The following is a 144,179-nucleotide window of genomic DNA, read 5'->3' on the forward strand; positions in this document are numbered from 1 at the left end:
GTGAATTGGACAGGTAAAGTTACCAGAAAATTTTGTGGGTCATTTCACGTCCATGTACCTACTCACGCTAACCTTCTATAGACAGAATCACCATTAGTCACCAATATGCTGTGTTTTATTGGGAAAACACAAAGTAGTCATAAAATAAAAGTGACAGCTGTACAATTAAATACAACAAACCAGAAAAGCAGTGCAATGCCGTGTTTAAGATGCCTGAATGTTACAAGCTGTGTCAGAGAGGTGCCAATTCAACTCTGCAGTCACTTTTGAGACCATATAATCCACAGTAATTACTGCTTTCTCTATCTTTGTACATACAGGGGGTGAGAAAATCAGACATGTTCTCATAAGACGATGTGTGCCATCTGACTCAGAGCCTGCCGGTTTTCCATACAGGTGTTGACAAAAAGTGTCATCTACGTGTCATTCATTTCCTGTGTTACTGAGGTGTGTCACACAACAGTGATGGTAATCGAGCTAAAAATACGTCATAAAGCTTTTGTTGGATGTTTCGTTATACAACACTCACCCAATCATCATGGTTCAAAAGAAATGTGGTAGAGTAGCATATATCCTGTGGCTAATATTGGAAATTCTGGACTTGAACATTTCTCAGCCTAAAGGAAGTCACAAATCAAACCTTAAAAGCTGAATTCACCATTTCCTCAACAGCTGTAAGTGAAAACTCAGCAATAACCAGTATTAAAATAAGCCCTCTCTTCATCTCTTTTCCAAAAGGGTCATACATTTTCTTTACATGAGAATGCCTTTCAAAGCCAACATCATTTCCCATGATTTGTGGGTTATTAAAAGTTCAAAGTCTTCAAACAGCTGCCTCCTTCTGCAATCTGAAGATGCCAACATGTAAAGTCGCCTGCAGCTTTAAGATTTCTGGTCTACCTCAAGTCACATGTTACTGATATAACTCCTCTAAAGCATTAGCCATCCGCCAATTTTTATATTTCTGTACTTGAGCCTGCATTGTTGATCCAAACGAGTGGGCTTGTGGGAAAGGGTTTATCTCAACAGAACTGGTGTTACAGACATCAGTGGCGATCCACGCCGGTGCAGTCATGAATAGATAACACTGGAAGCTGTACAGTCCTGGGTAGCTGCCTCTGAAAAGAATGTCATGCAGCTGGAATAACAGACAGGTCCTGTTCCCATGGAGGGCTTCTGTTCTGGTGGGATGGATTGGCCGTGTCAATAACAACCATGACTGGTGTTTTGGTGACCGGGGGCCACAGGTACATACAACAGAAAATGTCTGGGACACAGAACAGTGACATTTTCATGGACAACTGCCTGTTATTATAGTGCTATGTTAAAACGTAAGTCAGTGTAACAAAACCTCTCCTCAAATATGAGACATATACCTCATACATATCTCCTAATAGTATGCCATTACTGTGTGAACATTTTCTCTCTTCACTGAACTTTTGTTAATTAACAAGCATTCAAGGGCAGCCAAATCCATGTTTGTTTTTTTTAAATAGGAAACAACATCTTTTTTCAAGAACGATGGTGTTGTGTGTAAAGCCACTAGAATCTGAATATCAGACTGTAATACATCAACACGGAAGTCGAGCATGGAAATCTAATTGGCTGCAGATTGTAGATGACCCTGGAAAGTTCAACTGTGATTACAAGCTTGTTGACAGAATTTCCTTGCTTATATAGCAGCAAAAAAAAAAGACTTTGGTGATGTGTTAATCATTATGCTTGTGGTGTGAAAAACAAGATTTGTCTAAAACCATACACATGGCAAACAAAGGAAGTCTGTAGTGGTAAAGAAATCAGTAAAAAAAGCCTGAAATTAAGTGTCACTTGGTAATGTTATTAAAAACAACAAGTCTTACTCCATACTAATGACATGAACATTTTCAGTAACCTCAAGTAAATCATGACTGACAGCCCTGGACTGAAAAAACAGTTTTGCAGCCTGCTGCAAAGGAATGTGTGAAGGGTAACGTTATATTACGGTTCGTATCATGTGGTGGAAGGCTACAGGCCTTCACTGTACATATGTTTCATCCAGGGTGGGGCCATATCCATAAATTCCACCCATGCAGCCCTTCCCTTGCTGGAGACCCTAACTATCACAAATTAAATGCCAGGATTAAAAAGGGTCCTACTGGTCTCTACCCACCCTCTGAGAAGTCTGTAATTACCCCCCCGGAATAGAGGGGTTCATCCTAGGAGGGATGCTCAGCTTTCTGCATCCAATAACCTCAAACAACTGCACACATCTAAAGGAAACATTGAAAACTGCAACAAAAGACAACATATATTTACTGAAAAAAGGCAGCAGATTTCTCATTACAAATTTACTGTTGAAGTTATATTGAAATCCATTCTTTGCTAAATAAATTAAGTATAACACCAGACAATTCTATTGACATTTTTCACAAAAACTTATAACCTACAAACCTTGAGACCTTCTTTATTCTCAGGCTTAACTTGAAATATATGCATGTAAGATAAAGATACAAAGAACTTCCCAAATGAGGCACTACTGCAAAAGCATTCTGAAGTGAAAGGCTGCAGCTGCAGTGAACGTGCTTGTAACGGATTGACAGAATTTGAGGGTTAAAAGGCTGTGGCTTAACTTGTTGATCCCTCCAGATGTAGGCCAAATTCTCTGCACTGAGAAATCAGTGGTTAAGGTTTTCCAGCTACAAGATAAGACAGAGGAGGCAGCATAGAGCAAACCGCAGCAGTGGTGGCATATAAACAAACAAACAAATCAAATAGAGTAACAGTAATCCATCCTAATCCAATCAGGACCCCGTCTGCTGAGGGTGAAGACAGCTTCAAAGCAGAGACAGCCTATTAGCTAATGTGACACACTGAATCCATGTGAAAAGGTCTGAGGTCTCAGCCTTAAATTTGACCGCAAACATGGATGCGAGTCTGGCTTATGGCCAGCTGAACACATGACTGAGGCCTGAGGTGAATCTGTGCCAGCATATGCCGCCATATTGCATGGTGAGATGGTAGAGTTGCAAGCTGCTTATCTTAAAGTCTGTCAAGATTTCAGCAGAGAAAAACAGGAGACAAGGAGGATGGCAGCTAAATATTGAAGTCATGAAAAATCAGCTGGAAAGCTCGAGCCACTGTATGAAGAGTGCAATGAAACTGCATAAAAGGATGTTTGGGGACGTTAACAAGGACACCTGCTGTTTAACAGGATCGACCTGACAGCTTCTGCCCTTTGGCGTCTCAGCTATCAACAGTGCAAAGCGCACTGCAGGAACACAAACAACACTGTTCAGGATAGCAGTATACTTACTTAACCTAGAAACAGGGCTGAATACCATGGTTGTTTTGTATAGATCAGTCATAATATATCACTGAAAAAGATAAGATGTGAACCACCACTAAAGAAACCTTTATTTCTGGGCATTAGAATCTGACAAATGAACACAATGAATGAAACTGTTTAGATCTTAGAATGGTGAAAGTTACAGGAAAGTAAGGGAGATGGAGGACAATGGTCACCACTAAAAGCTGTAATACAATAATGTCTGAGGGACATTTAGCTGTTGATGCAGCTGGTTTCGTCTGAATGCGTGGTTGTTTTGACGGCTTCTCTACAGTAATGTTATCACACAGATACGTTATACTGTGGGAACCTACTTGACGTTGCAGCAGCAGCCCCAAACTCTGCCCGAGGAGTTGAGGACATCTTCTGTTTCTGGCGACTAGCATTTCAGAAAACCATAAAACATTTTTACCTGCTAAACTATGAGGAGGGAATCAAATCTCATTGTCATGGGAGATGCAGATAAAGTTGTTTATGGGGAGTCAGAACAAATGCGCCAAAGAAACAACAGCTTTTTTTTAAACAATCACAAACTCGACATGGTCAATAAGACTGTGTGACTCACATTACCAGCTACAACGATGCTGATTCAGTTAACAGAAAATGACATTACCATGGTAAAAATACCAAAGACAGCTATACAAATGACAAAGAAACCAAGAACACAAAGCGTACATTTATTTTCATATTACAGAGAAGATTTACTTGAATCAAGGGAGCAAAGCACGTTAATTTAATCTATGATCAGGCCCAAACAATTATATTCCTCCAACTCTCAAACTTTGTCATAGTGCTGTGGTGTAGTGAGCCCTGAAGGAGTGATCCCATTTAATGAGAGAAAAATATAAAAGTTATAGCCTAAACATATTTTTCTGTCCTTGCTCTTCTGCCCAACAACGTGTCAGAACTTGAGCGTGCCTTCAGGAAGGCGGGGCAGCATTTTGAGAGCAGGATAAAGCATGCCGTGCTCGGGCACAGTCTGCAGCTCAATCTGATATGTGTCTGCTGCTTTCAAGGCCTAGTGTGTATGATTTGTTTGGGTTCTGACAAGAAAAACTTGCCATAAGGTTTATTCCTTCAAAGAATAAACTGAACAGGATGTGGACCGTATGTTATATGCCACTCCTACAAGGGTCCACTGGTTACTTTTACATCTGTAATATATACCTCCAGACTTAAAATTAAAACAGACACTATAAAGACTGATACCATCACGCTGTAATAACACTGTCTGACATGCACACCAAAATAAGCCCTATGTTTTGGTTCTTTTTGAGCTTTAGATTAGATGATAATGTCTACAGTTACCTTTTGTATCTTTTGAGATTAATCTTCTTTGTACATGCACAGATAAGAAAATGATCCAATTCTAGAATTCAGTTAAAAAGGCTTCTACACATGCCAAGTTGTATTAGATTTGCACTGATGTTTTGAACATATGTCAGTTCTCAGTGACTGAGTCATTTTACTACAACGACATGTAACGCCCTGAAATGATGAGTGCACAAATTTTGCTGTTAAGACAAAATGCTGGCATTGGACCAGCTGGAATCCCTGGAAACTATTTGTAATTTAAATAACCAAATTACCATTTGGGGGTTTACAGATGCACCAAAACTGCAAACTCAGACAAAACTCTCATTTCCTGCATCTCTGCTTTGGGAATTAACATTAATAATGTGACCTAGACAAAGGGGAGAGAGGCGTGCAAGGATTGAAACATGAATCCCATTTGGCCTGTTAAACCACCTCCCACTCTCCTAGACCAACATCATCTTGGTTATGGGACTCCCCCTCACACACACACCTACACACACCTACACATACACACACACACACACACACACACACACACACACACACACACACACACACACACACACACACAGGACAAGATCCACATGCTCCTTTTGTTTAAAGCGCTGCACAGCTATACTCTTTCCAAATCTTGTGGCTGGGGCTCACAAGTGATTCATTTTGAAGCTCATTGTCATGATAATTGGAGGTTTGCCTCAATTTTCTTGTTCTGGCATTAAAACTGTCACTGTGAAACATCGTAATATACCCAACCAAACATCACTAAGGAGCTGAGAAAACCATTAATTAAAAATTCTAGGAGGTGAAAAACTTCCTGTGCTTAAAAGGCTTATTTAGAAACACCACCAAGAAACCCACTAATAATAAATATAGCCTTTACCATGTGATATGTAATATTATGTTACAAAAAACAGGCACTGAGAGTAGACAATATTACTGAATATTCGTGAGACTTCATAGTATGTAACCAGTCCTGTATTGTAAATATTGTCCATATTATAAATTCTTCACCTCTTTATGCGTCCTAAAAAAAGAACCTATCTCGGAGAGCATAAAAAGTAGCACAGCTCGTACCATGTTCTCCAGAGTACATCTGCAACAAGTACAGATTGTCCCAAAATATAATTTCATAGGTCACCCAGTTCTAGATTTAGAACTGTAAGACTGCAGATCAAGGCTTGTTCCTCTGGAGGGAGATAAGTCTGTGCTGCAAAAGCAGTGACTGGGCAGGAGGACTCAAACGCAACTTTTTCCAACATGCCGATTTACAGCTAGTCCCAATTGAAGTCATACTAGACTTCAGATGTTCATTTGACTGTAACAACAACGCAAAGGTGATGCATGACACCTGCCATGTTTCACATCTGGTTTCATATACAGACCTCACATCATCAAGTGGCTATAGCAGTTACTGCTCATAAAGTCAAGGACCACGAAGGTTCCATTACTCACTACACAGTCTGAGAGCCGTCAGCCTAAAGCCCATTAATTAAAAATCTGTCACCACCACACGGTTGAGCTGGAAACAGGGTTCATCGCCCTTTCACCTCCAAACAATCAGGAAGGTCAAGAGTCAGTGGTCTTGGGAGAGGACAACCAGTATGTAGACTCTGGGTGGATATCTACATGCATCTGCCAACATAATGTCCCCACCATATTTGTGATTTAACTGGATGGAGTTGTGATTGAAAAATTAGACAGAACAAAAATTAAAACTAAAAAACTAAAAATAAAATTACCTTAGTCCAATATGTTGACATGTTGTACCTATGATCCAGGGATTATTGCAGTAAACTATTAAGGTGGTTGCACGCTACATGGCATGTCTCATCTTGTAATCAGTTTGGAAAGTGGATTATCAGTGAAATAATGGTTAGCCACACCACATATAATGACTATAATGACACCTGTATTATTTTAGCTTGCAGGTTTACTTCTTTATATAAAAAATAACATTTTATGGGAGTGGAGATGTTCTTTGTTTCATGCAAGGTGGCAACCCCCATAATGTGCCTCCATATGTCTCCATCAACTGGAGATTAGAGGATAAATGAGCTCAGTGTTTGGAAATGATAGTGTACTGAGTTGAGGATTTCAAGCTTGTCATGAAATCCTCAAACAATCCACAAAATGTGAGGCTGTATCTTGGGTGTGTCCAACAATGACCGTCTCATCCCAGCTGTCCCAAAAGCGAGGACAAGTGCAAAGCCAGGCCAGACTGGGGGCAGGGTGTGGCATGGCAGGGGTGCCATGGCGACAGAGCAGGCCTCGGCAAAGAAGGGATGCTAAATGAAGCCATTGTCTGGCCCAAGTGAAGCACACTGCACAAAGAATGGCACATTCAAACAGTCATACAGGCCTATTGTTGTGGATAGCTAGCAAAAGGGCTGCAGGTCCACGGTTTATCCCACAGGATCCACTGCACATCATACACACAACTCCATCTGAAACGGACCAACTCAGACCACTCAGGGATTTTACAAGTCACTCCAACTGAAAATATGAATGGAGGAGGTGGACTGATTCTAGTGCATCTTAAGTTATGAATGACTTGAATGGGTTGAACTGTTTGATATAAAAACAAACAGACAAGGCTCTACACGTGAGAATGAAGTTCATCTGTTGTTTCAAGTATCAACTTTGACTCACAACGCTGGTCACAGTGGCCTGATACACAGAGGGAGATGGTAAGAAGAGTACAGATAAATCAGGGAAGGGGGCTTGACAAAGGCCATGAGTCAGGCATCAAGGCAATGGTATGGTGAGATAACCTATTAAAATGGCTGTCCCTGTGGCTGTGTAAATGGTTCCAATAAACAACTATCCTTCATCATCACCAAAACCATTCAGAGGAAATAAAATCTGACATGTTGCAGAGTCAGATTAAAGACACAATTTTCTATCATCACAGTATCAATCAAAACAATGATAAAATATATACTAGTAGATAATGTTGTAAAGTGAAATAGGACATTTGGATTTGTTTTTTCACCACAACTGTTAATGCAAATCTCAGAGGAAAGTATGTTTTTGCAGACATGTATTTAAGTTAGTTGGTAAACATATATCAACTAGCTATACATAATGTGATTGTCATGAAATAGCTGTAAATAACATTTAGATGTAAAGATTAGTTAAAAGGACATGACTCCAGGCAAGGAGTAAATGAGACAGCATCTTCCACTGAATAAAACTGCAGATTTCTACGTGGCCAATAAGTCAAAGGAATATAAAATATAGGCCTGGTTGTTTTTAGACATGTTAATGCAGAAATGATGAAGGATAGTAAAATTAACAACAGCAGGGTAGTCGTCATGGGTATGTTGTTCCACACCTGCCTCTGCACATTAATGCCAGCACAACATCTAGAGAGCTCATTGACATATGGTGGTCTCAGCTGTGTTACGACCACTCCTAAATGACATCCGTTGTTGAAAAAATAATTACACCACACCTCCCCCTTGTTGTTGATGCAGTCATTTACTTGTTCACATTGTAGTCCTTAATGTGAGCCAACGAGGGAGGGTGGGCCACCACCCCTTCGCTGCCCTACCAGTGCTGTGAAACTTTACACTCAGTTCATTAACCCACTTCCCCGAGAGGGCTTCGGGAGTGTTTATGTGTGCCAACAGATAGAGGACCAAGTACAATACACTGCCACTGTGTAATAGACTATAGGGATAGGATGTTGATGTTTAGCTTGTGTTTTCCAAGAACTGAAGGGGCACTCTGCCAGTTTTTATGAATGAGTTCAAGACGATGGCCATCTTATCAACTCATCTGTCATGAATACTTGACAGTGCTCTTGGTGCCAAATGGAGCAACCTGGTTTTCTTTCATCATAAGGACTAATAGGACAAGTTAGGGCTGAGATGTTGATTTTATTCATTGTTTGAAGGACATCATTGCAGCTATAGCTACAGCTAACTGACATATGCCATGGGATAACTGAAAACTGACTAAGAAATCACATTAAACTCTATTGTTTATTTTGTTGTTTCACAAATTACACTCTTTACTGCCATAATCTTCATTAGTGCTCTTCCATGTTACAGACACAAACATGGAGGACAGTGAATGAGACACAGACTGTCATCATTACAATCAGAAGATGGACAAAGCAGAGAAGCCATACCTGAAAGAGGGGTCTGGACTAGTACTAGGTTATGACATGCATCATTATTGTATCCAGTACTGATATAAAATGACAACGATACCAGGTCATGACATTTTGCTCATACGGCACAGCCCTACAGGGACATTGCTGCTTTGTATCCCTCCACATGATGACAAATGATGTCCCAAAATGCTGTGACTGGGGATGTGCAAGGACAAAGCAACTTATAACCTCACAGGTACAGTTGACCAGTGAGTCACATGCTGCAGTAAATTTCACCAAGGACTGCTTTCTTTGTCACTTTCCGACAGCAGAGCAGTATGTTCATGTCTGTAATAACACAGGGATGAGATGAAACGTCAACAAACATCTAGCACCAACAAATACTTGCTGTCGCTGAAGGCTGTGCTTGTGTGGATGAAGCAACTCCAATGTGTCACATGGTTGCATAAGTCCTGAAGATGACAACCATCAAAGGTGTCTAATAAGCAGAACTAATATTTTATTTGACTGTAAATGTACCTTACAATGAATACGATGTTTGCTCATCTGTCAGACTAGACAAGACTTGGAGCAGGCAAACAAACTCACTACTAATGGTGAAGTTAATGTAAACCACACACAAGCACAATGCTTACACTTAGATTGCAGGAGACAGATAAAACCTCACACTGCAGTTGCAAAGGATCTCTGGTTTAACCAAGCTCTGCAGGTTATCTTTGGCTGATAATAACTGGCAGCTATTTTGTTTCCCTCTGATTTTTAATAGAGGCTCAACACAAAAACCACCTGAGCATGCACTTATGACACAATCATCTGCAATGTGCACAGAAAAACAAGACACGCAATTCAAATATCTGTAATCAACCACCTCCCTGTCTGCACAATGTGGACAAAATAACAGCATGGTACAGCATGTAAGGCCTCAGCAGTGTTTACAGTGAAAACATGTTTGCAGATCACACCATAGTAAGGAAAAGCCCTTTCACAAGGCAGCAGCCCATTACAAGCACATACAGGCCCCTCAGTGATTTAGAGCATTTTAATTCTCGGGAATGCAAGACTTTTCTGATAAGCACCCAACTTGGAGTAAGCCTAGCTCCACAATGATTATACTGTGATTATCTGTATGTTATGCCCTCTGACCTCACCAGTAACTCTATGGCTTTTAGAAGTGAGTCATTCCACTTCTCAGCAAAAGTGATACAAGTGACTATTAACCCAGAACAGGTGAGATATTATATGCCTGAAAACACCTGAGGCTGACCCTTTCATCAAGTATAACATGGCATCTAGGGTTCCTTATGAGGACAAAACATCAGACCAACCAATCAGGCATGAGAAGTGTATAATACATGAAGATCAGTAAAACACCAAGTCAGCAACACAGCAAACGTGCAACTATCCTGTCGCATTTTACACACACATCAACATTTTTACAGCATACTTGCAGACATACATAACACATGGGGACAAACATGACAGAAAAAAGAAACTGATCAGACTGCTGAAGAAATATCAGCAAGTATATTATTACTGGATTTTACTGGAACTCAGTATCGATCCCCTTGTTGACCTTAAATTTCCAGTGTTGGTCAGGAGGATATGTGGTTCTTGACTTACATAGCTCTCAAAGACACTAATGATTAATGATTCATACCTTCCATCTTTCCTACCCACATATTTCGACAATAATAAACTACTGTGATAGAAAAATGTTAACATACTTTTTTCTGGAAAACATTGTTCTGTTATGAAATAAATGTCATTTGAAAGAAAAATATTTTAAAGTTAGTTAGTTTGCATATTGTGAAACACCAAAATATGTAGTTTTAATGAATGCAAGGTGCTGATAAAGGGCACATGAGGAAATCTGTGTGTGGTGCATGTTGCAGAAATGAGCACCCATGAACTCACTAACTAGCTCCATTTCTAAAAACTGTGCAAAAATGAGCACCTATGAACTCACTAAGTAGCGCCATCCTTACAAACTGTGCAAAAATGAACACCCATGGATTCACTACTTCCATCTCTAAAAACTGTGCAAAAATGAGCACCCATGGACTCACTAGCTCCATCTCTAAAAACTGTGCAAAAATGAGCACCTATGAACTCACTAACTAGTTCCATCTCTAAAAACTGCAAAAATGAGCACCCATGGACTCACTAGCTAGCTCCATCTCTAAAAACTGTGCAAAAATGAGCACCTATAAACTTACTATCTCATCTCTAAAACTTTGCAAAAATGAGCACCCATGGACTCACTAACTAGCTCCATCTCTAAAAACTGTGCAAAAATGAGCACCCATGAACTCACTAACTAGCTCCATCTCTAAAAACTGTGCAAAAATGAGCACCCATGAACTCTGTAACTAGCTCCATCTCTAAAAACTGTGCAAAAATGAGCACCCATGAACTCTGTAACTAGCTCCATCTCTAAAAACTGTGCAAAAATGAGCACCCATGAACTCTGTAACTAGCTCCATCTCTAAAAACTGTGCAAAAATGAGCACCTATAAACTCACTATCTCATCTCTAAAACTGTGCAAAAATGAGATTCCATGAACTCACTAACTAGCTCCATCCTTACAAACTGTGCAAAAATGAGCACCAATGAACTCACTAACTAGCTCCATCTCTAAAAACTGTGCAAAAATGAGCACCCATGAACTCACTAACTAGCTCCATCTCTAAAACTGTGCAAAAATGAGATTCCATGAACTCACTAACTAGCTCCATCCTTACAAACTGTGCAAAAATGAGCACCTATGAACTCACTAACTAGCGCCATCTCTAAAAACTTGCAAAAATGAGCACCTATAAACTTACTATCTCATCTCTAAAACTGTGCAAAAATGAGCACCCATGGACTCACTAACTAGCTCCATCCTTATAAACTGTGCAAAAATGAGCACTCATGAACTCACCAACTACCTCCATCTCTAAAAACTGCAAAAATGAGCACCCATGGACTAACTAATTAGCTCCATCTCTAAAAACTGTGCATGCAAGATTATGTGCTTAACATGGGTTTCCCAGAAAGACACTAATCTGAATACTCTGAAGTCAATGGGGGCAAATTCCTGCAAAATTGCATGATAAAATAAATTGCATGTGAGACACAGTGAATAAAAAGGACACCTCTGCAGACACCCAGTCTTGAGGCTGAACCCTATCATTTACCTTACCGGGTGTCATGACTAGAAAGCCTTTTTTGTAAGGACACGAATGGGAGTCCCATCCCTCCAACCTTGGCTTAAAAATGGTTCGCCCTTTAGTAGCAGACTAAATTATTCATGAATCGACTGCTGCTCCGGTTGAAAAGCTCAGTTTTCTCCACACACCTCAGTGACAAAACAAAAACATTTCCCAAAACACACGCATATGTCATTTGACTCCGGTCTGGACCCGGTTTATGTCACTGGTTCTCTGTGGTGAAGTTCGGGGAATTCAGCTTCGGCTCACGGGGAACTCGCCACATCAACACGGATCATGGCCGTTGTGTTGCCTGGTCACACCGGGTACGGAGGTCACCACCGCCGCACCGCAGTCAAACCGGCCCGGTGTGTGTGCGCCGTCTCACGCGGGTATTGTTTCAACGGCAGCACTGAAACTTCACCTCAAACAACAACTTTCTTACCTCGACACGTTGTACATCTTCCTCCACAGGTCTATCCGCAACTTCATCCAATTGGCGAAAAAGTAAAGCGGCAGTAAAGCCCCGGGGTCCAGACGGCAGGGAGATGATTAAACCGACTGGTTGGTCCGGGGTGACCGTGATGTCATCCGTTTACTCCGATTCTTAATGCGCATGCGCCATTCATTATCAATACACTGCCTTATGGGTATTGTAGTGCTGGAAGATATAAACAGCTCAGTTCACGGAAACAGTAGAAATACCAGTTTCACATTTAGAGTGCAGTGCAACAAAACGTGACTTTGTTTACTGTGTGGTTCAATCTAACAGCTCCACATTTTATGTTTTCATGGTTATAAATACCTTGACAAATATTCAGACAGAAACATCTAAACACTGGACTAATAGACATCGCAAGAACTTTGACTATTAAGGCTCACAATGTAATTTTAAATGGCATCCAGGACAGTAACAAAAGTTGAAATTAAACATTTTTGTATATAGATGGTCAGGATATGATGTGGATAGATAGATAGATAGATAGATAGATAGATAGATAGATAGATAGATAGATAGATAGATAGATAGATAGATAGATAGATAGATAGATAGATAGATAGATAGATAGATAGATAGATAGATAGATAGATAGATGACAACACAAGCACATCTAGCATACTCAAAATGTTTGCATAAAAATGCTGGTGTCAGAGAATGTGGCTTTTTTTTTTTTCTTAAAATATAGTCAAACTGATTATTAATTATCAAAATATAAATTTCGTGGTCAACAACGTATTTAAGTGTGTGGGTAGAATAGAATAGAATAGAATAGAATAGAATAGAATAGAATAGAATGTGTTTTTGTCATTGTACTTAAAATGCAATGAGATTGGAGTTCAACACTCATCACCACAAAACAAACTCACAATAACACAATGTAAACTGTAAATATATGAAAATATAAATATTAAAATGGCAGCCTTTGTGAGATAAAAGATTAATCCCTGCAGTAAGTATAATAATATACATTTGTCTTTTGTATCTTTTTTTTGTGCACACTGCCAGCTTTCAATGTTTTGTTATTTTAATAGATTTCACAGATATTTTGAAGTGAAAACACTTCATAATAACTATACAAGGTTTAAATATGTTACCTGTAACATAGATAAAAGGTTAAAACTCAAATTAGGAAACAGCCACTCGGATATAGTAATGATTTGGCATTCATTATAATAACTATCTACTGCTTTGGGTTTTTTTTTTCCCTATCATGATAATAATATCCTTATTATCCTCAAAGACTTTGGTGGTACATGAGTCCTCATGGGTAATGGTTTGGCGCCCTCCGCTGGTGTAAAATATAAAAGGCATAACAGAAATGTCTCCTGACAGACATTAACTGTTCAAGCCACTTTTCCCTGATATTGTCTTTTCATTTCCCTGTGATTAAACTCTAACACTTATTACCTATTCTAATTGGCCTCTCAGGTAAGAAGCTTTACATATTTGCTTCAATGTGTGGTTAACTGTTAATTTCAGAATGAGGACAAAGGGGAAAACCTATACTGAAATCAGTGAGAAGTCTTACTGCTACAAAAATAATTCTACTGAAATATTATCACCTTTAAGATACAGTTATTAAAATGGCAAATAAGAGTAAAAAGCAGCTTTTAACAAACAAAATGGAGTGGTAATATGGGCAAACAAAGACATGAATTCTGATCAGTTTTAAGGAGGTGGTATTTAATTGTCAGTATAAAGTATGTGGTATTATTAAAATATAATAATGTGGTATTTTAGTGCCGATATCCTGATATTAATCTGCCTGAGTTTACAATAATGCAGCAAGTAAAATAACAAACAGGTATGTTTGTGGCTCATTCTGAGAAGTATAAAAGTCTAAATAAAAAAAATAAAAAAATTCAATCAAAGCTAACATTGGTCATGCCAGAGCTTCTGTTTTATTTTTCACCATTTACAGAATTTAATGTGTGAGTACAGCATTTTTATACAGAAAGCCCACTTGTCCATACAGCAAACAGACATAGAACACATCTCTTCACACTATGTACAGTTTTAAGCCATGGTAAAGCCTGGGCCACTTGGCATAATACTCATTCACTCAAGGTTCAGAACAAGTTGATGGACTCCAGATGTTCAGTAATGTGATAGATAACACATGTATTAGTGTTACTGGTGTGGTGTATACCTGAAAAAAAAGGGAGGGGGGGGAGGGGGGGCAGCTACAGAAGCAAATAGAGGGCATATTCAGGATTGTCTGAGGCCAAGGCTTAAGTTTTCCATTTCAGACACGATAACTGTCGCTTCTTCTGTCAATAACTCATGCCCATAAGTGATAGTGTTTTAAATCTCGGCTGCACTCGTGTTAGGTTCACCACCCAAATGAATGTGATGTCTATACAGAGCAAAAATAGAAATATGATCACTAGTTTAGTGGTGGAACAGTGTCAGCAGCACCATGTTGGTCCTGAGATTAAGTGTTTCAAGTGGAGACTGCAACAGCCCTAACAAAATCATAACGGTGACGTTACAGTCGGGATATAAAAGGAGTTTGTGATTTTGCAAATATGGAGGTCATTACAACTGACTGATAACTTTGTCTGGTGGGTAAACAGACTTCATAAGATGGCTTTGGTTGATGATTACAGGATTTTGTCAAAGTGCAGAGTCTGGATTTCATTTAATATTTGCTACTTTTCCTTTCATGCAGAGATAACGCTTCTGCATCTCCTTTCCATCTTGTTGAGTAATTCAGTTCAACTATGGATATTGAAGTGAGGTCCAACTTATTCGTAATGCAGGAACTAATTAAAACCAAAACTGTAAATACCAGGAGCTTTAAGAAAACAGAGAAACCTACTCCAAATACAACATAAAACTTTGTGGACAAAAGATACAATTTTGCCTCTTGAAAAATGGAAATCAACTTTATTTTCCAAATGTTATCCCTCTGATTCTTTAAGTACAAGATCTTTTATATTTCTCCATAGATACTGTACAGAAACAACTTCTAACCATTTGGCAGACTTATTTGGTGAATCAAAATACTCTTGGTTTGTGATTTCCATGAATGAGACAGGGGTAGTCAGATCTCTCAAAATATGGACTCCACAGGACTATTCAGATTTCTCATTCAAGTAGGATTTCAACAAAGCTTAACACATAAATCATGTCACACAAAAAAGGATAATGGTACAAACCCTCATTTAAAATTAGTGGTAGTTACAGTTTATTATCATCTTTGCTACACACCCACAATACTTGTCCTTACAAACTGTACGTTCTGAACAGATGACACTGAACAAACCTTGCAATTGTATTTATTAAATGTGTGAAAGGTGAATTGTGATCTTTGGATCTAGATTTATTTTTACTAGTTTAACTGGAGGGAACCAAGGAGGTTTTACATTAGGTTTGGTTCAGACTGGAAGGTGTAATTAATACTAAAGATCAAAATAATTCTTTGTTCTCTTCCTATAACCATTTTCTACTCTTTGTCTAGATTAATTTTCACCTTTAATAGTTACATCTGCTTTTATCTTTGGTGGTTAGACAACGGGAATAATTCATGGCAGAAGATCAAATTACCCTTAAATCACTTAGTGTTCTTTAACATAAAAATTCAAATGACACTGGTAAAATAGGCAGATTCTCACCCTCAAATATGATGTTCCACTTTCAGTGTAGTTTCATGTAAACCAATGCTGCTGTTAGGGGATGGAGATGGTGTAACACTGCCAAGAAATACTCAGTCTTCATGTTGATGTCTGATACAAAGCTGACACTGAATTGGGGTAAAATCAAGTCGGGACAATGACAGAGCAATCAGGGGAATCAGGATGGAGTGGTTTAAGAGATTTCCACATCAGGAGTGCTTTTTGTTTCACTGTGTGTGCGAGTGTAAATGTGTGCATCAGAGTTTGGTGCCCAGTGCTTCAGAGATTGGGGGGGGGGGGGGGGGGGGGGGGGGGTTGAGAAGTAGAAGGCCGGGGAGGCTATGGCCACTGGGAGAAGACAGAGCACCAGGCTCCTTTGTTCTCTGCTCTCGGTTTTGTCACAAGTCCAGCTGGTAGCCAGAAGTCAGTGGAGTGAGATACTACGCCAGTGAGCGCTGGCGAGGTTTGATCCTCGGATAGAGCTGGAAAATAGAAAAACGGACAGTTTTATTATGACTAGTTTGACTTCTCTGGTGTGTTGGTTTCATTTTGCACCTCCTCACCTCATAAACCGTCACTATATTGCACTACTGCAGCGACTGTAAATAGACTGATATGTACATTTTATTTATTCCTATCCTTATTCCATTTTACCTTTTTTTAAATGCCTGGTATTTAACAAGGTGAGAGAGAAAGAGTATCTCAATTTTCTGTATGTCCTGTACATTTTGTGAATTGCCAAAAAGAATCTTTGAACTTTTTCATTTCTATGAAATTCAACCTTTGTAAGAAACTTGGATGTACTTTGCTTTTTAAAAAATTGTATAAAATCGGAATACCTTTGACTCAGATGGACAATCACTTCCTCCAGAAAAATGTGATCGTAAAGAAATAGTACATATTATGGAGAGGGCCGCATTTTTTTCAAAAAGGCAACATATTCACTGCAATAATACCATTTTTATGTGCAAAATATGCTGGGCTTGCATGATTTCATAATCCCTGCAGTTTTCTGCATAAAGTTTAAGAGATAATGTCTTGTAACTTGACACGGGTAGTGATGTAATATACGATGCACAATGTCATCGGCTTGCGCGTCCACAGAAGGTAAACTAACCACAGGCCTCAGAAAAAATCCTGCAAGATGATGAAAATGCAGCTCATTTGCCGACAAAAATATCTGCATAAGACAGTACAGTAAACCAGTACCCTGAGGTCCTACACAAAAGCAGGTTCATACTATTTTACACCCCATGCAACTGTAAAATTGGAACATAAGAGAAAATCGATGCTAGGGAGACACTTTTTCAGCACAAAACATTTGAAAATGGTTTCTGCTGCAGCGATAATAGTTATATCAACATAAAGGCTATAATAGCCTTGAAACAGATGGCCTGTTTTACCTCACTTTTGTGAAGCAGGAAGCAGTTATTTTATTTTTGACAATTGTGACTCAGGAATGTTAAAGCCATGTTGGAGCCATGCTTAGAAAATAAAGAACTAAAACAGCACTTTCTGTGATGTAGTGTATGCTTTCTTCTTGTATGTTTGCGTTTCACAGGATGTAATTAGACATTTGTCATTCAGTAGTAGCCTAGTTAGAACAGGGTGTGGGAGAAAAATCTTTTTTTTTCATTGAATGGCATGTTTTTCCAGTTCCCACATATTTTTGCAACTTCGCACATTTTTTTTTTTCAAATTCCTCCAATTTCACTGCATAAAATCACATATAAACCCCACATATTCCATTGCATAATCAAGGATTTTTGCCCCTATTTTTCTGGAGGGACTGGACAATAAACCATTTTGCAGTCTCAACTGAGATTAGAATTAAAAATACACAATCAGCATCAAATATGTACAATTACTAATACTTAAGTAAAAAATGGACCAAATATTAGCATGGTCTAAAATCCGACAAGGTCAAGCACTAATAAGAACTTTAGTTACATTGGTGAAATTTCTCTACAAGTAAACAGGTGTGAATCTGTAGAGAAATAACAGGAAAGGTATAAAAAACATAGAGTTACCCCCAGCAGGTTGCGGGGCACATAGCCCTCGTTGTCCTCAAGCCGTGCCCACCACCACTCGGTTTCACTGTCATCCTGCCGTCGCAGAATGGTGATGGCGTCTCCCTCACTGAACGACAGCTCGTCTGGGTTCTGAGCTTCGTACACCCACAGAGCGTACACTGTCCCTTTGTTCATGACACCCAGCTTCTCCTGGACACCTGCAAATGTAAGCCCAAAGCAGACTGTCAGTACTGCATCTGTAACGAATCAGTATCTTCATCTACAAATGCTATTCAACCCTGCACCTAAAATTTGTATTTGTCAAAATTTGGGAGACTTTTCAACAGAGAAAGTATTTTTTAATTTACTGATACAGCTAATACGCACCGTAAAGGAACTGTGAACACTGGATGTAGCCCTCCTCCATTTCCTCGCATTTATCTGCAGCCGTTTCCACATCACTAATGGTGCTGGCAAAAATGGCTGCCCCTGATTCAACCAACAACTTGCAGAGATGAACACTGTTGCAGGATGCAGCACAGTGAAGAGGAGTCCTGTTCATGCGAAAAGGAAATATTGGACATGTGAGCAGCCTATGGAAAATGAGTACAAGAACTGAAAGCAAAAAAAAAAAAAAAAAGAGCAATGTCTCCGAGTTGAGGTTTTGGACTCACCATCCATCACTGTCTGCTGCATTGACGTTCACTCCAAAATCGAGCAGGAACTTGACTATGTGGTGATGTCCTGCACACACAGCATTGTGCAGGGGTGTGATGCCCTCATCATTCGGAGTGCTAGGATTCTCCACCTGGAAGTGAGAGTATAACTGTCAATCGCACATGCAAATATACCTTACATATAACACAGAAAACTACAGGCACACAGGAAACACATACTTCATAAATGATCCTTTGGACGAGGTCAAACTCGCCCTCCAACGAGGCATCCAGCAAGAGGGCCAGAGGGTTAAATTTAACCCTGAAGCCATGGCCAGTGCGCTCTGAGTTGGGCTTTTTCAGGTTTGTGCGCTTCTCCTGTATCAATGGAAAGAAGAAACACCACTGACATCTTTACTTGTTAAAATCTAACCACTTCAGTGCATTAAAACTGAGATTTAACAGTGATTTTATCCACTGACACAGACATATCAGTATCTGTGAATACTTATTCATAGATCAAACAACGCAGTTGTGTATATTTTCTAGAACTTGTATTTTTTAATGTAAGACATCTTCATAAGTACAGTGCATTTATCTGTATCACACTAATTTTGGATGATAAAGTTGACTATTTAACTGTGAAACACCTTGTCTTCAATACATGTTTTTGTGAAATGTATATACACTTGACACTAACACACATAGCAAAATCACAAATTGTACAACTCTTTCATAACCACATTTAAGGGATCACTGCAAAAAATATGATATATGTCAATATTGGAAATTCTATACTCACTAAACTTGGTATTTTTACTCTCCAATATTTGTGCTGACACCGTAAATCCAATATTTTCACGTGAGTGTGAGTGTAAATATCTCTCACCACAGACTGTAAGACTGCTGTGCCGCTCTCCTCTGGTGTGCTGACCTCTGGTACGGGACTGGGAAGCAAAGCTTCAGAGGTTTCTACATTGTTGTTATTGTCGTCTTCCTCAGCTCCCTCTGCTTCTGCTGGGTCCACGATTCCTTCAGGTGGCGAGGGCAATGGCTGGTTGTCATTTGCATCAGTAGAGGATGGTGGAGTCTCAGAGCCAAGCTCTTCTACCCCAGGTGGTGGTGGAAGCGGTGTCTCAGACGGGAGGTTGCCATTGTCCGTATCTGCCACAGCATCCCCTCCCAGGTAACCAGGAGGATTAGCTGGCTGATAAAACGGGGTTCCATTACCTGCACCATTGCCACCTCCTGATCCACTCACTCCATTCCCCTCTATCCCGCCTGCTAGAGTGTTAAACCTCTGGTAGAGCAGTTTCTGAATGTTAGGACCACTCGGGCCCTCAGGCTCTGTGATGGAGCTCCGCTTCTTGAGGGGTCTCGGAGCATTGGCCAGTTTTTTACGAAGCACCTCTAGGTCAGCGTCACTTTGGTAGCGCAGAGGGGAGTGTACCATGGGTGTCAGCTTAGTAGGACTGAGTGGGCGTGGGATGTTTTCCACACTGGGAGGAGGCGCAGAGGGCTCCAGATGCTGGAAGCACTCAAGATCGTCCAACTCACCGTCAAAGGCATCCTCTCCACTGGGATGGCCTTGAAGAAATGGGAAAGCCCCCCCGACCTGGACAAAAGGTAAGGGCGAGGGGGGAGTCGAGCTGGACGGCAGGACAGGCTTCCCATATACTAGACATAGACAAAGAATGTGGAAGTTTGAAGTTATTAACATTAATACATCAACTTCACAGAGTTATTACTGTCTTGAAGTTTTTAGCAGTTTCAATTTTTTTTGTCTTTCAGTTTGTTATTCTTGTTCAGTTTGCACATTGCAAATCAAGGAGGAAAACAAATGTATTTCATTTTGTGCTGATTGATTTTGTGGTTTTGAAAGGATAGTCTTTTTTTTCTTAGCTATACAATTTGTAACTTCTAGTTTTAGTTGGTTAGTCAATTGTTAACTATAATAATGAAATGACAATAAACACTCATTCGCAGGTTCTGATGATCAGACGATTGTTCTTCAGACGTGGGTTTTACCTGCTTTCAGAGTAGGCTTGGGTGGCTGGCTCTTCGGTGCTGCCTGCTGGAGGTACATGTGATAGATGGAGCTGGAGTTCATGGTTGCCGGGCCCTTACGAGGTGACTGAGGCCGTGACCCCCTGTCTGCGATAAAGGGCCGTACTGCCACAGCTGGTGGAGGATCCAGTCGCTCGCTCAGCCCAGGAGGGAAGAGAGGTGCGTTGGGCTGGAAAGTGGGACTTGGCGGCACTGAGATACGTTGTTGAATCTGTTGGGAGGATGATCCCGTGGAGGGCGGCACACGGGGCCAAGCAGGGGCTGGTGGGTTTGGGAGGGGGCGAGGAGGAGGGGGTGCATCTTTACGGCGCTCCAAGGAGCTGGCTGAGTTTGCGGAGGTGAGGTGGGAGCCGTAAGGGGGTGGCTGTGGCTTGGATATGGCGGGGGAGGAGACTGCTATTTTGGAGTCTAGCACCTATGGAGAAAAACCATAATATTAAACACTGTCAGAAAAGCTTGAACAGAATACCTCAGGTACAGCCTGAGAGTTCGTAATCTCATATATCATCCCAACATTGGAACTGGCTCTTTGTCAGGAAGACTGATTACAGAGTAGCATCATCACTTTAGTAGATCTAGAACCAAGAATCACTTACATCAGGGTTTGGGATTATCATTAACAGCTAAAGTTGTGTGAAAGGAGTCTAACATAGAAACTGCCTTCAATATTAATAACACTGCAGTATATATTCCAAAGAAAAAGACACTTTACAACTGAAAACAGAAATGATAGCATATCTGAAGTGGCTAATGAAAGAAAGGACAAATGTGCAGAGGTTAAAAGGAATTAGAGGAAGCTAGGAAGCACTAACCTTTTCTCCAGTGGGAGCAACAGGTGAGCCTGAGGGAGGGCTTTTGCCCTGGGTATCAGTTCCTGAGTCTCTTCTCTCAGGTGGCTTCAGAGTTGTGCTGGTCTTGCCTACAGGAGGCCAACCAGTGTCATTAGCTGAGAAACAAAAAGGACAAAGTAAGTGCATTGAAAGACAAAAAAATGAACATAATGTAGTCATTAATATGATATCAGAAGCATTGGCCTCTTAGAACTAGTGACAAACCATGGCCACCAGAACTAGGTCTAAATGGTATATTGTTTTCAATGTTTTTAAAGGGTTTGAATCACATAAAATAAAAATTCTTCGAAACATCATGAAGCATGTATGAAATTTTACATCCATATAGTATATATATTTGTACCATTTTGACCTAGGATTGGCGATAAATGGAAGGTTCAGGATTTTCATAAGCCTATCCTATTAATTAGATATCACTGTGAAAATAGTTTTGTTGAAGTTAATTTAGCATTTTTTTATTTTAAAGTTGCTAATAAGACAGATAACAACAGGTCTCAAAAAATAGAAAGTCTCTTTAGAGATATATCAAAGTAAAGGTGATATACTAAGAAATGATTTCATGTACTTGTGTTTTGGAATGGCTAAAAAGAAACAGGGAAGTCTAGGGAAGAGAAACATGCCAATCTCTCATTGGTTGGCATTTTAAGTGTGTTTCTTTTTACTTTTGGTTTATTAATCATCTTTTTTCCCCCAAATGTAATAATAATATGAAAAATCTGCAGTTAAAATTACAATGTGTTATGACATGTGTTGTCTTTAACACTGCAGACTAAATGTTTCAGGAGGATAGGATAAAAACCCAGAACCTTCACTTCACACCAATAATGGAAATGAAGGTGTCTATATTAGTGTTTTACAGTTTTACTGGATTTTGGTCATGGAAGTTTTATTTAGTTTCTACCAATAGCTAAATGGTAATTTTGTATTCACTGAATGACAGTGAGTGACTAATGTATATACTGTTTGTATCGAGATTTCGTACGATTATAAAAATGCACCTTTAAAGGTAAGAAGGGAGGGGGTCAAAAGAAAGAAGACAGAAAAAGAAAGACACAACAAAAACAGCATTGGACAGATAAATTTTGAGTCAAGTGACAGCAAACAAATACGTAGCGTGACCGAATCACTGAAGACCTAAAGTCTATGGCAGTTAAAATGTAGGTGTATATGTCTGAGACAATACCTCTGGTAACTCCAGATATTTAGTGGCCAAAATACAGTTAATTCACAAAACTGTGTTTGTTGTTTCCTCAGGTTCAAACTTCAGATGTCTTACCATTTTCATACAGTAAGTACAGGACGGTCCTACATACTTCTACACTCTGTGAGGAATGAAAATGATCACCTAAGTGACAGGTGCTGAGTGAATCCTATGACACTTCAACATGAACAAGTGAATTTTCTTGTGCATGTGAAGTGTTTACGAATGGTTGCTGTGAGGATGTGATGTGTATGTTAAAGTTAGGCAGACAGAGGATGTTACGAGAGCACAACAAAGTAGCCCAAATGCTTTGGACTTCTTGTTATGTGTAAATTTATGAGGCACTAGACTCGTTGAACCTTCTCAGAAGTACTAAAATGTGCACAGATGTGCATCCACAGGATCAGCCAGGACAGTCTCTTCATAAGATGAATGATGTTGAAGACTATGAAGAGAATAAAAATTCTGCAGATGGCAGCAAAGTATTTCAAGTTGGCAGCACTCCATACTACGTCATTACAGCAAATGCTGCAAATTAAACATCCACATGTTCTCTCTCTCCAGTCCACAAAAACTGCCTGAATGCTGCACTGACAGAAAAGCTTAACAATGCCAAACAAGGATGTGTCAGACAGCAGTTTATCAAGTTAACCAGGCACAGATGCATCTTCTCCTCAGTTTCTAAGCAACTCAGTGTTGTTTTGTCTAAGAATGGAGAAGCATCATTTTCATTCATTTTAATCAATCAGTTCTATGGAGTGTGAAAATAGTCAAACTGAGTGTAGATTCATGATAACATTTGGCTAAAAATGAGTCTTTGTAATGTTGATTTCTCAGTCAATTACACAAATAGTAACTAAAGGGACAATGATCTTTCAAAAATACAGCTGTAAAATGAGGTAAAACTCCAGATTTGCAGAGGATCCTGTGCTACAGTAGAGAGAAGGTTCAGAAGGTGCCATCCCTCTGCTTATGCAGCACTGTGCACTCACGGGATGTGCCATCAGAGCCAGTGGAGGCTCCGGGGCCTGGGTGTGTTTCTGGAAGGGACGGGGGTACCGGATCCACAACGATGTCTAAATCAGACACCTTCCAAGGGCCGGGAGGCTTTCGCACACCATCTGCCCCAGGAAGCGTTGCCCCACCCCACCCAGTAAAACGGAGACATTACAAAGACAGGACAGCAGTGACACATGAGAGAGGAGGAGAAAAAAGGGAAGGAATCACAGTATACACAACAGAGTACACAGGAAAAGAGTGAGGTTAGACAGGAAGGAGAAGAATTACAGAAATAATGTCCAAAGAGGCCAGGTAGGAAGGAAACAGTGCAGCATGCAAGATCTAGTAAAAGTACCGTGGTGCAGCTCTGACAGTGAAGTCAGGAACAACCTTCTCACAAATCTATGTTCATTTAGTGCAAGTGGAAAATTCAGTAAACCGGAATTTAATAAAAGCTTAAAGAACATACATAAGATAGCACTAACTGATGCTGATGGTTTACTTGTTGTATATCACATTTTGTTACATTTGTCGAACACATGGACATCAACGAAAATGACCAACCTGACTTGGTGCGGCCCTGGTTGGCTTGGTTATTGACACCCAGAGTCTGAGGTTTCAGTGGATCAGGTGGCAGAGTATAACCCCCTTCTTGTCGGCCGGGTACAGGGACTTGAATGTACGGCCCAACGGCAGCTACCCGACCCAAAGTCCCAGGGGCTGGCTGTGGAGAGGGGGGACCATTGGCTCTGTTGAGCTGTAGGAAAAGAGAGCCAAATAAATTTTAAATCAAAGAATATTTTATTTTACAACTTAAAATGAATATTGGACCAATTTTCCAATTTTTCTTCATTTCTAATCTTTTATGTGCTCCTTGTCTTACAGGAAGGTTTTCTTTTTGACGTGCCTCAGCTTTTTTCTTGTAGAGGCGTTCCCGCAGTTCGCTGATGCGCTTGTCCATGAGTGTCACTTCCATGTTGCGCTTGTTGAGAAGCTCTTTCTGTTGCTGCAGTTTACTGTTTTGCTCTTGGTTCAACTTGTTTCGAATCTGCCCATTAAAAAGGTGAGAGAATTACTAACTAGTTCAGTTTTACTAGTGTATTAGATGGTGTTAAAACTGTAGCCATAACAGCACAGGTTATCATTACTTGTAAACATTACCTGAAGCTCCTGGTAGAGTTTGCGGAGCTCTAAAGCTGCAGCACCAGTGACTTGACCGCCGAGAGCAGTCTGTACACCATTGAGCTTCCCCCGCCGAAGGTCCTCCAGCTGAAGGCTGAGCTGCTCCACCCTCAGCACTGCTGCCTGTAACTCCGCCTGCTTCTCTTGGAATAGGCTGCTAACTTGCTCGATCTCTGCCGCTGGATGTCAGAAACAAAGCCATCACATTATTTCAGTCATAATGTAATCATACTTTTACATCAGCTGGGTGTATTTTGTCCAAGATTAATTCTCAGCACTGAAATTATTATAACTTCCACCAAGCCTCATGGAAAGATTACAACAGAAATTTGCATCAGAGCAGAAACATTGTCTTGTGGTCAGTTTTGCAATACTAAAATAAAACTAATACATACACAGGTTCCCATTGATGACCTTGCTGTAATCCACCTGGCCTCTCATTGCCCGGATCTTCTTCAGTTTTGCCTCCTGGCTCTCCACACGGTCTTTCAGCCTCTGCAGCTTTTCGCTCTCTGAGATGGTTTGCTGCTGACGTCGCTCCTGCTGCTTCAGGTAACGCAAACGTTGCTCCTGTAGAGACAGAGAAAAAGATTGACATTTCATGAGTAAACAAGTAAATACATGCATAATTGTTTTAGTGTATTCAAGTTCCTTTAAATAATATTTACGTGAAGTGAAGTACAAATTACAACCTGCTATACCCTCCGCTACAGTGGGTGTAAAAAATGTCCCTTGTTAAAGTCAGTGTTTATTTCATCCATTCTGAGCATCTTAACACTGGGTACCAACCACTTTAAAGTGGGGAAAAAATAGGAGAATCAACTACAGAGTCATGACAACAACAGGCTGGACTCCATGAACAGCGACACATGAAAACACAATAAGTCAGATTTTTTCTCATTATTACTGTAAAAAAAAATGACAGTCTAGAACTTCAAATACAAAACCTACCAACATTTCAATCTATACTAAGGTGCAACTTTCATGGCACTTATGGATTACAGATCAATTTTTTTAATTCAACGGATTAATTTGAACAATAACAGTAATCCCGTAGCTATCTACGTGGCAGACGATCCCTAGAACTAGGCTAAATCTTGCTGTGCTGTGTCAAGACTGTCTGAAGGCTGAAGAAAGGGTCAGATGACTTCATCTCTCTATCCAACTGAGAACTGCTCCAGTTTAGGTCTGAAAATAGGAAATGACAAGCCCAGGTTGCCAAATGACTGCAGGGCTTCAAGTAGGCCTACTTTTTAGACACCACAACAGAGGCAAAGAACTGCCTTTCGATCTGCAAGGCCTACAGTGGGCTTAGTGTTGCATGACTGATCAGCACACCACAAGCACTGTGGTCGGACTGTGTTAGTGTACTGAAAAAGCCACCAGGAATGACAAGGTAAAAGGTTTTTGTGGAGATTTGCAACCTAATGGTTCGATTTCTTTTTATATAACAGGTGATCCAGGCAAAACTAAAAACCGCTGATAGCGTGTTCAGGTTTCTGCCACACCTGTGCATACTTGTAATATTTTCCTCATTTTGTGTACATGTATATGAAACAACTAAACTGAACTTGATGATTACTGCTCAAAAAGTAAAGCTCAGAAAAGATCCCCGTGGGCCAAGATGAAATGCTGGGAATGTAGAAGTGTGACCGGTTTGATAAAGGGTCAGTCCTTAATGTTCAAAATACAGGATAATTAACATGGCTGAGTACAACCAGCAATATCTGCACACGTGTTCCTCTTGACTGAAATATGAATTCGGGATGGTCCTGGCGCCGTGACTCATCCCATCTCATTTGTTGCATAACCATTTGGCCTCATTTCGGGTCACGACAGGACACTTTGGATGAGAGCAGTGCCACACTAGTTCAACAGAAAGCCTCAAGACTCAGGCCAAAACATAGTTAGACTTGTCTGGGGCTGTTAGTCCATGAGAATTCAGACAAATCACAGAATGAAATAAGAACATGAGGATGTTTGCCTTTGCATCCTATATGTGGAATTGAATGATCATGACAAATCTAGCTTATAAGGAGAAGAATGTCACCTGCAGAAGAATGATTAATAATGCATAAATCCGTGAAGATGACTGGTTACCTTTGCAACGAGCATCTGCTGCTGAGCTTCGATTTGCTGCTGCTGCCGCGTGGCCATCTCCTGCAGCTCGGACAGTGTGAGCTCCACACGCTGATTCCCCACCTACACAAAGACACACACAACAACTGGTCAGCTAAATAATAATACAATGATGTCGACTGAGACTGGAAATACATAGAGGTTTTCTGAGCATTTACATCAATGACTGTTGAGCTGAAAGTGTGAATCAATAAGGACATCAAGTGTAAAAGCTCCAGATTTGGAACTACTTGAAGCTAAGGGAGGTCATATTGGAACAAGTAACTCTCAAAGGAGACTCAACATATAGCAGCTTTTGGTAAAAAACTAAAAAGCGAAAATTTCAATCTTCACCACAATAAATAAATAAATAAAGGCTTATTGGTTTCAACTTGGTTCCCAGAGGACATCTGGTTTTGCAGTGATATGATAAGACAATAGAATACAAGCAGACAAGAAATGACACTACAAAAAAGCTACATAAGGTACAGCAACAAATGGAGGGTAGGGGAGTGTGAGGAGGTACTGAATCTTGTAGGCTTCAGTAGCAGTCTCAGGTTGAAGTTTTAAGTGTATAATAATCAAAGTGCTGCATAAAAAATAAATTGCTGAATTGTGAGACAGCAGTTAGTCGGTCACCAGTATTACAACAACATGAAAATGTGGATACAAATTCAAAAACTTTATGTAACAACCAAAACAAAACTGACAGATGGTTAATTTGGCAGCACCTATCAAGTGTAAAAGTGTATCATATATTTCTTCCAATAAACTTTAGTTCCAGAATTTTTAGACAAATTAAGTACAATCAAAACATCCGCTATAAAAAGTTGTACAAGTTAAAAAGTTACATAAGGATAAAACAAAAAACATAGAAAGAAGTTACGCAAAAAGCCATTTGCAGCAATGATTTAAAAGTCTGTCTGATTTCTCCAGCCAGAGGCTCACACCAAGTAAGAGCAGTGAGAGTCCTCCTCCTCAACACTCCATGCATCACTACAGCAGCACATTAATTGGGATGGCATACAGTTAGTGAGGAGGGAGATTCAAGCCTCTGAGGACGTTATGTCATTTTCTGTTTGCACACATGGCAAAAAGCACACAAACAGTCGGAGACACCTGTGCATATGTTTTTGTGTAGGAGAGATATTCTTAGAAATAATAAGCTGTAAACTTTTGCTGACTGAAAATGTGGAGGAGCACAGACCTGCTGAGAGCTTCTGATTGTTTATGCCATGCTGATGCATTCAAATTCATGGATTTTCAGATGTCGTTAATAATAGTTGCTTCAATAACCTGCTTAATGACTTTATTATGGCTCATACTTGCAGCAACATTTATAAATAACAAAAAAATGAGGACTGCAGCAAACCATTTTTGTTATGGATATGCTTGCAGATTTTTTCATTCAGTTAATACCAAAACAGTTTTAGTGAAAATAGGCAAAAAAGTATCATTTACACTTGATATTCTAGTGCAGTATATCTTGTTTCAAACCTTAGTGTTAAACCTTTAAAATTTGTAAATAAATCTCTTAAAATATATGTATTATACAATCATTCCAATTTATTCAATGGATAATTCATTCATCCAATCGTGGAGGTGCAGGAGCCTATCCAAGCTACTACTGGATGAAGGTTGGGTATGAATGAATGAATAAATGAATGAATGAATGAAATATACAAAACACAATACAACTACCAACGAAAGCAAATTCCTGAAGCAACAAAACATGAGACAACAAAAAAATGTACTCTATTACACTAAAAAAAAATTAATACAATTTCAGTGTTATTTACACAAGAGGTAAACACATATTTAATCCTAGCCCTTTTCTGAAATCAAATACTACAACATTTCAACCTACTGACATTATTTTAAGCTGGAAGTACATAGTTAATCCTAACATCACCCAAACAATGACCACCCCACCAGACGAAAAGAAAAGGTACGCCCGGAACATGTTGCCACTTCATCACTGGGCTGACATACACAGGTGAACTCAATGGATAATTACTGTTCTAAATATATAAAAACCTGGACATAAACAAAGAAGATACATCGACAGAAGTACAAACGAATGCCACCTATTGTCCCAACGGTGAAACAGAAGCAATCGAAGGCACCAGAAATAATAAACAAAGAGTTCACCTGCACCAATAGTTTCAGTGAAGTTCTCCTCTTGCGTCAGACATCGGCGCCTTTTTAACACAACACTCCACTGCTGGTCTGTCACTGTATAGATGTCTGAACATTCTTAAAGCAGTTTCTGGCATCGACGCGCTGCTAAAACACTCTTTCTGTGCAAGCATGAGGCACAGTCCTCCAAACTACAAGCAGCTTTGAAATGCTCAAGTGCTTCTCGACTGCGCCTTTAGGAAGTGTTTTCAAAGAGGGAGGAGAGAGGAGCTGATGTGGGAAATGTCACTGTTTTTTTTTTCTTTCCGTAACACAGTCAGAAATGTTAAATATCTGTGCTGGCAGGGGAATTGTTTAAAGGTGATGAAACAGTGGATATCAACAGAGTTCAAGTGTGTTTGACTTGTATTTCCCTGGAGTACATTATTTTTGTTTTGCTTGTCGTGCCCACAAACAAGTAGTTAAATAGCTGGGGACAAAATTTTTTTAGCCTTTTGTTAGATTTCCAGCACTTGCTAACTTGGTGTTTTCCTAGCTGGCATTTATTGAGGTGTAGTAGATATAAAGGGTGTCTAGGAAGCCTCGGTGGGTGGGGGGAGGGACGTGGTGACTCAAGTGAAGCTGAGATGGGGAGAGTGGGGGAAGCCACTGGCACACACAGCCACATTCAAGTGCACTGAGGCAATACTGCATCAGTGACAATTCACCCGAGGGAGAAACAGACCCGTACCCTCAGACAGTGATGAAGAGGAAGTTGGAGAAACACCCTGAGTGTGTAATGCTCCCCACAAAGTATCCAGATTTCGCAGACATTTGACAAACACGTGATGATGTTCTAATATTGACTGATTTTCAGCTATGTTAGGCAAATAAAAGACGTACAGGATGAAAAAATTTAATGAAAATGTGTGTGAGCAGTGCTGCGTCCCCCTGGGGCAGCTGTGCTCTTTAGTAGGCGGTGGCTTCTCAACAGGGTGATCGGCTCAGCTTGGTGGACAGAAAGCCCCCAGGGTTTTGGGCAGCAGTCCATGGAAAAGCCAAAGCAATGATCCTCTTAAGGCCTGTTATATCATCCAACTGATATAATCCACTAAATCAGATATTAATAAGAAAGTCAGAAACAAATGAGCTTCAGCACTTGGGAGGTTAAGCAGAGGTTTCGGATGAGAGAGCTGCAAAGATGGAACAGCCATTTTTGTCTGTCCTGCTCTGATGCGTTTAAAGGTTGACTGATCAATAGCCCATGTTTTAAGTAATATGACCTAGACTTCACACATGCAGGGTCAGAAGTTGTGGGTTTAAGATAATGAAAGGAATGGCCTCTAGGTGCTCTTCTCCTACACTGCCATAGACTATAAAAAAAGCAAAAAACAAAAAACAAAAACACAATCCTTCTATTTCTTACTTCACTGGAAGCTTCCCTTCACCCTTAAGGTTGAATTAGTGGTTCTTTGACCGTAACACTTTCCCATTGTGAAATCTGGGACAGATGGTTGCAGAGAGAAGACACCATGCCAGAGGCTGCTCTTATCGGAGTCATTCGCATCTTCTAGCAAACACATCCCAAAGCTGAACATGCACAACAATGGGAAACCTGGGAAGGAAATATTGACTGTGTCTAGACATGAAACACCAGGGACTGTGCTGTTACTCTTTAACGTCACTTTAATATCAGAATTAATATTTCCTCAGATACTTTTACCTCAAAACAGTGCTGCCAATATAATATAGCACAAAGTGAAGTTGAAAGAAAATAGGAGACACTCAAAGGTTTTTTTCCCCGTTTCAAATTTCAATGCGCCCATTAAAAACTACTAAAATGCTTCCTCTGGGAACTCTTAATACACAAATATGGTCAATTTCTACAGTTTAAGTACTGGACACCACATGTTTTCCTGCTTGCCAAAAATCCCATTTGAAGCACTGCCTGATCAGTGACTTCAGGTTTCCACAATGCAGTAAAAGTTGCATAATAGCCAACAGCTGACTCCAAACTATTAGGGATGTATGCATTAGTCTACAGGTTAGTGCTGGAGATAGGTTTGACACCATGTGCTCCCATTCTGGAATTAGGAAAACTCTCTCTGGGTTACATTTGTCTAGTTTGACTTTCTTTAACCTCCTAAGACCCAGCTATGGGTTTTCTGTCCACATTTGTGGACAAGAGTTTCACTACTTCATACAAAAAAAAGAAAAGAAAACTGTCCACCATAAAGGACATTCCATAAAAATTTTAAAAAGTGCATCTGAAAAAATTGTTGCATCATGATGTTTCCAATAAAGGCACTTTCTTAATAAAAAACAAAAAAAGCTTGTACTTTGCTGACATTTCCTGGGTCTCAGGATGTTAAAAGAATTGCACTTGTTTTTGGAGGCAACACAACGATAGTGCCTTTGTAAAGGGTGTCAGGGGAGAAGTCAGTTTTGGGGACACTTGGGAAAGCAAGTGGTGTTAGTAATTTGTTTTTGTAAGAAGTTGTCATTTTATGTTGTTCTTTCATGTAGCAAGGTGGTATTGATGATTTAAGGTGCAATAGTCACCCATTGGAGGATTATTCCAGTAGAGCATAAATGACCAATGTACACACTTAAATTCAGATTTACCAAAAACCCTGTACAGACATCATTCTGTCTAAATTCCCAGTGAAGCTCAAATTAAGGAGAGGAGAGAGACTTTTGATGTCATGTCGTTCAGTCAAATAGAGTAAATTATTGTGAAGGCATTTGTATTTGAACATCACCATCATAAATCTAGTGAAGTCTCACCCCGTTCTCGTTGTGCTTCTCTCCAGTGCTTCCACTTCTGCGACTCGTCTGCTCCTGGGACTGCTGACTCCCTGTGAAAAGAAACAACCACCGTCACAAACACAGGCCAGAGACACAAAAAGCCAAACACACAAGAGTGCACAGCTGAGCCGATACACACAAGTTCAGATTTGGTTGGCAACAACTACTGCCAGGAATAGTTTGAAAATTCACTGACATGATTGCACATGACAGAGGGATTTAAGTACTGGGCAGTGCACTGCTGACTAAAGCCACAAAACACCAACTTAAAATAAATGCTTTTAAAGACTTAGCAATGTGCCACCTGTTAGCTTTGTATTAACAGATGTAAACAGACTTCTATTAAATTTAATCACTGGAATTAATGTGTTAGAATGTGATCAATCGATCAAAAACTGGAAGCATTTAACACCTGGCTTTTTATGTGGTTAGATCCATCTAAATACAACTACGAAAGACTGATGGCAGTGATGTGACTGTATGAAAAGAGGCATTCATTTATTCCCTTAACATGTTCCATCATGTATCAATAAAACTTTATTCTCCATAATCTTTTCAATTCCAAAGGACTTTGCATGGAAACTGTGTTTACAAAGTATGTGTGCTAGGATAAAGACAAAACAAAGCTCTTACAAAGCTCCTTGGTTTCAGGGTATGTTAACTTGAGTACACAAAGCTGTAATTTTGTGGAAAAAAAACTGTGCATATGGCAATAAGAATGAATAAGTGCATTATTTGTTTGTAAGTTATTTCAGGGCAAAATGAAGAGGATGAGGATGCATGGTATTATAATACACTCAAACTTTAAAACTGATGGTACTAATATAAATAATGTAAGATGCTCAGATTTTCAAACCTTGCTAGGTAGAATGGCAGAAAATATGATTATGATAACAATCAACACTGATATTTATCATGATATATAATTTAATAATGCTGACAATTAGAGTATCCTAAAAATGTCAGAAGCCCAAGGAAACAGAGTTCATTAGCTAAACATAATCCTCTTAATATAATGACAAATGTAAGCCTATGTATTTAATTAAAGAAAAATAAGAAACCAAACAAAACTGCTGAACTTTCTGATTAATTTTAAATATTTAAAATTTGACAGTAGATTTCAAAATTTTTGAGTTGTACCTGAATGCACCATGAACTTTGTCAGAGCTAACATGTTTTACCATACCAATAATTGTGAACTTTAAAGAACTCACAGACAAAAAAAAGGGTATTAATGGTGCATTTAGTGTATCTTGTGAACGCTGAAACCTCCAACACATTCAGCAGGAAATGAAGCAGCGCATCTGTCGATCAAATGCAGTGCAGATTCTCAACAGAGTTTTCTTTACTACTTGACTACTTAAGTGCAAACATTTACCCGCCAGTTACAACCAACTAAGATTTATAGTTTTCCAAAAGGAAAATGTAGCCAAATATGACATTTGATGGATGTTGCAATCATTTCTGCTGTTGATAGGTTAAAGGTTAATTTGCTTTATATTCCCCATGGGGGGGGGGGTTATTCTCTGCATTTTATCCATCCTCATGCACACACACACACACACACACACACAGTACCTAGCATTAGCAATTAATATCAGCACATATCACACAATAGAGGCTATGAGCTGCCATTGATGGCACTTGCAGACCGACTGCAGATCTTTATTGGTGTTAAGGAGCACCGACAGGAAAATTAACTTATATGAACCTGTTTTTAATGGTGGGGGAAACTGGGGAATCTCGAGGAAACCAGCACAGCTGAGACAACAGGTAAACTCACACAGAAAGGCAGACTGAGAAATTCTAGATATGTGGAAGGTGTTTTTTGATTTTGAGTTGAATGTGTATACACCTCTATGTCAACATAAGTCAAAGAGGTGTGCTTCATAAAACATGAGGGGCTACAGCTTCAGATGCTCAGGCCTAACACCACTATCCTAATTTGTAAGTCTATGATGTACCAGAAATTCCCCAGCATCCTTTTGCCCTCCAGGGATCTGCAAGGTACAAATGCACAGAGAGCATAGGAAGTTTCAGAAAGAAGAGGCTGTGACAGTACGCACCTTGATCGCTGCTCTCTGTTGGTGAATCTTCGTGCCGGAGGAAGAACTTGACTTCTTGTTTCCGAGGCCCCCATTTCTGCAGGTGTTCATACATCATGTGCTCAAAGGGGATTGCTCGCTCTGCATTAACAAAAAAGTGTAAGAGAAAGCTCATTCAAATACCTTATAGAAACAAAAGCAATTCTGTTTTGTAATTTTGAGAATAAACAGGGTATAGACTTATTCATTTTTATTATACCATCTTGTTTTCGAATGGTTGTTTCGAAAAGATTTTTAAGATTTAAATCAAGCATTAATTTCCCTGGGAAAACACAGACAGCTGTGATTAATTAACTATGCTATTGTTTCTTGTATTTTATTGCTCTCTCTGAGCAAAAACTGAAAAGAGATGAAGACAGAGAGGTTTTTGGAGGTTTGGGGTGCAGACAGCTGCATTGTCTGGCACCAGCCGAATACGATTGCATAACGCAGGTTAATAAAGCCTCTGGCTGGGACGTTGTTTTCAACTGGGGAGTGGCCCCCTCAGCAAAAAGCGCTGATAACATGGGTGTGTCAGCACGACGGGGGTGATGGGAGCAGTCATGTTGACCGAGTGGAATCTGTTGTGACAGTGCTGTGGCCTGTCCCTGCACGTAAGACTTCTCTAATCTAAAAATCAGTATTTTAGGTGAATTATTCTAAGCTGCTTTATATGTTTGTGTTAATACTTTCTTGTACAAACATCCACATTCTGTCTTTCATGATCATTTTTCTCCACTTCTGTAGTCAAGCACAGCCCTGCTCATTATTTATTACACTACATTATTTAACTAAGAGATTTAACAATAATGGAGGTAACATAAGTGGTTACACAAGAGCAGTTTTTAAGCATTTCAATGTACAATATACAAGGAGAATATTTTAATCCACATCTTACCGTTGCCTCTCCAAACTTCGGCCAGGTGACAGCCGCTCTCGCCAGGCTCTTTGCAGAACTCGACCACATCACGACACGTCGTCTCAGGGGTGATGGGTACCTCAGTCACAGCCTGCTCCCCATCACTGAGGTACACTGTCAGTATCATCTGAAAAAAAAAAGAAGAAGAGTGAAGATAAGGCTTTAAATGATCCTGCTGTGACCGTAAAGAAGAAAAACAGCCTTGACATACCATAATAATTGGAAAATCTCATAAATGTGATGAAAACTGTTTGAAAAATAAAACCTATAGAGCTACAATATATAAGCTTTTTGAAGCAGAGTATATGGGAGAAAAATTTGCTTTGGATAAAATAATAATGACGCAAAATAATTATGCAAGTAATAACAATCCATGTAACTGTCTGGTGGTTTAAGACGAAGCTTAACCCACTCCTGCATTGTATAAAGCCCAGTGTGCTGACACCACATTTCACTGTTCACTGGCCTCCACTGTTAGTTTGGTGGACTCATGCCTCTGCCTGCCACAGTGCACAGTGTTTACTATGATTAAAGCCCTCCATAGCACTGCACATACACAGTTTAGACTAGGAGGTAAGGCATAGCAATACGTGCCCTCACACGCTCGCTCTGTACATTCAGGAAAAGACAAAACACAGACATTTTAAAAATTCACTTCAAGACATTCTATGAAGAGAAGAAATGTCAACATATTCTATAAATTACCCATAGTACACCATACAAACATAAAAGCTTTTAAAAAGATCTAATAGCCTGGAGGTAGAAGACTTACTCAAGGCTTTAGGGGCTCCTTTGTACCTGCAGCTACCACACTGCACTACAACACTATCAATCTAAATGTTGTCAGACTAAGCCAGGAGAGTGACGAGGCAATGTTGCCACAATGTGACCTTTGGACTAACCTATGTGAGATTGTATGCATACTTTGCCTTCTACATATGCTGAGGATCAAATGAAGAGTCAGTTTATCATTTATCCTCTAGCCATTTCTCACTGACAAGAAGAACAACTTACTGTTATATTATGATTCTTATCTGTTTATTTTAAGACATTTCACATAAATACTAATACAATTAATAATCCATTATGCTATATTATAAGCACAATACCTTCGTTTGTTTAAAAGATGAGAGGAGACCAAACTACTGTTACTGTATATTCACAAAATGCATTGTTTACTCTGTGAAAAGATTTTCACTGTTTCTAAACATGAAGCACAGGCAGGAGGTTGAGGTGTGTCTTCTGTTCCAAGTGAGCAGATTCACTTTTCTGTGACACTACTGTAAACAGGACTGTGATGGGCTTGCAGAATAAAGTGCAGAAAGAGCCAAATAGAGACAGCGCTGCTATAATAGAGTCAACACATTCACAGGGATATAGGAATGGTAGTCATGTTTGAGAAGTGTGTGTTTATCACAGCCTTTTTGTGCAACTTAAGATGTCAGTAGTTATCAGTAAACAGTAGAAGAGGAAGATCTGGATTCCTTCTCTTTCAGAAGCTTGTGTTAAACATTTCCCCAGTTTTTCCTTCAGGTCTGTGATCACTGAGGAATTGCAATAAATACCAATATCTACAAATTTACCATATAAAACCCACAGTACAGTTCACTTTGTTTAATGTATAACAATTAAATGCCAAGTGTACTGTAGTTCCATCTGTCCATTACCCAAAAAAGCCCCTTGGGTGCCTCTGATGCGCTAATAATTGTCATTTTGTGCTGCATGCTGCCATATAAATCCAGTTACCGTGCTACCTATAGATTATTACTCCAGGAGTTTCCCCGAGACTAAAGTGACTCATCGTTTTAATGATGCACTGTGTGTGATTCATCGACATTTCTGCAGCCTTACTGAAACAATATGATTACTTATGCTGTGGAGCCGCTGCCACTTCACTCAGTTTATCATCACCATAATTGTCCATATTCTGGCCAATTCAGAAACTGATGATAAATGGTAGTGGAGCTCAGACACCGACCAGGTAAAGGGCTCTTTTCCAGAGGCTTTGCTTCACAAAACCCAGCAGTTGTCTCATTATTTCATACATTTATGAAGCTCCTTACTGTATTTTTCTCTTAAAACAGACAGACTAATGAATGCTGTTTTTGTGACCTGATCTGCTAGAGTATTAGTAGAAAAAAATCCTTGGGGAAAAGCATCTGAAAACCAGGGTTGTAAGTATGCTGGAGACTAGTTATGTCCACATTTTACTGATAGATAATTACTTTGCAAATCCCCAAGGGACACTGGAATGCTCCCAGCTGCAAAATAAGACATAAACACAGTGCAGGAACAAAAAAAACAAAAAAGCTCAGTGAGGCCCAGCAACATCAGTTTTAATACAGATGACACTGGTGCCATTATTTTAACTTATCTTACTGGATATTACAGAATCTATTTAGATAATGGACACAATATGCATTTAATTAAATGTATATTTTTTGTAAGAAAAAAAAAAAACCAACACGAATTGTAATGCAACAAAGCAGCAATAAAATGAATAGTCTTGCATAAGGAACACTGCTACAATCAAATACTTCGTTTGTCATTTATTTAGTAGTAATCCTGTGCTAAAAAATCTACATACTAATGCCCTTCAGAGCTTGACACAACAAACCTTCAACCATGCAATCAATCTGCCTAGAACAGGTGAAAATTTGGGCCTATCTGAAATTGTTCCCAGTCACTAACGCGAACACTGTCAAATGTACCTTCCATACTGACAAAAACTACCAAGTCATGTCAACATACATGCAGAGAATGACACTGGAGAAAACAGAAACTCCAGTGATCCAGCTGACTGACCACAGGAGAAATACGAACCGCCCTCACTAAGTTGCGTCTGCCCATGTTCTTGGCTCTTTTGCCAGCCCTCCGTTTCCTCCTGATCTCCTTCTTTGGTGGACGGTGATGCTCCTTCGCCCAAATGGGGTTCTCCTTGGAGAGGCTAACAAGGCCACGTAACACTATAGTCACAAACCTCTTCATCATAGCACTCCCGCTTTTGCAGGCGTGAGACTGAATTGTTATGCCATGCCGACGAGACCTCTGAAACCGACAGCAGTGCGTGCATTAGAAAAGTGCTGCAGAGGAGACTTGGGAGGAAAAAGCACTTGCTGTATGTGTAATTCAGAGAGGGAGGGGGATAGAGAGACAGGAAGAAACAAACACTGAGAGAGAGAGAGAGAGAGAGAGACTGAGAGACAGACAGAGAGAGAAAGAGAGAGAGTCATAGGGTGGCGGATGTGGTAGAGGGTGCCACTAAGTCCTTCTGTTAGAAAAGTGACCCCTGGGATGTGCTGGTGAATAAAAATCACTGAGTCTCTGCTGATGAATGTAGTTTAGCCACAGCTGTGAGTGGCAGGCAGGTCATGGTACAGTCAGGTTGAGATAACTCACCAATTGTGAAAATCTGACAAGAGATCACTACATACATACGTACACACACACACACACACACACACACAGGTACACAGGTGTGACTTTTGAGCGATAACACTATAGTGGATTGCATCTTAACTCTGACAGTATGGATTTTATCCTTTAATTTTGGAGTGGAAGAGGGAAGGCCTTGCTTGGGTGACCTGATGTCTAGCAGGAAGATTGAAAGAGTCAACTCTTTTCACCAATTCTGTCATTCGTTTATTCGGTAAGCATGAAAAATATCCAGTGAAAAATATTTAGGATTTATATTATTATCTATTGGTCTTAAAAAATGTCCCACTCACAGTGTTATCTGAGTAGTTAGTTGTAAATAAAACCTAACTATAGAAAAATGAATTTTTTCAATGTGAAAACTGTAGAAGTGATTTAAATAACTGTACTGTTCCTCACCACATTTGATTAGTATCTACTTTTTTTAAACTTCCATACAAACAATTTATGCTCAGAATTACTCCCTTCTGTGTCACACTCACTGTTTGTTTGTTACCTTCAAATATCATACTTGTCTCTGTGCTGTGATCAGTCCAGTGTCTAAAGTGCCTAAATTACAGACACTATCAATGTATGATTTGGGTAACATCACGTAAATTATAGAGCCCAATATGAAACATCACCATGACACAGTCCTATTAATGGCTCGATGCAATTTTACTGAAATATGGTGCAGTTGACACATTTCATACAGCCAATATAAGCCAAACATTGCCCATCTGGCTAAAAAGGAACTGAACCATGTGAGGGAAAAAATAAAGTTATGATGTGATGAGAAACAAACTGAGTTACACAAACAGAGAATATGATAAGGAATGGTAATATGCATTTACTGACAGCGACAATAAAAAATATTTCATTTTAGGTCTTGAGTGAGATAATCCTGTTTAGATCAACAACTGCTTTCCACATAAAGAATAATATTTTACACTGAGCACAGGAATCTCTTTCCTTTTAACCAGAGTGAGGAAACATGAAAAATCTGTAAAGAAGTTGCTATACGATTTAATCTACTTAAAAAAAAACATGCCTCTGATTAAAAATTGACTAAAATGCATTAGAGGGAAGCATTAAAAAAGTGGAATTAATAATATAAACCTCCAGGAAAAAAGGAGACCTGAGAGGCTCAAACAGGTTGGTGTTAAATAACTGACAACAGTGCTTTATAGGAAGTTTGGATAGAAGACCTAACACTACCTGTCATTACCTTTAAACTCGTGATATTTTACTGTTTAATGACAAGTGCTTTATTATATGATAGCCTGGGTGATGCTATTTTAAACCACTGTACCTCTACAATAGAAAGGCAACAATAAGATGCAATGTTTACTTTTCCTGTAAGTCATGCTCTGCCCAGCTCCACTGCATGAGATTAATGCCACTTGACAATCTACTCAGCTCAAAAGTTCCCCTTAACAACAGAGCATTAGCCGACGCAGCCACACAGACCTAGATCTGCCAAGGTCTCATTGGCTACTCGAGTCACGCGAGAATCAAGTGCAGGGCTGCTCTCTGCTCCACTAGCTCTTTGACTCTGATAGCCTGTTGGTGCCACAGGGTACAAACGTCCACCGAGGCTACCACAGCAGTCAATCCAATGAACACAACCTTGGCTGCAAAAAAAAATTTAGCTACTTACACACAACTTACACTGTGAAGTTCTGCTCACGAACCTATGTGAAGATTTGTGGTAAGTCAGTTCACAATGGAACACAAAAGAATATCTGAATGCTGTAATTTCAGATACCACAGTGTCATTTAGAAAGAGGACTGGACAAATATGCATCACCTCCTTTCTTTTATGATGAGGGAACCTACTTTTCCACTGTAAACTTATCCTGTATCCAAGTTCATGTTCCCTTCCCTGAAGGCCAAAAAGGCTGAAATCAGTTTTTCCCACAATCCATCACTGCTTTCTCAGCACTAAAGGCAACAAAAGAGGTCCCAACAAAGCACTATTACCATTCAGGTATTCTACTTTCTGCAACACAGGCTATCTTGAACAACACCAAACACAAACTAAATGAAACAGCCTACTGTACCTGCTGCCATAATCATAGTAAACTTTTTTTCAGCATTGGATAGTTTCTTCAATCTCTTTTGATCACGAGATAAATATTACTTGTTTGGTACTATGTGAATCTAACGGCACAGATTACAATCTCCACTCTATTAGAGAAGCTTACTGACACCTTGCACTAAATCATTTATACAAAGATCCTCATTGGGACACTGTTTACATTCCCACTATCTGCAGTTTTAGATAAGTAAACACCATCATGTGGAACATGCAGCCTGCAGCAATGTTGTGTACATGAATAATGTACCACTTCCAGTTCCTGTAGATTTAGGTAGCTTAACCATTAACTTGTGAAATTTGCTGCCTTCAGCAATTGTGTAAAGATATAGAAATGTGTACAATCAATAAGTAGTAGTTACATTTAAGCTTTCTATTTGGTGATGCATAAAGAAGGTGGGAAAATTACACATTAATCTTACTTAAATTTATAACTTCTGTGGACACGGATTGCCAGAAAAATTAAAAGCACCCTTTATGACTGTCTTGTTCTGTTCAAGAGTTCGGTAAGAGAACAGCATGACCACCACATGTCAGTGCAAGCCCATGGCAAGACTAAAAGGTACTAGTCGCCTGACAGTTTGCGCATTGGTCTGACTTTGTGCACATCCATGCAACAGATGTGAAGACAATGTAGATGGTTTGGAATCGAGGGTAAGGGTTGTATGCACTTACCGGCATCATATTGGCAGCTTTAGCAGGTCAAATCCAGGGGTACATCGGCAAGTTGGCTAACGGCACACCCACCCTCTCTCAATGGCACCACCGGAGAGTCAACCAAGACCCACCTTGCTAGTTATGGGCTCTGGTTACGCCAATGTGATAACCAACTGGGCCTCAGTCCTCTCTGGCAACAAAGACAGTTTTTTTTATTATTACGAAACTGCACATTAAAGAAGTTCATATCTAGAATCCTGTGAACATAACATCTCTTGTTATTAGACGTAAATTTAAATGGAGCTCATCCAGGCGTGGCTCCGTGCAGCTGCTGCTATAAACAAGCCGATGGTTAGCCATTCAGTGTTGGCTCGTATTGTAACGCTAAAGCGACTTAAAACAAATGACATGCAGTAACTCGTTATTACAAAGTTATAACACGCTAATTACACTCACCAATGTCAGGGGCGATTCATCGTTTCATCGCCTAAATCCGTGCTACGTTACAGTCAAAGGTACGTAGCTAACCGGACCAGCTGCCAGCCCACCAGCTAACGTTATCTCTGGGTGTTAGCTGTGTTAGCTTGTTTCAGAAGCGGCTAAAGGACGGTATGCAAGGCGTTCTCTCCGCTCTCGTCGGCCCTTTAACTCGGAGTAGCTGTTCATCAGCACAACCTCTAGATGCAGTGGCTTTCAAGCAAACAGAACTTATTAATGTCCGTCCAAATGGGTTAACTCTTTTTTTTATGAACACAATGAACCATCGTTGGCTAGGTAGCGAGGCTAGTAGACGAAAATACAAATAGCTGGATTCCAGTTGTTGACGGTGGGATGGGCGGGGCTACACCGCAGTACGTCAACGTAAAATGTCAAAAATCAAACGTCACCGGCCGGGTCAGCCTGCTAGCGTAGCAAACCGGTTCAAAAAGCAGGGATAAATTTAGACCTGTGCAGCTGGCTTGACTCATTTTGCTGAATGGTAAATGTTGGCGCTGAAGAGAATCTAACTATTCAGACATTTCTTTTCATCCGGAATATTCACTTATTCGTTGCGTCAGACGATGTGTGCCTTGCAGATTAGCCATGGTTCCATTATCGGACACGCAGCCTACATTTAATTTAACATAACTGATTATAACGATCTATATGTATTTAATGATTTGTTAATGACAAAAACTTTACGGGGAAAAGAGCTCTCCGTTGAATGTATGTACCTGTTGGTAAGCAGAGACTGAATGACAGATTTATGTATTATTATTAATATTATTATTATTCAACAAAACACTCTGTGTCAGTCCCACAGTGGTCTGTACACCCATCACAGATCTACACTTGTATAATATTGCATTGTTGATGTGAAAGTAGAAGTAATGCCTCTTTCAAACTCTGCATAAGCAATCTAAAGCTTGAGAAGCCCAACACCTATATCCCCTTCCTAGATCTTTCAAATAAGCATGAAAACAAATGAATGATCAAATTATACGTATATAAAGTGCTAAATATGAGATGTGGAGTCCCATGTCAGTTATCTCTCATCACTGCATCTCGATAAGATCTTCAATACACCAATGACATCCAGTGGTTCAAAACCAGAACTGAAAATGTCCAACTCATCCTTAATGAACAATAAAAAAAACACCTTTCTAGAAATAAATAATTATTAATATACATGATTTACACTAATCATGGAAGGACTGCACATACCAATATGCATAAACAATACAATAAACTTTTCATTTACACAAACTAATATGTTAGCGCATAATGATAATTTCATTGCAAACTGCAAAAAGAACCGCACTTTTTGACATATAAAAATGCAACAATATTTGCTTGCAATTTATAAATAAATACACTTGGCTGAAAAAATCCCCTCACACAACTTGACACTGACAGCACTATGATGTATGTGACAAACTGGTAAAATAAATACAGTACATAAGGCAAAAATATTTGGGCTACTCCAAAAAAAAAAAATGGGTTGTTTGCTCTTCATTTGACTTTTCCTTGTCTTCTTAACTGAGAAAGCACTTTGTCTACCTGCAACAGAACACAAAAAAAAGAGTTTACAAGTACATAGAATATGGCAGTTCACTTCAGTAGTGATTATTCAGGATGACAAATGACAGCATGAACACAGTAAACAAAACAGACACAGAGGTAAAAGAAAAATTAGTTTAATTTTTGATTTTTACATTTCAGACATCATGTAAGGATAGAAAACTCAGATTGATTTTAATGGCTACTTTCAGCCTCTGGAAACATCTGCAGCTGTAAAGACAATGTAGCACTTACTGTGATGAACCAATGAGACTGTGGCCCGTAGCGAAGCTGGGATTTCATGTTCATCTTACTTGCTGGTGCTAAAGCATGGAGATGAAGGTGAGGAACAGAAGAGAATGGAGGGATATGAAACCCCATCCTGTAAAAATACAAAGTGGTTTTAAAAGTACTGTAGTTCACAGAGAATATAAAACTACTACAGCCACTGTAAAATACAAATAAAATAGTAACCTGTGAAGCAAAGCAAAGTGATGGACAAATGTGTGTGTGTGTGTGTGTGTGTGTGTGTGTGTGTGTGGGGGGGGGGGGGGTATGCCAGGAACATATAAAAACAAGCACAGTTAGTGTCTCCATTGTCTCGGTGATATGATTTGTGTGAGTGTAATGGATTTACCTGATGTCATCAGAGATTTTGTTCTTTTCCAGTATGTTCTTTCCCATCTCCACCATATGCTCCACTGTCAACAAACAAGTCAACAAATGTTGGATTATTTTTCCAATAAACATTAATAAAAGATTGAAGTGTTTCTTGGATTTTCAGTAGGGATTTTAAAAACTAAAATCATTTCATTGAATTTGAGTGGTTACAGCTCATTCAGTTATTTTAATTCATCAATTAGTTTGTTTTTTTCCTACATTTTGTGAACTGAAGGAGAAAGGATTTGTAAGAAGTTTAAAAAAAAACCCTGCATCATTAAAGAAAAAAAAAAAAAAAAAAGACTGCTGCTTCTGGAGGTATTGCAACTCTTCAGTCATAGTACCTGAAGCAATAGTACATAGAAAGCCCACACACTCACAAATCAATGATAGCAAATACAAACAAAAAATACTCACTCACTCACTCAGTCAGTCTTTTCTTGCAGTTCAAAAATAAAAGAACACAAATTATCATAAAATGAGATGTAATTTAATTAAGCCCTCATTTAAAAGCAGTAAGAGTAAAAATAATAATAAGAGTAATACAATCAATAAATACATTAACACTAAAACACAGATAATAAAACCAACATGTAAAATAAAGACAAAAATAAGTTACTATAATTCCATATAAAGGGCCATAAGAAAGGGACTCAAGAGCTAATAAATAAAGCTGGTATCATACTTAGCAGTGCTATAGAAGTTTGGAGGAAAATGCACTTGCACTTGTTAGTTTTGTGTTTACTTGCTCTGAAAAGGCACCTTGAAGGTAATAACTCATATTCAGGATAGAGGATATGCCAGAGCCTCTATCCGGAATATGAATTATTATGGCTTGAGTCTTTTACAATTCCATGAGCCTGATGGACAAAAGTTCTCTCATATATGGGTTGGAGTGTGTGATAATCCTTGTCTCCTTTTAGTTTCATGGTAAATTGTACCAGCTTCTCAATCTTAGTCTTGGATTGAACAGTGAGTGAACCAAACCAAGGTTATGGTTATTGCCATGTGCACAGGTATATTATAGTACAAGTACAATGGAATTTCTATTATGTTGCTCTTGAGTCAAGGAAAACAAAAAAAGAAAGAAATGTTTCACACTGTTTATGGCGTTGATGACAGATATGAAGCATATTTGGGTACCATTTGTATTAAAAATCTTGCTTAGTAACAAAATGATGTACTGTCTGTGAATGAGTAGTGTCAAAGGTCAGCTCTTATCTTACTACTGAATAAACTGAACTAAGACCATCAGACAATTCCATTTCCTCCAGATGCAAAGAAATGATTCCTCTTTTTCTGTCTTAACCCATAAAGACCCAAACAGCCAGTGTCGACCAAACCCATCTACTGATCTAAACTGTTTAATACCTGTTGGTCCACTAGTCCTATCAATCCATGTAAATACCTGGTGTAAAATGTAGTTTGTCATCTTTTCATGCTCATCAGATATGACCCATTCGGACATTCAAAGGCTCTGTAGGGAACATGAAAACACCATAATCTTCTACAACATTGATTCACCAGTAAAACCCATGGAGTTGGATCAGAGACAGTGGATGGACACACTTGGTTTTATGTTTAGTTAATGATGTCTTTGCTGCAAAAAGTCACTTTTTCTTCAGTTTTCTCTTTTTCTGATATAATAACCCTCAACTTTAATCTGAGTTTTAATGAATATCTACATAATCTGTAAATTAAATACAGGAAAATAAATGATTTACACAGAAACAATACAAAGGACTATATTGTAATAAATAATGATAAATCTACTTAAGGAAAGTTAAATCTACAGGAAAAAAAAATCTTTTGGGAACAGTCACAAAAGTAGCAGTGGGTTGACAAGTACATGCAAATAAAGACGCAGCTATTTATTTATATAAGAGGAAAATTTTACAATAAATGCTGATAAATCACTTAAGAAAGGTTAAATAGAGAGAAAAAAAAAATCATTTGGGAGTTACCACAAAAGTAACACTGGGTCTTTAAGGTTTAAAGGATCTGTTTTGAACATTAACGATATTTATTTTAGAGTGAAATGATAGAAGTGTTGGATCAATGACAGTGGATGGAGACACTTGGTTTTATGTTCAGTTAATGATATCTTTGCCAAAAAAGTACCTTTTTCTTCAGTTTTCTGTTTCTGATATAATAACCCTCAACTTTAATTGGATTTTTTATAAATATCTATATGATCAGTGAATTAAATACAGGAAAATACATGATTTCTACAGAAAAAACCCAAAGTACAGAGGATAATATTATAATGAATGGAAATAAATCCCCTATTGTAAGAAAGGTTAAATCTGTAGAGAAAAAATCATTTGGGAACTGACACAGAAGTAGCGCTGGGTCTGTATGGTTTAATGGTACTGTTAGAGGTAAACATGAGCTGTGAAGACAGAATGTGAAGTCTGGGCCTCTCACCTAGAGGGATGTGTTCAGCCTTCAGACTCTTACAGTTGTCGATGTGAGTCCTTGAAATAATGAGGTAATGATGTGCAGCTCCAGGCTTCAAGTCCCGAAAACAAACCAGCTCAGCATCCTGTCCAGATCAGACAGATGAGTGAGGATCTCCACCAGATGATCAATGAATGAATGAATGAATGAATAAAGTGCCTATACTTACACTCAGCAAGATTTCTGTGTCACTCTGGTTGTTTACTATTTGACAGAAGGGGCACTCTTCGCCCACAGACGTGTCCTGAGACCCCACGGCCGTTTCCATAATGTGTAGTGGAGGTTGTGTCGGAAGTAAACACAGACTTTGACTTCTAGGCGTGTCTGCTGAAGTCAGGACATCCACCGGTGACGCAGCTCATCGAGCCGGTCCACTGATGCGTTTATGGGATCCTCGGAAATTCCCTTGTCAAAGCGTGAAAATCCTTATAAGGTATGGTCACAAAACGTTACATCATGCTTACGTAAATGCACCATAGTTTTAGTGCACAGGTGTCAAACATGCGGCCCGGGGGCCAAAACCGGCCCGCCAAAGGGTCCAATCCGGCCCGTGGGATGAATTTGCAAAGTGCAAGTTAGGGCATCAAACTCAAAAGTAATATCATAATAACCTATAAATAATGACAACACCAATTTTTCTCTTTGATTTAGTGCAAAAAAAATGTTAAATTATGAAATGTTAACAAACTATCTTTTAACAATAACATGTGAATAACTTGAACAAAATGAAGAAAATTAAGTGCAATTTTAACAATTTTCTGCCTGTTACTGAATGTTTTTGTGCATATGTATAAATGATAAGTTGAGGCATATTAATGATAAAATTGAATTTTTATTTCTTAACTAATTCTGTTTTTTTCAGGTTATTCACATCCTTTTTGTTTGGATAGTTTGTAAATGTAAATATTGGCATAACTGAACGTTATTTTTTGCACTAAAAGAATTTGGAGTTGTCATTATTTATTGGTTATCATGCTATTATTTTACTGGTCCGGCCCACTTTATGTCATATTAGACTGAATATGGCCCCTGAACTAAAATAAGTTTGACACCCCTGTTTTATTGCCTCTGTTTAACATCTGTAAAACACTTGTGTTCGGTACAGTTATGACAAAACACAGAGGCATATTGCTTTGTATGTAAAGGTAAGGAAGTAAATGGAGGTGAATGTGATAGTTGATGTGATACTACCCATTTTACAGAGCTCAGTTCAATTCAACTTTATTTATAGAGCACATTTCATGCACAAGGCAGACTCAGTAGGCTTCACAGCAAGTATATAACATAAAAACATAAAAAAAAAAAGAGACAGGGCTTTACAGAATTAGTTGGATATGAAAACAAACAACAGTCAAATAAACAGTAGAAGAAGGGAATGGATTAATAACAACCCACTCTAATCTGTGCTTACGTATGTTTGTGTTCTTTTTGCTTAGAATGTGAGGTTGTAGCAGCTACAATGTGCATCAGACCATTAAAAAAAATTAAGTATTCTATTGACCACATTTGTATTTATTATCCTAGTCTTTATTAACTTCATTTTATATCTGTTTTATTTTTTTTTTGTGATAAAACTGAAATGATGACACACAAAAAATTAAAGAATAGGCAAGGTAAGTTTATTTGTATGGCAAATTTCAACAAGGCAAGTTAAAGTGCTTTACAAAGTGTAGAAATGTTTACAACCCAGAACACTTTAAACCTGTACATTCAACGTAATATATTTAAAACTAATAAGTGAAAAAAAAAAAAAAAAAAAATGAGCAAAAGATCTTCATGTTTAAACAGCTGAGAGTTGTGGTTGATTGACATCTCTCTGGAGTTCCAGTTATGTGAGGCTGAAAAAATGAATGCTGCTTCTCAACATTTGGGTTTAACTCTCAGGACAAAAAGTTGACAACATGATTATTGCGGCGTATAAGCAAAAAAAAAAAAAAACAATCCAAACGCCGCGGCAGGCTAAGACATGGGGGTTCACACTGAAGACGCGTCAGACTCACCATTACAAACGTTCATGAGGTTTATTATCCATATCACAAGCATAGGAAACAAGCACTTACTTCAATTGTCGTATATTCAATGCTGTGCAAGGATACCCTCATAGCCAGTGACAAAGACAACGGTGACGGTGATAAGGATGATAATGACGGTCAACAGAAAGTTTCTCCCCAGGCTCACCCCGCCGCCATGATCCAGGCCACTTACACACCCAGGTGAGCACAGAGACTTAATAGACAACACCACACCCACAGTGCCACACGTAACAGGTGCCAATATCATGACGTCACACAAATAAGAGAAAAACCAAAGAAAACCCACACAGTGCTTACGGCTCCTACATTCCGGCCCCTAATTATTGCACAGCAATAATTAACCACCACCACTAACTGTAGGAGACAGACACCATGACAAACACTAAGATAGTCCAATCAGAGTCCAAATTGACAAAATATGTCCAAAAAAAAATTCATATTCCACAAAGGGAAAAAGATCATGTCCATAGCTATAATCCAAAGGATCTTCACTGCCCCTCTGCTTCCTGCAGAAGGCAGACTTTGGTGATTGGTCGATCCAAAATGCTCGTTCGGGTTTTAATCCGTACGATACGCACCAGGCCATTTTTGTCCAGAACAGTATCAAGAACCTTTCCTGTAATCCAAGAATTTCGTGGTGCCATATCATCCACAAGCATTACGACATCTCCAGGAACGAAGTTTCTTCTAATATTGTTCCATTTCTGGCGCTCTTGAAGTCCGAGAAGATATTCTTTGACCCAGCGCTTCCAGAACAAACCTGACATATACTGCACCTGCTTCCAACGACGGCGAGCATATATGTCGTCTTTGTCGAACACTCCAGGTGGCAACGACGGCCTTGATTTGAGGAGTAGTAGATGGTTAGGGGTCAACGCCTCCAAGTCATTAGGGTCTGTAGAAGCCTTTGTTATTGGACGGCTGTTCACGATTGCCTCAGCTTCACAGAACACAGTTACCAAACCCTCCTCATCCAAAGTCTGAGTCTTCAAAACAGAGTTTAGCACTTTACGCACCGACCTAATCAACCTCTCCCATGCACCTCCATGATGTGATGCAGCTGGGGGATTGAAAACCCATTTCACACCCTTTCGCAACAATGTGTCATTTATGAGACTATGGTTCCACTTCTCAATGGCCTCTCGCAATTCACGTTCAGCACCCACAAAGTTGGTACCATTATCTGAATGGATTTCCTGAACTTGACCACGTCTCGCAACAAATCTTCTCAGACCATTGATGAAGGAATCGGTGTCTAAAGATGACAAAACTTCAAGGTGTATGGCTCGTATTGCCAAGCACGTGAAAATAAGCCCATACCTCTTGACTACAGATCGACCACGCTTGACCTCAAATGGACCAAAACAGTCACAACCTACTCTGCTAAATGGAGGCTCGTCAGGAGTTATTCTACTCTGGGGTAGATCAGCCATTTTCTGCCATCCAGGTGTAACAGACAATCTACGACAGACGACACATTTTCCCAAAATCTTTCTAATAGCTGCACAAGCACCAGGAATCCAATATTTTTGCCGCAGGTGGGAAAGCATGTGATTACGTCCACCATGACCTGTCTCTTGATGTACATGACTGAGAATAAGATGGGAGATGTGAAGGTCTTTTGCCAGGATAACTGGATGTTTTGTTTCAACTGGCATAGCGGCTCTACTAAGTCTACCTCCAACCCTTAACAAACCATCATCAAGGATTGGGTCCAGCTTGTAGAGATGACTTGTTCTTTTCACCAACTCTCCTTTCTCCAAATTATCAAACTCTTCCGAAAATCTAATCTTTTGACAGAAACGAATCACAGCCATTTCAGCTTCATCCAAGTCCTCCACCGACAGAACACTGTTCAGCAGTTGACCTTTAACATTTTCCATCTGGAGCTTAAGCTCTTTCTCCAGCTGCTCACCACTGAGCTCTGACTTGGACAAAGTCCCTTTCAAATGTTTTCTCTGCTGTGCTAGAGACAGCAGCAAAGTCCTAAGCTTCAAAAACCAACCAACAGACCTTTTAAGACTGAGCCAAGAAGAAAAGTAGCCAATGAACTCCTCAAATGGACTCATCTGCTTAACTTGTACTGTGTTCACTGTCATAACCTTAACCTCTGGATCTGCAACAAAAGGGTCTTCCAAGATTTCTGGATTTGTAGGCCACCTGCACTCAGGTTCCAGAAGAAAATCAGGACCACTGAGCCATGCACCAGACTTTAGAAATGGCTCCACTTTCGCACCTCTGGAAGCTAGATCTGCAGGGTTGTTAGATGTATTAACATACCTCCACTGAGATACGTTTGACAGCTTGAGTATTTCCGACACTCTGTTTGCCACAAAGATCTTAAAACGTGAGGTCTCATTTTTTATGTATTTCAGAACAGAAGTGCTATCCGTCCAAAACACAGACTCTTTAAGCTCCATTTGCAGCTCCTTCCTCCACAACTTATCCATCCTGCTAGCCACTACTGCAGCAGTCAACTCCATACGAGGAATGGTGACAGGTTTTAACGGAGCGACACGTGCCTTACCCATTACAAATGCACAGTGAACTCTGCCACCTTTGTCATAAAGTAACAGGTAGGTCACTGTCCCAAAACCTTCCTCGCTCGCATCTGCGAAATGGTGAAGCTGAGCAGTAGCAAGGTCACCAAAATCCAAGGGTTTTAAACATCTTACAACCTCCCAATGTTCGAGATGGTGGAGGTCTTCCAACCAAGCCATCCACTCCCTAACAACTGAAGAAGGCAGAGGATCATCCCATCCCAAACGTCTCCTACAAAGGTCATGGAGGATTTTCTTGGCGGACAAAACAACAGGTGCCAAGAAACCAAGTGGGTCATAGATGGAGCTAATAACAGACAGAATTCCTCGCCTTGTAATCGGACAATTCCTGAGTATGATCTTAAATTTGAACGAGTCGGACTGGACACACCACTGAACACCCAAGACACGCTCCACAGGTAAGGCATCACTGTCCAAATCCAGATCTTTCACTTCCTTGGCCCTTTCCTCTAGAGGAATAGCAGTAAGCACTGTGCGCCGGTTACTGATCCATTTTGTGAGCTTGAAACCACCTTCAGCGCACAGCGCATGAAGCTCTTGGTACAGAGACACTGCTTCCTCCTCAGAGCCAACGGACACCAGACAATCGTCAACATAGAAATGGTGAAGTAGAACATTAACTGCCAAAGGACTAAAGTGCTCCTGATTGTCTTCAGCACACTTCCTCAGGGCAAAACAGGCACAACTAGGGGAGGACGTAGCACCAAACAGATGTGCCTTCATTCTGTACTCAACCACCTCTTGCGCACAATCTCCCTCAGGCCACCACAAAAATCTCAACAGGTCACAGTCTTCAGCTGGCACCCTGACCTGATGAAACATGGCCTCAATATCTGCCATGAGCACCACAGATTCTTTACGAAACCTTGTGAGGACTCCTACCAATGAGCTTGTCAAATCTGGACCTTGAAGAAGCTGGGAGTTCAAAGAGGTTCCCTGGAATGTGGCACCACAGTCAAACACAACCCTTAGTTTTTTCTTTCTAGGGTGATACACACCATGATGTGGGATGTACCACACCTTCCCATCAGAACGATGTAACTGCTCAGATGGAACCCTTTCTGAATAACCACTAGCAAGCATCCCAGACATAAAAACGACATAATCAGAGCGAAAGGACTGGTCTTTGTTTAAGCGCCTTTTCAGACTTTGTGCACGCTGTTCTGCGACTGTCTTATTGTTTGGCATTTTGAGGTTTCGTTGTCTTATTGGCAATCCAATTGTGTAATGCCCATCAATAAGCTTGGATGACTCTGATACAGATTCCATAAAGCGCTGATCCTCCCTGGAAAGACCAGGCTGTTCATCCAGCACAGTTTCAGGGAAATCCACCTTTAACTGCTTTTCCCAAAGCTCATCAAGCTTTGCTACTGAAATCCGGTTCACTGTAACATCAGGCTGAGAACCATTAGTGCTGATCTGGCATTCACCATGGAGTGGTCCATTCACTGTCCAACCCAGGATGGTCTTGATGGCATATGGGCCACCATCCACAGCTCGAACCACTTCCCAGGGCTCTAGTGCTTGAGGAACGTTTATGCCAATCAGAAGGTCCACATCAGCATCAATCACCGGTGTTTTTATGTGTCTCAGGTGCGGCCATCTTTGGAGATCCTTTGACTGTGGAATGTTCCCATGATGAACAGGCATGCAACCTTGAGTGAAGATTTCTGGTAAATTGATGTAATCATTCGAATCCAATCCTGCAACTTCCAAATCTGAGAGCAAGTAGCTGTCCACAACCTTTTCTTGCCCCATTGTTCTAAGCAGAATTCCAAGTTTCCTACCGGACAGATTCAGGCGGTTCATGAGTCGCTCTGTACAAAACGAGGCCGTGCTCCCTGGATCCAAGAATGCATAAGTGACCAGGGTCTCATGTCCCCTTTTGGACTTCACCTGAACAGGCAGAATCGATAATGCACAGTCCATTTTACCGGCCCCAGTCAAACCACTAGTCTGAACAGACACCACAGCACCTCCTCTGGCCATTTCTGAACCATCACTAACCTGCACTGAACTCTTCTGTCTAACCTTCGAGTGGTCATGCAACAACGTAGGGTGCTTGAGATTGCATAATCGACAAACCAAACGTTTTCTGCAATCTTTGCTCATGTGCCCAATGCACAGGCAACCAAAGCACATCTTATGTTCCTTCAAAAAAGACATCTTCTCACTTTGTGTCCTTTTTTCCAACAGAAGGCAAACATCTAAAGAATGACCAGCTCCACAAAATAGGCAGATTTTTACCGGTGAGTTCTTCTCTCTTTTCACAGGTTCCACTCTTCTCTCCACAGGTGCGATAGTTGTGGCAAAACTACTTCCTCTGGGCCTTGGACTTGTTCGTGACTTAACCGTTTTAGAGTCCTTTCTTACTGTTCCTGGTGAATCTTGTATATCTCCAAATAGAGGGTCACTTGCTATTTTAACTTGCCTCTCCACAAAGTCAACAATATCGCAAAAAGTAGCTCTACGGCGAAACTTCTCCTGTACCTCACAGGCCACACTTCTCCAGCGATCCCGCAGCTTATAAGGCAGTTTCTTCACAATAGTTTGCATATTAATTGGCACATTGAGATCACTAACAGAATCTCCCATCGAGTTACAACACTCCTGTAGCATAAGACTGTACGCCTTCAAAGCCTTAATGTCTTCTCCTTTAATCATGGGCCAGGACAACACTTTATCCATGTAGGCAGAGGCTACCTTGAATGGATCCCCAAAATGCTCTAAAAGCAGTGCTCTGGCTCTGGCGTATCCATGGACAGCAGGCAGATGTTGGCAGCTTCGGACCAGATCCCTGGGCTGACCTCTAGTGTACTGTTCAAGGTAATACAAACAGTCCTTATGGTTTTGAGTTCTTCCTTCGATGTTATGTTCAAAAGCTTTTATGAAAGTTTGATATTGCAGAGGATCTCCATCAAAAAACTGCAGGTCCCGTTTGGGTAAGAGAAAGAGTGACTGTTGTTTCACTAATAGAGATGTAATTTCATTTTGCTTCTCCAGAACTGTAATTAAACGCTGATCAGAATTGTTTTCTGTTATAGGTGCAACAGGGTCAAACTGAGGATGAGAAGTTGTCTCAGTTGACTGATGTGAAACACCTTCTGGTATTATGGTCAGACCGGCCCCAGTCACTGTGATGGGAGACCCAGCTCTGTGTCTTATCTTAGGCCTTACAACAGGACAGTCTGAAGGCACAGCCTCACCCACAGGTTCTTTCAGAAGTGGCTGGGGGGTGAATACAGGCACAAATGTTGCAGCATCAGCATTCAACTCTACTCTCCTACCTCTTTCCAAATAAGAGTTCATCCCATTTGTCTTGGTGGAAACACGAGACACACGAGATCCTTCTGAGGCCTTTAACACAGTCATTTTAGCCATAGAAGCAGCCAGTTCCATGTCTAAATCTAGCACCTCTTTCTTTCTCCTCAACAGCTCCTGTTGCTGTTCTATTGCATGCATCTCCTTCAGCACTTTCTGACGGGCCAGGAGAGCGGCTGTCTCAGCTTCAGCTTTCAGCCGGGCTGACGATGTAGTGGAAAGACACCTACTTACCACTGTACTGCGTTTCTTTACTTTACTTGACACATTAGAAACACTATCACATGGCTGAATGTCATCTTCCACATTTTTTAGAATACATGATGTTTTACCATTGGAAACAGTAGACTCACATGAAGGGCCAACAACGCCCTCTGTTGGTGGCTGTAATGTGGCTGGCACATCCAGGAGCCACTTATTAACCTCATTCACAAAACCAGTTTTGTGCTCTTCAACACTGTCAAACCATGCATTCTGTTTTTCCTTTTCTTCTAATGGGAGCATAGACATTAAAACATCATGAAGTTGAGTAGCCTCATCGAACAGCGTTGTTATATTTTGAAGACATAACCGTATTTTTGCAGCATTTTCCACACTCTGCATCAGCTCTTTAATTTGTCTTATTTCACCCTTAATCTTTCTTACTTTTGTTTGAAGTTCGTCTTGAAGCCTTTCCAGTTTATGTTCATAAGCCTTGACAGTAAGTTTTGATTTTCTCTTTTCCGTGACTTCATTCACATCATCAGATCCGTTATCATTTTCCTCCATTTTCATTCACAAAAAAAACAACAATCACAATCTGCTCAACACCAAACACAATGATTTATTTATTTACTCTTATTTGTTGTATTTATTTCTACTTTAAGAAGATGCAGCACGTTGTCTTTTTATTCCCCCTAAACTATCCACAGGAGCTAAGCTAAACTCAACCCTAGTCTTCTGTGCATACTAGCGGTGGGTATTTATGTACCTGGATACCGATAGCCTAGAACCAGACTGACGGTCTTAGAACCAGAGCTACGGCGGCACTCCCAAGCGCAATGCTTCACCCGCTTGACACACGAACCAAAACATTAGCCAAAGTCCCAAAAAGAAACAAAACCAGTACGATCACCTTGTGTGAAAGTACCACTGAGCCTAGCCGGGGAATAGCGCTCTTTATTGACAAACACGCTGAACATGTATCAAAACATACGATCCCTTATTGTAAAGGCGAGTGGAAAAAGGAAATGCGAGTCGTAGCAGCAGATTTGTGAATGAATGACGTGAACGAGGATCCCATGCGCGTCCCCGTCTTTCGTTTACAACTTACTACAGGCACCACATTATCAAGCATCCGACAAAAGGTTGTCCGAAAGTACGACGATCCACGCTTCAACAAAAATTTTCTGTTGACAAAATATTGCGGCGTATAAGCAAAAAAAAAAAAAAAAACAATCCAAACGCCGCGGCAGGCTAAGACATGGGGGTTCACACTGAAGACGCGTCAGACTCACCATTACAAACGTTCATGAGGTTTATTATCCATATCACAAGCATAGGAAACAAGCACTTACTTCAATCGTCGTATATTCAATGCTGTGCAAGGATACCCTCATAGCCAGTGACAAAGACAACGGTGACGGTGATAAGGATGATAATGACGGTCAACAGAAAGTTTTTCCCCAGGCTCACCCCGCCGCCATGATCCAGGCCACTTACACACCCAGGTGAGCACAGAGACTTAATAGACAACACCACACCCACAGTGCCACACGTAACAGGTGCCAATATCATGACGTCACACAAATAACAGAAAAACCAAAGAAAACCCACACAGTGCTTACGGCTCCTACAATGATGAATGTCTGGAGGTGCTCTGATAGTGTTGTGCTGCTGCAGTAACCAGGCTTTGTAGCCATTGTTTAAAGAGTATATACAATAGTAAAATTAATATGCAATGCAAATTAGACAAGGTAGCATAATTTAAACCTAGTCTTTTACATTTAATCTCAAGGAACCAAGAGTCAGTCATTCAAAATGTAATCAAACAGGGGAATAGGTAGATGAAGTACCATTATTAGAAAAACATTGTACAAGTTAATTCAGTTTTTGTTCAATCCACTTCAAAAAATTTGAAAAAAGGCCAAAGAAAAGAAAAAGAAAAAAGGAAGGCTATCATTGTGGAAATTCCATTTTTAACTCTGTTATTATTTACACACACAGATGTGGTTCCAAACAAGACCATATACATCAGTGTTTTTCAACCTTGGAGTCGCAACCCCACGAGGGGTCACCTGGAATTCAAATGGGGTCGCCTGAAATTTCTAGTAATTGATTAAAAAAAAAAATTACTGATAAAAAATATTTTTTAATGATTCAGTATATATTTCTTTATAATTAAAATGCCACACACTTTTCCTATAAAAATCCAGTTCAAATAAAATGGAGGATATAATATCTGAGAGAGCATATCTTGCATGCAGTCATCAATCATGTGACCGCATGTGTTACTACGCTTCAACCTGCCTGGACACAGTCGCAGTCAGAAAACTGTAACAAATAGAAAATAGAAAGATTTCTTCGCCCGCCTGGCCCCACCAAGACATCTCCAAGAGAAACTGAGAAGCAGACACCAAAAAGGTGCTTTATACAGATTATATAGCCTAAATGTTGTCTAAAATTAACATTTATTTGCAACATAGTATAGCAAACTATTACATGATCAAAAACAAATTCATTTTAGCAAATAAAAAAAAAAAGTCTCTGTTTTGAATGTCTGGCGTCGACATAAATTTGTGATGTTAAAATGGGGTCAAAAGCCAAAAAAGGTTTGGAACCACTGATATACATCTTACCACATGATAAAATAGTGTTAGGTGTTCGGTACCTTTATCATGAGTACCTCAGCACTGCCATAGCGGTGAACCAGCATCTCTCCAGCTACTAGTCCACTTGCACAGAGCTGTCCAGCATGGGACTTGAACTGGTAACCTGCCAGTTCCCAGGTCAAGTTCAGACCAATTAAGCCACTACCACTCATCAAGAGGTAGATTAAGGTAACCCCAACCCAGGTAAAAAGGCAGATAGAGCAGCTTTGAAACAGTACATTATGATCAATTAGGATACAGAGCATGCAGACATAAACAGTCATCTTAAACTATATCACTACAATCCTTATAAATACATTTTCTGGTGTGACAGTACAGTCTGTCAGACAACAAACTTGAACAAAACACACTCCCTTCTCTAAACTCCTTCTCCTGTTCATTCGTGGCAGAAAGCTTGAGATTCATGAACAACCACAGCAATGCAGCATCCTCATTATGAAGGTAGAATTTTCTGGAAGAGTAATTTCAGATGACTCTGGTTCGCTCCAGGATCAGGGTCAAAATTCTGTATTCGCCTCCGAAGGCTATGTTCCTATACAGTGGAAGCAGTAAACAGTGGGACATGCAGGACAGAGAGAGAGAGACAGAGTAATAACTGACAAAATGAAAGAAGTATGCATTATTAAAATCACCTGTCTGATGTTTTTAATGTTAACTTAAAGGAGTGATATTTTGCTTTTTTAAAACATTTCCCTGTGGTCTACATAAACTGTAAATGCTATGCTTGGGTCTAAATTCTTCATTAATTCAACTCCACAGGTCCATCTTCAACCCTATTTCTGAGTAATGACACCAGAAAGATTGTTTTGAGCGCTGGCCCTTTAAATGCACAAGTCACTTCACACCCCACCCCCTCCAGGTTGTTGACTGTGCTGCTCTGTCCTGTTCAGCCACTTGTGTTCATTAATACAACCAACAACTGAACATTTTAGGTAATTGGCTCGAAGTTTGGACATATTTTCAGTATGGACTACAACCGCTGCTGCTGACAAACAATTATGGCGTACTCGAAGAAATGTTCATTGGAAGTCTTGACCTTATATGTGCAAATGTTGTGATGTAACTAGTTATAAAACATAACAAATTATGCAGGAATTGAAATGGGTTGTAGAAATCCACTTGATTTTTTCCAGAATGAATATAAACATAGCTTTGCAGCACCTGGAGGGTTCAAATTCAAACTTTTTGAACTATTAGGGTCCAAATACACAAATAAATGTACCAAAGACTAATAAAAGTGGGTTTAGTAAAATATGACCTGTTTAAGAACAGCTACATCAACAAAAATAAACTGTAACAGTAGCTTTTAATGAAGCTGATAAAAAGATAGACATTGAGAACAATAATAGTAAAACAACGTCATGAGGAAGGTTTCAGAGGGAATTTATGGTTCTGAGCACTTACCTCAACAAATGAGGGTGTATTTGGAATGAATTTGTAATCAAAGTCTGTGATTTGGCTTGCTGGAGCGAGCACATGGAGATGGAGATGACTTACAGAAATAAATGGAGGTTGATGGAAACCCAGCCTGAGGAGAAAACACATACATTTTAAAGTCAACACATTGACAGTCAACTCTAAGAGCAGTTTAAACAAACCCAATCTCAGAGGAAGAGTTGAACACCTCTGATTTTCCGGCTAATGCATATGAATCTTCACTCACAGTTCCATTTTAAACAATATTCATGTTTTTACATGTCACTCATACATTTAAATATTGTTTATTTCTTTCCTTAATCTTTTATTTACCTACATTATGTCTGTCATATCAGTGATGCCTTGTTCCTGTAATACAGCTTTGCCCATTTGTGCCATGCGTTCAACTGTTGGGACACATGACACTGTTACATGTCAGAAAATACAGCTGTGCACATACATGTAGTTTTGTGCAATTTAAACAGTAAATAAAGTGTTAGTAATATTGCTGGGAGAGCAAAACAGGAGTAGTGGGTTAACAGAAAATGGTAATAACATGAGGGTTATGGAGAGAAATTTGTTTCTTTAATCATCAATCAAAAAGAAGGGCTTTGCAATTAAAAAGAATAGGTTTGCAACCAAAAAAGAGATGTGAGAGCAAAATACAGTAAGTGGCAATCCAAAAAAAAAGATAATTTTGCTTATAAATCAGTCCTCATTGCTTGTGAGTTAAAAACTTTAGCTTGAGACTTCAAAAGTTTTGATTGAAAATCAAGAGATGGAGAAGTGAGTTTAAGGCGGAAGCTGGAGCCGGTGCTGGAGCTAGGTCAAACCCACCAATAGAAACTCTTCTCTCGTCCATCGACATAGGCCACGCCCATTAAGTGCAGTTAAATTTGCAAGCAAAACTTTTGAAATTGCAAACAAAGAGGAGTGATTTTCAATCAAAACTTTTGAAGTCTCAAGCAAAAGTTTTTAACTCACAAGCAACGAGGACTGATTTATAAGCAAAATTATCTTTTTTTTGGATTGCCACTTACTGTCTTTTGCTCTCAAATCTCTTTTTTGGTTGCAAATCTATTCTTTTTAATTGCAAAGCCATTCTTTCTGATTGATGAATAAAGAAACAAATTTCTCTCCATAGAAGGTTGTTACTGTGTTTTGATGACTACACTGTAAATGGAAGAAGCCGGTGAGGACTGTGTGTTTAAATACCCAAATTGACGTGCCTCCTGTTCAGTGAAAAGCAGCTCTGTATGTGCTTTCGGGGTATAACCAGGTAGTGGTGAGGGGCAGCAGGGCAAATATCCCGGAAACACACCAGATCCTTGCTCTGTTCGAAGGGATGAAAAGAAGTCACAAAACTGAGATGCAGGTCAGTGAACGCAGCATGGCCAGTGCTAGTAAAGGGGGTGGGTCTGATGGGAAGCAGAGGGTTGGTTAAGTAATAACTTGATTACAGTCGTATTTATGTGGACTGTATGGTTCACATAAAGTACATAAAGATGGACATTTCTGACAATGCATGTATTAGACACAATGTCCAGAAACATAACGTAAGGTCAGATTTCTTCTCAGTGGTCACCTCCATTCTTTGACTTCGACCTAAAAACCATCATCCTAAGGTTTTCATATCTATGCGAATAAAATATAGACGATTATAACACCCCCTGCCTTTTTTTTTTTTTTAAAGGGACAACAGGTTGTATCACGTGCCATAAAAACTGTTACACAAAAAAACGAGAAATTGAACTTGAAAATGATTTTTATTCTTCATCGTAAGTGTATTCTTGGTTTTCGTGACAATTTCTAATTAATATGATGATTTCTGTACAGTCTCATTCGTTGATACGTCTGTAAATACTCTTATTTACTTATAAACCCATTTCCGGATAACATCAAGTTGTCGTTCTCAGACACGGTACATTACCATACTTTTTAATCATCAACACTTTCTTACCTGTTTAATGACCTCCGCTTCTTTGTCTTGGCCGCTCGCTATCAAACAGAAAATACAACTTTCGTCCATTTAATCTCTCTAATCTCAATTATTCCTTCTCTGTTAAAGTCTGTGTTCTCAGGTCCCACTGTTGTCCGGCGTGTCACAGATCGTCTATGTTTACGACGAACGAGCCAAGTTACAAAATTCCCACACCGAACAATGTGTCGTGTATTCAGCAGACCGTTGAACAGATGAAAATGATTAGTAGATGGTGAGACAGAAAGCTACTTTTTTTCTCCTTACATGTGGTGATATTATTTTCTAAGCAATTATTCTACTGTAGATTAAAGACATGTAAGCTTTGAATCTGAATGACAGAGTGCTTCATCTGTTTAATTGACGATCTTTGAGAACACGAGGAAGAGGTAATGTGTAATGTGATGAAACAACGTGTCATCTATCAGCTAGAACTGCACAAGGAAATGAATAAATAGGGTACAGGATTGTTTATTGTGTGTAATCTTGTGCAACTCAACAGTCACAAACCACACTGGCCATTTCATTATATGTATATATTTACCGTTTATTTAAGCTTAAATGTGGTTGCAATAACAACACAATAAATAGATCCTTAGTGATATCGCATCAGTTTTGGATTTACAAGAAGTAATACTTGGGAACATTCACAGTTACAACACTGAATAGCGACAACAAAGCTCATTTTCACGTGAAGTGATAACTGGCATTAGTTAATAGTATGGCAGGTATCATAAATGGAGACAAAGTTTTGCAGTATTGCATATTCATGCACTACAAGCAGGTGTTATAACCCTTGGGAAAAACATCATGTATGAATTTAGTTAGTGGCATTATTTGAGTGCAGTGAGACAAACTTCATCCCTTTTTCACCCATTTGAAATAAAGCAGACGCTGAGCTGTGGGTGCACAGGCAGCTTCCCTTTTGTAGTGGTGATAAACAACATTCAGTGACAATCTGACATTTAATAAATGCTTATATACATAGGGCCAAGATAAAGAATCCATTAGAGTCCATTAACCCTTTAGTGCAAAGTGACATCCTAATACATTTTTTACTGGCTGTAACCCTCTGAAAACCAATGACAGCAAAGTCAAAACCAAAGAGTTAAACTGGTCAGTGTGAGATATGTTCAAAATATTGAGGATTTTTTTTTTTTTATCAGTTCTAGTGCTTGTTGGGTTGCATCAGTCTTTTAACTGATCCAATCAGAAACAGAAATATTCAGCACAATATCATTTATAAAAAGTACAACCTTTAAAAAAAACAGAACATTCCTTGGAAAAACAATGTAAAAATAAAATGTAAAAATAAAATTCTAAGATACTATATAAAATATGACAAGCTCACAGCAAATACGAAATTAACAACAAACATATTTGGTCATTGCAAACATTCTGCTTGCATGTCTTCCTGGCTTAAATGCTTGTTTTGGATTGGAGGGGAATGTGAAATGAAAACATGTGGAAATGTATTGAAGCATTTTCATTCAGTATATTTATACCTCAAAAAGAAAAAGACAACCTTTAGAGGAAGTGTGACACTTCCAGTGTAAACAATTACTTAATTTCCGCTTATGAAATGTTAATTTAATAGCAGATAATGTAAAATCGTCTGGCAAATTTCCATTTCCTTCAAGTTTCATGTTCATTGTGTTGTAAAAAAGATGCACCATTCCACATGTCCTGTGCATGGCTGTAGGTACATGACTGTACATTCCCAAACATACAAATTACATCAACCATTTCTTCACAAATTAATACACAGAATTGTTGGACACGTTAATCTGTCATACAGACTTTGAACCAGCTAGTTTAGGGTCAACCTCAACAGTAACATCAGCAGACTGACTTCTTTGTCCCCCTTGTGGCCAAAGAGTCAAACAGCAGCCATTGTCTTAAGATTACAGTGGTAAGGCAGTCTGCATGCTGGGACAGCTGGAGGCGAATGAGTAAGGCAGTCAATGAACTGTGAGCAACAATGACTAACATTTTCTCACACCTCCACCTTTAAACCACCATAACCTGACGTCAAGTGGCCGAATTACTTCCATGTGAAGGTACCAGCCCTCTTTCCCTCAACAGCATCTGACTGTTTACACCTTCCACCATGTAAATTACACAAGACTACAAACCATTTCCCCCTCACAGAACATTTTCTGTCGCTTAGGGTAACGAGGTTTGCCATCAGGTGGTGCATAATAGACTTGGGGGTGTTTTGAAGGTTTGGGGTTGTGGAGCAGAGAGAGTGACTGCAGACATAGAGGGAGTCTGTGGGGCTACTCGAAGGTCCAGACCTCCAGACTGTGGATGTTGAAGTCCTGCTGGGTGGAGAGCGGCTGGTTGTTGAAGGTGGCACATTTGGTGGTGGTGCCTCGGTACAACTCGGCGTCCAGCCACAGACCCAGCTGACCCCTGGGAAAGAAAGAGCAGGCATTTAGGAGGGGGGGGATAAGGGCGGGGGGGGATAAGGGGGCATTACAGGATAGCTTGATGACCATTGAAATAGCTTTTTTCCCCATTTATTAGCTCCAGCTAGTGATTTCTGTTAATAATGTTTGATCTCCTTACCCTCCTCCTCCCATCTGCAGAGAATCAGTATTGCCTTTCACAAAGTAAGAATTCTCCCCAGTCCAGCGGTACACCTAAGAAAAAAAAGGACACAATTTCCTGAATCTGACATGAAGGAATGAATGTTCAAAATGTACACCTCTAACACAGAGTTTTTAGTTTTCCACCTGTCCTGGTCTCCACAATTCTAATGTCAGATTCTATCTGAGCATGCATATTTAACAGCATAACTGCAATTTTATCTATCTATCTATCTATCTATCTATCTATCTATCTATCTATCTATCTATCTATCTATCTATCTATCTATCTATCTATCTTAATCTAAGGGAAAAATTGAAATCTGACTTTGGTGATGCCATGGATAGGAATATAATGATGTATATTAATTTCATTTGGTGTTAGCAGACATTTATTGGTAGCTTTTCTGAAACTTTTGTATTTTTCTAACTTCCTGTCCCATCCCATGCTGCTGTCCTGCTCCAAGTGCTTTGAATAACTTAAATTTTACATAGGCTTCAACAAATACTAAATGTGTGGCGCTGGAGTCACATGTCTTCACACATACCCATATTAGAGGACATTAGAGAACATTATCACATTAGCTAAATGTGCCCTGATAAATTCTGATCAGGTTGCACAGTTTATAGGTCTCTAGCCCTAACAGAACATACAGCTGAATTCATTGTGTATCGTAACTGAAATGAAACACTGAGTCTCTAGAACTCATTGTGCCTGAATGTACTGACAGATGACTGAAGCTGCTCTTCTAATGCCCTGCTTTCGTGATGTTAAAAACAAATGTAATGCAAACCTTGATTTCTGGACAGAAGCTGTACAGGAATGTTTCTCCTGTGCCATAACAGTGCTCACTCACTCTGAAAGGATGTGTAGAGAACGCCCCAAAAACCTGAAAATATAATCACACATATTTAATGTTACATGGCTATAAGAAAGAGTGAGTCAACTAGAACTTACAACCTGATTTTGACTTGTTCTATATAAATATAAGATCTGTCCTGTTCATCGTTGTGAGTACAGGCAATAAATTATTTTAATCCTATCACAAGGGGGCACCAAAGTCAAGTTTTTACATGATCTATTTCTTCATGAAAATGTATTCATTTGTTTTGCAAATAATCCCTGAGGTTTGGTACATACCTGGTTATCCATATCTCTGATCACCAGAAGTACAGGACTGTCCACATCTGCCAGGTTTCTGTACAGAGTCTTAAGGCTGGTTCCATGTTTCACAGTGCTGTAGGCCAGTCTCCAAGGGTAGCCCTGCACGCGGGCTGGCAGACGACAGGCGAGCTGTAGAGCAAAGAGATTATCAGATTAGGACAGCATATGTCTTTAAATGTTGACAGATTTCTTCCCACCGGGTGGTCAGTTTCATTAAAAAAAGTGGAAATTACAGTTTAAAAATAAAATGACCTTCTCAATGTGTGTGTCCTGCAGCAGAGCACTTGTGTCGCTGAGAAAGGGCAGTGCCTCCACAGACAAGTCTCCATCACAGCTGCCAAAACTCTGCCTACGCTTTGCCTCATCAATGGTGATGATCTACAAGAATAACAAAAATGTAATCAAGTTAATATGATAGAAAAAACTAAAACACAAAGACTTGAATGTCAGCCAAGGAAAATTTGGAATCACAAATACATTTAAAATGTAAAAGAATGCACAAAGGCCTCAGATGTACACAGAAACATATTCACTGTTTATGGACTGTATTAAAAATGTAAAAATTTCTGACATGCAGAGAAATTAATAAATAGCAATGGCTCACCTCCCAACTACAAGACGCAGGGTCCCCGAAGAAGTTGTCAATCATGTCCAGCTCATCCTTCTCCACCACAACGAAGCCCTGTTCCCGTGCCTCCTTCCCATACACATCAGGAGACCACTGCACAAAAAATGCATACAGATGGTCCACCCTGGGACACAAACAGCACAGAAAAGAAGTTGAAAGCCCAAAACATTCTGACACACAAAGCTTTTTAAAACCACCAGACAGCCCCTAAATTTCCCAACAACCTAGATGTGGTTATTTTTTTGAGGATTTAACAGGGACCTGCAGTCAAATGATTGTAAAAGCCACATGTGTGTATAAAGGTTGTGTTTGTAATGCTGCAGGATAACAATCTAAATACACACTATATATGCAATGAGTAAGCCAATCACCTTTCCTGTGGAACTGCAAACCAGTACTCTGGTTGTTTTCCCCAGCTCCCAAATGAGTGGGCCGGACTTGAAGTCATCCCAGTGGCAAAGGACTTTCTCATTGGCTTTCCCACTTTAAAGCACAGAAACATGGGTGGGTTTTTACTCTTCTCCTCTGATGAGAAAAGCATATCTGTAGAGGGTGGATGAATGAAAAGAGGAAGAAATGCAGGTCAAAATTAAGTAGTGAGTCTGACTCATACTATCAACTATGAAATTTCACATTTTAATTGTATATCATGACTAGACGTTGTAAAGACTTTCTTTATTTCAGGTTTTTGGGGAGGCCCATGATAAACCACTTTGGTTTTTGGCTTCCCCAGCATGTTTTTATTGTTATTGTTATTATGTTTTATTGCCTTGTACACATGCGAATGAACAATAAACAATTAACAAAACAATAAACAAACTAATAAAATTAGGGAATGTAAAATCTGTCCTTGTAGATTAAATTTGTTGACTAAATGACTTTAGAATAACATTTGTACCTTCAATTGGAGCCTGCATCCTCTCCAGCAGCCATGACTTCACCTCTGCCTCATAGTTTTTCTTCCGTTTCTCCTCCTCACTGAGTTCATTTCCTTCTGGTGGTCTGTCTAGCACTTCCTCTGTCGATCCCGATCTCTTGGGAACAGAATCCTCACGGGCCTCTGAAGCCTCCTCTAGTTTCTTGTTCTTGTTTTGGTCCGCTTGCAGCCTGATTGTTTCATCATCTGCAACTTTTAGCAGCTCTTCAGTCCCTACAGATTTGATATCTTTGGTTTCAGTAACCTCTGGCTTTGCAAGTTTTTCACCCTGTTTTTCAGTCTCTGATGAGGATTTTATGGACTCTCCGTCCTCAATGGAGCTGTTCTGAGCTACGCCTTCGTCTTCCTCGTCATCCTGCTTCCCTTTTAATTTACTAAGTATTGACTTGTCCTGGACTGAGCAGCTTGGTTCTACGAGCTCCTTTTGGTCTTTGCTAACAGTAGCGGGTGTAATAGATGATGTTCCCTCTGTTCCTTCAGTGGTACCATTGATGGTGGGCTCCAGCTCAGTGAATCCTTCATCTGATGGAGACTTCTCTGTCCGCTCCCCCTCTGTGCTCGCTGGTGTTAAGAAGTCACAACAAGCTGTGGTTAACACTCATTAATGATAAAACAGTAAAAAGAACCAAAATACAATCATTAAGATGTGATGGTAGAGATAAATTAGGATTTTGAGACAGATCTGGATTTAATTTGTTGTTAAAACAACAGTTAAAATTGTAATTTGAGGATGTGTTGAAACAGAATGATATTATGGGGGCGTTGTTTATCACTACCACTGATAGAAATCTATCTGACATGACTCAGAAATCTCATTTAGAGACAAGATAATTGTAAGGTAGTAATAAGGTAGATGAAAATATATTGATATTATTAAATCAATTCTCTGTTGCATTACTATACTGCAAAATGGCAATAATGTTAACACAATCAGACTCGAAGGACAAATTTAATCATCCTGCTGTTCCTATTCGTCTTCATAACAAATGCTGTACTGTCTACAGTAACGCAGTATATTTCTAAATGGGTATTTCCCCTTAAAAAAAATCATTTCTAGACAACATTCTTTTTACAAAATATCTACATGCTAATACATATTAAAATGCCAATATGACTACAAGTCCATACAAGTGCTCAAATTAATAAACCACCAGATAAGACTGGATGCAGCAGAGGTGTTAATCTGTTGTAAGTTCTGTATATATGTTATATAGATTTCACCACAATACCAGTACATGTGGTCATCTCTAAATGTGTCTGTGCTGACCCCGACCTACTGCAGGTATTTATTTACCTTTGTCACTTATATTTGATATTTCAGATGCAGGTTAATTACACAAAACAACAATAAGCATGCACAAATCGAGGTGTGATGCCATTGTTTTCTTCATTCATAACATTCTGACCACTGACAGGCAAATAGTGGTAATAGTTTGGACTATCTCATTACAATGGAACCTGTCAATGGATGTGGTATGTCATGCGGTAAGTGAACATTTATTCCTCAAAATTTATTAGAAACAGTAAAACTGATTAGAGTAGGGATCTATGCATGCAACTCTGACAAGGGTGAAATTGTAATGGTCCAAATGACTGGGTCAGAGCATCTCTTGTTGTTCATTCCTAAAGTAAAGACGTTAAAACCTATCAAAAGTGGACTAAAGAACAACCGTATCTCAACCAGTCCAGCATCTATGGGAGCAGAACATTATTACCACCTGTCTAATATTGTGTAGGTTCCCCTTCTTCCACAAGAACAGCTCTGACCCAAGGCCTAGACTCCACCAGACCTCTGAAGGTGTACTGTGGTATCTGGACCAAGACTTCAGCAGCAGATCCCTGAAGTCCTGGAAGTGGAGAGGTGGACCTCCATGGGTCAGATTTATTTGTCCAACACGGCCAACAGATGCTCAATTGTCCTGAGTTTGGGAAGTCCTTCCTTAGTCCATTTTTGGTCAGTACTAACCACCACAGACCAGGAACACTCAACAAGACCTGCAGTTGTGAAAATGTTCTGACCCAGTCATTACCGTTACAATATGGACCTGGTCAAAGTCACTCAATTCATTATGTTGCTGATTTTGCTGTTTCCAACACATCAGCTTTGAGGACTACATATTCACTTGCTGCCTAATATATCCAACCTGGTGAGAGGTGCCGCTGGAATAAAATAATCAGTTATTGCCTCTTCTCCTGTCAGTGGTCAGAATGTTGCAGCCGATATATCGCTGTATAAACCACATAAAGACCTATTTTGATGGCTTTCATTCATCTCCCCATTTGGCATGAGAATCCCTCTGGGGCTTTGACTATGACAGTTTTCCATCACTACTTACCAGTTTCAGAGAGGGCTGACTCAATTTCATCCAAAACAATGGGTCGCTTTGGATCCAGTGCTTCATAGCGACTGAAGGGGTTTAAGTCCCGCTCTGACGGTAGCTGCTCCCATTCACCAGGCCTGTATACAGGACACAGATCCTGTGGTCGGTCTCTACGGCATCACGGGGCACCGCACATACCGCACCGAAAAAAGATGATGGAGGGGACGACAAAGAAAAACAAAGAAAAAGGAAGGGTCGAACTGAAATTAAATGAACAGATGACCAAAATGATTCACAACTTAAATGACAAAAGAAAAAACATGATGTACAACACAAAATAATCTAAAGCAGCAGGGATGATGAATAACAATATCAACTTAATATGGAAGGAGATCTCAGAGCAAACATCTGACAAGGGTTTGATATAAGTATTCAGACAGGTCTCATTATAAACAAAGCGTCATTAAAAATGGAGGAAGTACAGAGGCCAATGAAAACATTCCACCAAATTGAATAAGTATAACCAGTTAACTGTAGACAAACAAGAATAAGTGGAAACTTGAAGGAGGAGCATTAACAATTGAATAAGAGCTGTAGCATAGAGGAACAATTGCACAAGGAGGTGATGAGGAAATGGCAATGTTTCGACGTTCTTACGATGGCAGGACATCCTTAAGCTTCATGCGCGACACGTCGTCATACAGCGCGACAGACACGACCTCCTCCATGGGGCAGATGAGGCCGTACTCCTCACAGCCGTTCTCGATCACCAGAGGGTCCGATTTGTGGGGGTCAAACATGATGTTGTTGGGGGTCACAATTAACACGCCTCCCACCACTCCCTGCGGGAGTGAAATGATGAAAAAGCAGATCTCAGAGGTGAACATTACGCTTAGGCCTGATGAAGTGATATATTTGACAGATTTCCTACCATGCCATCGGTGAAATATTTGCAGCTCATCTTAATGAATTTAACCGTTGCAGGGCTTTCATCTTCTGAATTTGGGGAGAGTTCACGTCGGATGGAGTTCGCTGACCTGCAGTCTGAAACACCATCCTGAAGGACGATAAAAGACCCTGATGGTTATTTTCCAAATATAGAGTGTACCAGTAGTTGATTTACTTATCACAGCTGTAGATATGAATTTTTCAATAAACTTCTTCCTTTTCCCTAAAATAACCAATGATAGAGAGCAAAAAAGAATAAACTTAGATCCACATCCAAATTTGTTACTAGACAGTAATTTTAAACTGTTATGCACTGAATATTCTGTGAGGGTCACAGGCTTTGTAAGACATTATAAGGCACCGACATTATAGAAAATAAGATGTATGGCAATATCTATCTACCATTCCTGAGAGAAAAGAGTGCTGTGACAAACACTAACTCCACTTCCAAAACATTTCAAAAGAATCTGAAGCAAACTTTTAGAACAATATGAATTATGCGCATTTCCCTAAGGCTGTTTGGAGCAAATAATCCGAATTGTAGACGACAAAGACACACATGGCTCTAATAAACAAAATAGAAGAAGCAGAGCATTCTGTTGTTGGTTTCCAAGATGACTGTTCTGTCTTTTTTCCATAGATGGGACAGAAGAATAACTCAGTCTCCTCATCAGTTCTCACTGCCTGTTGTGAAGACATGTTCTTACACTTTATTGCCATACAAGATACAGCAAACAGCTCATCAGTCAGCTGATCTATCACATAAGTTTAATGTTTTCCATTTCAGAATTGATTTGAAAAGTGCTTCCATTCCTTTATGCACATTTACTTTAGCTGTTATCACTAACATCCTCACACAATACCACAATACCTCACAGATCTCCACCCATATACCCAGTCACGCTCCCTGCGGTCCTCTGACAAGCACCTGCTGGCCACCCCCCACACCAGATTGCGGACTCTTGGGGACAGGGCATTCTCTCTACTCCCACACTCTGGAACAGTTTACCGCTCCACGTCTGCTCTGCACCATCCCTACCCAAGTTCAAAAAGCACCTCAAATCATTTCTTGTCACCAACTCCTTTGACCCCTAACCCCCACTCCTCTTTTACCTCTCCTTTCTCCTTTGTTAAGCGGCCTTGGGTATCATGAAAGGCACTATATAAGTCCAAGTTATTATTATTATTATTATTATTATTATTATTACATGGAACTGTTCAAAAAGGTGAATTTTACTGCCAGGAGTTTGTGTAATGTGTCGCAAAGGAAATAAATTAAAAAAACTGATCATGTCTACTAATGTTTTGAACATAGAAATGTACAAGACAGAAATCTGTTAACAGCCAGAAATGACAGCTGTCTGAGATGCTGAGCTCAAACACAGTAAATTAAGAGATAAACAGTATCTCAATTCTCTGTATGTTCTATGCAACTAGTGAACTGACAATAAAGAATCTTTGAATCGTGAATCTTTACACAGAAAGCAGCTGCTCACTGCAGACATCTGAACAGTAAGGCTGGTTTTACAAATGTCACTTTATACAGTTATGAATACTGTATATAAATAATTGCTTGAGGACATGGTGTTTACTTTATCAGCAAGCACATTTGTTTTGTTTTTCCTCCAGCAAAAACCCTGTTCTGTACAGCTTCCAAGAATCTGTTCTACTTACATGCAACGCTTTCTCAGACACACCATTTGAGAAGGCAGGATCAGATGAAGTCTGAGATTTTACGTCTGCATCCGACTGGCTCAGATCAGGTACAAACAGCTTCTGTAATGGTGAAACACAGTTCCTGCTCAGCCAATTAGCTGAATAATGTGATTATTAAGTACTTATCTGTTCTGTGTTGCTCTCACCTGACCAGGGTAGACACTGCGAGAGAAGAGCTTGTTCAGCTGCACCAGTTTGTTTGGGGTGATGTTGAACTTGAGTGCGATGCTGTTGAGGGAATCACTTGGTCCCACCTGTATTAAGAAATTCACTCCTCTGTGAAATTCATCCCTGAGGATCTTTTTAATGCACACAGCTCAAAATATCTTATGGTGCACTGGTAAGGGTTCTCATTCAGTGAGAAGTTATTTTTAGGACTACTTAAGAAATACTCACAATGAACTCCACTGTTCCAGGGGGCTTTCTCTTCTCCCTTTTTGCCTCATTGTTACTTTTACAGCCAATATCTGAAACAAAATTGAAAGCAAGGACAGCAAAATGATAAAAGTACACTGTAGTCCATTACAGAATAAGAATATGAAGAATAAAATTAAGAAGACAAAAACAAGAAAGGAGAAGACAACTACGATGAAGAAGATGAAGAACGAGATGACTGACAAAAAATGGAGAAGAATTAGATAAAGAAGATGAAGAATAAGACTACGAAGGATTAGATGAAAACAAAGCAGAAGATGACATCAATGAAGATGACAACAATGAAGAAGACAACGACGATGATGAAGATGAAGAAAAAGAAGACGACAACCACGGATGTCATAACTAGGGTAATGAATATACCCCCTTAGAAAGAATGTAACTAATTAAAATGTCAACTTAACAACATACTGAGCTACATAAAATCCTCATGAAGTTAACTGCCGTTTGATTCAGTATCAGTGCCTCTTGCTCAGGGCTTTAAACTCAGCCCCACACACTGAAGGAGTCATCATAAATATACACACAATCTGACCCTTGTAGTAGACAAAGTCCACACTCAGCTTTATTTTCTTGCCAAGAACACAGAAGCCATTAGTGAACCACTGTGTAACTGCGTCGCTACACTGCTGCCTCCTCCATGGAAACGGAGGGCATGACTAAGCATTAGACAGCCAGGCTGCAGCTGTGTGTGCTCTGTGCTGTATTCCGCATCAAACACAACATGACACTGTCACTTCGGTGAACACTGGAACTAACCGACTGAAATTTGTACTGGGAAACAGAGCCCTGATTGTTAAAAAGTAAAAGTCTGTGAAGATTTACACCATAGACTAACAAAATGTGATGATATGAAAATGCAATGAGCAAAGCATGTTATAATGTAGCCTCTAAAAACTGCACTTGATTATGGACTGCTTAAATGATGAGCTTGCTTAGAGGGAACCATTTTTTACATTAGATTAGATGATATCAGCTCAGATAACCCTCCTTATATTAAATATTCCATTCAGTGAAGCCGAATTTTGACTGTACACACTGGACTCAACAGGTTAGTGATAAAAAAAAAAAAAAAAGATAGTAGCTCACCAGCATGTTCTATCAAGAATCAAAAACAACTTGAATTTGCGTGATTATCAGGGTCTGACAGCTAATGAAGATGGACACAGCAGATTAACAATAGGTCATGGACTATTAGCTGGGGAGCTAAAAACATGCATATCAATCACACTGACCATCTTCTCCTCTGAGATTTAAACTATTTTAGTCTTTAACCTCCCTTTCATGACATCTTTGAATAGTAAAGTCATAGCAAAGACACTACCATCATCACAAGGATTTGGTATAATATGCACTGTTACTTACAGTTCATGCAGAAGCATTGCATTAACCATCTGCATGAACTGTAAAACAGTACAGGATATAGGTTATGCAACTTCCCGTTTAAAATTGCTGAGTTGAAAAATGGCTTAAAAAGGGGGATCCATGCGTGACCATTTACTGGGATTTTAAGGCCTTTTGAAGATCGTGTTGCACTGGAGACAGACTTTGATAGTACGTAAATGCAGAACAAGCATCTGCCGGTGGCTTTATGTTTTTTTTTTTTTTTACTGTCTATGTTTTTCTGACTGCACTTGTGAGTCTAAAGCCTTTTCCATACACATTAACTAGATGAGGGTTTTACACACAAGATGCAGAAGGCTTCAAATATGTTTTCAAGGACTAGGGTTTTAGACTTTTGAAGGACCTGTGGAAGCTCTCTTTGGTAAAAACTGGAAAGCAAACCATTAATGCTTTTGCATGAAATGTTGCTGCAGGTGTGCCAAACTAGCAAGAGTATTAAAATGAAAGCTTTCATCCATATTGTACTGTAAAGGTATTCTGAGTGAAACCACTATACCTAGAAGAGTTGTATCTGCATGTAAGTTAATTAGAATATTTTTAATTTAATAAAATCGACCGTTCAGACACTACGACCGCCACATATATACTGAAATTTACAGTGGAGAACAGTGATGCTATTCCGCTTTTACTGTCCTAACATGTCCTGTAAACCTCTGATAAGATGCTCTGAGGCAGGTCTTACCTGAGTTTGCAGGTGGTTTTGTTGTTATTCTCTGCAGCTCTGGCTTGGTGGTCTTATCATTGGGGACATCGGGACAGGCGATGATCGGTGGATTCTGCTCGTTTTTCTCTGACTGGCTCTGCTTGAGCTGCCTCCGCCTCTTCAGCCTGATGAGATGGAGAAGAAGACTTGTTACATAAATGACATTTGCCAACTTAAGGTATACACATATCACCATGACAACCCTGTTAAGGCTCAGATCAATATTCAGTCTATACATCTAAACTGTAACATGCCAATTGTCATTTACAGTATATTTACTTTAAATACTTGTTAATAGTTACGGATAATATTCTTAGTGTGTAACAATGTAAAATTATAGATTGTAATACAACACATTCATTGAGTATTCTGTATTTGTTTACTTCAAATATTTAATCACGAACTTAGCTGACTGGCTGAGTGGTTATTGAATTAGTCACTTCAACACCAACTTCAACTACCACCGACTTATTTTCTTATCACCAGTAAACTTTTAATTCTAGGTCTTGCTATAAGACAGCACAACTTGAAGCTCTTTTGGTATTGAGTATCTGAAGCTCTCTCAAGTAAACAAATAAAAATTTGAAAAAAATGTTATGTTGCTACAAAAATGAAAATGCAACACCACAATTCGCATTTACATCTCACTCTGCAAACACTGGGTAGCACACACTTGTTTACAGTCTGACGTCACTGAAAGATTAGACTTCAGGTATATTTCTGACCTTCTGTTCCAGTGCTGCTACTGCATTATTGTACTGTGGTTTTTACTTTTTACTTTGCTGTGTCAGCTGCCCAATCCTCTCAGGCTGTCCTTTCTCCCTGATTAATCATTGATAGCTAAGGGAATTATATAATAGCGTCTCAAGACCCTGTTGGGGTTCATTATAGGGTGATGCTGCAGTGCAGTACAACATCAAGTTAACAGTGCACTTAAGGATGATGCATACTCTATTAGGAGTAGTGAAGCCTTAAGTGTGGATATGAGTTTGTTAAAAGATAAGACCAAACGGATCTGTCCATATGCTTTGGGTGATTGGAGCATTATTGCCCTACGCAGCTCCGGGCAAAGGAAGAATAAAGGAAAAAGAAAAGCAAAATGAGCTTAAATGCTGAAGTGCTTAATGGAGAGGCAGGAGCGGGTCGATAAGGCTGCAGACAGACATGGCTCAGGCCTCTCCCACAGGTCACTCTCCCACTTAAGCTGAGGCAGCTCACATCTGGTCTTGAACTCAGGAATTTGCAGGCGCATTCTCAACTGCCCCGTCTGTTTCACTCTGGGGTATTTCCTTGATTCTTCCAGTCTGTCTGTTCCGTTCATTTCAGATTTTTCACCACATCTCTAGCCTCTAATGTACTGTTTGTCACCGGTATATGACAAAAAAAGCTAGAATGGTTGTTCACATCTGTGTAGGTTCTCATTTGCCTGGGTCATTGTTCTTCTTGGTAGTTCTATGTTCAACTGGACTGGTTTCGCTCTTTTGAAAAGAGCAAAACCAGTCCAGTTGAACCTAGAGGAACTACCAAGAAGAGTGATTGTTCATGTGTTTTTGTTGTCATTTATTTATCAAAATGGAGTACGCGAGGAACAATCTGCTCTCTAGTTTAGAAAACCTACTTTATTTCACACTCCTCCTTGCCTTCTGGAGAACACTAGATAACAAGTGAAATGTTTACAGGTGCCATAAAACTGTGACTGCAGTAACAATCGTGAGCACAGTGTTCCTGCATCTTACTCATGGAGCCCCTTCAGAGATGTTATACAATATTGACAATATTTTCTTTGCACGGTTTTACATATGTGCACTGTATATAGACGCTGTGTTGAACTTTATGGTGGAAGTGTCACAATATAGACTAGTTTTATCAGGAAGTGGACTTGATAAAAGTAGGAGCTTCACACACAATTACTGTTTTTAAAATGTAGGTACATACTATACATGTGGGAAAACAGATCAGTCTCTTGGAATTTCTTTAACTCTGACCAAGTTTTTAATCTATTTTTCTCTAAAATACACATAACACAACTTGGTGTTCCAGTACAAGTCCATAACGGGTTAACAGTTTTCATTGCCACTGTAACGCCAGTGAGCCAGATTGACTTTTGCTCTATTTGTCAGGAAAAAGTCAGCATATGGTGCAAGCAGGCGAGCTCCAGTACATGTGACAGCAGTAGCTGGGTTGAGAGATAAGGATTATTTAACTTCCTGAAATGTCCCACTCTCACTGTCCAGAAAGACAAAATGAAGCTTCAGATGAGGACTTGGTGAGCCAACAGTTATCATCTCACACCCTTTTTGTGTTATTCTGACACCCACTCCCACAGCTTTGCACACTGCCATTGCAGAAAAACATGGTCCCCAACTTGGCTCAGTGCTCTCATCCCATTAAACTCTAATGTTCTGCCTACCTACTAATTAGACTGGGAAGTGAGGCTTGAACAATGTCATTCCTCTTCATAATGTAATATTTGCAACATTAGAAAACAGCAAGACAAATTGTAGCAGTGTAACATAACCCAAAACAAGTAAACAAGAGACAAAAGAGTAAAACACATTAGGCTGCACTGGATTCTCTACCAACATCCATCATCTCTGTTGTTTCAGACATCATCAAACATCTATTTTGTTGTTCTAGATGCATTTGGCTCCATCAGACTGGTGAAATGTTTTACCTATATTATATATTTCTCTTATTGTCTTCATCCATGAAATTGAATGAAATTAAAACAAGAGTCTAAATAATGGGTTTAGGCAATTTTTAGACACATTCCAGCCAAATTACACAGTAGCAAATGTTTGTCAAATTTAAGAATCCTCTAAGCCCTAAAGTCAAAACCTGCCAGTCGTCATTAATTAGTCTATCAAACTGTTCAAGAACGTGGCATGTTTGTTTGACGTCAGATGGGGGATCAGGGGGTTCTTTGTTGAAAATCAATGATTTTCTTGTTAGTCTATGAACCGTGGCTGTGAGAAGCCTGTTTCCACTCATTTCCTGCTCTCATGTTTCACTACACAGCCAAAAGCCAATCTGAAAATTCAACATGATCCCTAGTCAGTCAATGTGTGCAAAAACTGTGACGCATGAGGTGGTATCAGAAGGCTGCAGCTCAGGGACAATGGATGTAACACCGCCTGTCATTCAGTCAAACAAAGTGGCCATAAATAATTAGAAGATGCATACTGATGGCTTATTTCTGAGCCACAACGTGTATGTCATCAATGTAACTGAAGAGGGATTCTTTTGCTTAAAAACATACCTTGCATTCAAACAAAAGTTCTTAAAGTAGGTGAATAAATATCTGTACATAGCCTAAATACCATTCTTTCAAAATACATCATAATAACAAAGAAGGAAAAGACTTTATTATTCTAAAGCTGACTAATTAATCAAGTACAAAATCTAAAGCAACGAAGGCACTAAATTTCAATGTTTACAATGAAACTATAAAGAAAAATGCCTTGTGTTTTGATATCAAATTTCAATACCTAAGCATTAGATCTCAGTGTTAGTGCAGCATGTACACATTTATTGATATTATGTTAACTGGGAACCGAAAGCTGTGGTAAACAGGCTTATTTTTTATGCTGTAAAATGCTTTGGGTGGGAAAATGCTAGGGTGCAGAAACGATCTTAAACTGCTGGAACAGACAGGTTATGTTCTTTAAATAAGTTCATAATATTATAGGCTTGTAAAATTAAAAATGTATATTGTAATCTAAAATATAATTTTCCTTTTGATACCCAGGATTAAATACCATGACCACTACAAATGAAACGTGATGTTGCTTTAGGAATAACTCAACCAACAACTCATACATACTTGATTATTACAAACTTAAGTGAGAATCACATTATTATCATTTTCTAAATGTTTTGTTTTTTTTTCCAGTGGAAACAAAATGCTAAATTTACCACCACCACTAAATTTAGCAAGTATCATTTCTACTAAACTTTGCACTCATTACAATCTTCATGTTAATCACTGTATGATTTTTATGCATATTTCTTAAGATGGAAACAAGTTAGATCATTCCAGTGACATGCGAGGGCTAGGAAAACATTTCCTTCCTTGTGTACCAAATCAACATATCATGATATCAGTAATTGTAAATAAGAGCAGACTATTAAATTGATCCTCATTAAATTGATCTTCTGGAGTTCAAGATAATGGGAAATCTAGTCATTTGAGCTGATATATTGGTAAATTTAACAACTCTTGTCTAGCAAACTAGACTGTAGTTTAGGCTTATAATTTAATTTTAAAAAATCCTATAATAATGTTTCATATCGTATTTCCTTCAGTGAAACTATGGACTCATGTATGTTTGCAGAGTACAGTGCAGTGACTGTGTGATGGAGCTGTACAAATGATTATAAACTTTGAGTCTTGAATTGTTTCATCAGGTCACTGGTCATAAAATAAACATTTACAGCACATCATGACCCACATTAAAAGCAAACATAAACTCACAGAGTCACTTACCTGGCAAAATATCCCGGCTTCCTGTCTCTCTTCTCCATCAGGCCAGGCTGCTAAATCTGCACACAATCAAACACACCCATACAAACATCCACACACTCCCCAGTCTGTGTGTCCAAACCAGCAGACACAACAACTTTGGGATGATCACCTCCTCTCACACCGTACTAACACTCTTCTTTCTCCCCCTGCAGAGCAAAGGAGTAGGGATTAGCAGACACACACAAGGTGTTTCACTCAACGACACTCAATAGTCTGAATAAGCCTTATAACGGATGGTGGAGCTTCATCAGGCTAAGTGGAGGGCGATGAAAGCATCCTATAATAATCATGTCAGCCCACTCAGCTAACAATGGCTGACCAGCAGGATGGAAAATGCACTTCTGCTGCACAGGAAAGACACATCTGCTGCTATTTAACACGGTTAACCCGCGTTTTATTATGTAATTATGCTGCAACCCGACGGTGTCTCTAATATATTAGCAGCGACTTTGGAAATCTGATGTAAACACTCAGAGCAGCTACCTTATTTCACACACCCAGAAAAACACACAGCAGCAGTAATTCATGCACGTCTGGACCGATGGTGTTATGTAACAGAAAATGCACCCGAGGCAAAGTAAAACTAAAAGAGAACTGTTAGCCCTCACCTAATGCTAGCTACATTTTCCCGTAAGTAGAACCCTGGTGAGTGGGAATTCCTCCATCAGCCAGTCAACAACCCAGCGACCAGCCTCTTCTTCATTTACACATTCAGGAAAACACAGCTCTCCACTTGTGCTAATGTTACACCCGCCTCTGCCCCCGGCAAGTCCAAGCAAACACACTGAACAAGGTCCAGTGTTTCAGCTGACCTGACAGCTCAGAACTGTAGCGGTGCTAACAGCGCTAGCTAGCTACTTTGTTTACAAGACAATAGCCACCTGGTGGAGATAGTAAGCATATTTAACACCACGCAGCCTTTGACGATAGCCCATTACCTTAAAAGGAGGCTTTCCTGCTTCTCAAAACGGACTTTACACAACATTGAAATACACATGCAACGCATTTATATGTGAATTCTACATAAAAGCAGGTAAAATGCTTTCATACCTTGTGTGCATCATCCATCCACTGGTCAACGTTATTATCAAAATGAAGCCTCTCCCTTCACTCCGCCCCCTGGTGGTGAATGCACGTGAATCACTTTAGTAATGAGCCCAGAGAAGCTGTGCCGTCGGGCCTACATGTGATATTCAACATATGATAGTGTCGGCAGACATTAGACAGGATTACCAGTATTAGAGTGTTTTATTGTAGTCGATACGGCGCCTGTGTGAATAAACAGATATATAGATGTAATCTTAGATCATTTATAGGTCACTTTAAAGACTTTTTTTGAGGTGAAGTGAAGTATATCTTCCCTGGTGGTCTAGTGGTTAGGATTCGGCGCTCTCACCGCCGCGGCCCGGGTTCGATTCCCGGTCAGGGAAAGTCCCTTTTCTTCTGCGTTCTAATGACCAGATGAACATTCTGTATAATCACACAGGGCTGTCAAAACACAGTTTAGTTCAGGTGCCACATGCAGCTTGAAATGCTCTCAAGTGGGCCAAACCGGTAAAGTAATAGCAGTAAGAAAATCAAATTTACATTATGAAAATGTTACAACTAATAACCATCCTTTTAAAAAGCCTTTTAAAAAGTGTGAATATCCATGAACAAAAGTAAATGGAATTTTAACAATATTGTGCCTCAGCTTATCATTTACACATGTGCATTACAATTTACAGATCACAGTGGATTTACACACAAAGACACAAACATTCAGTATCAGGCATAATATTCTTAAAATTGCACTCCTCTTAAGACATTTCATATTGTACATATTTGTTCAGGCTATTCACATTCTTTGTGAGAGAATGCTTTGTAAATGTAAACATTTTTATGTCAATTTCCTTTTTTTTTTTTTTTTTTTTTTAATTAAAACACAGGGGGGAAAATGGAGTTGTCACTATTTATAGGTTATTATAACTGTATTTTGCCGGTTCCATATATGAGGCTTGTGAGCTAAAGATGTTTTGATACCCCTGATGGTTAATGTCTTCAATGTAATTTTTGAATTTCATAAATTCATCCCATGGGCCGGATTGGACCCTTTAGTGGGCTGGTTTTGGTCTGATGGCCATATGTTTGACACCCCTGATCTATAGTTTGTTATCATACGTTATTAAAGGGGATGTAGATCTTGTAACTGACTGCCATATTGAGTTACACCAGGTGTTACTAAGAAACATCAGTCATTTCACTCAATTACATAACATATAAACCATTTAATTTTAGTAATTATAGCATTTTTTTCCCCCGTCAACCTTTACTTGAATAATTTCATTCATAACACAAATGACATGGTCACTTTTAAAACATCAGTGCATCATGAGACATTTAAAGACAACGACAGAGTAAAGCTAAAAGGACAAAATAAACAAAAGTAAAAAAGGTAATAAGAGTCATGGAGATGAACAGCATAGAAAAAGGATAAAGACAGAAATAAAGATCTAGAATGAAAAATTGAGAGATCAATAAATGTAATGTAGGAAAAAAAAAAGGTCAGGAAAATCGACCAATTACAACACTAGGGGGAGACATTTTACAATAAATTTCCTGTAGAGAGAGCTGGAGAAAATGAAGGCGGGCACACTACAGTGCACATCACCTAAACACTAGAAACTACCCAAAAAATATAAGAAAACAACAAAACCAACTTTTCATCAATAAGTCTAGGGTGAAACAATTAATTCTAACTTAAATAGGGAGGAAAATATAGCTTCTTTATCCTTTGTTTAAGCTTGGTTTTTGGTCAGTTTACATATGTTATTGCAGTTAATTAAAGTTTACTTTTCTCCAACACAGATAAAAAAAGACATCTTACAAATTCTGAAGATTAAGGGCCACACACAGTACACACTGAAGAGTTATCTAGGGTGGAAAAAGGCTATACATCAGGCCAGGGAATGAAGAAGACAGAGTCTGCAATAACACTAATCCTAAATGACAGTCACACCACTGAAACTGCATTCATCGCATGTTAAACTTCACTTGTTAAGTCATTATGAAGCCTTTTACTTTGAGCTCTCATATATTTAAGACCTATTTAAACTTTGAGATAGTGAGCACTGAGGCAGAGATAATGTGTGTTTGTGGAACTTGGGCCCTGGAGAGCCCTCTGAGGCGGAGAAAGACAGAGACCCCTGCAGCTGGCCCTCTGATTGGACAGCGCATGAGTTAACCAGTTCCTGGCTGGCTATGTATCTTGGCAGTTATTTTGACAGGCACTATCATTGTGAGAGGAGAGATAAGTTGTCTTAGGGATCGCCATGGCGCCGGTGTGTCCCTCCTCCGGCCTGTTCAGACTTTCATCAACCCCTCAGCCCCCTCCCTGCCCTGTTTGGAGCAAAGGATTGTGGGGCACTGTTTAGCTGGGAGTTGGGTTTGTGTTGGCAGTAACCCACTGTGGTTCTAGGTATCGTGGCCCGCCTACAGGACCATCAAAACCTCCATGTGACACTGAATCAGGACAGACGTGAACACTGTCTATTGCTTCTCCTGTTCCTCATTTCCAAAAGTTTTCCTGAATTTCAACCGTCTTTAAATCAGATGGACGTCTTTAAACACAGATGTAGGAGCATAGTTTGAAAAAACATTCAGCAAGTGACATTTAATAAAAACCTAAGGATGAGTTCTGTAAACTTTTGACTCTTGAGTGAGTAATGTTTTCAAGATGTGACTCACAGACAAATCTACAGTGGGTATAATCATCATATGACCCTGGCCTGCTTGTCGTATAAGCTCTGTGTACAGTTATACACTTATTCCAGACTCTGATATTAGTTTTTTATGGTAGTGTCCGGTTAGGGGGCACAAACAGCGTGGTAGCATTGTAGTTTCTATTTATGTGTGTGTTTTAGAAAACTACAAAGAGCAGAGAAGAGAAAAAACAAGCACATGTGCATACGTTTTTAGTTTCTTTTACTACCACATCCTCTATTGTTGAAATGAAACTTTTCGAGGAGAGACTGGTAATAATGTTTTGTAATTTTGTTCAGTCCTTTGTTTTGCTCAGCTGGTACAAATAAAGCTGATATTTTATCTTTTCAGACTCAAATAGCTGTTGAAGTCATAAAGTCCTGACCTAGGATGGGCCTTGGAGAGATTTGGAATCATTTCGGTCAGACGTCACACACTTGTAGCTTAGACTACAGCCACTGATAACTTCAGGTACATTGAAGCAGCAAGAAGTCGCAAAACCTAAACACAGCAAAAGGATATGTCACACAACTGATAACTGATTGCAGAAAAGAGAGTCTAGATTCTTTATGATGAGCTAATACTTTAAAATATCTGTTGGTACGTCAGAACACCTTTCCGTCAGAATTTTCTGTCCCTGCATGTTTATAAAAAGACATAACAAGACTGACAAAATGCTGTGTATGAAGTCTATTAGGATAAGAAATCCTTAAGACAAGGCAAATGTTTAAAAAAAATCCTATTGAGACTGAGAGTCCACTTACCATCCTCAACAGCTCTGACAGACACAAGATTTACACTGAGGGGTTCACACAAGGAAAGAAACAGAGTGAGGTGGACAAGGAGATTTTATTATTATAAAACCTATATGCTAAACCTAACACTTTTGTCATTCTGCTTTATGTAATATGAGTTTTATATTAAAGCTCTGGGATCATTTTCATTGTCAAATGATCTAATCCATAGGTTATAATTAACAGAAAACCAAAAGTTGCATCAGTAAAAGTGATGTTTTAATGAGCTGATGCCCTTTGCACTGAAACATTGATAATAAAGATATTTATTGCTTATCCTTCTGTCAATTTAAATATCACTGATACATTAAATTAAAATAAATTAAGATTATAGTTGTGTACTTGAATCTTTTGGGAAAATGTCTGTACCAAAAAGGTACATCTCTCTTTAGTAATTAGTATTAAATATTCTTATTCTTATTCTATTTTACCTGACCCTTTTCTCTTTTTCAATCTTACATTTTCATTTGTTTCTTAATTTTTATTTCTATATTTTTATTTTCACCTTTTAGTGTCTCCTGATGCACTGTTTTAAAACTGACCATGTCTTTTGTATTATGAATGAAATTAATCAAGTAAAGGTTTAAAGTACAAAATTCTAATATTATAACTAAAAATGAACAAGCAGTTGGAGGAAACCGCACATCATCTTGGAAATGGATTCACAAATACAGGGTCCATCTCAGTGCTAGTCGTCACAGTCTGTGGTTTGCTGTGGGAATGGGAATCTGGTCTGAGGGTGACTGGATGAAGGGGATATTTTCTGCACTGGTGGTCAGGGAGAGACCGGGCTGAGTCAAAGACCACCTTCTAAGTTAGCATGAGGTTAATGACCCCCGACACACACACACACACACACACACACACACACACACACACACACACACACACACACACACACACACACACACACACCCTCCTCCTCCTTACCAGTCCGGACCTGAACCAGCTCTGTACTGTATACCATCCAGTACCACTACACCCACTGTCAATCTGCCAGGTCAGCTGAGCCACTGCAGCCCATGACCTTTGACCCACACCCTGAACAGCAGATGAGAGGTTATCAGCACCAGGGTTTTCCTCCTTAAACCCTAATGTTCAGGGTGGTGCAGGAGCTACACCTCGTGCCAGTGTTACAGATGGACATAAGCAAAATACCACCTTTACATGCATAGACACACACACACACACACACCCTTTCATCAGTGTTTTTTGGTCACATGATCACAGTAGGGGAGCAAACAGTGCATGGTTGTTTACCTTGCTTATCAGAGGTGTTGTAACAAGTAGAGGAACATGCACACACACATACTGACCTAAACACACACATGCACATGCTAAGAAACCTCACCTTGGGCAAATGCAAAAAAGCTCAAAACCATTTTCTGTCTTTTGACAATAAAGCTCGACATATTGCAACTCATGCCCACAGAGACCTCTATCCTAATACTTCACGATGAACACAGATCATAAAGTATCAGCTAACATTGCTACTAAATCCTCCCGCAGCAGTCCTTAACTCTCCTCTGATCTCATCTGTTGTTAAAAGAGGCTTGTCATATACAGTAACGGTTACTTCTCAAAAGAAAAACTCCAGCCTTGGCACGACTCATAGCTGGAACTATGAGCCACAGCAAACACTGGCCAATAAATAACAGCTATAAATACCTTTATGAATTATGACTGTGTCTGCCCATTTGTGATTGTGAGATAAGTCAACTTTTCATGTACGCTAAAGGTAGTATTTCAAAAGGGCCATGTTAAAGGTAACATGAGTGTGTGCTTATTGTGTCTGAGTGTCTACATGTGTATGCCTTTTGATGTGTGTGTGTCCTTGTGTGTACATTGTCTGCGTACACTCCCACTCTCACAGTCAGCCTCTGGTTAGTCCAAGCCAGCGCCACATCAGTCCATCATCACAGATATGGCTTGTGGTTAGATAGCAGGTCTGGCGGCGCACAAGACATTTTGTCCACTCTGTCATGTTTACTTATAATGATAAGCTTTGATGGATTCTCCACAAGCTATAGACGCCATGTCGCACACACACAGACTTACCATATAACTCACATGCATATTTGTGCACATAGTAACACACAGTCATAATAGTAGAAAAGCAAAATATGTAAAACTAGATAACCCTTGCATTGATAGGCATTCATACAAATTATAAATAGATCTAATTTAAAAATACAAATTACAAATAGATCTAATTTAAAAATACATTGTAATATTTACCTCTAATAGTGAACATGTACATAAATAAATTGCATATATGACAAGACTTAACAAACTTTCATATGGTTACGGGGTAAGCTAAGATGTTTTTCTGTGTTGCATCCATCACAGTCACACAAAAATCTTTTGAACAACTGATGAATCAGTGTTTCTAATGATTTAGTGGGTCGGTCAAAGTTTTGTGAGCATAAGAGCAAGCCAACAAGCTGTCAAATGAAGGGAGTAGATGTGTTTAGAAATGGATTCCTTCTGTGATTTGAAGAATATAACAATTTGTACTGATTGCAGGTCTTGAAAAGTTCAAGAATATTATAACAAGTACTGATGTTTCTGTTCATATAAGGTTACGGCTCTTAAAATAGAAAAGTACAATTTAGAATTAAAATAAGAAAAGACGCTGCTACTATAATTGGTTTTCGATGCTGTCCTTGTCAGGCCTGATGCTGCGATCTGTTCAGTGTTTCCATTGGGTCGGTTTACTTTAGCCTGGCTTTTGGCCAGACTGCTGACTGGCCCACTATAGCTGCTCTGGACCAATTAAAGAGACTAATGAGGCCCCACGCTTATCATGTCACGCTGAGGGCAGAGAGGGGGGCACTGAGACCGACAGCATGGCAGACTACCAAGAGAGGAAAGGAGGGGATTGTCTACTTTAAAGGGTGATTACGTGCACATGAGGAGGCGTGCCAACAGTGCTCACTTTCTGCAAAACTTGATGACTTAATACAGGAACGATTGGGGAACTAAAGGAAAAAGCTGATTGGGTGATGTCTTCCATGACGACAACACCCACATTCATAGGGCATCAGGGGCCACTGGATGATCTGATGAACATGAAGGTCATGTGACCATATGCTGTGGCCTTCATAATCACCAACACAAATGAACATCTATGGGAGAGTTGGGACAGATGAGAGAATATCACTGGTCTAAATTTTTTTTTTTTTTTTTTTGGGGGGGGAAATTATCTGCCCCACAGATTAAATGTGCTAAATCTTACATTCTTTAATAAGATTAGCTGGGAAACAAATGAGAAAAGTGCTGTTTGGCTCATATTTTCAATGTATTTCAATGTATATATATCTGTTTATGTACATTTACACAACAGGTTTATAATTCTTCCACCAGAAAGAAGTAAAAGTATTGTAATAAACAGACAATATTTTGAATTAGATCTATAGCTTCCTTTTGAGTAAAATCTATTTTCTCATTAATTCTCATAACTTCACATTTTGACCCAAAACTACATCTTGGAAACTACAACCAACCAGCATTTTGACTTAATTTTAATTATTCTTTAGTGTTCTTTATTCACTACCTTGATCAGTGACACCTGTAGGAGTTGTATTCACAGAAATCATTGCTAAATACAATGAAACATTTGACATAGTTTTTTTTCCTTTAATTTGTCACATGGTCATATTGCACTGTGGTGTTTTTGATGAATGACAGAAGAGCTATGTAACAGAAAAATCGCAGAGAGGTGAAACATGCAACAGGCTTCAAAAATTGCAGTGAAGTTGGATATTTCAGTTCATGGTTGGTAATTTTTAACCTGGTTGCCACTGCCCGGTTTTCAAGTAACCTTAAAATGGACCAACTAGAACAAAAAGGAGGTGGAAGAAACCGGATATTTCTACACCCTTTCAAAATACATGATGGGCGTAGAAATGAAACGTTTAATAAATAGTGCACATACACATGATGTATGTATGAATGGACATGAAACAGGTTATATGTTTCTTCTTTGTCAAAAATACAGTTGCAGATCTTCAGAAACATTTATACAGAAATATATGCAAAACAATCATGTACATCAATATTGGCCTAAAAATGACCTGAAAGACGATCAAATTGGAAAAACATTTCTTTACTGTGCTGCAATGGAAACTAAACATGGTATTAGATATCATATGTTTTATTTCTAAAACTTGTTTTCATCTTTCCTTTTAACTGTGGGGATGATGTTTGTCTTGTATTGCCATTAATTTGGATTTCTGAGTGTCACCTCTTCCTGCATTCACTCACACTTTGGTGTTGTAGCAGCCTACACCACCTCTGTAGATCTGCTCCAAGGTTATTATCGTTAACGAAAACGAACGAAATGACGAAAACTAAAATTGAAAAAACATTTTCGTTAACTGAAATTAATAAAAACTCTAATTAAAAGAAAAAAACGATAACTAACTGAAACTGTATCGTGAGCTTACAAAACTAACTAAAACGTATAAAAATTATGGATACAATTCCCTTCGTTTTCGTCTTTGTCAATGTCGGATTGATATCAAATTAATTTCTTTGGCTCCAGCAGTTTTAGCTGGTGACACCATACAACACTACACAGTCTGTCATGTCTGGTCACTGGTGGTTTCCAGTCGTCTTCTGGTCCCCACTCTACCTGGAACATACAGACTAAAGCTGGGACACAGCAGCACAGTCCTGTCTGGGGTTTACTGTAGTCATACATGGGTCGGGTTTTTTTTTTTTTTTTTTTTTTTTTTTGGCGTACCGTGTGTGTGCGCGTGAGTGACAGAGACAGAGCAGAGCTAAAGGACAGAGTCAGTGTTGAACTAGCATCCAGGTTAAAACTGGAGAGTTTATCACCATGAAAAGGCCTTCCAAGCCCTGAACTGCACAGTTTAGAAGAGGAGAAAAGAGGAGGAGGAAAACTAATCCAATTACAGAGGTATGGAACCTGTTAGAATGGTAAAAAACGTTTGATGGTACTAGCTACAGCTAGCTGAACTGAAATGAAGCAAAGTTAGCTAATAATGGAACTGGAGATGATTAAGAGATGAGAGATCTGCTAAGGTGTGGTTGACTGATGAGGAACTGGGTTATATATGTTTATAAGTGGTTTATATATGTTTCTGTCTGCTTTAACTGCTGGTTAGCTGGTTTATATATGTTTCTATCTGCTTTAACTGCTGGTTAGCTGGTTTATATATGTTTCTATCTGCTTTAACTGCTGGTTAGCTGGTTTATATATGTTTCTATCTGCTTTAACTGCTGGTTAGCTGGTTTATATATGTTTCTATCTGCTTTAACTGCTGGTTAGCTGGTTTGTAATAGGTTCCTATCTGCTTTAATTGCTGGTTAGCTGGTTTGTAATAGGTTTCTATCTGCTTTAACTGCTGGTTAGCTGGTTATATATGTTTGTATCTGGTTTAACTGCTGGCTGCTTTGTGCATCTCCTCTCATGCTTTGCACATCTTCGCATTGTTTCACGTAAGTGACGTTGTGTATGGATTGCACCCCACCTCAACCTGCTATAGGGAATTTATACATTGTACGGTACATTGTGTCTCTGCTCAGTCCATGAGCCGCCCTAACCCGACCCCCAAATAAAGTGTCCAGGGTAACCCATATCCATGCCTCACTAATTTCTTTGAATAGGATGGTGAGGAAGATAAAATATATGAAATAACTAAAACTAATACTAAAACTAAACTAAACTAAACTAAACTAAAACTAAGCATTCAGAAAAAAACGATAACTAATAAAAACTAACAAACCTGCTCTAAAAACTAATTAAAACTAACTGAATAAGAGAAAAAAAAGTCAAAACTAATTAAAACTAAACTATAATTTAAAATCCAAAACTATTATAACCTTGATCTGCTCCTGTAAAAATGAAACAATATACTGATTAGCTTATCTTGTTCATTAAAGGGATTTGACAAATTCTAACAAATGTGTCAAGCAGGTGTTTTCATTAGATGAGAAGCAGTGCAAATTCAGACAAGGGAACCAGTCAGAAACAGCATTCTTAATAGAATCACTCGCTGCCAAATGAATGAAGCCTAAGTCTATGTGTAGAGACAGCTCCATGTGCACTGTCCCAGTGGCTTTTGCTGTGTTGTCCACAAATCTGCCAAAAGAAATAAATAGAATTAATGTTATATCTTACTTTACTTACCCAAAATAATATGCTAGTATTCTATAATCACCTTTGGACACATAATTGTAACCTACTTTAGTTCAGTTGCACATCATATGCAATAAGATGCTAAAAATATGAAGAAAAAGTTTATGCGGAAGGGGTGAGATGCCCAAAATTCCTCCTTTTAAACATAATAAACAATCATATATAATCACAGAAACTAGTCCAAATGCAGGAATCAATATAACGTAAGAAAGAAACAATAATGCAGTATACATAAATAATCTTATGCTTAGAAGTTGAGATACAATACATGGAAAATATATGAAAAACTGTAACATTTCCTTCATTCTTTTTTTTATTATATGAAAATATCAAGGTTGAATTGAAATTAAATCATATATTAAGGAAATCAGATCCCAATTACATTATCTTAAACAATTTGTAATGTTACTCAAACAGTGTATATCAAAATGTTTAAATGTTCATAGTCTAAGCTAATCTTTTCTGGGTACCTACTTTATAAAAAAAAAAAAAAATGCAATCCAGTTCTCAGCAGGCTTTAAGTTAATTGTATGAGGGCTAAATTGTGCATACAATGTGAAAATCCTGATTTTTTTCACTGCCTTAATATAACATTGAAAGGCCAATAAAATATCATCTTAAACTGGACGTTGAGGGGTTAGTTGATCATAAAAAAAAGTTCCAAAACCATTTATAGATCCTTTGTAATACTGTAATAATGATAATACCTTACATTTTAATATTTATTGATTAGTGATCTAGTCAATAAAAAATGATTGGCAGTGGTAGACACACAATATGTTCAAATTACAAAAAAAAAGACATGGGAACTATGATAAATATGTGTATGTTTTGCTCTTTAAAGAAATATGTCATCAAAAACAAACATCCAAATATATGTAGAGGTTATGCAGCAATGGAGTTAAATCAGAATCATTCTTGTTTGTGTGACCTACCGTTATATATGTTGTATTTATTAAATTATGGTTTAATTCAGCTCATACAGACAGTAAATCAGACATAATCACACAGAATTCTACATTATTGCATTAAACTCCAACTTTGCCAGATTTCTGTGTAAATCACAGTTACAGAGTATATGCCAGAGGGAAATAGCAACATCAGTGTTTTTTTTTTTTTGCTCTTTCTTTCAACTGTAGATGTTTTCTCATATTTATTTCTTTATTTCAGTTTTTTCATACATTGAAGAATAACAGTTTCAGTCATCCTTTGTTATGTCTAAAGTATGCGATTTTCTGTTAATTTCACTTATATACAAATCAAAACATATCACAATATATTGCCAAATACGACATGATATTCCTGTTTGTCTTTGTGCTTTTATTGTAATTTTTGACTCACATTTTTTATATAAAACAATATTATAAGAATTACCATAATTTCTTTCTTTGAGAGGGTTAAAAAGTAATGTTGTAATCTTTACTGTTGTTGGAAACAGACATACACTGTTCCAATGTAACAGAATTAACAGGCTCACAATTCCTCATCTCACAAACTAGATATTAATTTTGTGACCCACCTAAGGGTCACGAGTCAGTGTTTGGGAACATCCAAAGTTGTATTTTATCCTCTTTAGCAATTCAGTGTAAATTCACTTTTAATTTCCCACTGCTCTGCTCCTCAGCTACACTCCCAGTCTCTTATGGTTATTTATACCCAAGGACACAGCAGCCACCAGTGAAATTTAGGGAGTGTGTGTTTGACAGAGAGAGTGAGAGAAAATGATGGCAAGAGGTGGAGGAGAAGAAATAAGAAACAACGGCCTCTTTCTTTCCCTCAGTTTTACCTCTCGCCCCTCCTCTCGCTCTGTCAAGGCCATTCTTTTCTTCCTCCTACTCGGCCGGCGAAGAGGTCAAAGTAAGACACAGCAACAGAAACACACAAACACACAAAACTGAGACTGACCGACTGCAACAGTTACAAATCTTCTTCGCCTTATCGAGGACAACTCACTGATAAGTGTGTCTCCACTCCCCATCCGACAGATCCATCTCTGAAAACATCTGAGACACACAGAGGAAGATGTGGAAATATATATGTGCGTAACTGGCAGATTGACGACTTGATTTACTCCCATCGCAGCCTTATCGAGTCAAACCAGAGTCTAGAAACTGGTGAATATACTGATGTCAAGTGGTGATAATTAACATGGTTTAGGTTGTGTGTGAGTGTGTGTGTGTTTGTAGGCTTTGGGAGTTCTGCACCTGCAACTAATGATGTGAAAGTTGCCAACATCATCTGCTGCAGCCCTCCACACTCCACTCACTCCCCACAGATCAACCTTGCACCTGCTGACCTGTACCAACACTGCATAAACACACTCACTGCACACTTTTTTTTGCACATTTCTGGCATGACAATAGCCATTCCACCAGTCAGGGCTAAGTACCTCCTTAACCTAGTCTCAGGTTATTAATTCACTCATTTTCCCATAACAGAATTTATGTCTAGTGCTTACATCATAATTAGTTTTTATTATTATTATTATTATTATTGTTATTATGGAGACACATAGGTTAATATGAGTCATAAAAAGTTCAGCTCCCTCCACATAATGTCTGATATACAGTATTATCAGGCTGAGTATGTGCTGAGGGAATTGATTTGTAACTATGAGAGTGAAGTCAAGGTATTTAACTCATGATGCATAAAGTGATTCTCTGAACTTTTGCATTTTTTTGCTAAGTAGAGGTCTATCGCTGCTGAGAGATTTAGTGAAAATGATGGAAGATAACAAATTACAATAATGTTACTACCTTGGGACATGCATTATAAGCTTTACAGACATGCTATTTTTATTGAAAAGGACAAGAAGTTCCCAAAACTGAGATTTTAAGCATCTGGGAATTTTGATAAGCAGCAGTTCATTAAGGGTGCAGTTTATATCTGCTGTGATTGAGTCTTTAAAAGGAAAAAAGCATCTCACAAACCATATATGAACATGCACAAGCAGTGACAACATATGCAAACTTAGAAGTTTTATCAGTTATATCCAATAAATAAAAGGTTCCTTAAAGGGTGAAGTACTCAAGTCCTTTATTTAAGTAAAAAGTATGAATATGACACTGTGAAAATACTCCATTTCAAGTAAATGTGCTGTATTTACAATGTTCTGTTAGTATTAAAATGTACTCAAAGCTTCAACACTCAATGTTTTGGCGTCACTGGATGAAGATTCCATATAGTTACCATCCAACATATTGTAATTCAAGTGGTGTGAGAGGAAACAAGACCTCTGCACCTCCTCTTTACAAGATGTAGAAAATCTAATCAATGAGGATTTTGGCTGATTATACAAAGATCAGAAAGGTAGGACGGTCAAATATTTTATTGAAAACTTTACATATTGACCATTGTGAAGATTCCATGCATTATTTTAGCTTCACTTTTCCATTTTGGCATGAATCAAACATCAGGTCATTTATCTTTTATTTATCTTGTGTGTTTTGATGCAAGGATCAAACCTGACTTCTGTATACTCAGTAGAAAACATAATTTTGTGGTAATATGGTCCCCATCTGTGTTTTCTGTATGTGATGTGATCTGTATGTGATGCATTCATATGCTGCGTTTATACATATGTTGCATTTTTGTTTAAAGTTGAGATCATATTTAATTTTTCTCACTGTCCTCTGAGAACCACATATCTCTAAGGAAATTGTGATAATGCATTTTCTACCCAATCCAAGAGGGTTTTTAAAGAGTTTTTTTACTTCAAAAAGTTTAGGATTTAACATCTAAAGTTAAGCTTTTACACTCTTTACTTTCTCATGGGAAGTTAATTAACTATAATCTGACAAGTAGATGAATATGATCATTACTTAGTAGAAGGATGACGTTGTGCATCCAGTGATTAAAAGTACTACTGTACATTTATCATCATTCATTCATCCTCACCTCGGTGCATGTTTTCGTGTGTGTACACGTGGTGGACGTGCAAGGCCACCGGGTCGAGGTGGGCTGGGTCCGCGGTTCCCACAGCCTGTGCGGAGGCAGCCTCTGCCGCGCTATCAGCCTCCGTCTCCGGCCCCCCAGCACCAGCGGGCCCCCTGACGTCAGCCCTTGCCTGATAACGGGGTCCGCCACAGGCTGTGGATGGAAGGGAGGGGGAGTTGGAGATGGAGGGATGAGGTGGAAGGAGGGAAAGGGGTTACACTAACAGAGCCAGCAGTGGATAAGACCATCAGACAGATAAGACGGAGCAGAGTGTGGAGCCTCTTTTGTTTTCAACTGCTCCTCCTGTCTGGTGGCATCTCCCTCCTGCTCCTCTCTAGCTGCCCCCTCTCTCTCTTTCCCTGTCCTTTTACAGACTTAACATATTCCTTAAACTTTTCTTCTTCACCACCCCTCCCCTCGCTGTCCAAACAGAAATATTCCTGCTGTTATCGGACATGTGTTCTATGACAGTCCCTGGATTGAGGCACCTTTCTCCTCTGACTTCCTCATTGTGTTTTTGTTTTCTTTCACACTGTTTAAAGAGAGGGATGAGCCAGGCTTTGACTGTCAACAGGAGTGAGTTTTTGATGCAGTTCAGTAATATGTAGACAACTCTTATTTCTTTTCATTTATTTAACCTTTTCAACACTTTGACTCTTCTGTAGATCTGATCTGGCCAAAAGATCATAACAACAATTAAGACAAACAATGTGAATCACTATTTTCTCATCTCTTTCAAAGTGTAGATGAGTTACAACTAAAGTATAAGCTTTCCTCTAGTTTTCTCTGGTTTTTGGAAATTGTGTGGGATGACTTTTTATTGCATCATTTACCGAATTATTCCTTTACCTACATGATGTAAACTCTAGTCTACATTTTCCTGTACACACACTGTAGCTGTGATATTTCCAGTAATTATCACACTTTATTATTCCCATAGGGAGATTTTGTCACTGCATTTCATCCTTATACACAAAGGCCCCATCGTTGTTATTAGCATAAGTATATTAAGAGCTGCCATTGAAGGCGCTCAGGAACCAACTCCAGTTCATCATCAGTACCGTGGTCCAGGGTACTGACAGAAGAACTAATCCATACTAATAGATTAATTGTCCTGTTTCCCCCTGCTGTCAATAACAGGTAGACAACCTGTTGTTGATGGCAGGGGGAAACTGGAGGACTTGGAGGAATCCTGTACAGTGTGGAGAGAACAGGCAAATGACTGGTACTGGAACTGAATACAGAAACTTGTTGCTGGGAGGTGGAAGAGCTGATAAGTAGACCAACACACCACCCAACTGTAAAGCAAAAATGACCACAAACACTCAGACATACCATTGTTTTTGGTGGACTTTAAACTGTGGATAAACCTGGATGCTGCAAATGCACATGGTTTGGTTTGGGATGTAAGTGTGAAAGTGTATTAAATATATATTAATTAGAATTTTTCACCATGGCACCAGTACGTCTCCTAAATGTGTCGGAGCTGCCTGTGATCTATTGCAGGTAAAACACTGACATACACATTTACTAGCACGTTGACCAGTGGGGATTTAGATGTAATAGTTTTTATGCTGTTGTGTATTTGTGCATGCTCCACTGCATTTGTGCAGCAGTCACTGCCAAAGTGCTCTGGGCATAGCAATGTGATTGTAAGGCTATTGTATTCCAAAATTACTAATATCTCCCAAAATATTGGTCCTATCAACTTGCTGTTTACACTACTGTCTTCCTTGACCAAAAATACACACATGTGCCAAACTGAAGCAATCAGCTCTTTCCGGATTTTGTGTGATTCCCGAGACACACACACGCATACAGACGCCACTTGGCTATTATAATATAAATATGACTTGTATATGATGTTTCATGTATTGTTTGTTTCACGTTAGTGTAGATGAGACATTATAGAAAATATGAACATAGGGGTGACAATATATGACAATATTCAGATGGCACCTTGTCTTACGAGCAGGTTATGTCATATACTGTGGTGGGAGTAGGAAGTGTCTTAAATGATGTTGTGTGCCTTCCAATCATGCTCCAAAATTAGCTGAATTTGCATAACGGAGTTGAATCAACTAATAAGTAAACTAAAATAAGCCTGACTAATTTGGTAAACTTACTTTATGGTTCACAAACAGACTCAAACACAAACTTCAGGTAAAAGCACACACGAATCTTACGTATTGAACGTTTAACCCTCTATATGAACTCTGACTGAACTCTTAATAGACATCAGCATCCATTGTTGTGATGATGTCACCTCACCTTTACCTAACCTCAATCTTACCTCGAGTTTACCCCTTCACGTACAAACACACAGCTTCTCCTCTGCCTGCCACATCACACTTTAGCAAAGCCCCTTGTATCTGTTTATTAAACTCTGGCTCTGCATGTGTGTTTGTGTGCTCCCTGTTTGCTAGCTGGCGGACTTTGACCACTGCTTATCACAGGGAGAGGTCCTGGGATCCCTGAGTCTTCACTGCTAAAAATACTCAGGCTATAGCTCAGCTCCACACTCAAACATGAGCAGATACTCCTGTTATCAGGTGGACACCCTGCTGTGTTTTTTGATGGTAAATGCAGGCTGTGAATCAGATATTCAGCCAGTGTGAAGGCTGGATCTGTCTGCAGACAAAAGTCAAACACTCACTTAATGTAACAATTCACCTACCGAAGTTCATTAAGATATTTTCAATTTTATTGCTGGCATTTGAGAAAGCAACACCCAGGAGTGGAATTTCAAATATTAGCATACGACCGTCAGAGAAATATCCAAACGTTCGTGTGAGCGAGTTGGCTATGAGGTCTCACAAACAGTGGAGACCATCAGAACAAAAGAGGTTTTGATAATTGGATTCTTATCATCCCTAATTGAGTGTTGTGTGATGTGTTTGCGCTGCTCTTCAAACAGTGTTAACTAAGAGTCCAGTTCAGCACTTGAGGCCGTCACATATGAGAACCTGCAACTGAGGAGTTAATAATTTATTCAAAAACACACTCCTGGTTAATGATGTGTATGTGCGAAGTAAAAGAGAGAGGGAGATCATCGGTGTTGCAGAAGCCCAGGTGTCCTGCTGAGAGGATCTGTGTCTCTCCCTGACCTTAGCTGGTCAAACACATTTAATCCATAAACACAACACACAGATACCTTAGAATAACAAGACTTAATCATATGTTTTTCATTAAACAAAATGAAAACACCATATTGTTGTTCTCACTTATCTTTCATTATTCTGTCCATTCTTTTAAATAATTCTAATTTCACATTCAGATAAAAAATTACAATATCATACAGTGTAGGGTTATGTGTAAGACTGATAAAAATGATATAATACTGCCTTTTCTCAAATCTAAAATGGATTATGGAGCTGTTTTTATCAGGCTGCCAATTGTGAGAGTAAAATACACTATGGCCCATGAAGTTGGAATGAAATATCTTTAACTCTTCTCATGAAATGATTGTGACAATGTGATTTACTCCTGACAGATAAAGTGGAACTGGGACTCAGTATTTAATCACTGCACCACATCAAAGGGGATTACTAATGTGTAGAAACAGGAATAAAAAGAAGAATGTGTCTGAAAAAAACAAAATTTTTCCAACTTTATGGGCAACAGTGTATAAAAAATAATATATGTGAATGCATTTTGCAAAATGTTGACTCAATAAAACCATGTGCAAAGATGAGTTGTCAGTTGGAAAAAAAACATAAAAAGATGAAAATAATGTGAAAGACAAAAACAGTGTGAAAGATGCCATAAAAAACGCAACAAGGACAAAACAACATAAAAAACAAACATCGTATGAAAGATGCAACAAAATACAAAAGATCCACCATGATGAAAACAACATAAAAATAATTAAAAACTAAAATGGTGTCAGAAAAAGAGACAACAAGGTGAAAACTATGTAAAAGACAAAAACAATGTAATTATGGGGAATAAAAATATAGTCTTTCAGAAACAGTATTTTGATGAAAAAGGCAGTTAGTCATGTGTTTGTATGGTACATTTCCACATATGCACATCTCTTATATTTTTCCATCTTTGACTGATGTTCATTAAAGCAAGTTGGTTTTATTTAACAGTATTTTGACAATAAAAGAATGCATGACGTAAATCTGTAAGTGTGAGTCTTGGTGATTCAGAACATGTATCTTCTGCATCTCAAGCTCAAATAGTTTGGGTCCAATAATATAATGATATAGACGTGATAATGTCCTTAGCAAGTTGCAATTTAACGGTTTGACAAATGAATACAATGCTGAATTATATGTGACAGAATATGTAACTAGAGAAATGTTCAATTAGAATAGAAGTATAGGAACTGAATCACAAAATAACTGAACTGAATGTGATTTAGAACAAAGGGTCAAGAGCGTGTGTTTTTATTGATGTCCTTATTAATTTATTTTAATAGTAATTACAGACAAGAGTTTGAGATGTTGTTGTTAACCTTTTATAAGATACCAACTTTAGAAAACTGGGACAGTGAGGTAATATGTGTCCATTAGCAACACTATTTAAGATTTAGCAGAAATTTAATGACTGAACAAAATAAAAATATTTACATAAAGTTGGAAGAATTTTGTTTTCAGACACATTCCTCCTTTTATTCCTACGTATAATTAGGCATGAGACCCAGTTACACTTTATCTATCAAGATTAAATCACATTGACACAATCATTTCATGAGAAGAGGTAAAAGTATTTTATTCCAACTTTATTCCAGCGGTGTAATTTAAAGAATCATCACATTTAAGTCTGATTGAGCACATTTGACACAGTGAGATCAAATTGACTGGTATTGTTTCATCACTGTCAATATCACATGTGATGATTAATCTGACCAGATAAAATGAAGCCAAAACAGGTGAGGTCAGCAGTAAAAGACGCAGAAAGGATGAAAGGCCTTTCTGTTTTCTGCTTACTCTGCAAACCAACATATCGCATGAAGAATACCAAGAGTATGACGGAGCAATGTGTTGTGTGTGTGTGTTTCTCCATATCAACAGGGTATTCTGCCTCAAGGGTTTTCCTGCTTCTCCATTTGAAGTCTTCTTCCTGGAGCCAGGAGTCTACCCCAGGCTCGGTGTGTGTCTGTATGTGTGCGTGGGTTTTTGTGTGTCAGGAAGAAGGGCCAAAGTAAGTCACCGACCCCCAAATGACTGAGTCTCTGCCCCAGCCAAGACGGGGACAGTTTTCCTGGTGCCTGGTTCGGACACAGACACAAACACATCACACACCGCTGTCCACCACATACCAGCATCTCTATCATGTCCCTCGCACAACACCTCCTTATTCATACACACCGACAGCAAACGCACACACAGCTGTAAAAAAAAAATCATGTGACGTTACACACACACACACACACACACACACACACACACACACACATACACACTTTTCATGGGCTCTGGCCTCTGTCACTGTCAGTGATACAGCCTGGCATGTGCAAACACACAAATCAAAACACACATGCTGCAATGTGCAATAACAGAAAAGAGGATGAAATCTGATTTTTGTATTTTTGTGAACTTCTCACCCTGTAGATCAGAATACTTCTGTTGTGTTGTGTTGTAAGACAAATGACATCAAACTTAATGTTCCTGAATGACGAGACTGAACTGAAGAAACGTTTCACTCCGTCAGTTTCTTCCTGTCATGATGAAAAACATTCAAACGTAAGATATTTCATGCATGGTTTTCTTCCCTTATTTCATAGCAGTCACATGGCAGCATACACTGAACCTATACACCTATACAGCACCATAAAACCATAAATCATGTCTTTCGGTGGTACTTTATGCCCACTTAAACTAACAGACCCACGCCTTAATATTAGCCAGCAATTGGTGCTCCTGTTATCAGCCTCAAGTTACACATTGATTACAGTTCCCCATTTCCACTGAGGCTGTATAGCCCTATTTACCTTGACTTCTATAAGAGAGGGCGGGCATTATATATCAATACTGATACATAGCATGTATAGGTATATAGGAAAAGAATCAGATAGATAGATAGATAGATAGATAGATAGATAGATAGATAGATAGATAGATAGATAGATAGATAGATAGATAGATAGATAGATAGATAGATAGATAGATAGATCCTTTTATTTTCTTTTTACCTTAGACTTTTTTTTGTTTCTAGCTGATTAAAGACTTAATAATACCAAAATGGTGTCCATGCAGTATTTACATTAAAGTCACACATCTACTTATGAAAAAAAAAAAAACATTAATGTCAGAATACAGTTCATAAAGTACAATATATATGCCATTAATGCAACAAATGTGCTTCTGAACCACTATTCCTAAAAATGCATTTAAATAATTAATGGACAATGCAGTTTTTCAGCTATTTTTGTATACTATACTATATGGGTTAAAACCCATGTAGTTTGATAAATGATAGTAGTGCTTGTTTTTAAGTTCAGTTAATGACATATTTTCTTGGAAAAAGTCACTTTTTCTTCAATTTTCTGTTTTGATATAATAACCATTGACTTAATTCCACACTTTTATGAACATCTACATAATCAGTAAATAAAATATAGGAAAATACAGAATTTTTGCTGAAAAATGCAAAATGCATAGGAAAATATTGGTGATCAATCCGTTTAAAAAGGTTCCTTTTTGAAGTTACCACCAAAATATTTTATGTTTGAGTAAACTTTTGTAAATTCGTGGGACTTGTATGTGGTTGCATTGTTCTTGAAAAATAAATACATTTAGATTATACAGACTGTGTTTTATTGGCAGGATGCCCCGTTCATAACCACATAATTCAATGGTCGTCTGTCAGGGGAAGTGGCTGCACAATGAAATGGCCTCGTGTGTTTATGTTCATTGGTGTTGATGACAGGTATAAATCTGTCCCCATGAGAACGACAAGCGCCGGACACATCCGACCCGAGGACGCGTCCAACGTCCAGCACAATACTTCATTTTGTCATAAATAAAAGGGAATGGAGGCTGATGCATATGGATGGAGTCATGTGATGGTGAATTTACGCACAGACTGTCGATGGCCCACATGCGTGGAAATATTACAAATATTCATGTCTGCGGCGGGCCTTTATTTTAGGAGGCATTCAACGAAATTTAGTCAAAGAGCGACGATTTATTGACGTGAATTGTTAGGCCTATGCGTCTTTAATAAACAAGTAAAAACCACTACAGTAAGAATAATATTAATAATATTAATAATAATATGGTAATTGTATTTAATCAATGGCTCGAGGTCAAAGACATACTTCCTATTATTCTATTATTATTGTTTGTTTGTTTGTTTTTAAATCGTGATTTAAAACCTGTTTAGCCCAGAGCCTAATTGTACATAAAGTTTTAGATGAATTTAGAAATAATGAAAACATTTGTAAAATCTGTCATTTTGGGTAATGAAATATAAAAATAGACAAAAGAAAAAGAGTTCAGGTTTTGACTGAAAGGAAGCGCCATAAAAGGGATTTATACGTTTCTATTAAATGTGCGAATGTGCGAATGTGCAGTGACATATTTTTTAAAAGAACTGTTAAATTGAACAGAGTGTGATTTCATTATTGTGTAAAAAATTAAGTGTGAAACGGGATTTGTGCGTTAAAATGCCAACGCAAATCCCACAAATGGTCAAAAAGGGTTTTAAAGTATAATTATTAATTATAAAGAACGTCCTGACATTACAAATGTGTAAAAACAAAACAACCAAAAGTTCTTAATGGCTGAGTTTGTTCATTTGTGAAGTTAATTTTGCTTCTGAGAGAGAGAGAGAGGGGGGGGGGGGGTAGAGTTGGATGATAACAGCTGGGACCTTGATCATAGCCTCTCACTCCTCCTCCTCCTCCTCCTCCTCCTCCTCCTCCTCTTCTCTCAGGTCTCAGGATTCCTAATTTTATCAACTTAATTTAACTTAACAGCACAGCGGCAGGACCTGGTTTCACTGAGGACGGGGTCGTTTTTCTGGATTTTGAGACACATTTTGCGTAAATATTCCACAGTCCTGTGCGTAAAGTGCATCCTCACAGCACGAGCCTTTCTGTCCACACGGATGTCCAGCTTTAAGGAGATATGTACCAGGGCATAATGACAACCAACCACGGACCCCCTTCCTATGAGGCTGGATTTCTCCACAATGCCTCTGCGGGTACGTCTCCGGTTTACGTGCCCACCACCCGGGTGGTCACCCCCATGATCCCGGCGCTGCCTTACCTCCAGACCCCCGGGGCGTCTCAGCAGAGCAGCCCGGCGTCGAGCCACTCTGCCTGGGCGCAGCCGGGCGCAGAGTCGGTGCCCTCTTACAACCACTCCCCGGTGTCTCCGCGCTTCACCTTCTCCACCAGCCCGCCTCTGTCCTCCGGGATGGCCTCGGCCGGGACACGGCGGCCTCTTACTCTAGCCCGTTAAACATCTCCGCCAACGGGAGGGATCACTACGGCGCCCGGGGCCTCAGCGGCTCCTATCACAGCCCCTATCCGACCTACATGAGCCCTAACGTGGCGGGAACGTGGCCGACGTCTCCCTTCGATAGTCCAGTCCTGCACGGTCTCCAAACCGGGGCTCCTCCTGGCACGGCACGGCACCCAAACATAGGTAAGTAAAAGACTAGAAAATCACTGAAAGTAAAACCTGGTTTAGCAATAAAAATATGTGTGTAGCTGCACCATGCTGCATTTATTTTCAATACTAAATGTTTAAAAAGTCATACGGAAAGAAAAATATGAAGAAATTACGCAAGAAAGTGCAGATAAAAAGAAAACATTTATTAATCTGTAACATTGCTATAGTTTCCAGGATCTATACAGGGCTGCTGTTGACACACGTGGGACTGAAAGGTTGCAGAAAATGTCTTCATGCAGGAATAGATCATACATCTGAGAAACACTGCTGACATTTCATTAAAAAAAAGTTGCTTATTTCATCTCCTTGTTACCCAAATATACTAACTTCATTCATAATTAACTTTGTGCGTAAATTCCTGTCTAGGCCTGGAGAATGAGAAACCAACTTTTAAAATATATTAATAAAATATATTAACTAACTATGAGTGGAATATAAATATTTTATTCAACTACGAAACGAACATAGGTTAACGCCTGCAAAAAACAAAACAAAACAAAAAAACAACATATATATAACATATGTCTATTTCCTGAAATTTCTGCAATGGTGCTGTAATAGCCTATATAAATTTAAATTCAACTAAAATTTAAATTGAAGAGGGTTTTTTTCTATGCATTTATTTTATTTGCATGTGTAAAAGACTACATTTTTGCCACACATTTGCAGGAAAACATCTTTGCGTTGGTTCCCAAAGGAGCCAAATAACGCCTTGAAATTATATAATGAAAACGTATGGATTTTTTTTTTTTTTTTTTTTTTTTTTTTAATATTTGTCAGTTTTTAAATGTTTTCCCACTACAGCCGATTCATTTCATGTAAAACAACCCGTGAAAAATTCAACGACGTTGAATGAAATAGAAAATAACATCAAACGTGAGAATTGTCACGATTTATATGCGTAATTTTCGCGCAATGTATTCACCGCCAATAGATGATGATTTCTACCTAAAAGCACCTTGTAGCCTGTTGATGTAAATTATAAATTTAATCGCCATTTTAGAGCACATTGGTTACAGTTTTGTTATAAATTAAAATAAATCAATAACCTCACGATAACAAATACCTTCTTTCCTAATGACAGCTGCTAAAGATACAGTAATAAACTTGTGGTGTATATTTTTAATAAAAATGAAGTGAAACATTATAGTTGCAAAGTAAATTAATTTTTAACAGAGCATGACTTGATAACACAGTTTATGGGGATTGGTTTATGAGTTGTCCTGTGGATCAAATTGCACCATAATAAACAGGATGAGAGTTTACGCATCATTTTAGGAGCAGGATTCACTTTTTCAAATAATAAGAGAAACACGGTCCTTATTAATAGGCTGTAAGTTGATGCAGACCTCATCAGTGCTGGAGCTGAAGCAGGACCTGCATGGTGGCTCTTTCTGTCTCTGATGTGAATCTGGCCCACAGCTGCAGGTTCCACTGTACTCTGGACCATATAGGAAAGGTTTCACAACATAATGATACTCATTGATTTTGCTGAGCTCGTCAATTTGTCTGATGGCTGCGACTTGCAGCCTGTTCTGTGTCTGTTTGACCTTTTACATTTGTTTTCTGTACTGCTGGCAGTCTGATGCAGGTCCAAACCCTTCTGTTCACCCAGTCTTTCATGTAACTCTTACATGTTTATATTCTCATTTCACAGTTCCACAATCTAATCTCATGTCTTGTTTATAATCCTATCACATTATATAATTATCGTATTAAAATCAAATTAAGAGCCTATTAAAAATAAATTACTTCCTCTTTTTGAAATATCAGTCACTTTCTATGCTCTTACTCACTTATAACATCTCACAGAATAGTTTAACCCATAAAGACCCAAACAGCCTCTATTAACCAAAGTCATCTACTGATCTGAACTGTTTAATCCCTGTTGATCCACTAATCCTATTGATACATGTAAATAATTGGTGTAAATTGCAGCTCGTCATCTCTTCATGGTCATCAGATATGACCCATTTGGACTTTCAGAGGCTCCGTAGTGAACGTGGAAACACCGTCATCTTCTACAACATTGATTCACCCCTAAAACCCGTGGAGTTGGATCAATGACATTGGATGGACACACTTGTTTTTATGTTCAGTTAATGATAACTTTGCTTAAAAAGTCACTTTTTCTTCAGTTTTCATTGTTTCTGATATAATAACCCTTACCTTTAATCTGAGCTTTTATGAACATCTACATGATTAGTGAATTGAATATAGGAAAATACATGATTTACACTAAAAAAAACACAAAATAAGGAAGATAATATTACAATCAATGGTGATAAATCACTTAAGAAAGGTTAAATACAAAAGAAAAATTATTTGGGAACTGCCACTAAAGTAGCACAGGGTCTTTATGGGTTAAGTAGCAATTAAATAAAAAGTTTATTTATTATTCCACTTAAGTCGAAGAAAAGATCAGGTGTACAATCAATCAGTTAGTCAATCAATCAGTCAATCAATCAATCTGGTCTGTTCAGCTGATTAGCTCACAAAACACTTAATCCACTCACTGCTATTGTTTACAGATGAGAAAAAGCCTTCAGCATGAGGCAACTCATTGTTAACCACTCACATCTAATCCATTCAAGTCTCACACAGACAACACGTGATGACTTTTACTTGAGATATACTCCTTGAGATGTAACGTATCAGGGGGTCGTATAACATTAAATCAGCTCAGACGTAGGTGAATTGGAGGCCTCTGTTGTTCTGTCAGTGAATAAAATGAGGAAAATTCAGTCATTCACTCATTAGTGTTTTAAATAAGAAATAGTGAGATAAGCCTATTGTTGTATTGAGGCAATAAAAGAATAAAAATCACATCTTTGGAAAAAAATAACAGGTACTTTTGAGACAAGGCTGGGTAATATATTGAATTAACTTGATGATGCAAGGTTTTGACCTGAGGTTATCCCTCATGGAGACATTTCTTGTTTCAAAAAAATTCCAATAATATTTATTTTAATATGCACTGTTGCCTCTGAAGTTGGAATAATTTTGTTTGAAGACACATTCCACTTTTTTTCCTATTTATACACAGTAGTAATTACATTACCAGTTAGACTAAATCATAATGATTTCATGAGAAGACGTGAATATTTTTCATTACTTTATTGACAACAGTGTGTTAATTGTAAGTGGGTTTCTCCACATATTTGGTCTAACATTTTAGAAAACACTATTTTTAATCATGTTTTGTTCTCACTTCATGTAACCAGAAAACAATACATGAAAATCAGAATTAATTTATATCACCAGCTCTATTCTGAGATATATAATGGCTCATAAACATATTAGTTTAAATAATATGTTATTGATAAATAGAATAAAAAAATAGCATGTATCAGCCCTGTAACTTATTATTTCTGGGTTGATGGAATAATTTGTTTTCTTAAATACTAATAATTTCTTACAGTATAGTAGCATTATACTAAACAAATTTCTCTACCCACACAGAATGTTTTTTAATTTTTTTTTTCAACATTTAAAGTAAACATACATTTCTAAGAAGATATATAATTACTTAATCACTTGCATAAACCCTATAAATCCTAGAAAGACCACATATGTCAAGCAGAGAATATAATACAATATACCTCTTTGCCTATAAAGTTGGAACCATTTTGTTTTCAGATGCAATCTTTTATTTTATTCCTATTTATGCACTTTAGTAATCACCTTTTACCAGATGCAATGAGTCCCGGTTACAGTTTATCTATCAAGAATAAATCACATTATCACAAAAATTTCATGACAAGATGTAAAAATGTTTTATTCCAACTTTATGGGCAACAATATAAAACTGTAAATGTGAAATTGTCAGTTTACAGCTTCAGGCATGAAAGTGATCAGCAGCAGTAAAAACTTATAAAAAGAATAAAAATCAACTATTTATTCTGAGGTATATATTTAAATTTATGTCTTCAGTAATCTGTGCCCACGGAACTTCTTTAGGAAATAATGAAATAAACTAATTTTGTTTGTGGATTTGCACTCTGCAGCCAGTGAAATCTTATAAAAATGGGATTATTCTTTCATATTGGTGCCTGAAAAGTGAAAGTGGAAACAGTTAAATGAATGACTTTTATTTTATTTAACGACTGTGACTAACCTGCAGACAGACCGCAAACCGAAAGTCACATAATGATGTTTTTTTTATTCTTCTTTCACCTTTGGCCTCCATTGGTGTTTTTAAATTGTACCCTGATAAAAGATGCACTCTGACATTTATACAGTGGAAAAAATAAGCCTCCATTTAGATAGTCTCTGACAGCATTTCTTTAGTGTATTGTCTTGTGTTACTTCGTTGTGTTGGCTACAATAACCACCTCAAGGTTAACCTGGACTTCGAGCTCTGTTGTGCTCTCAGCCTTGGATGCAGTTCGCACATGAGTTCACTTCTAGTCCAGTTACACTGTCTGTTACACACATGGAGACCAGATTCATCATTTCTGAAGATTGATCACATGCAGCTAAGTTATAAGCGCAATCTGCAATAAGAAATGTAAATGTGACTTTTATAGCGAATGGTTTCCACAGCTCCACCAGTGTTTTTCAGTAAACACCACATGATTGTATTTTATGTTCAATGGTGTCTGTACTCTCAAGATCAGTAAGCTCTCTGTCACCTTACTGCTGAGAGGTCACATGACACACACGCACACACACACACACACACACACACACACACACACACACACACACACACACACACTGCGAAGGTGCATTAAGTAACAATTAAGAAAATCAGACATTTTCAAGCTCCCACAAATAAACTTCAAATCCACAGTGCAACACAAACTCCAAACACACAATAAACTTCTGGCTATTCAAATAACCTTGTAAATATTAATTATCTTTTATTGTCATGTTTTGGTTCTTACAGTGTCTAAATCACAGGTGTCAAACATGTGGCCCGGGGGCCAAATCCGGCCCGCCAAAGGGTTCAGTCCGGTGCTTGGGATGACTTTGTGAGATGCAAAAATTACACTGAAGATATAAACAATCCTTTCATTTCAGGTTCCACATTCAGACTAATTCAATCTCAAGTGGGTCAAATCGGTAAAATACTATAATAATAATAATGTATAAATAATGACAACTCCAAATGTTTCTCTTTGTAAATGTAAATATTTTCATGTATTTACACTAAAACAAAGTATGATTTCGCAAAAAAATGTGAATAACCTGAAGAAATATGAACAACTTGAAATGTCTTAAGAGAAGTAAGTAGAATTTTAACAAGATTCTGCCTGTTATTAAATGTTTTGTGTATTTGTAGATCCACTGTGACCCGTAAGTTATAATGTACATGTGTAAATGATAAACTGAGGCAGAATATTGTTAAAATTACACTTACACTTACTTACATTACACTCCAGTTTGTTCATGTTATTCACATTGCTTGAAAGGATAGTTGTAGACGTAAACCTTTACATAACGTAAATTTACTTTTTTTGCTCTTAAACACAGACTCAAGTTTGGAGTTGACATTATTTATATATTATTATGTTATTATTTTACTGGTTTGGCCCACTTCAGGTCAAATTTAGCTGAATAGCTTAATTAAAATGAGTTTGGCACCCCTGGTCTAAGTGACGGAAAAATATCCAAGCTGTCACTTCCACACCACAGATTGATGCAGCTTTACCCTCAAAGCCAAAGTGTTTCTTGGGAGATGCTCTGTTATGTTCCACATGAGGTTACATTAATAATTAAATGTTTGGTATCTGACAGAAAAGAAACACACAAAGAGAAGAAGTGATAGACTCAGAGTTTCTATTGGAATATGATGGAGATCTATTCAGTCTCTATTTCCAGCCCGACTCTCTATCTTACATGGAGCTGTGAGATAAGCAGGGATTCCAGGCTGCTGTTGTGTGGGCCTGTCGGTTCATCCTGTATGACACAAACCTGCACCTCCTGCTGGTGCACAAATCCCACTGCACTGCATTATCCCCCCGGTCTGTGCTTTACACGACAGGAAACTGTTTATTAAAGAGGATGGGAGGAATTCTTGTGGCAAAAGCCCTGCTGGATGTTCAACTCATCAAGAGTCACAGAAATATTTTGTTTTTTGCGTATAATATGACTGGGCTTGTGCAAAGAAATAAAAAAAAAAAAAATGCTGTAATTGCATATGTTTCTATTTAAGGCCTGGTGGAAATCTTCAAAACAGCAAAACAGACAAAGCTCTTATTCATTTTTTAAGAGTATCTCCAGAAAAATGAGATTGTTTACGAGCTGACTGTTTAAAGATCTATATGTTCTATCCATTCACCCTCCAGAGTTTGTGACTACAGTGTAATCAGATCGCATGATGTTGTCAAGTTCACTCAAGAGTGCAGACGTGTGACATGGATAGACCACGTAAAACTGAACTTATGATAAGAAATATTCAATTCTACCTTCATATGTTCATATGTGCACCATATGTTTGACTTTTTCAATTTCCAAAGCAGTTCAGTGAGTATGTTTGTGGTTTTTATTGTAATAAATAGCATATTTTCTCAATCCAGATTCCATGATTTTTGATGATTTTTACCAATACGTTAATGAAAAAGGTAAAACAAAACAAAACAAAATAACAGATCATATAGGTGAAGTTGTGCTGAAAAAACTAAACAAATAAGGGTATGGTAAATATTATATACTATATTCAGAATCAGGAGTATTCAAAACCAAAATAGGCTCAGACCCATAAGGATTCATAAAACCCACTATAAAACCAATTACAATATTTGAATAAAAATGTAAGAAAAAAAGCTGGAAAAGCAAAAATGAATTTGGATTCATGACATTTCTAGAAGGTATTTCCCAGTGCAATAATGTAATTGTATTATTGCTATTATTTCAGCTACTTGCAATTATTTTACATAATCATGATAGTTGTCTTCATTCAACTGCATAAAAAAGTGGATGAAACTATTGGAAATATCATTTTTCATCACTACTTTCACATCATGGTCTTTTATTGATGCCGTTTTGGTGCTGAAGACACTCTCTATCCTTTTACCCTTTGCAATTTTTTTTGACAAAGCCTATGATTCTTAAGTGTACCTTAGTTTCATTAATGCATTATATTAACGCTTACACTATACTAAGCATATAAAATAAACACTGTAGTCTCTGTGTTATAGTTAATTGTCAACTGAAGGTTCATTATAGTGATACTGTAGTGATTACCCTCATTTCTGTTTCAGACCTGTTTGATGACTTTGCTGAGGGGCGGGAGTGTGTGAACTGTGGGGCGATGTCCACCCCCCTGTGGAGGCGGGATGGGACCGGTCATTACCTGTGTAACGCCTGTGGACTGTACCACAAGATGAACGGCATCAACAGACCCCTTATCAAACCCCAAAGACGACTGGTGGGTGACTGAAGTCTACGTCTCCGTTTGCGTTGACTGTGTTTTAAATGATGTGTGTTTCCTCTGGTAAATGCAATGTGAAGTTTGTGTTTCTCTTGTCTTGATTGTTGAATATGTTCCTCTCTGTGCTGCAGTCTGCCTCGAGGAGGGTGGGCCTGTCATGCACCAACTGTCACACCACCACCACCACACTGTGGCGACGAAACGCAGAGGGAGAACCGGTCTGTAACGCCTGCGGCCTCTACATGAAACTCCACGGGGTAAGAAATGAAACAAGGCAACTTTTACATACACAACAGTGATAAAAAGTACTCAAACAGTTTTAGTTTTTAAAAGCTCCATCAACTCTGAACATTTTGGTCTGGTGTTCCCTGAAGGTCCCACGACCTCTGGCCATGAAGAAAGAAGGCATCCAGACCCGTAAACGCAAACCCAAGAACCTCAACAAGTCCCAAACTGGTATGTAAAAAAAAAAAAAAAAAACCCCAACAACTTATGTTTATAGTTTTAGCAGAAGTTCTTCAATAAACATCTCCAGTTTAATTAAATCAGGTCAGTCCTCCTCACTTTGACTATACAGGGTGGGGAAGCAAAAATTACAATATTTTGAGGCAGGGATTGAAAGACAGTGTATGACCAATTAGTTTATTGAAAGTCATGAGAATTTATTTGCCACAAGAAAATTTACATAATAGAAAATGTTTTTATTCTATGTGTCCTCCTTCTTTCTCAATAACTGCCTTCACACGCTTCCTGAAACTTGCGCAAGTGTTCCTCAAATATTCGGGTGACAACTTCTCCCATTCTTCTTTAATAGTATCTTCCAGACTTTCTCGTAATAGTTTTGCTCATAGTCATTCTCTTCTTTACATCATAAACAGTCTTTATGGACACTCCAACTATTTTTGAAATCTCCTTTGGTGTGACGAGTGCATTCAGCAAATCACACACTCTTTGACGTTTGCTTTCCTGATTACTCATATGGGCAAAAGTTTCTGAAAAGGTATGGATAATAGTGTTAGGTATGATTATGACATCAATATATGTTTGGTTTCCAAACAATTGACGTAGTGCCTGCTGAGAAAAAACAACTAAATGTTCATTGTAAATTTTGCTTCCCCACCCTGTATGTAATGTGTTGAATGACACGCCATATGTAAATGTGCAACCACATAACCCTAACATAAGATATGCATGAGTACACAGCGTTATTATGTACTCATGCACAATACATAATGATCCTAATCGTCTCTGTTCATCTGTACAGAAACAGCTAGATGAAACAGAAACGCCATATTTCCATTGCCAATATCTTGGCCCTGTTTAATGATGCCTGATCTGTTAACAGTGATGAATGTTCCTCTGCTGCACATTAGCCTCTGGATGGAAATATGAGTGCAAAGTGTCTTTGAGTGTCCAAAAAAGTGCTGTATAAGTGTGATGTATTATTATTATTATTAGTAGTAGTATTATAAAAAAACAAGACAGAACAGTTGTTTCAAGTTGTTTTGTTGAAACTGTCGAAGATGTTTAATAAACACATTAAGTGCATATATATTCCCTTCTTTCTTGAGTCTGTTTGCTCATGCAAAATGAAACATGATCAATATAGATTAAAAATGAATGATATTTAACTGTGATTAATCAAAATTAATCCACAGCAACCCTGTGATTACTCTGATTAAAAATTTGTATCATTTGAGAGCACTAGTTTAAATTTTCTGAAGCCCCCAGACACCCTGTTGAATCCAACCCCCACATTGTTTGAATGAAACCACCACCCAGGATTAGCTGTTTAGTGTCTTCCATCTTTATGGGTTGGTTCTGCTGCCTGTCAATACCGGATCAATTGCCCGTTTGTTCGTGCGCGACGGTAACTCTATTTAGACAAATTGCCCGAAATGTGTTGGCAGAGACGTTCAGAGTCATTCTGCACTGGAAATGGGTTAACTGTCTAAAATTTTTAAATCAGATTAGTCATGATGATGGATTATTCCATGTTAATGCGTTAATTTTAGCAGCCCTATGTTAAACACATCATTTCTTGCACTCTGTTGAATTTGATTAACGAATTTATGCCACCAATTTATCAGTAAAATGTCTTTATTTATGTAAAGGAAAACACAAATTTAGGCATCAGGTAATATCCAGTGTAATACAGTACTTGCAGATATTCTGTAAGTGTTTTTTATTTCCTTCTGTATCCTAGCAAACTAAAAACATCAAAAGCACAGCAACAAAAAGCATCTACACAGGTTATTTTTATTATTGTGGTGCTAACATGCAGCATGTTAAAAGAGGTCTAATCTGCACATAGTGGAGACTGTAGGTGAAACTCACTAACTTTTCTTGACATAATTAACAGTTTATGTCTCACATTGTGCCAAACAGCCTCATGTTCACGTTGATGTTTTATGTTGAAGTTTATTTATATCAGTTTCTATACGTAGGTTAAATAAATTCCAACTGATTAAACTAACACTGTTTGTAGATCACAGCTTTTCTTAATCATAATTAGTACAGTTTTATGTGTTTTATACACAAGGTTAGTGAACAAACAAGAAAACTGTACTTCTAAGAAAAACATTAGTGAAGCTGAACCACAGTTTACTGGGTTTTTAATAGTAAATGTCAGCGTCCTCTGGCTCCTCAAATACAAATTGAGTAAAAAATAACATGGATAAACTTCAGGAGTCCGTCATATGCACCTTTCAAAAACTTGGATTAATAAACAGTGTTATGGCCCAATTTCAGTCACAGTGGATGTGTGACTCATGTTTTCATCATCTGTAGAGACTTGCAAGGACAGCAACATTTACACAATAAGTCTTTTGTTAAGCAACAAATGGTTTCTATCCACTGAAACACTACAGGAAGTGTGGTGTTTGCAGAAAAGGCAAACAGGATCATATCATAGCAAGGTTTTGTTAAATACAGTCGAGGAAAAAAATATTAGACTCTCAAAAGTCATCACAAACAATGGTTATGCAATCAAGTACTAACTCCTGTGTATGTCATGTGACTAAAACAGACAGAAAAGAAAACATGGAATGCCTAAAAGCACTGTTTTTGTACAATGCCATAGCTATTGATGTGAAAACTTAAGTGATTTTGATTATTATCAAGAACACATGGAAAATGGCTAGATATCAGCTCTGAAATTAAACTCTTATGAGCTATTTTTAATGTTATCCTTATATTTATCCAAGCAAATGTACCTTTAGTTGTACCAGGCATTAAAATGAACAAGAAATTGAAGAAAACAAGTAATGTTTTCCACGACTGTATGACCATTTTTACTTATAAAACAGAGGAAATTAAAAGTAAGGTTTGACTCTAACTTTAACTCTGATTACCTTCTGCAGCTCCTCCAGTATTTAAGGGAATACATCTAACATTTTAGTTTCTCAAAACTAAAACTTCTCTGTGTTTCATGTTTTACTGGGGGAACAAATGCAATTGGCCTAAATATTGGAAATGTGTATTATAAACCATCACAATGCTTATTCTGAAATAGTGACATAAAAAAGTTAATTGTCTGATGTGTGATCATCATGGCGGCCCTTACCATGGCTCTTCTCGGAACAGGGACTCCAGGCGGCGAGGGGACCCCGGTCACACCGAGCAGCACTCCACGAGTCCCCAGCTCCACGGAGGAACCACGGCAGATAAAGACAGAGCCGGAGACCCACAGCTTGTACACACACCACAGCACACACACACAGGTAGGACTGGAGGTTTACTGCACCCACAACAGCCTTCAATACTGAATGAACCACCATCTACGAGCAGAAAGGGATGATGTTACCACACTATTTGTAGACTACTGTTGTGAATTTTTGCACACTAACGGACAGACAAACAAACAAACAAACAAACAAACAAACAAACCCTGGCAAAAACATAACCTCCTTGGCGGAGGTAAATATGAACTATTTATGATTATCTTCATAATTTCCCCCATTCTATGATGTATTTAGGCTATACATAATTACTTGATTAAGACTAAAATAAAAACTACCTTTGATAAAGATGAAGAAGTCATTACCAGAAATAAAAACAACACAAACCCAAAAACTACATTCAAACAATAATGAACAATGCAACACAGAAGCTGATAAAAATATACCAGACACTAAAAAGTATTGCATATAATATCAGTGCAGTTTGTTTTCATTTCCCCTTAAATCCAATGGCTCATGAGGTACAAGAATACAAATTAAAAATTACATTGTAGTTGCATTTGATGTAATGTGTTTCTTCATCCTGCTCTTTTCAGCTGCCTACATGAAAACCTCAAATAAAGTAAAAACTACACGAAAACTATTCGTTTCTTCCAAATAAAACTATTTAACTGTACGTAGAATTCACTTAAACAGAACTGAGATCAAACAAGTGGAGAAAAAAAGACTGAACAGAAAGTAACGACTAATGAAAGAGTTAAACTATAATACTCTTTAACATTTACAGCATTAATATTAGGATTGTTTGCATTGTCATACTTAGCATGGTGTTTGTTTGATTCTTTTTAAGCTTTGCAAAATAGTGTGTTTTTATCAGTTTCTCGCATCATCATATTTTTTCCTGTATCTTTCTCTGATTTCTGATTTGCCGGTGTAAAAATTTCTCATATTAATTATATATGTTACCTAGTTTTTTATGATGCTTGTGTCATTCCTCCTGGATTATAAATAGCACTGTCTGTATACTTCAAGTGTTTCTTTTTTTTCCTTTGTTGGTTAATTTAAGCCATAAAGACCCAAACATATACCGCAGACCAAAAACATCTTCTGATGTTTAATATTGGTTGATCCACTAATCCTATCAATACATGTAAATAATTGGTGTAAAATGCAATTTGTCATCTTTTCATGGTCATCAGAGATGACCTATTTGGACGTTCAGAGGCTCCGTAGTGAATGTGGAAACACCGTCAACTTCTACAACATTGATTCACCAGTAAAACCCATGGGTTTGGGTCAATAACAGTGGATGGAGACTCTTGTTTTTATGTTCAGTTAATGATAACTTTGCTTAAAAAGTAACTTTTTCTTCAGTTTTCTCTTTTTTTGTTAAAATAACCCTCAAGTGTAATCTCAGCAAGATGATTAAAGTACATGATCAGTAAATTAAATATAGGAAAATACACAATTTTCACTGAAAAAATACAAATGATAGTATAATGATAAATGGTGATAACATTTAAGAAAGGATAAATTGAGTGAAAAAATAATTTGGCACAAAAGTAGCACTGGGTCTTTATGGGTTAATATCTGGCCAACAGTTAAAAATAAACTGTATATTTGACTGATGTGGATTATCCCTCACTAATTACACAAATTAGACATTAAAAGAACCCTGTGCTGACCTTTGTCCTCTCTGTCCCTACAGATTTCAGCTCTGCCAGCCTACATGACAGCTCAAGGAGGGGCCATTCCTCTGAAGATGTCCCCTGGGGGTCACGGTGGGTCTTCTGGCTCTAAAGCCGAGTCCTGGAATAGTCTAATCCTGGCTTAGAGGACGTGGAACCCAGCATCTCCAAACCCTGAGTCTCCTGACAGACCCAGACTGCTGTTCTGAGTACAGTAGGCCTCTTCAGCCTCCGTAGACTGACTTCACTACAGATTTTTGGGATCTACAAAGGAAACTTAGATGCTAAACAGTGCTGCACAGACACATCAGAGCCAACAGGACTGGATGGAGTTTGTGTTTGGCTGATATTACAGAGAAGCACTGTGATTAGATTCACTGTTTATATGATAAGATGCAACAGATGAAAACAGAACTTTTATTTGTCTGGCATATTGTACCGTAACAGTGGAGGAGCTTTAAGTACTTGACAAATACTGTAAAGCAATAAGAACCACAGTAATGTCTGACTGAAGTTCCCATATTCTAATAGTTATTTTCTCTCAGTATAATAGTCTAATTATTGTTATTTTAATGGATATTATTAGGACAATTTGCCAAAAACATCGTGGACATATATCAGATATGACTGAACGTAACAGTTAGGAGCCGACATTTAAAAGGAACATATGTTTTTACCCTCGGTGTCATACACACAGCAGTGCAGAAACACCATGAGAAGCACTGAAAATGCCTCTTTGCAGAAAAGAATGTATGTGTGAGTATAAGGGCCATGCTGAAAATTAAAAATAAATCTATATAATTATATTCAGAGAATGAAACAATAATATTATGAGAATAAAGTCATATTATTGAGAGAAACAATAGAATATAACAAAATATAACAAGAATTCAGTTGTAATTTTAAGAATGTGAAATTCTTGATAGAAATTAAGAAATCATGTTGCATTTAAAAAAAAAAAAAAGTTCTGTTACTAAATACTATCTTTGATTAAATACTACACTCTGCTGCATTTGGGTTAGATGTTAATATTCATAAATCTGGTAATATTGAGCCTTTTACTTATAATAAATACCTTTGACTGAAAAATATTACAACTTAAATCTTGTATTACTTTGCCTTTTACTTGAAATATTATGGCTTTGTTCTCATAATGTCAGTTTTTTTCTTTAAATATTCAGTATGGCCAAAATGCGCCGTCTTAATATAGACTAACTATGACATAAGTGTTTCTGGGAAAAGTATATTATTCAGTTTTACAAATGTAGCCTCTTTCACACAGCAAAAAACAACTGATATCTCAACATCCACTTAAACTTGTCAACAAGGGAGTTTACACTTTGGGTAAACCAAAAAGTATATGTAGTAATATGTATGAAGTGACTGTTGAAATTTGGACATCAGTGATTACAGTGAGGTGCAGTCACTTCATTTTGTATGTAATGTACTAGTGTATCTATTGCATCTCCTTCGACAAAGAGAATCAGGAATATTTCTAGTAAAATTACTGTATAACTACAGAAGAAGAGCTCGTAAAATGAAGCACTCCTCATAGCTTCAGTTATAACACAATCCTGAGTGCAATAGAAACTGCTCGTCAAAAAGCTTTTTTTTTTTTTTCCCTTTTTCTATTGATTTGAATATATCGGATACAAGTGAATATTGATTTGACATGTCTTTGTTATAAACACATATGATAAACTACCTATATGCAGCAGATAAGTTGCACATGAAGAACGTGATGTGGATGCTGACACTGTAGCGCCCTCTGCTGACACAGGCACAGATGTGCATCCACTACAAGCATTCACCTTCTACAACACATTTGGACATTTCCAAGTAAACCTACTAATATTTATTAAAGCACAACCCATACACATTATCATATACTCATCATCTATTAACTGAAGGCTGTTTAATGAAGTGTATTGAGCAGCAACTGTATTTTTGCAGTAATTTGTTTGTGATAAGTCTGATGACAACGTGTACATGTGGGATAATGGGACATGTTACTACCAAAGTAACAAATATATCAGCCTATATGTAAAAAATAAATAAATAAAAGTCCACTCCATTATCTACCTGTGTAGTACACCACTTGTGATGTCAGTAACACAGAAGACACAATGTCATGTGTCAGTGGATTTTCTCGGTGAGCTCAAACACTGCACTACCTGATGTCCTTCCTCTGTGCATCTATTGAGGAAACTAATAAAGACAAAGCATTTGGACATGATGCAAATGTAACATGACATGATCTGTGTATGTGTGTCATTTATTAATAATGTGATGGATTACAGATACAGAGATACAATAAGTAATGTAACCATGTGAATGTGACTATTACATTTGATTACTGTTGGATTCCTTTACTCACAAATATTTTAATGTTTGTTGGGTGAAATTCAAACTTTTTTTTTTTAATTCCAGAGGGAAGGGTTTGTCTGATGACATGATTACTGTTATGTTCATATTTATACACTGGTTGCCCATAAAGTTGGAATAATATTGCAACATTCCTCTTTTTATTCATATTTCTACATATCAGTAATCACCTTTGAATGATTACATATTGAGTTCCGGTTACACTTTATCTACCAAGACTAAATCATTTCATGAGAAGAGGTAAAAGTGTTTTATACTGACTTTATGGGCAACAGTGTGCACTAAAAACTGAGACAGAAGAGAATTAATACTTCGTCAATAAATAAAGGCGTCATTTACTCAGTAGAATAAGAAAAAAGTATTTTTAATAAATAGTGAGTTGAACATTTATTAAATGCATTTTTCTATTAGTTTCAGGAGCAAAATCTAATGAATAAGATTCAAGAGATTGGTATTTTGAGTATATATCTAGAAAATGTATAAAAAACTGTGTAAGTAAACGTGGAAAATCAGCATATCTAGAACAGGACTGGTCCAGTGAACATTAAGGAGTTAAATAGAAGTGGAATATTGAAATAAAAAAAAAAAAAAACAAGGACATAACAAGAGACCTAAAAATGTCCAGAGCAGCCAGAGGGAATCTGATTACTCATCATGGATAAAACAAGGTGTGTTGACTTTGAAGAGACTTCATTAAGTCATGAAACTATGTGTAAACTACAGTGTAAAGGCACCAAAGTAGATGTTCATTGACTGGATTTACACGTCACATGACCAGTGTCACATGACAAGTTGATGAAACAGAGCATGTCTTGATTTTTACATCAGTGTTCAGGCTCCGTCTGACTGCTGCTGTTAGTAGTAGACTGGACATTTAGGAAAACTGATTTTAGTTATTTTAAAGTCATTATTCTACTGATTTTGAATTTTCCTATATTTTTTTGCCTAATATTTTGTGCTCAACTGTCATAATTTATGCTTTGTTGATTTCTTGAAAAACCAATAGAAATAACTAAAATCACACTAAAAAAACATAAACACAAGACTTATTTTTACTTCACATTTTAAGGTGGCCTTGATCAGTGTCCTGATCTGCCACACCAGTCAGGTGGACGGAGTATCTCAGGTAAGGAAAGGTGCTCGGTGACACAGATTTAGATTTGTGAATGAAATATGACAGGAATAGGTCCAATGTATATATAGAAAAAGTTTTGCATCCTTAAATTCAGCCTATTAAAAAAAACAAATGTGCTCTATTTATATTTTATTTTGAGTAAGTAAATAAGTGTAACTCTAATTTTTAGAATGATTTTAAGAGGAAAAAACAGTAGAAATATCCAGGAGGCTCATACACTATATGCAATAGATCCCCCTTCACACTGACTTGAAATACTGAAATAAAGATGTTTATGTCAGTTATTGTCAATAATTATCAGGATAAATGTCAAAATCAATATTTCTGTTAAGGTTAAAGTCTGATTCTTCTTCCTGAGTGAGAGTTGAAGAAACCAGATGATTACTTATAGTTTAAAGTGATTATTTCTGGTCATATGACAAATATTTAATAAATGTAGTGGTAGAATATTTAAAAGAATTATAATGTAAAAAAAAAATCAACTGGAGTAAATTAACTAACTTCAAATTAGTTTGTTCTAGATGACAGTACAAACAAACTAAAACAAAATTCTACTTACCAAAATAACAAGTTCTGACATTTGTCATTATTGTTTTTTAGCCCATCCTTTGTTAGTAATGAAACCTCTGAATTAAAAGTGTTCCAGTACTTTTGCCCATAAAGTGTAAATAAAATATTTTGTACATTTCCCACATTTTGGGAACATCTGATTAACCTTTTAAAGTACATGTAGATCTGTTCGTTTTTGTTGGATTTCACCTCTGATCACCACTGATAATTAAAAAAAAAAAATTATGTTCTTATACCTGCAATACTAACTCTCCGACTATTTCAAATGCATACATAATAAGTGTTCAATATTTAGTCTATCATTAACTGAGTCCTTCAGAAAACTGAATCCTTCCAATCTGCAAATATTCCTTTGTGAACTCTAGAATATCTTTGATAAAAAGCTGGACGGTGCATTGATTAAAGTCTTCAGTCAGCGTCTCCCTGATGAACTCAGTGTACTTGTCCTGCACCATCTCCCTCCAACACTGTTGAAATGTAAGTCTCATCTGATCCTGGACGGCAGTAGATGCTTGCGAGTTAAACGTGTGATCATGTGCAAACGCCTGTCCTCTTATTAAATGTTCTGGAAAACTCTCACTTCTCCCTGAAAGTAGAACTTGCGCAGCTTCAGTCACACCGTTCACCTCTTGTGTTAAGAGTGTTTTCACGTCGTCTGGTGCGCACTCCAAAACACTGTGCATCCCCTTAAAGTAACTCCTCCAGTCCTGCCCCTGCACTGAGGTTACCAAAGGGAAGATCACCGGCCCAGACCTGAGCAGGTGTTTGACCACACTATACAGGTTTTCACATAATGGATTCATATTAGTCCTGTTTTTAGCTGTTAGAACATATTTCTCATGGTCATCACTTTGATCTATACACTCCACTTGGCTGTAGTTGACCACCCGGAACAGCGTCTCTTTGGTTCCTTTAAAGCCCCAGCATTTCACATACCCAATGTGAGTCTTCACTCCAAACACAAGCCACCACTCCTGAGCCTTCTGGACCAGGTTCAACATGCAGGGCTCTGTATTTCTGGCCAAACACGGGCTGTTCATTGTAAAAACATACACCTTCCAGTCATCTGAAGCAGCTCCTGATTCCAGCAGCTCCTGTGTTTGTTTAATGATGATGTCCTCGCTGTGCTCCCCGTTGTTATAATTGGGATAATAAGGTCCATACATGACTATTTCCTCCTGTTTCTCAATAACTGCCCATGAATGCTGCTTATCTTCAGCCCCACATTCCTCACTGATATCACGGTGGAACTGCAAAAACTTCTTGTTGACCGAGTCGCTGAGGAAAATTTCACTCGTGGCTTGTTGGAATTTCAGATGCTCTAGTACTTTCTGCCCAGATGACTGTGAGTCAGTCCAAGATGAAATCTGCTGGAAGAAGGTCTGTATCTCTGTATCAGTTGGGTGTTTTGTGTTTCCATTTACAAAGGCCTTACAGGGTTCAGGGTCACCACAGCAGGTCCTGTAATTCACAAACAAGGCTTAAAAGACTACAACAAAGTGTAAAAGATCCACCTTAATTCCAGATGAGTGGATGATTTTGACCAGTTATGTTAACATTTTGTGAAACTACTACTTGCAAAGTCAAAGTTGAATAACTAATTATAATTGAATTTATAGGGGTGGACAAAATTATTCCAACTACTGACCTTTTTTTTTTTGCCTCCAAAACATGTATTAATTTCATAATGTTAATGAAACATACAGATGGTTGGTCTGAACACAACAAATATCAGATGAAGTGAGTCCTGCTGTTTTTATCTACTTTTAACTTTCTATGTAAACTGTGTCCTGAGCCTGGAAATAACCATCAGTTTTACCACAATTAAACCTGACAATGGTGCACAAGGAATTTGGCTTCTTCTGTGAAGGAACATGACTGTGTGACATAGAAATGATAGAAATAGCTTGTTTTTGTAGGAAAATGACCTGATTCTCCTTGTGATAGTTCTATTCTATGATTGACTTTGTAGATATTTCATTTGTTTTATGGGTATTTTAATAGGCAATAAAATATTAATCAATCTAAATAGATAGATAGATAGATAGATAGATAGATAGATAGATAGATAGATAGATAGATAGATAGATAGATAGATAGATAGATAGATAGATAGATAGATAGATAGATAGATAGATAGATAGATAGATAGATAGATAGATAGATAGATAGATAGATAGATAGATAGATAGATAGATAGATAGATAGATAGATAGATAGATAGATAGATAGAAACACAAATTTTTGCTACCACCATATATAGCACTTTTTAAAACACACAGTAAATGAATGCTTGTCAACATGTTTGAGGACATTACAACCTGAACAAAACCAAACACACAAACCAAAGCACCAAAAACACATAGAGAGACAAAAAAACAAAAAAGATTCTGTAACAGAGAGTTTTTAGTAACTGTGTAAAACATAAAACCGATTCCACTGATCGGATTAAAATGGGAAAAGTGATCCAAAGCTTTTGAGCCATGACTTCAAAACTGTGGTTGAGCAAAGTTGGATAATTTAAAGTCCTTTATCAGGTGGACAGTGACAGAAGCATACCAAAAAATAACCCTGCAGTTTGTGAGACCTCTGGTTATGTCTGCCTTGGGGTCGACATTCTCTTTTAACAAGACTTTGTAACGACAAGGATGAAAACACTCAGATCCATAAAAAGAGCAGAAATTGCATTTAACTGATCCTTTTTTATACTTAGCTGTGTTCAAGAGTAACATTTTATATATATATATATATATATATATATATATATATATATATATATAGTGTATATAAGATCATAGCATTGCACAGGTTTAGAGATGAACAGTTTAACCAGCTAGTAATACCAACAGAAACTGAAAAATGTGTCATGACCTTAATAAAACAGGGATTTTCCTGTTGAAACATGTCTGGAGAAAAAGAAATTCAGGCTTTGGATGGATATATAAAGCAATGTAGGCACTAAGTGCAGTCTGAGATGATCTGTGTGTCTGTCTGACCTGTCAGTGTGATATCTGTTGAGCAGAGTTGTCAGATCTGACAAACATTTCTTTGTGTTTGGCGGAGGCTCCTTCTCATATCTGTCAGACAGAGGCCGTTTACGGCTCAACCTGAATGAAAACAAACAGATCATCACATAAATACAGTATGAATACTTCACTGGGCTCGGTCCACACTAAACACATCCACTGCATAGTACAGAGAATCCCAAATGCATCAACTGTGGACTTCAGGTCAATATTAGGACACACACGTCACATTCTTGTTGTAAAATCAGCCTTTACTCACATGGACGACTCCATTCACACTCCTCACATTCAGGAACGCTCAGTGAAAACCTGCTTTCTCCTGCTCACAGTCATAGCCGTGGCTCGTGCTCAGATGAAGGATAAGTTCTGACAAACTAAGATACAGTTGAACTGTTTCCCTCATGACGTGTTGACTGTCAGCGGTGAGCTCCTCCTTTTGGCATTGCTCACAGCCATGTAGACCTTTGCATAAGCTGCACAGTGACGATGTATGTCCGTGAATGAAAGTGGAAAATGTGTCCTCACCTGCCTTATGGCATCCTCTGTGCCTAGCAATTTACAGATTCCCATAAGTAAGCAGCAGTAAGACTATTAAAGCCAAGAGAATACGGTGAGAATATGTGTTTGTGTTTTTATTTATGAGTCTAAGTGATTCGTGGAGGCTGCAAAGTGATTCTGGAGTTTGGCGATAGTTGCCAGTTGTTTGGCCTCCAGCAAAGTTATAATTGCGAAGTTAGTCCCATTTTAAATTTCACTGTTTCACATGATAGAAAAAGTCTTTGTGCTTCCCAGTATGTGTGTGGTATCATGGCTGACATGAAATAAAATTCAAATGAGATTAAATTCATTGATGCTGTTACAAACTTTGAGACTTTGTGTTCATGTTAAACATACATGAACTATCATATAACAAAGACTTTACTCATTTTAACATTAGTAAAAGTTTCTGCTAAAAGGATAATAAAATCAAAGACAAAGAATAGTTTTGCTGGATGCAAATAAGACAGTATCTGTAATATTGATGAAATATTACTATAACATAATTATGAAACAATGGACGACAGTGGAGCTGTGATGCTTTTGGCTCTAAATGTCAGACATAAACATGAAATCCTCGGTGGGATCAGTGTGTGTGTTGTGGCAACAGTACTTACTGTAATGACATCAACTTGTTTTTCATTTTCTTGCGGTTTCTTTGAAATTTAGTAGGCCTATCGATGCAAATATGTACAGACAGCTTCAAAAAAGACATGTCAGTTCATGACACTGTTGCGATAAACACAGATATGCAGAGTAACACGTTCAACCGGCTCTGGGTGTCACTCTGGCTATTTCATGACTGAGTAGATTAGAGTGTGTATAGTCAAGGCTTTGGAAATGAAAGCAGGATTAATACATAAAACACACATGTATTGTACTTAAAATCTGTTCTATGAAGCAGCATTGGAGTTTTCCAGGGGATAATAACTTAATCATCAGGGCACGAAGGCTCATTGAAGGTTTTGATGAGCATGAATGTGATCCTATGGCCTTTACAGTCACCAGGTCTAAACCTAAAACAACACGTGGGAATTTTCAAGCTGACATTTTTGACAGTACACTCCACCACCTCCAAAGCACCAAATGAGGAAATACATTTGGACAAATGGAGTAAAGCTTAAAGTTTGCAATTAGTGAATTAGTGCCAAGGAGCAACAAAGCTGTTCTAGCAGCATATAGTGACCTAATGTAATACTATAGATATTAGAGTTTTTTCCCTTCAATTAACAAGTATCCAACAGAGAATGAAAGACAACACAAGAGACTGATTAAAAACAGTTCAATGATTAACATATATCATTAAAATTAAACTAAGACTGGACCTTTCTTCAGAGTTGATGGATTAATACGTGTATTTAATGTATTTATTGAATTTAATATTATTTATTTCTAATTTTATATATATATATATATATATATATATATATATATACACACACACACACACACACACACACACAAAACCAACCCAAATGTGTGCAAACTGGCTTCAAAGTCCTTAGACTAATGATAACGTGTTGATGGTGAGATAATAGGCTCAGTATTTCATTGTGCATAAACCCCAAATGAAAGCATAACTTCACAAAATGTTCCAAGTTCTCCATCATGGAAAGAGTGGATATGACTTTATTCTCATAAATTTTAAAATTATGATGACGTTATTCTTGTACTATTTTTACATTATTCTCAAAATTGACTTGGCGAGGTTTTGCCGTGGTGCACCTCCACGGTAAAACCTTAATGAATATAGAAACTATAGAAAAGCAGAGTAAATTAGTGTTCTGATTTAGTTCTCAGGTTGGTCATATAATAAGAATGTTTTTCTGACTACCTGCACAAAGACAGTGGGAGATACACACACACACACACACACACACACACACACAAAACCACTGCCAGAGTTTGGGAAAGGTGAGTTAAGATTTGACACAGAACTTGGATCGGGTCAGAAAGCACAAGGAATAAATGAATGAATGAATGAATGAATAAATAAATAAATAAATAAATAAATAAATATCACAACTATCACAAAAAATGTCAATTCATTATTACCTTAGCCCTCAAAAATCTAAAGCAACTACTGATCTAAATGTTTAAAATCTTTTCAACCACTAACAGTAATGCATTGAAATAATTCTGGTAAAATGCAGTTATATGCAGATATAATAAAGCATTGTTTTTTTATTTTGTTTTGTTTTTGCCGAGCTATATATACTTGTGTATTCTCTAATAATATTAATAACACCACATGCCCATATTTTGCGTGTAGGATGTCATTATGAATAAGCTGATTTGTCTACTATTATTTTGTTTTTGTTTTTGTTTTTTTTTCTTTCATTTATATTTTTACCTTTTTTGTTTTATCGGTATTTTGCTATTTTTTATTACTATTCATATCATTGTGAATTATGGTGGTAAAATCACTACTCATGATGTGACAATAATAATATTGTTGTTATTATCACTATTGCACCATGGACAGAGAAAGTATGCCATGTACAACCAGAGGCAGGAGGTTGAGGGGTTGGAAAGAATAGGCCATGTTTAATGCTTTAGAAAATGAATGTTCAAATCTTCAGTGTAATTTAAATCTGCATCAAAAATGATAAATGAATGTGTAAAAAAAAAAAAAAAAAAAAGATATAATAGAGTGACAAATACCCTCTTCTCCATTTGACTTTTGCCTTCACATGGTGTAAACACAGATGCAACAAATAACAAAAAGCATTTTGGTACTAGAGTAAACCATAACAGTACCACTGACACCCTGACCCTGCAGAGCCTGAATGGGGTTCAAACATCATTATTGTACTCACTGACACCTGTAATTTGTTCTGCTTTGATAAGTCAGGATGTCAAAACACTTCCTGTGAGCTGGTAAATAGTTGTTGGATTATTGCATGATTAAACATGTTGTGTCAAGAGATAGATCATGAGGTTTTTTTTATTTTTTTTATTTCCGTTTTCTGTATCATTCAAAATTACACCGTACAGTGCTCATGAGAACAAAATTTCTTTGCACTGGTTGTGAGTAATGCAAAGATAAAACAGCAGCAGTGTTGTACACAGACAAATTTAGGAAAAAAAACAAAACAAAAAAACAGATACTGAAATATGAAAACACTGCATAAGGATATAAACATGAATATCTTAAAAAAACATATGAAAAAGTTATGTTATGTATATTTCAGAGCATAGCATAGTTCTTTGACACAGCATTAGTGCATTAAAACTCTTCTATAAGGTGAGAATCAACTGTGTTTCAGCTGGGCAGCAGTTTCAGTGGATCATCTGGAAGCTAAATACGGTGACTTTCTCGAGTGTTTGCAGTAATAAAATACATAATTTTTTAGTTAAAATTGCAGTAAAATTGTCCAAAATTTTAAATCTGGACTTTAAAGGAACCAGTTGGAACTACTAAACTTCCAAATCAAACACAACTGATAGACAATTATAGAAAAACAGAATAAACACAGTAGAGGCAGAGGTCTGGAACACTGCTCTGGGCCTCTCACAGTTCAACTGCTTTACAATCCATAGTCTATTTTCCACATATTCTACATTTCGGATTATTATCTGATTTCATTCAGCAGGTATGTCTTCCCTCTAGGATCAATAACCAACCAATCAGACGCCGCGTTGCTCTGACATTCCTGTGGGGCGGAGCATCACACCAGACGCTCTGCACGCTCATTGGTCAGTGGGAGCTAAGCCCATGACGCACTGTCCAATGAGAACCGTCAGTCGATCTGACGACACTGGTGAGTGAAAGCAGTATTTTCTGTCGGTACATGGGACCGCTGCAGCATCTCTGCGTCGATGGGGAACGTCTCAGCAGGTTTGAGCATCACTTTGTCTGAGTACTAACAAACCGACGCTTGAAACAAACATGGACATCCTGAAGTCACTGGGGCATCCGGAGGAGATACTGAACCTGTTCAAGTTCAAGATGGGGGGATGCAGAGCTGTCATGCCCAAGTTGGATTATGTAAGTAACCGTGCTGGAACATAAACCAGGAAATATGCTGTCATGTTGCATATGCAGTCAGCTGAACACATGTAGCTTGGATGGACTTCACTAAAACATCTAAAACCTCATGCATTTACTTCATGTTGTCCAACACTCATGCAGGATGCAAACACACACATGCAAACAGGTCATCCACATGCCTGATGTTGGTAACTAGGTCTGCATGTGCTTAGCGAATACAGCATTTATTGTAATGGATTGACCTATATGGTGGTTAGTTTTGCTCCTTAGTAATCTGACAGAAACACAGTCAGCTAATTGACTCAGTTAAATCAGATCTGTGCTCCCACTGCTGCGTTGGCTCAGGGTTACGCACAGAGATGACCATTGACTTAGGATTTGCCTTGCGTAATGAGCTTGGAGGCTTCACCCGTGGAGAGAGGTGATGTGCGCATGGTTGACGGATAATCCAACTGTTTTAACACCAATGTGACCCAAGGAGAGACTGGCAGCGCCTGCAACATGGTTTGGAACACGTCCGCATGGTCTGAATAATGAAAATACAGTCTATATAAATGTGTAATATATAACCCTCACATGTTACACATCTGTATTGGTAGTGTAGTGTTGTTTTTGCTCATTTGGAGAATAGAAAGACTGACCAAAAAATTTCACAATGTGTTTCTGGTGTCACAGGTGCAACTCCTTCATCTGTAACCTGATGAAGAATATTAGGTGCATTTGTCATGTAAAGTGACTTTTTTTCTGCGATCAAATTTTTCTTTTAATTTTCATTTCCATTGAACAATTTGTTTATTTATTTAGAATTAGAATTAAAACCAAACAACAAAAGGACTATATAAAAGAAAGTCCAACATTCGAAAAGGAGCGGGATAAAGTTTAATTTATAATCTCCCGCCCCCTTAGCCCATCATTCTATCTACCCTAAATTCCTGTCAGATCCCATAAGTAACTCAAAAATCCTACACATAGCAGACTAAATTCTGACTATGCACAAAACATAAAATTGCTATATTTTTCAAGGATAGACTGTCCATTTTGCAGCAGCATTTCACATTAAAGTAAACTCTGTCCGACAGAGACAAATGAAGTCCAACAGAGGTGTGTCAGAGGATACAATATGACTGGAATGGATTCTCAGAACAAGAATACCAATAAGACAGAAGAACGTGTCATGGGATACCATAGACCTCAGTGATAGTATGATAGTAATAAAAGAAGAGTAAGATTAATTACACACACACACACACACACACACACACACACACACACGCACGCATACATAACCTACAAATGTAAAGTAACTTGATCCCAGTTTACAGCCTAACCACAGCCAAAACATGTTTGTTTCAAGTAATTTTGATAGAAAAAAAAGAAAACAAAAAACTATATACACGCTATATATTTTTGCCATTATCATCAAAACAATGCACCCATAAACTGAGGCATAATTTAGGGTCTCAATCAGATATTAGAATCATAATATCAATTTCTCCACAGAATGCGTCACGACAGCGCGTTTGTTTATCACATTCTATTCGTCCTGTTGTCATCTCCTCTTTCTACCACTGGGTGTCAGCAAAGCACACAATAATAGTTAGAAAACTGTTGATTCAACTCTGCTTTTTGTTTTGTTATTGTGATTGGAGGTGAAACACATGGAAGAAAATAAATGCTGTAATGTAGGTATAGTCACAGCTGATGATGATTCTTAAATCTATTATTATTGTTGTTGTTGTTATTATTATTATTATTATTATTTTTTTTAATTTTTTTTTTTTTTTTACACCGTTTGATGCAGTATAACCTGTGCAATTCTGCTTATTTTTAAGAAGCTCAAAGGGCTGAAAGTGTGTAAAACAGTCGGTTCTTGCAGGCAGAAGTTACAGGGTTAGGAAACAGCTGGTTGTTTTGGGTAGAGGTGGGTGGAGCAGCTCAGCCAATCTGTGCGCACTGCTGGATCACAACAGGAGATCTACACAGGCTCTGGACCAGGCCTGTGCTCTAACTTTACCAGGCCATACTGGTCTCAGATCAGTGTTACGCCTCTTGTTGCTTCCCCAAAGTCCTGTTTTACCTCGGCCGACCCCTCCGCTCTCTCGTCCTCTGCGTGTTCCAAACTTCTGCGCAAACTGCTGCGTAAAACATGCGTCGCTTGGTTTTGTAGCGGGTCGTGTTGCAGAGTTTTTCGCATGGCCGGAGCTTGCTGCAAGTGTCCAGTGTCTCTGTCCGTGTTTAAGCGTTCTCTGTCGGTGGCTCCGCGGGGCTCTGGGGCTCCTCGGTCCCTCCTTCCGGGCTGGAGGCGAGGGGAGCGGGGCCTGCAGGAGGCCGCCCGACCCTCCAGCGTCCTCAGACCCGCAGGCTTCTACCGACACACGACCTTCTTCTGTTTGTCCTGCCAGGAGTCCATGAGTGAGAGTCTGCGGACCTGCTACTTGTACCTGAACCAAACCAGCCGCAGTTTTGCTGCTGTGATCCAGGCTCTGGACGGGGAGCTGAGGTGAGTCAGAACCACAGGCGGACCGACATCTGGGCTGGTCTCCTGTGAGGGGTGTGTCTGCAGACATGTTTGGTTTGGTGCATTTTCATTGTTGTGCTTCTGTGTCTGCAAGGCCTGTCTGGACATATGCAACAACAGCTGGTGTCTCTGCAGTTGTAAAGTTATTTTGTGTAAGGCTTTTGTCCTGAAAAGTGAGATTCAAGTAAGATTTTGCAGCTGCAATTACAACTGCCTGCCAGAAAAGGCATCTATCTTGACATGCCTTTTACTACCAACACACAGACAGTAGGCAAGCATGATAAACAGGACAATAATACATCCAATACACTGTAAGCCCAGATAAGTAGAATTTACTCCATAAATTTGAGGCAAATGATTGCACTTAAATGATTTGAGTAATGATCGACTAATCAATTGGTTTAAGTAGGTTCAACTTTAATGCTAAAAGTATTGAAATTAAACTAAGTAGAAAACACTAAAAGACAAGTTATTTGTACTTTAAATCGGTTGTAAAATCAGCCCCACTGTCTAACCATTCAACTCAGCATTTCAGGTTACACTGACTAGTTTTCTCAATTGCAGCTAGATTTATTTATCATTGATTATACAACATCTTCTAAATTAATCAAACTCAAAAATTCTTTTCCTCACTAAACTAGATATGAAGTTGTTCCAAATAACTTAAAATATTATGTCTTGTATTTAGTCCGATGTAATATGCTGGTATGGGAATCAGTTTTATTTTAACAAGTCAGTTAAATTTTTACTGTGCAATAATAGGCTTAGATAAACAGAAAAGTCATTGTTCTTCCTACGGCTCTGACTCATGGTGTAGCTCTACAAAAATACAAAAACAAACACAAAAAGGCCAATAAACACTGCCATACACATATTAAATCCAAATTAACACTAACACCGCAACCCTGGTGAACCCCTGCACATAAAAATAACACATTTTCAACAACATGCCCAATACCCACAATGCAATGCGAAGATAAAAAGGTGTGGTCATGACTAAAACTTAGTGATTTAATTCCGTTCAACTCAAACTTTTTCGTACTTTCAACTATGTCTACAAATTAGTAGAATATACTTAACATTTTATAGTAACATCATAAAACTTAAATCATTTAAGTGCATTGTAATTAAAGCATTTTAGTAAATACAAATTCCGGGCTTACAGTGTACTCCAATAAAAGACCTAAAGCAAATAAGCAGCAATAAAAACACTAAATGTAAAACAAGTGAATGAACTGCCACTGTCTATGCAATACAGCTACAACTAGATTCTGTAGGTAGATGCAAATATTTGCACACATACATATAAGAGGAAGAGATAGAACTGGTTAATATAACATTGTGTATTAATTCATACGCAGACATTTATTAGATTTAATGCTCTGTCCTGTGCAGTTCGGATAAATAATGAATGAAACTCATCTCTCCCATCAGATACTATCACTGAATGGTTTCATGATAATAGCAGATTTACCCTTATGGATCCTTCTAATTTACTAAGTGTTATAAATAAAAAGTGTCTGTAGTGTATAGGGATGTAACAGTTACCGGTATAACGATAAACCGTGGTAAAATTGCAGACAGTTAGTATTACCGTATAAATTCTAATTATCATGATAACCGTGCTTGATTACCACACTTTTAGGGGAAAAAAAAAACCCTTCAAATATTTGAGTACAGTTTTAATTTATCACAATTTTGATTTTATATACCTAATATTTGGAACCAATACTCACTTTTAAAGTTTTTGAAAAGGTTCGTTAAGCATCTGTGTGTTATTTATGCAATAAATTATATACATTTTTCAAATCGGATTTTATATTTTTTTTTTGTGTTTTTTGTCCTTTTATGTTGCTATGTTGTCAGTTGTTAAAGTGAAAAAAACAGGCAGATGATATAAATGAAGTTGTGCTGAAAAAAAAGATACCAAACATGGGTATAGTAAACATTTGTTATATAGTATATAACGGCAAAATCAAAAGGACTGAAAAACGGACAAAATAGGCTCAGACCACTAAGGGTTAATATTTTAAAGTTTCTGCCAACAGAAGGTAGACTGTACCAATTATTGTATTTGTTTTTTTGCTTTTTTTTTTTTTTTAAATACAACTTGGTTAAATTATTTCAGTGTGTGTATTAGTACTTTTTGAACATTTTCTGCACAATTTCAACAACATCGCGATAATAATGATAACCGTGATCATTTTGGTCACAATCACCGTGATATGAAATTTTCATATCGTTACATCCCTAGTAGTGTATAATAAACCTGTAAGAGTAACTGACATTAGATTAAAAAAGGCCAAAAAAGAAACATTCATTCCATAAGCCATAATGATCACAAAATCAAAAAAGAAAAATGACAAAAATAAACACGAATGGTCTACGGGGATGTTAAGGGTTAAGGATTGGCATGTTAAGACATGGCTCCACCAAAAAAAAAGTGGGAAAAGTATTTAAAAAAAAAAAAAAAAAAAAAAAAAGTAAAGAGCTGATGCCCTAGAGCACTGAAGCTGTCCTGTTGGTGCACGGTGGCTCAATTCTTTGGTAAGACAGTTGGTATTAGATCGTTCCATTAATTTATCACATACAGTCACGGAAAAAATTATTATACCATCAAAAGTCATCAAAAACAATGGTTATGCAATCAAGTACTAACTCCTGTGTGAATCATGTGACTAAAACAGACCAAAAAGAAAACATAGAATGCCTTAAAGCACTGTTTTTGGCAGTACAGTGCCATAGATGTTGATGTAAGAACTGAAGTGATTTTGGTTATTATCAAGAAAACATAGAAAATGGCGAGATATCAACTCTGAAATTAAACTCTTATGAGCTATTTATGTTGTTATCATTATATTTGCCCAAACAAATGTACGTTTAGTTGTACCAGGCATTAAAATGAACAAGAAACTGAAGAAAACAAGGGGTGGTCTAATCATTTTTTTTGCGTCTGTATGTATAAATGTCTAAACTCTGAACAATTCTAATGCACCATATCCACTACTGACTCAAGCCTATGAAGCAGAAGTAAATATACAACCAAACTGAATGCAAATCCATTGTAACATCTACACACTAGTTTTCTTTGTCCTCTTCCTGTTGCTGCTGTTCACCTGTTGTATGTCAGCACACAAAGCATGTTTCAAGGTTGCTGTCGGTATTTGTGTCCTTTTGTCTTTTGTGGAAAATGACTTTGTCTCGCCCAGGAAAAGATTTGATCAATCCAAAAGAAGCTGATAAAAATAAGATGTCCAAACAATTAGAAGTAACAGCAAAACCTGACCATATAATACATTTATTAGGGACAAACCCTCATGGTTTGACCTGCAGAATGCAAAGGGAAGTGCTGATGTTATAGACAATGCTGCTGCAGTGTCAGTGTCTAATTAAAGTTCACATGTCATGTCGGAAATACCAGAGAACTGGCAGCTGTCTGTGAACACACATCTTTGCTGTATACATGTCAGTGCACTGCAAATATCTATATATATATATATCCCTGCCTAAAGTGAAACTTCTACATATAGACTCGCCTAGACCTTGTTGAAAACATATCTATTTTTGTCCACTCATGTTTTGAGTCAGCAGTTGTCGCTCACATGTTTTTTTTTTTGTTTTTTTTTTTCCCCCTATCTGAACCAGACATGCAGTTTGTATTTTCTACCTGGTGCTGCGAGCGCTTGACACAGTGGAAGATGATATGAGTATTCCTCTGGATAAGAAGGTGCCCATGCTGAACAACTTCCACACCTTCCTGTACCAGGATGAGTGGTGTTTCACAGAGAGTCAGGAGAAAGACCGGCAGGTTTTGGAGGACTTCCCCACGGTCAGTAGCACAGCAAGATGTAACAGTGATTGTTGTTTCACTTTTGACATGCATTTCTAATCCTTTTATAATGATGGTTAATAGACATAATTCAATGTGTTGTTTGTAATTGGTTCCCTTATTCCTGCACCAGCCATTGCAATGAGTGTAGGTTAATAGCACATTTTACTACGAAATATTTAAAAAGTCTGTCTTTTGTCTTTTTATGTCACTTCAATTCAGATATCACTGGAATTCAGAAACCTTGCTCAGGAGTACAGAGAGGTCATTTCAGATATCTGCCACCGTATGGGAGTGGGAATGGCCGAATTCCTGGAGAAGAAAGTGGGATCCATGAAAGAGTGGGACCAGGTGAACATTGTTATTATGTCGATGTCTGAGGACAGTTTATTTATCCAGGTTAAAGTGTCTTAAAGTCTCTGTTACAATAGCAAATACAGTGCAAACAGGCCAGTCATTGCTCTATTGAAATTCTTGATGCGAACTGCAATTATTGTTTATAATTGTCATAATGGTTTCCATTGACCTGCCCTATTTTATCACTATTTTCACATTTGGGATTTGATTAAAGCTCTTTAAAGCATGTTGTGCTCTTTTCATCATTATCAGGGATTTTTTTAGTTATGTTAAGTCTGCCTGTTTTCAAAGCCTATAAGGCAAACAGAGATGTTGAGTATGTATGTGTTTTAGTGTTAAGTGATTAAACTATTAATAGCAGTTATTTGTGTGACCGTTAATCATCAACTAAAATTTCATAATTGTGACAACCTGAGTTCAAACTACAGCTTTTATTGACAAGAAAATGCAATGTTTAATGCAATACAAGTAGAAGATCATGAAGTCATAAATGAAGTGGTTGTCACATTGAGTAATAGTACTATTTTGTGAGTCCTTTAAACTGATGTAAGTGCTCCCATATTAACCAGCTCTGACAGTTTCAGGTCCATCTGTTCTTTATTCCAGGATGAAAGAGCAGCATATTCATTTAACATTATCATGAGTGCAAAACTATCACTTTAATTAAATTTATGACTCTAATTTGTGCCTTATTTTATGATCTGCTCCCTGCTCCTTTGCACCAGCCATAACACTGTAGATGTCTTTGTGACTGATTAACTGAAATGGGTTATACATTTTTTTGTACAAAAAGGTTTTTAGTTATTTAAACTCTGTTTTAGTTGTGTTTTTTAGTGGTTGTTTATTATGTTGTACAGAGAGAGCATAGTTTAAAAAAAAAATGGAGTAAAGTTTTTCTTGTATTCTTTGAAGACACTTGGTGAATAAATCTGATTCTGATTGTCATTGTCATGAAACTGATCCTTGTTGTTTTGGTTTTCCTCGGTGCAGTATTGCCACTATGTGGCAGGGCTGGTTGGCATAGGACTGTCTCAGCTGTTCTCTGCGTCCCAGCTGGAGGACCCTGAGGTGGGGCAGGACACTGAGCTGGCCAACTCCATGGGTCTGTTCCTGCAGAAGACCAACATCATCCGAGACTATCTAGAGGACACACAGGAGGGACGTGCCTTCTGGCCACAAGAGGTGGGAACGTGTTCTTTTGTCCTGATACAAGTGTACTGAGCCTGCAGGTATGCACATAAACACCCAGTGCAAATAATGAAGCACATGTGGGAATACAAAAGGTGTACATGTGGCAGCAGGAGTACACTGAAAGGCAAACCCAAAGTTTTTCGTCAGCTTAGAAAAATCCTGTTTTTGTCAAATGTGCAAATATTGAATAGATAAAAACAACAAATCTTGAAACATAATATTAGTTTTCTAAGTTGTCAAGCAGTTTATGTAACTGAACTTCCGATCTATGTGATTTTAATAGATTAAAAAAGGGACATCCATGCATTGTTTTGTGTAAATGTTTTCTGCAGGCGTGGAGCCAGTTTGCAGGTCATTTGGAGGATTTGGCTCAGCCTGAGAAGCTGGAGTCGGCCTTGTCCTGCCTCAACCTCCTGGTCACCGATGCTCTGCGCCATGTCCCAGATGTCATCACTTATCTGTCCCGCCTCCGCAACCAGAGCGTCTTTAATTTCTGTGCTATTCCTCAGGTATGGAGTGAGTTCTGAGTGAGGATACAGTCACAGTAGTCTGGAAAAGCAAAGCAAATATTCACACAATGAGGGTAATGTGACTGTGTTTTTATACGCTAATTCAGTGATTTCATTTGATGATAGTTCTTGAAATCTTTTCATATAGTAAAATATTTCCTGTTAATTTAACATTTAAACCAAAATAAACAGGCTTCACTATTGAACAGTTTATTCATCCATCCTTCAGGCCCTGTCCACACTTAGATATTATAAGTAAACATTTTCCTCTACATTGGGTCTCTTTTCCACACAAATACTGTTTTTGTTCACTAGGAAATATTCTCTCAAAATGTGTGTGTGAGAGTATGGGAATGTAAATACTGAGATTTTAGGAATAATCATGTCTCACCCACACACACACCTGCAACACTAACAACAATGACAGATATAATCCACCAGTTTCTTTACATTAGTTTGCACAGTAGCTTAATTTTGCAGTGCTGCTCAGATTCATCACCCAGTATTGTCATTTTTGTCATGTGTGCAGAGATATTTTGTAAAATGTAGTTAAGAATCTTTTTTTAGTTTGGGTGTTGTATATATTTGTTTATAAAAATATATGCATGATTGTGGATTTGGCCTTAGACAATAATTAGTAAGTGGTTAGCACTCGCGCCTCACAGCCAGAAGGTCCTGGTTTCAATTCCACCACCAGTCGATGGGGTGGGACCTTTCTGTGTGGATTCTCTCCATGTCTGCGTGGGTTCTCTCCGGGTGCTCCGGCTTCCTCCCACCATCCAAAGTCCTGCATTGATAGGTTAATTGGTTAATCGAAAAAATGTCCATAAGTGTGAATGTGAGAGTGATTGTCTCTATATGTCAGCCCTGCAATGAACTGGCGACTTGTCCAGGGTGTACCCCGCCTTCGCCCAAAAGTAGCTGGGATAGGTTCCAAGCAACCCCTATGACCCTCGTGAGGATAAAGCGGGTTTAGAAAATGAATGAATGAACAATAATTAGTAATTGGTGGTAGTCACAATTTGCGGGGGTTTGACATTTTGATTTTGCTTGACTTGTGTGACTAATCTAAATATGATATAAAACAAAGAAAATCAGTTAAATTTGACATTTGAAAGCATTTTCTTTGACTCAAAACATTAACCAGCTGGAACTACAGTGACACTGGATGAAATATACTCCATCCCTCATGTTATTCTTCTTTTTGGTCAGGTGATGGCGATAGCGACATTATCGACGTGCTACAACAATCCCATGGTGTTCCAGGGAGTCGTGAAGATCAGAAAGGGTCAGGCGGTCACACTCATGATGGAAGCCACTAACATGAGAGCGGTGCAGACCATCATCACCCAGTACAGTCAGGAGGTTGGTGTGATTTCATGTTTTACTCTGTTTTCCATCATATGACAGAGGTTTAATGTTTTCTCTTTGTGCAGATTTTACAGAAAGTGTCCCTCACTGACCCGTCGCGGGATAAGACGCTGCACATTCTGGCTGTAATCCGAGAGAAGTCAGCCTGGTCACAGTCTAGCCTCCCCCCCAGGACCCTCCACCTGACACCTATGTATTTGTCCGCCGCCATGCTGCTGGCCGCTCTCAGCTGGCAGTACCTCAGTACGACAGCCGCTCAGGCTCAGGGAACAGGAGACATGCAAGGACAATGAGACCCTCACAGACTGAGAAAACCATCTGCGCTCTCGCCACTCTGGATCTCCTCTGACTGTGGAAAATACGCACTTGTCCCCCACTCTGCCCTCCATTTTATGGCCGTTCCAGGACCTTGGACTCCAGGCTGTGGAGGGTTACTGCTGGCAGACTCATTAGTTGGATTCATAGTTATTTGTGGTAGTCCATCCTGTATCTGGATAAATTATTTACACACAGTGTTGTGTGGTTATATTCACCAGCAGAAATAGCACATTGAAAGAATTCAGGGCCGTTTGTTTGATGATGTTTTTCTTTTTGTTTTTTGGTTACCCTTAATCGGAATTTGATTGGTTTTGTTTAAGAATTTCAAGAAAAGAGAATATATTACATTGTTAGCGTTAATTTTGTCATTTAAAGCAGGCTGATGGATCACAATGCTGTACATGACACTGTCCACTTCAGGATATTTGGTGACACAGTAAATTACTTTTTTTCATGTTAACTCAAACACAATAACACGATAAACATTTTCACAAAAGAATTGTTAGAGGAGCACTTTACAGCATTCTATGTGATGTGGATGGATTTGTTCATGTATCGAGCCCACTTTAAAATTGGAACAGAACTGTGCAATTCAGGTGTAATTTTAATTAACACTGTCTCTGACATCTGTAAGGGAGTACAAACATATTCAGCAAATGTAATTCTGATAAATTTAATATCAGAAAGGTGTGTGTATGTGTGTGTGTGTGTGTGTGTATGAAGACTAGCTAAGTGTCCTTAACACACCTTTGGTGAGTAGAAAGGCTAGCTCAGAGTAACCTTGTACAGAACCAAAGAAGAGCTACGAACATTGCTATGTAATGTGACATAATGATTTGTACATATTTGGGAAAATAAAGAGCTGAAGAGATCTGAAGTGTTGGAAAAGGCTTATTTTGAGGACCGACATGATTGGTTGATGTCAGTTTTTTCTGATTTCACTGGGGAATTATGAATGATTTTCTGAATATATAGAGTCAGGTCTATATATAGTTGGACAGTGGATCTCAGCCTAATCAAGCAGCTTTTATGTTACTAAAGACTAAACTGAAAAGACAAAGACCCAGAAACAGTAACTGAAGATCACTGTAATAAAATAGCTGCATGAGGAAACTCAGTGTTTGGTGATGTCGATGGGTTCCAGACAAAAACAGTCCTCATATTTATAATGATCTTAGTTTGTCCAATTACTTTTGAGCCTCTTAAACTGGAGGAATTACGTTTAAAATTGTTGCAATTCCTCAATGATTAAAGCAATATTTTTGGTTAAACCCCTTTAATTTAAGCTGAAAGTCCACAGTTTCATTTAAAGAAATTACAAGTTTTACGTCACTGTCCACATACTTGACTATGTATGACAATCAGGTTCAAGGTTCATGTTGCAAGCCTGCTTTTGGATGTATGTGTTTCTGACTAAACAATTATAAATGGGAATGACTGGCACCATGTTGACAGTAAATGTATATTTTTTCATAAATGGTGCCAGATGATACCTTTGGAAAGACTTTGTTCATCACATGAGGAGCATCCTGACACATTAAACAGACATGTGATGCCATAACTTGGTGCTTGTAAAAAGATCATTAAAACTGGAGAGGATAGCTGTTTTAGTTCAGATTGAGGAAAGACGTGTCTCAAAGCAAACATCCATCACAGAACAGGTAAAAAACTGAGGTCTTCTTTTCACAGATGCTTTGATTTCATTCTGGTGTTTCATTTTTTTAATCTACTTGCAATTTACATTTATTACAAAAATATCTTTAGGTTAAGAGTGAACTGTTTTGCACATGTTGATGCAGGAGACTTCCTATAGCAACAAACACAGTGTGAAGATTAGAAGTTGCAGCTTTTTCTTTTGTTTTAACTGCTCTGGAATTGTATTAAAATGAACTGCAGATGTACAAAAATGGAATATGTTTTAGTAGAGATGATAAACATGTGCTGGGCATATATTTCAGTGTATTCAGAGACTGTGTACTGTTTCTCAGGATGTATCGAGCGGCTTTTCTCTGTCTTGTGATGACGGTTTCTGTCACCTGGGCTCGGCCTCACCTTCCTATTCTCTCCTCAGAGATGATCAATTTTATTAACAAGGTCAACACCACTTGGACGGTAAGAACATCTCCATCACACCATCATGTTTATTTACTGTGTTTGAGAAGCACATAGAATAGAATAGAATAGAATAGAATAGAATAGAATAGAATAGAATAGAATAGAATAGAATAGAATAGATCTTTATTGTCACTGTCACAGGAACAATGAAAATTTGTTTAGTAGCAAAAGTAATTAATGCAAAAAAGGACTCTATAAAAATATCACACACGTACTTAAGAATGTAAACAATGTAAAAAAAAGCTACAACATAAAAAAAATTAAATATGCATACACTACTAAAGTACTACAAAACTACTAATATTACCAAAAGCTAATGCTCTTCTGCAGATGAGAAATATGTACAACTAATAATAATATATACAGGCAATACAGGATATATACAAGGTAAGATTCAGAAAAAAGGTGCATTAGTTGTGAGTATGGCACTGAGGTAGGGTGAATATTGCACTGTCTGTTAGACTGGGGGTGATGTTTGTTCAGTCACGTAAGTGAAGCTGCTCACTGGTTGAATCAGTGTGAAATTGATTATTGAATAAAGTGGTTATTAATACATGTGTGCTTGTCTTATCACTAATTCTGAGCATTAACTTTGCTTCAGGCTGGGCAGAACTTCCAGAATGTAGATGTGAGCTATGTCAAAGGCTTGTGTGGAACGATACTGAATGGACCCAAACTGCCAGAGGTGTAAGTTATAGTTTATTGTATAAGATTGTGTGGATACAGCCTGTCACGTGTCCAAACAGGTGATAGTCAGCAGGTTTGTCTTATCTGCAGTGTTTATTCCCCGTCTCCTTTTGCACAGAGTTCACAACACTGACAACATCAAACTCCCAGACAGCTTTGATTCACGAAAACAGTGGCCCAAGTGTCCCACCATCCAGCAGATCAGAGACCAGGGCTCCTGTGGGTCCTGTTGGGTAAGTGGGATGAAGAAAAACAGTAAATAAAAGCAGACATGAAGATGCAGTGTGTGAGTAATGTTACATGATTCGTCACTGCTTTAACATGAAATTAACTGATTAATGTAAGTTGCCCATAGATGTGAATGTGAGATTGGTTGCTCATCTTTATATGTCAGCCTTGTGATGAACTGGTGACATGTCCAGGGTGTACCCCACATTTGTCCAGAAAATAGAATAAAATCTTTATTTTGTCAGTAGTAGTTTGTCACACATGTAAACATGCACCACACACCGAAATTTGTCTTCTGCCTTTAACCCATCACACACACTGCATGCTAGGAGCAGTGGGCTTGCCATGTCAGGAGAGCAAAAGGGGGTTTAAGTGCCTTGCTCAAGGGCACATCAGCCAACAACTCTCTACCAGTCCAGGGAATCAAACCGGCAATCCTGCGGTCACAAGCCGACTATCCAGCCATCTAGGTCAGGGCTGCATAGGACCCTCTTGAGGATAATAACATCTGAAAATGAATGAATGAATAACCCATAAAGATCCAAACATCCACCACTGACCAAAAGTATCTACTGATCTAAAATGTACATTACATTCTACAGCACTAATCCTATCAAACTATATAAATAATTCAGGCGAAATGCAATTTCTCAGCTTTTCACTGTCATCAGATATGACCATTTGGACATCCAGAGGCTCCATGAGCATGAACATGGATACAAGATACAGTTAAAGGATGAAAAATAAAATTAGTTTTATATCTAAAGTGGAGTTTTTCTAATCTGGGAAAACATCGAATCTCTTACAGCACCATTTTCAGATTTGTGACGATGAATTTTCCATAAAATTTGAGATAATCTTAAAAGGTTTATTGAGTTCATTAGTTCTCAAACTCTGACGAAATGTTTCATGCTTGAGTCAAAATTAATACAAAAAATATGGGACTAAAAACTGAAATCCAAATAGTAAATAAAGCTATCAGACTATATTTACCTCTGAAATGTAATGGAGAAGTAGAAAATTGCATAAGTGAAAATATTCAAGTGAAGTACATTTCCTTTTCATATATATATTGATATATTTTTGTTTGATTTCAAACAGGCCTTTGGGGCAGCAGAGGCCATATCAGACAGGATATGTATCCACAGCAGTGGTAAGATAAATGTGGAGATCTCTGCTGAGGATCTGCTGTCCTGCTGTGATGAATGTGGCATGGGGTGAGTATCAGTGTCACAAAACCAGTCTGTTGGTATCACTCATGTTGTTCAGTGTGTGACTGACTGTGGTTGCAGATGTTATGGTGGTTATCCCACTGTTGCATGGGAATTCTGGGTGAAGAAAGGACTTGTCACGGGAGGCCTGTATGACTCCAAAGTGGGTAAGTGCATCTTATATATGGGCAGATAATGCTGATTGTCACAAACCTGTAAAAATAAGCTGCACCCCATAGTAGCTGTGTGTTTGTGTGTGTGATAGGCTGCCGGCCCTACACCATCGCTCCCTGTGAGCATCACGTAAACGGGACTCGTCCTCCTTGTCAGGGTGAACAGGACACTCCAAAGTGTGAGGAGCAGTGCATTGACGGATACTCACCATCCTACCAGAAGGACAAACACTTTGGTAAACAGATAAACTCAACTGAAATGTGCTTCTTTTTAACCCATAAAGGCCCAAATATACACCACTGACCAAAAACATCTACTGATGTAAAATGTTTAATAACCTTAGAGCCACTAATCCTATCATTACATGTAAATAATTGGTGTAAAATACAGTTTGCCATATTTTCATGGTCATTAGACATGGCCCATTTGGACATTCAGAGGCTCTGAAGTGAACGTGGAAACACCATCATCTTCTACAACATTGATTCACCAGTAAAACCCATAGAGTTGGATCAATGACAGTAGATAGAAACACTTGGTTTATATTCAGTTAATGACAGATTTTACTGAAAAAGTAACTTTTTGTCAAGTTTTCTCTTTGTTGGTATGATAACCTTCAAATGTAATCTCAGCATGATGATTAAAGTACAGGATCGGTAGAATAAATACAGGAAAGTACCTGATTTTCACTGGGGAAAAAATGCAAAATGGAGAGGATAATATTATGATAAATCACTTAAGAAAGGTTAAATAGAGAGAAAATTTTATTTGGTAACTATCACAAAAGTAATACCGGGTGTTTATGGGTTAATAACAGCATGCTTCTCTTGCTAATGTTTCCTGTGTCTCCCTCTCCAGGCAGACGCTCATACAGCATTCCATCCCAGGAAGAGCAGATCATGACTGAGCTGTTCAAGAATGGGCCTGTGGAGGCAGCCTTCTCTGTATATGCCGATTTTCTGCTGTATAAGACTGGTGGGTTAGACTGGTAATTCTACTTCACTATGCTATGAACTCTGGAGCACATATAGGTGACTGTATTTATGGAAATAATCTTGTAACATGTCCAGATCTAAGGTTGTGAACCACTGTCCTAGAAATATATCATCAACTGTTTGAAAGCCTTTACATGTTTATAGGATACAACACAGGGGTCAAATTCATTTTAGTTCAGGGGTTAGATGCAAATTTGGATCTCCAACAGTAAAATAATAGCATTAAAATGTTTTGTTTTTTTTCTCCTTGATTTTGTACAAGAAAGTAACATTACATTAGGAGCATGTTTATAATTACAAAGTATCCTTTCACAAAAAAAAAAAAAAAAGTGAATAACCTGAACCATCTAAAATGTCAATATTATGCTTCATCTTAGCATTCACATATGTACATTACAACTCACAGATTGTTTTGAAGCTACAAATGCACATATCATTTAATAACAGGAATAACATTGTTAAAATTGCACTTATTTTTCTTAACAAATTTCAGGTTGTTCATAGCTTATTCATATCTTTTGTAAAATAATAGTAAATATTTTCACAAGGTGATTTTACTTTTGCAATTGTTCTCTTAAAAACAAAGAGAAAAATTGTACCTAAATTCAAGATGATAGTATTTTACTGGTCCGACACACTTGAGATCAAACTGGTCTGAATGTGGAACCTGACCTAATATGAGTTTGACATTCTTGAGTGTTAATATCTTTAGTGTAATTTTTGCACTTTGTAAATTTGTTCTGTTTGCTGGTTTTGGCCCCTGGGTTACAAAAGGTGTTAAGTTTTATGTGATGCTCTGATAGGTGTGTACCAGCATGTGACAGGTGAGATGCTGGGTGGTCATGCCATTAAGATCCTGGGCTGGGGTGAGGAGAATGGGACGCCCTATTGGCTGGCTGCAAACTCATGGAACACTGACTGGGGAGACAAAGGTGTATAACACTCACACAAACCTGATGCATTTATAATGAAAAGATATAGTGGTGACTCATATAGAAAAGAAGAACTGACCTTAAATCTTATTTTTCCTGTTTTTCATCTTAGGCTATTTCAAGATCAAGCGAGGAAATGATGAATGTGGTATCGAATCAGAGATGGTTACAGGAATCCCACTCAACTAGAGAGAAGGGGCGCTATCGGCCAAGAAATATTAAAAGGAAAGCTGCATTGCAGAGGAAAAATGTACACCATAAGGAACACTACGTTTTGTGATGAATCGTTGTTTTAAATGAATGATTATGCTGATCTCCAGTTTTATTCCACATCATAAGTGTGGCTTCAAAAGGAAATGTAAAGGTCAGAAATAAAAGAAAGCAAGGATTATTTACAAATGTGTGACTCTGAGGAATTTTTATCGACCATGCAGTCAGGCAAGACTTCACAACAGGGCAGAAAATAAATGACATCCATTGTCATCAATATGGAAAAGAGAACATGAAGGAAACAGCTTAGACCATTAACATGGAAAACATAACAAACATGATTATGAAGAATCAAAAGACACAACAAACATCAAACACATGACAGAATAGCAGCTGGTACATATATTAAGGCACTGTTTGGTAGAAAACCCTATAATTGTATTTCTTACTATGTCAGCTATACCTAGCAAGTAATATATCCTAATTTTCCCATTTATCATGGTGTGCTTTAAAAATATCAGACGATAATGAAAAATGCGTAATACAAACTCCCCTGTATAGTGCAAGCTGACAAATTCATTTTGCTTCAGGATTTAGTTCAGCACATGAAAGTATCCAATCTCCATTGTATACTTGACACTGGAGATGCAAACCAGACTCTACAGTTTGTTGTGTTTGAGAAACTACTTTGGAGGCTTTGTAAACTAAAAACTATTCCACGGACAAATGTAAATTTACTTACCTGCTTTGAAAGAGTACCTCACCTACTTTGCAAAAACATATATCATATTGACAAGAGTATTAGGGTCCACCTGAGGATGAAAAGGCATGAATTTCCAAGAATAATATGAATATAAATTTTCAAAAAAAAAAAAAAAGTCCTATGTAAAAAAAAATGTCTGGTAGTACACTTAATATTACCAACTGCACCAAAACCAGCAGGTTTCCTGTTTTGTTGCATGATTTGATATTTACACAGTTTCTTAATTTCTATTACAAAATTTCATACTGATAAAATTATTTATTGAACATTATTCTCAACATATACGATTCTGTTGGTATACACACCAGACCAATATTAAATATGCTGTGTTGACACTGTTTTAGTGAAATACACTGAACAAAGTAATAATACTGTAATATTACTACTTTGCTTGTTTTAGATTAGCATTTTACACATACTAGCATTTTGACAGTGAGGAGCCCAGGAAGGGACATGCAAAAAATAAAAAATATTGCATTACAACACAAAAGTATTGCGTTATAACGCAAAAACTATTGCGTTATAATGCAATACTTTTGAACTATTGCGGTATAACGCAATAATTTTTTTTTCTTCATGTCCCTGTAATATTTTGTCGTGTAACAGACTAAATTTATATTGAAAAAATATCTCCTCCAAAGCAGAAGATGGCGCTATTGCTTATAACACAAGTCAATGTGGAAGAGAGACTGCGCACGCGCATTGGATCACATCCATAATTGTAGTCATAGCGGGTCATAGAGGAGAGGACGGAGGGTTGGACAGCTCTGACTTTTACCCTACATACCGGCTTGAGTCTCCGGTTATGACCCGGCAACTAGGGAGCGTCAGGCGTGGAGAACACCAACCGGCGGGGTTTTAACCAGCAGGTGGATTCCTGCTGTTGATCCACGCCTTATGATCCGATGGAACGTCGCGGAGAGGAGTGGCTAACATCTCATCTGTAACATTTAGCCGGTGGTGATGAAGGCAGGTTATGGTCATTGTTGAGTCTCTGTCAGCTTCTGTTTAGTTTTCTGCAGTAGCCGGGTAGACCACTACCATGTTTTTGTCTCATGTGGAGCTATGGAGAACATGCTGGGAGTGTGTATCCGGACTTTACACCGTGTTCATCTGCTCCGCTACGGCCGCACTGTATCTGT

At 38.3% G+C, this 144,179-nt stretch overlaps 9 protein-coding genes and 1 non-coding gene across 23 annotated transcripts in view; 5 read left to right on the forward strand and 5 right to left on the reverse strand.

Annotated features, from left to right (window-relative positions):
* Positions 1-14,329: 14,329 nt before the first annotated feature.
* Positions 14,330-42,111, reverse strand: ppp1r13bb (protein phosphatase 1, regulatory subunit 13Bb). Of its 8 annotated transcripts, none has more exons than XM_030128085.1 (19): positions 41,714-42,111; positions 41,276-41,447; positions 35,068-35,215; positions 34,152-34,271; positions 32,065-32,135; positions 27,142-27,243; positions 25,437-25,611; positions 25,021-25,220; positions 24,767-24,907; positions 24,424-24,616; positions 23,853-23,981; positions 21,621-21,754; positions 20,770-21,223; positions 19,631-20,418; positions 18,982-19,119; positions 18,760-18,893; positions 18,473-18,639; positions 18,104-18,303; positions 14,330-16,555 (listed from the first exon to the last, which is right to left on the reverse strand). In XM_030128085.1, exons 2-19 carry the CDS (start codon positions 41,282-41,284, stop codon positions 16,514-16,516), a joined length of 3,345 nt encoding a protein of 1,114 aa, XP_029983945.1. In that variant the 5' UTR covers positions 41,285-41,447; positions 41,714-42,111; the 3' UTR covers positions 14,330-16,513. The 8 variants fall into 8 exon arrangements, with proteins under 8 accessions (XP_029983945.1, XP_029983944.1, XP_029983946.1 ...); XM_030128084.1 differs by having other exon boundaries at positions 24,743-24,907; XM_030128086.1 differs by lacking the exon at positions 23,853-23,981 and having other exon boundaries at positions 24,743-24,907; positions 41,714-42,109.
* Positions 42,112-42,594: 483 nt separating this feature from the next.
* Positions 42,595-46,756, reverse strand: LOC115414780 (histidine triad nucleotide-binding protein 3-like). Its single transcript, XM_030128087.1, has 5 exons — positions 46,587-46,756; positions 46,385-46,502; positions 43,935-43,998; positions 43,553-43,679; positions 42,595-43,297 (listed from the first exon to the last, which is right to left on the reverse strand). Exons 1-5 carry the CDS (start codon positions 46,683-46,685, stop codon positions 43,250-43,252), a joined length of 456 nt encoding a protein of 151 aa, XP_029983947.1. The 5' UTR covers positions 46,686-46,756; the 3' UTR covers positions 42,595-43,249.
* Positions 46,757-57,064: 10,308 nt separating this feature from the next.
* On the reverse strand, positions 57,065-60,720 carry LOC115415674 (histidine triad nucleotide-binding protein 3-like). Its single transcript, XM_030129341.1, has 5 exons — positions 60,579-60,720; positions 59,834-59,951; positions 58,956-59,025; positions 58,607-58,730; positions 57,065-57,734 (listed from the first exon to the last, which is right to left on the reverse strand). The coding sequence occupies exons 1-5, from the start codon at positions 60,645-60,647 to the stop codon at positions 57,636-57,638; spliced, it is 480 nt and encodes a 159-aa protein (XP_029985201.1). The 5' UTR covers positions 60,648-60,720; the 3' UTR covers positions 57,065-57,635.
* Positions 60,721-61,122: 402 nt separating this feature from the next.
* On the reverse strand, positions 61,123-79,093 carry ncoa7b (nuclear receptor coactivator 7b). 4 transcript variants are annotated; one of them, XM_030128470.1, is made up of 17 exons: positions 79,020-79,093; positions 77,931-78,115; positions 73,424-73,569; positions 71,299-71,369; positions 71,049-71,156; positions 70,861-70,962; positions 69,170-69,295; positions 68,896-69,080; positions 68,254-68,408; positions 65,879-66,478; positions 65,352-65,523; positions 64,957-65,104; positions 64,605-64,730; positions 64,329-64,481; positions 63,982-64,077; positions 63,168-63,241; positions 61,123-63,011 (listed from the first exon to the last, which is right to left on the reverse strand). In XM_030128470.1, exons 2-17 carry the CDS (start codon positions 77,966-77,968, stop codon positions 62,876-62,878), a joined length of 2,436 nt encoding a protein of 811 aa, XP_029984330.1. In that variant the 5' UTR covers positions 77,969-78,115; positions 79,020-79,093; the 3' UTR covers positions 61,123-62,875. The 4 variants fall into 4 exon arrangements, with proteins under 4 accessions (XP_029984330.1, XP_029984331.1, XP_029984329.1 ...); XM_030128471.1 differs by lacking the exon at positions 79,020-79,093 and adding an exon at positions 78,908-78,927; XM_030128469.1 differs by lacking the exon at positions 79,020-79,093 and adding an exon at positions 78,578-78,829.
* A 234-nt stretch (positions 79,094-79,327) lies between these two features.
* On the forward strand, positions 79,328-79,399 carry trnae-cuc (transfer RNA glutamic acid (anticodon CUC)). The gene has a single exon. It is a non-coding gene; the product is annotated as a tRNA-Glu (tRNA).
* A 21,288-nt stretch (positions 79,400-100,687) lies between these two features.
* Positions 100,688-114,220, forward strand: gata4 (GATA binding protein 4). The gene is given in 7 exon segments (XM_030128613.1): positions 100,688-100,990; positions 100,993-101,209; positions 108,445-108,611; positions 108,746-108,871; positions 108,989-109,070; positions 112,200-112,336; positions 114,003-114,220. Coding segments are annotated over 7 exon segments (1,158 nt in total). The 3' UTR covers positions 114,129-114,220.
* A 1,465-nt stretch (positions 114,221-115,685) lies between these two features.
* LOC115415138 (uncharacterized) lies at positions 115,686-121,586 on the reverse strand. Of its 2 annotated transcripts, none has more exons than XM_030128611.1 (3): positions 121,358-121,586; positions 121,069-121,179; positions 115,686-119,533 (listed from the first exon to the last, which is right to left on the reverse strand). In XM_030128611.1, the coding sequence occupies exons 1-3, from the start codon at positions 121,369-121,371 to the stop codon at positions 118,375-118,377; spliced, it is 1,284 nt and encodes a 427-aa protein (XP_029984471.1). In that variant the 5' UTR covers positions 121,372-121,586; the 3' UTR covers positions 115,686-118,374. The 2 variants fall into 2 exon arrangements, with proteins under 2 accessions (XP_029984471.1, XP_029984472.1); XM_030128612.1 differs by having other exon boundaries at positions 121,385-121,436.
* A 3,805-nt stretch (positions 121,587-125,391) lies between these two features.
* Positions 125,392-136,599, forward strand: fdft1 (farnesyl-diphosphate farnesyltransferase 1). Of its 2 annotated transcripts, XM_030128610.1 has the most exons (8): positions 125,392-125,626; positions 128,032-128,129; positions 131,793-131,976; positions 132,199-132,327; positions 133,324-133,515; positions 133,857-134,033; positions 135,246-135,398; positions 135,470-136,599. In XM_030128610.1, the coding sequence occupies exons 1-8, from the start codon at positions 125,528-125,530 to the stop codon at positions 135,695-135,697; spliced, it is 1,260 nt and encodes a 419-aa protein (XP_029984470.1). In that variant the 5' UTR covers positions 125,392-125,527; the 3' UTR covers positions 135,698-136,599. The 2 variants fall into 2 exon arrangements, with proteins under 2 accessions (XP_029984470.1, XP_029984469.1); XM_030128609.1 differs by lacking the exon at positions 125,392-125,626 and having other exon boundaries at positions 127,706-128,129.
* Positions 136,600-137,702: 1,103 nt separating this feature from the next.
* Positions 137,703-142,734, forward strand: ctsbb (cathepsin Bb). Its single transcript, XM_030128705.1, has 9 exons — positions 137,703-137,834; positions 138,439-138,524; positions 138,643-138,757; positions 139,854-139,969; positions 140,045-140,130; positions 140,229-140,372; positions 140,996-141,112; positions 141,936-142,064; positions 142,177-142,734. Exons 1-9 carry the CDS (start codon positions 137,712-137,714, stop codon positions 142,251-142,253), a joined length of 993 nt encoding a protein of 330 aa, XP_029984565.1. The 5' UTR covers positions 137,703-137,711; the 3' UTR covers positions 142,254-142,734.
* A 1,011-nt stretch (positions 142,735-143,745) lies between these two features.
* LOC115415418 (phospholipase ABHD3-like) overlaps positions 143,746-144,179 on the forward strand; it is an 8,630-nt gene continuing 8,196 nt past the window's right edge. The window contains exon 1 of one of the 2 annotated variants that reach the window (XM_030128987.1): positions 143,746-144,179. This exon is cut by the window's right edge and continues 17 nt beyond it. In XM_030128987.1, coding sequence (XP_029984847.1) covers positions 144,080-144,179 — 100 coding nt within the window. In that variant the 5' untranslated portion in view covers positions 143,746-144,079. The other variant, XM_030128989.1, reaches the window with a different exon arrangement.

Source organism: Sphaeramia orbicularis, chromosome 24 (genome assembly GCF_902148855.1).
Source record: "Sphaeramia orbicularis chromosome 24, fSphaOr1.1, whole genome shotgun sequence".
NCBI classification, from domain to species: Eukaryota; Metazoa; Chordata; class Actinopteri; order Kurtiformes; family Apogonidae; genus Sphaeramia; species Sphaeramia orbicularis.

What these genes read in the sequence shown, in the direction of transcription:
- ppp1r13bb (XM_030128078.1), bottom strand. Translation starts at nt 38,079, where the DNA reads ATGATGAAGAGGTTTGTGACTATAGTGTTACGTGGCCTTGTTAGCCTC. An exon ending in AACAGAGAGCAGCGATCAAG is followed by an intron (nt 32,136 to 34,151) that starts GTGCGTACTGTC and finishes TTCTTTTCACAG; the next exon opens with GGAGTCAGCAGTCCCAGGAG. An exon ending in GTGTTCACAGTTCCTTTACG is followed by an intron (nt 18,304 to 18,472) that starts GTGCGTATTAGC and finishes TTACATTTGCAG; the next exon opens with GTGTCCAGGAGAAGCTGGGT.
- LOC115414780 (XM_030128087.1), bottom strand. Translation starts at nt 46,685, where the DNA reads ATGGAAACGGCCGTGGGGTCTCAGGACACGTCTGTGGGCGAAGAGTGC. An exon ending in AAAATCTCTGATGACATCAG is followed by an intron (nt 43,680 to 43,934) that starts GTAAATCCATTA and finishes GTATTTTTACAG; the next exon opens with GATGGGGTTTCATATCCCTC. An exon ending in AGTCTCATTGGTTCATCACA is followed by an intron (nt 43,298 to 43,552) that starts GTAAGTGCTACA and finishes GTTCTGTTGCAG; the next exon opens with GTAGACAAAGTGCTTTCTCA.
- LOC115415674 (XM_030129341.1), bottom strand. Translation starts at nt 60,647, where the DNA reads ATGGACGAAAGTTGTATTTTCTGTTTGATAGCGAGCGGCCAAGACAAA. An exon ending in CAGGAGGCACGTCAATTTGG is followed by an intron (nt 59,026 to 59,833) that starts GTATTTAAACAC and finishes GTGTCCCAACAG; the next exon opens with TTGAACGCATGGCACAAATG. An exon ending in ATACACCCTCATTTGTTGAG is followed by an intron (nt 57,735 to 58,606) that starts GTAAGTGCTCAG and finishes TCCACTGTATAG; the next exon opens with GAACATAGCCTTCGGAGGCG.
- ncoa7b (XM_030128470.1), bottom strand. Translation starts at nt 77,968, where the DNA reads ATGGAGAAGAGAGACAGGAAGCCGGGATATTTTGCCAG. An exon ending in AAGCCGGGATATTTTGCCAG is followed by an intron (nt 73,570 to 77,930) that starts GTAAGTGACTCT and finishes CCATCTCATCAG; the next exon opens with GCTGAAGAGGCGGAGGCAGC. An exon ending in AATATTTCACCGATGGCATG is followed by an intron (nt 69,081 to 69,169) that starts GTAGGAAATCTG and finishes TCACTCCCGCAG; the next exon opens with GGAGTGGTGGGAGGCGTGTT.
- LOC115415138 (XM_030128611.1), bottom strand. An exon ending in AACAGATATCACACTGACAG is followed by an intron (nt 119,534 to 121,068) that starts GTCAGACAGACA and finishes TGTGAATTACAG; the next exon opens with GACCTGCTGTGGTGACCCTG.
- fdft1 (XM_030128609.1), top strand. Translation starts at nt 127,822, where the DNA reads ATGGCCGGAGCTTGCTGCAAGTGTCCAGTGTCTCTGTCCGTGTTTAAG. An exon ending in GCTCTGGACGGGGAGCTGAG is followed by an intron (nt 128,130 to 131,792) that starts GTGAGTCAGAAC and finishes TATCTGAACCAG; the next exon opens with ACATGCAGTTTGTATTTTCT. An exon ending in TCACCCAGTACAGTCAGGAG is followed by an intron (nt 135,399 to 135,469) that starts GTTGGTGTGATT and finishes CTCTTTGTGCAG; the next exon opens with ATTTTACAGAAAGTGTCCCT.
- ctsbb (XM_030128705.1), top strand. Translation starts at nt 137,712, where the DNA reads ATGTATCGAGCGGCTTTTCTCTGTCTTGTGATGACGGTTTCTGTCACC. An exon ending in GCTCCTGTGGGTCCTGTTGG is followed by an intron (nt 138,758 to 139,853) that starts GTAAGTGGGATG and finishes GATTTCAAACAG; the next exon opens with GCCTTTGGGGCAGCAGAGGC. An exon ending in CCAGAAGGACAAACACTTTG is followed by an intron (nt 140,373 to 140,995) that starts GTAAACAGATAA and finishes CTCCCTCTCCAG; the next exon opens with GCAGACGCTCATACAGCATT.